General features: G+C 38.4%; 1 protein-coding gene across 2 annotated transcripts; it reads right to left on the bottom strand.

Moving 5' to 3' along the window:
- Nucleotides 1–27,358: 27,358 nt before the first annotated feature.
- Nucleotides 27,359–86,379, bottom strand: pla2g4a.L (phospholipase A2 group IVA L homeolog). Of its 2 annotated transcripts, none has more exons than XM_018256503.2 (18): nucleotides 86,075–86,379; nucleotides 72,318–72,402; nucleotides 66,947–67,028; nucleotides 65,368–65,516; nucleotides 63,984–64,097; nucleotides 62,515–62,552; nucleotides 57,595–57,739; nucleotides 55,232–55,368; nucleotides 54,116–54,338; nucleotides 52,838–52,952; nucleotides 51,621–51,758; nucleotides 49,272–49,361; nucleotides 43,751–43,822; nucleotides 41,897–42,139; nucleotides 41,075–41,259; nucleotides 38,538–38,733; nucleotides 33,060–33,217; nucleotides 27,359–29,556 (listed from the first exon to the last, which is right to left on the bottom strand). In XM_018256503.2, the coding sequence occupies exons 2-18, from the start codon at nucleotides 72,348–72,350 to the stop codon at nucleotides 29,425–29,427; spliced, it is 2,250 nt and encodes a 749-aa protein (XP_018111992.1). In that variant the 5' UTR covers nucleotides 72,351–72,402; nucleotides 86,075–86,379; the 3' UTR covers nucleotides 27,359–29,424.
- Between the last annotated feature and the right edge of the window lie 18,849 nt (nucleotides 86,380–105,228).

A 105,228-nucleotide genomic window follows, 5' to 3' on the forward strand; every position in this document is an offset into this window, starting at 1 on the left:
GCACTTTTTATGATCAAATAAAAATCATTTGATCGATCGCTTAAAATCGTTCGAATCGTTAGAACGATTTTTATTTGATCGAACATTTTGCGAATGCCACTGTACATTCTGTTCACACTTGGCTTGGGATAGTGCAAAGTAATGAGAGGTACATAGATGGAAACAATGTTTATGGGAGAAGTTCTGCCAAACCATGCACCTTTTCTGTTGCAACATTAAACGGGTTGTTCACCTTTAAGTTAACTTCTTGTATGATGTAGAGAGTGATATTCTGAGACAATTTGCAATTTGTTTTTTTTTTATTTGTGGGTTTTAAGTTATTTAGCTTTTTATTCAGCAGCTCTCCCGTTTGCAATTTCAGCAGTCTGGTTTACCTTAGTTATTTAAATTCCCCTAGCAACCATGCATTGATTTAAAGAAGAGACAGGAATATGAATAGGAGAGGCCTGAATAGAAAGAGGAGTAATAAAAAGTAGCAATAACAATAAATGCGTAGCTTAAGGGTAAGTCCACACTGGGCGTTTTGGGGAGATTTGCGGCGACCAATCGGCGCTGATCACACGCGGCGGTTCATTTTCCTAAGTTGCCTCACGAGGAAACTTCAGGTGACTTCAGAAAACGAATAGCCACATATGATTAGCGCCGGCGTTTTTTCATTTTAGCCGGCGCAGAGTCAGGGAAGGCGTTTTGGGGAGATTGGTCGCCGCAAAAACGAGGCGATTAGTCGCCAGGCGACCGAATCTCCCCAAAACGCCCAGTGTGGCCTGACCCTTACAGTGCATTGGTTTTTAGCTGTATAGATGACCCCCCATTTGAAAGCTGGAAACAGTTAGAAGAAGAATGCATTATAAATAATTATTAATCTATAAAAAAATAAGGCAGCTGTGGAAATGAAAACACTTTCCATATCTTTAAAGATGCAATGTTGTACACTTAATAAACTTTCACATGCTGAGAGTGTTTTGTTAGCTGCCTAAATGCAACCCACCATTGTTGCCCTTAGGGGGATACAAGGCATAGGCATTGGGATTCATTCCCTGGAATTCTACAAATATTGTAAAGTAGCCACTGCTCGTGCTAGCTCATGTCATACGGACTGATGTGTAAATAATACTCCTGCCATGTGGTGGTGGTTGTGTGGAAATAACATGGAGGTGAAAAACCTGCAGATTTACACTGGCTGCACAACTGCTACATGCCAGAACATTTGGCTTTGGGTTTTTAAAATCTGGAATAAAATATTGGTTCCTCTTTTACACGAAGATTTGTTAATGGTGGCACAGGTATGGGAACTATTATTCATTAACCTGTTATCCAGAAAGCTCCACGGAGCTTTATGGAGCATTATGGAATGGCTGTCTCCCATAGACTCCATTTTATCCAAATAATCCACATTTTTTAAAAATGATTTCCTTTTTCTCTGTAATAATAAAACAGTAGCTTGTAGTTGATCCCAACTAAGATATAATTAATCCTTATTGGAAGCAAAACCAACCTATTGGGTTTGTTTAATGTTTAAATTAATTTCTAGTGGAGTTAAAGGACCAGTAACATCAAAAAATTAAATTGTTTTAAAGTAATAAAAATATAGTGCAGTGTTGCCCTGCACTAGAAAAACTGCTGTTTGCTTCAGAAACACTACTATTGTTTATATAAATAAGCTGCTGTGTAGCCATGGGGGCAGCCATTCAAAGGAGAAAAGGCTCAGGTTACGCAGCAGATAAGCTCTGTACAACATAATGTTATCTGTTATCCACTATTTATCCTGTGCCATATAGCCTTGTTTTAATTTCCACCATTGCTACTCAGCAGCTTGTTTATATGAACTAAAGTAGTGTTTCCGAAGCAAACAGTGCAGGGCAACATTACATGATATTTTCATTACTTTAAAACACTTTCATCTTTGGTGTTACTGTTCCTTTAAGGTATGAAGATCCAAATTACAGAATAATATTTTATCCGGAAAACCAGAGGTCTGAAGCATTCTAGAAACAGGACCCATGCCTGTATAAGAGTATATGATGCTTATTTATCACTTAAACCCCTAATGCTGTAAATCCTGGAACAATTTCACTTTGCTGATCTTCATGCCTAAAAAGGGATATCATCATCATCATCATTTATTTATATAGCGCCGACAAGATACGCTGTGCTTTACCTTAGTTATAACAAAGAGTGAATAAATGGCATATATAAATGTCCCATTCTGTGCCCGTTTCACATCATTCTGCAACTAGCTTGGGTGATAAAAACTAAAACTGCTTCACAGCATGATATAAATCATTGACAATAAGGGTCTCTCTGCTTATGAAACTCCTTACACACTTTCCTGAGATTCCCATTCACCTGGTATCTATTTTCAGCCCATTACTTTTACATTTCCGATTGCCCAGGATACCATTATATTAACTCAATACATATGTCAGTGTGTGGCTTATGCCACTCACTAATGATAAGCAGCGTGGATTCCTGGAAGCAAACTAGTGGGACAAACAGAAGCACACTCATATCTTGCTTGCAACCACATAGACTAATAAAGGGTTTAGTAAATGTGACACAAGCGATATTCCTGCCAATAACAACAGCACAGATATTTTTTGTTATTGTTTTAACTGCAACAGATATCAGCCTAAAGGATAGGCCTCAAAATGTAAAAACACAAAATAGAAAAACCAAAGCAGCTACAATGACAACTGCCCTGAAAAAGCAGGAAAATGGCACAGTGATATTTGCCCTCCATGTACTTTTCAAAATTTAGAATCGGAATAAAATTGACTCCATAAACGGCAAACTTCCATTGAGGTCCGTGTGTCATAGGGTTACGTGTCACGGCGCAATCATGGACGTCATGGACACCTAGCTAAACAAAAGCCTGCTAAATGAGGCTTCCCATACCATCATTTCCTTCCCTCCCTGTCATGAGTGAAATCCGTGGGTTCCCAGAATCCCGGCACGAATATGGAAACATTTTTTATGACCTGGACGGACTGGTTATCATCAGAGACATTTGAGGCATAAGCCTGTGTCAGGAAGAAACCTGCCCTTCTTGCAAGTGACTCACAAAGTGGAACAATAATAGGATTCAGTTAAAATGTCAGAAAATTAGGGTATGTTTATATTGAAGGGTGAAAAGACAGTTTGCCACAGCTTTCTAGCATTCGCTCCTTAGAGAGAGAGTCTGTTGCTGTTTTATTAAAGGAAAGAGCTTGACATAACGGTATGAGCATGTTAAGTAAATACAACGTGTAAAGTCCGCTGCATTTTCAGAAACAGCACATTTCATTTAGTAGAAAGAAAAACATTTTCTGCATAGTTTTATAGTTCAAGAGTAAATTGCTCCCACTCTGCTGGCTTGACGTGAGTTGGGAATTAAAAGCTTTTCGTACAGAAGCATTTCAATAAAGAAAAAAAAAGAAATGTTGAATCGCATGTGGTTTGATCCCATCAGGATCAAAATGGTCTACACAGAGCCACCAGGAATGAACCTATTTCCTACCCAATGGTTCCAGACATCACAAAATGCTTCTGCGCCAGCATACGGGCTCAGCTTTGGTCTTATTATCAACTGATGCAAACATTGTGCTCATGTTCAGGGTTATACTGAATGTTCATGCAGCCAGCCTTAAAGGAGAAACAAGCCCTTAATAAAAAAAAACCCTACCCCCCCTACCCTACATAGACCTCCCTCCCTCCTCCCCCCAGCCTAGCTGCCCCCCTGGGCAAATGCCCCTAACTCTTTACTTACCCCTCCAGGCAGATTCTGTCCAGCAGAGTTCACGGGCGCCATCTTCTACTCTTCGGTAATCTTCGGAGTGAAACCGGCGAAGCAGTGCATGCGCAGTTGGAGCAATTTTTGTTGTGAGACAACTGCGCATGCACTGAAACTCAAAAAAATTGCTGAAGCGCCTGTCTTATTCCGTAAACTCCGCTGGACAGAATCTGCGGGTTAAGTAAAGAGTTAGGGGCATTGGCCGGGGGGGGGGCAGCTAGGCTGGGGGGGAGGGGTGTCTATGTAGGGTAGGGGGGTAGAGGTCTTTTTTTATTAAGGGTTTGTTTCTCTTTTAAAGGGGAACTATTGCGAAAATGAAAATTTAATATAAGCTTCATTATATTGAAGAAATAAACTTTCTAAATACAATCAATTAAAAATTCTGTATAGTTTCTGATATAATCAAGTTTATCTTCTCTCTCTCTCTCTCTCTCTCTCTCTCTCTCTCTCTCTCAACATCTGTTTCACTTCATTCTCTCTTCATGCAGCATTTGGGTGTCAGATGAATGATCCGATATTTATGGGGGGGGGGTCTCCCTTTCCTAGCAGATGAATAAGAGTTCACTCACTAATACATCTTCTAGGCAAAAGGAGCCCCCCTATAAGATATATTGGATCATTCATCTGACACCCAACTGCTGCATGAAGACAGAATGAGGAGAAACAGATGCTGAGAGAGGGATAGTGAAGATAAACTTGATTATTTCAGAAACGGTACAAAATATTTAATTGATTGTATTTAGAAAGTTGCGCATTTCAGTATGATTAAGCTTATATTAAATTTTAAATTTCGAGATAGTTCCCCTTTAAAGGGCATGTAAAGGCAAAACAATAAAATCCCATTTTTACTGTCTTTAATGAAAAAGAAACCTATCTCCAATATACTTTAATTAAAAAATGTGTACCGTTTTTATAAGAAACCTGACTGTATGCAATGAAATTCTCCCTTCATTTACTGCTGTGGATAGGAATTGTCAGATGGTCCCTAACTGCTGAGCAGGGAAACAATCATACTTATGAACAGCACGGGGAGCCCCCGCCTTACTTACCAGCTATGCAGAACTCAAGCAGCTTTGTTTATGACAATCCCTAAGCAGCCCAGACCACACTGAGCATGTGCACAGTCTTAGTCTTGCAAAGATGTTTAACAAAGTTACAAGATGGCGACCCCCTGTAGCAAATTTTGAAAGGATAAATTATTTGTTTGATTAGGCTTGTGGTGCAGTAAGTTCATGTTTATATTTAGTATACAAAATACAGCATTTCTAGCCTTATTCTATTTTAGACTTTACTTGCCCTTTAAAGGGGTTGTTCACCTTCCAAACTCTCGTTGGTTTCAGATTGTTCATCAAAAATAAAGACTTTTTTCAATCACTTATTTTTTATTATTTACCTTTTTTCCCCCCAGAATTGAAGTCTAAAGTTTAATGTTCCTGTCTCTGGTATTTCAGTCTGGCAGCTCAGTAATCCAGGTGCAAATTTTGAACTGTTACATTTAATTGATACATTTCTCTTTAATCTGAATAGAATCCGTATGAGTTTAAAGGGCTACAATAGTATTGTCACATGTGTATGAATGCATGAAACATCTAACACACATCAGTCATTAAAGTGATGTCATTCACAACAAGACCAGTCTATGGCTAACATGGGTTTCAGAATACAATTCCAATTTTAAACAAATGAATGAATGATATCACAGCCCACCGAAGCTGATTCACTAGTTTTATACGAGTGAGTCTGGAGTTAAAGCTCATTCATTCTTTCCTTCCCTTACTACTACTAAAAAATTTCCAAGACAGAGAAACTCCAAGTGAAAGTGTTGTCTGGGGAAAATGACTCACCATCGAGATATTACTGGACATCGGCTAGAAACATTTTTTCTGTCCTGGCAACTGAATTAATCATACAGATGCAGTTCAGATTACTCTGTGTATAACAATTCCTGGTTTTTGCTGCAGGAGCTACAGGATTAACACTTATTACTAAATAATCACCAGACTCAACCTTAGATTTCCACATAAACTACAATCAAGCTCTCCTGAAATTAAATTTATTTTTTCTCATAGACTTGAGTCTAAACACTAAAGGCAAACACAGTCCCAAAAATCAAAGGCATAGAGCTTGTACACCCCAAATGCCCATCTGCCACTGCTCGGTGTGAGGTGCGCTGGCACCGGAATCATTAAAAATATACAAAACTTCCAGAAATCCAAAAATCCCATCAGATAGATACGATACAGACGCTCATGTGAAAATATTCAGCTGCCACTTGGACATCATTTCCACCACTGTTGGCAGCGATTTCAGTGCAATAAGATATGTAACTTTTTTGAACCCTGGAGCAATACAAAGTTATTTACTATTAGCCCACTTATAAAAAAAAGTTGTTCTGAAACAGTTACAATCACTGGAAGCGACATAACTGTGGTGTTTATACAAATGGCCTGTAGATGTCACTTTGCTCAAGACTTATACTGTGCATACTTTCTATACAGCTTTCTATACAGCTTGCTTACTGTTGTGTAATGGCTGCATGAACCTGCTAATAAAGCACTGTTATACTCTACTCATCTTTGGCTACCAAAACATAGCAATAACTAATATAATCCTAATTTGATTACTGTCTCTTTAAATAGCAATTTAGCCATGGCAATCCAGGGGCCATGGGTCCCTTTTGAGTATGAAAAGTACCGGGAACTGGGAATTACAGCGCAGTGCCTCCACCTAGGGAACACTGAGGAACACACCTCAGAGGGATTCCACTAGGAATAATAAAACACACACAGTTTGCAAATGAAACAAATATAAACTGCAGTAAACTTGGGCAAACTAATACACCATGCACTCCTACACTGGGGACACGTGGGACACTACCTCAATCACTATTAGGTACTTAACTGTTGCTCCAACACAGTCCTTTTTAATATCAAAGTCCCAATCCTCCAGAAGGGGTTAATAACTACACAGTTTAAATTAAATGTCCCTTCCACAGAGCTCTTATTCCCCAGGTAGCGCTACCATTTCCCAAAAGTACCTCTCCCATTGGAATTTAGCAGCAGCTCCTACACAGCAGGTAAATACACAAGACTTGTCTTCACTTTGGGGCCCCACGCTTGTATCTGTGCCAGTATCCTCCCTTGGGGGGGCTCACTCACTGGGATGCTCTCAGAGGCAATCACATTGGAGATTATATGCAGCTCTGCAACAGGATCAATCTCCACAGTGGCACCTTTCTCCTTATGAGTTTCTAGCAGCTTGGCAGGGGACAGGCTTGGCTCAATTTGTACCTCCCCAGATTCCACAGATTTAACAGCTTCTCTGTACTTGACAGTGTTACAGCTACTCCTGCTGGCTCTGTTCAGCTCTCTGGGAGACCCCGTACATTTGGCTCCAAAGTCAGGCACACCCTCTCTCCCAAGGATTCACTTGGGTGCCCAGCCAATCTGATCGCCCTCCAGCCTGTAACTGAGCTGGATGATGTCACAGGCAGAAAAACAGGGGAAGGATTCCTCTTGTCCCCTACACTAATATACTGTAAATAAAGGTATAGGATCTCTTACTTGAAATCCCATATTCAGAAAGTGCCAATTCATGGGAGGCCATCAGAAAAGGAAAGCCTAATTCATTGGGGTTGGGGGTTCCAAAAGATTATGTGCTTTCCACTGAATTTAGATGCTAAACTATTTCCCTAGGAAATAAGAAATTCTATCTTTCTATCTTATCTGTTTCTTCCAGGCCTGAGGAAAAAACAGCAATCTACTTTACTGGGAGTGCTGAACATTTTGGCACCTTCAGTGGATAAGGCTTTCCTTCTTTAAGCAAATGAATCTAATTTTTAAGAATGATTTCCTTATTCTCTGTATAGGTATGGAATCTGTTATCCAGAAAACCATTATCCAGAAAGCTCTGAATTAAGGAAAGGCCCCCATAGACTTGTACTTTAACCAAACTAAGATATAATTAATTCTTATTGGAAGCAAAACCAGCCTATTTGCTTTATTTAATGTTTACATGATTTTGTAAACTAATGGTGGCCATACACGGGCAGATTAAAGCTGCCCACGTATGTGGCTTCCGACAGGTCTTCCTGATCAATATCTGGCCACGATATAGATCGGTAAGGTTTATTTTTTCAGGCGATTGACTCGTCAGAGCCCATTTCGCCTCGTTGTAATCCAATTATTCGGCCATAGGATGTAGCCCTTCCGTTGGTGGGCTTATAGCAAACAAGCAGATCTTATAATGTATGACCAGCTTTACGGTACGAAGATCCAAATTATGGAAAGATCCATTATTTGGAAAACCCCAGGTTCAGAGCATTTTGGATAACAGGTCCCATGCCTGTAATAATAAAACTACCTTGTTTCTTGATGGTTACTAAGCTGCTTGAATCCACATTGGAGGCAAAATTATCCTATTGGGTTTATTTCATGTTTAAATGTTTTAATTAGATATAAAAGTATAAAGATCCAAATTACAGAAAATATCTCTCCCCAATGCTCAAGCATTCTGAATAATAGAACCTATACCTGCAGTTGTATTAATTGTTATGTTAATGTAGCTGTACAGTATGTTTATTTCTTTTTTTACAGTAGGTAATTACTGGCACAGTTTATTACTTTTCTCATATGTATTTCAGTGCAGAAATGCAAAGCCAGATGGAGCCATTTAATTGAACTAACTAAATTGAAATGGCCGGTGAACTCAAATTTAAAGTCTAATTGTTTAGGTATTGAATGCACCATAAAAAAATGACAAGACTTGGCAACAAATCAGAGGTCTGATTTAATTTTCCCGGAGACTCCTGATTTCCTGGAGTCCTCCCAAATTTAAATACAAATATTATGTTAGTTTCCTGACTTCTGGTCAAAGTAAAAAAAGTGAGGAGTATCAATCCTTATGTCAAATAAACACTGAATAAATAAAACGTCCGCTGGATTCATTGGGCAGATAAACAGTCATATGACAAAGTTTGGGAACCCCTCTTAATTCTTTGGAGTTTTGTTTATCATTGGCTGAGCTTTTAAAGTAGCAAATTCTTTTTAATATATAACATTCCTTATGGAAACAGTAGTATTTCAGCAGTGACATAAAGTTTATTGGATTAATATGCAATATGCATCATAACAACATCAGACAGATGCATCAATTTGGGCACCCCAACAGAGATATTACATCAATATTTAGTTGAGCCTCCTTTTGCAAATGTAACAGCCTCTAGACGCCTCCTATAGCCTTTGATGAATGTCTGGATTCTGGATGGCGGTATTTTTGACCATTGATCCATACAAAATCTCTCCAGTTCAGTTAAATTTTGATGGCTGCCGAGCATGGACAGCCTGCTTCACACCATCCCATAGATTTTTGATGATATTGAAGTTTGGGGACTGTGACGGCCATTCCAGAATATTGTACTTCTCCCTCTGCATAAATACCGCTCCTGTATTTTTCTTGGCCTGCCAGACCTGGGTTTTACAGCAACTGTGCCTGTGGCCTTCCATTTCCTGATTACATTCCTTACAGTTGAAACTGACAGTTTAAACCTCTGAGATAGCTTTTTGTAGCCTTCCCCTAAACCATGAAGTATTCCCCTACCTACAGTATTACTGCTACTGTGTATCATGTGTGTGGACTCTATTTACTGCAGTGATTTGTGGCATGTCTGGCATTATTGCGGATTATCTAGTTTCTATGGTGATTATTGGCATTTCTGGTGTTAATTGCTTATCCATTTCTACAGTGACTACTAGCATTTGATTTCATTATTTTTAATTTGCTTTAAAGGGATACTGTCATGGGGAAATTTTTTTTCCAAAATGAATCAGTTAATAGTGCTGCTCCAGCAGAATTCTACACTGAAATCCATTTCTCAAAAGAGAAAACAGATTTTTTTATATTCAATTTTGAAATCTGACATAGGGCTAGACATTTTGTCAATTTCCCAGCTGTCCCTGTCATGTGACTTGTGCTCTGATAAACTTCAATCACTCTTTACTGCTGTACTGCAAGTTGGAGTGATATCACCCCTCCCTTTTTCCCCTCCAGCAGCCAAACAAAAGAACAATGGGAAGGTAACCAGATAGCAGCTCCCTAACACAAGATAACAGCTGCCTGGTAGATCTAAGAACAACACTCAATAGTAAAAACCCATGTCCCACTGAGACACATTCAATTACATTGAGAAGGAAAAACAGCAGCCTGCCAGAAAGCATTTCTCTCCTAAAGAGCAGACATAAGTCACATGACTGGGGGAAGCTGGGAAATTGACAAAATGTCTAGCCCCATGTCAGATTTCAAAATTGAATATAAAAAAATCTGTTTGCTCTTTTGAGAAATGGATTGCAGTGCAGAATTCTGCTGGAGTAGCACTATTAACTGATGTGTTTTGTAATAAAAAACATGTTTTCCGATGACAGGATCCCTTTAATTAGATTTGTTGCCCACATTATTGCCCATTCATTCCAAAAATCCTACTTTCCCAATCATCTGGTATTGGTGGGGGGGGGGGTGCAGGGTGACACTAGGTTTCCTGGTGGGCCCCAGCCACTCCAGTCCGACTCTACAAGCTTTGTTGTAAACTGCAGAGTTATCCAACTTTTTACATGTAGCGGGCTACTTATTCCACAACAAGCCCACATCATACCATAATGTTGTACAAATAAACCAATGAAATATTTCAGCTAATGAAATGAAGTACCCCATAGGCAAAAGGGTATTGACCTCAGACTTTACTTAGGAAATGTTTATCCGTTGCTATCATGATGTCACTGAGATATAATTTATAAGAACAGCAAAGCAGGAAATGAAATTTGATTTTATCATAGTAAAAGACTATACTTTATATTCATACTATAAAGTTGCAAGCAATAACAAAGCCAACATATTTCCTTGTTACGGTAAAACTATTCATCTTCAGGTTCATCTTCAAAGAGAAAATATGCAGTTTAATAAGAATTGTTTTTTTCCATTTATTTATCCTTAAAAGCTACTATTAATGGGAGTATAGTTCCTTCTCTCCAGTTTTACATTTTTAAATGGCTAAGGTTTCTTTAAATTATATTGCAATAGATTTAGCTCTAATGTCAAACAACAAAGATTAGAATTTAGAGTGAGCTTGTCTCATGGCAGGTATGGAACTGCATATCACCCCAGTTATCTGCAGTCAGTTGCTGCAACTATTGCACTGATGCTTCCATGCTCAGGACAGACTTTCCTGGGCCCAGTTATTTATACAAGGTAAGGTTCTCCAGCCTCTGGTCCTCCAGCTGTTATTATACAGCAACTAAGCTCCCACAAGGGGTGATTGCAGATTTATTTTACATTAATTTAAGGTCTATAAGTGGGGCAACATTATTATATATTACCGTCTTGCTCTCCCTTTGTGCAGCCCCCAAAAGATACCTGTTGAAAGACAATAATCTGCAGTAGACGACAGTTGTAGCATTATGGTGGCCTGGGCAGTGGCAGATTGAACCTAACATGGAGATGTTCCGTTATTGGGAAGATTTGTGTTTAATAATAGAAGAACAGCCACACAAATTCTTCAGTAACAATATAGTTGCTCATTTTGGTTACACCATGTGCCTACTGTATGCCTGTATAATACACAAAAGCTATGAATATCTTGTAAATTATATCCTTATAAACGGTGAGTAGTGATGTCATCAGTTATAAACGGTGAGTAGTGATGTCATTTCTGTCACATGACTCACTAAAATTTGTGTATTATAATTAATAAAGTACCCCCAGTTGTAAAATATGAGGATATTATAAGTTACCTCGGAGTTCCATGACCTGTATAAAAACACTAGGCCTTTCGGCCTCGTGTTTTTATATGGTCATGAAACGCCTCGGTAACTTATAATATCCTTATATTTTACAAGAGGGGGTACTTTATTCACTATATAATCTATACTGGGCTAAAGGCGTATGATACATAGACACATCTAGTAAAACATTGTCATGCCTGAAGTTTAGTTCATCGTTGTTGTTTAAGAAAAACACTTTAGTACAGGTTTCCATATTTAGAAATGATTATCCAGAAAGTTCGGAATAACAGTAACACCATCTCCCATTGACTCCACTTGAATTAATATTAAAACAGTAGATTGTACTGGACAGACACAATGCTCCCCTGCAACTGCAAAAAAAAAACAAAAAAAAAAACATGGCAATTGTGCTCCAACTGGATTTTTCTCACTAAACTTGTGGACATGAATGAGCCTTCAGGCTTGATAGTGTCATGCTATGAGGCTGCTTTCTCTTTCCAATTATATTTTATGGAGGCTGCTTTCTCACCAAGAGAGATCAGTCATCTTATTAAGATAGAAGGAAGAATGGATGGTGCCAAATACAGGAAAATTACTGCAAAAGAAAACTACTTTTAAAAAGTCTTCCATGAAAGTTGGCTTTTCGTCAATGATCCTAAAGACAAGGCAAGTGGCTTAAAGGGGATGTAAAGTCAAAAAAGTAAAATTACTTTAACAAGTCCACTGCCTAAATTTGTTTTAATTAAAAAATCTGTACAGTTTTCATAAAGACTGTGATCTTCTGTGCTCCAGCTCCCCTTCTCTTTATGCGCATAGACTTCAGCCTGCATGAATTCCTCAAATCCAGCCGGTGGCTGCTTTACTTCAGAATGGTAAACGATACTTTGGATTCATTTATCTGTTTGTTCCTGACTAAAGCTAACCTCTGTGACAACTCCACAAGCTGCTTCCCTGACACTTCAGAACTCAGAGGAGGAGAGATTGTTTTGAAATGAATTAACCGCTGGCTGGCCAGATCAAGAAATCATGCAGGCTGAAGTCTGTGTGCATATAGAGAAGGGGAGCTGGAGCGCAGAAAATTATTATTTTTATGAAAAGGGTACAGATTTTTTTAATGAAATTATATTGAAGATAGCTTTATTTTTAGGCAGTGGACCCATTAAAGGAATTTCACTTTTTTTTTTATTTTACATCCCCTTTAAAAGTAAAACAAGAATATGTCCTACAATGGAACAGTCAAAGTGCGGTTGTCAATACAATTATTAGCATTTTTAAAACTGAGGTGAACAGTGTTGGACTGGGGGGGGCCCTGGCCCTGCTGGGGCTGCCGTATTACTCCCACCCCCAACATCTGGGCCCCCCTTTGGCAGCTGCCCACAACCCGCCTCTACCCCGCCCAGCCAGTGAGTAACTGCAATTTCTTCTATCGTATGGGGCTGGGAGAAATCACCAGGTAGGTCAGGCAGGTGAGAGCACATATGGGCCGTCAGGGCCCACCAGGTTTTTTCCCGGTGTCCCACTGGCCCAGTCCAACCCTGGAGGTGAACAAAGTCACCCATCTAACTTGAACAACCAGGAGTAAATCTGCCAGTGAGATGATGACAAAATCACTCCAAAAGAATATGCGAAGCTGGCACATACTTACCCCAAATATTTAGTGCTGTTAATGCTGCCCTTTGATTATAGGCTTATGTACTACACCAATAGGGATCAGCAGTTTTAGTGATAGGATCCCTTTTTCTTCTGCAAGATTCAAAATCTTCACTTCAACTTCCATTTCACTGTTACAGGTATAAGGAGCGGCAAAATGATGGTCTAATTTGAGTTAGAGGGACAAATTAAGTCTTCCTTGTTAAGAGCTCCAACAAATGAGCAATGAACAAAATCCTCTTACCAATAGGTTAACCTGTAGGGTAACCATGAGAAGGAGAACACGATTCTGAAGATTCTGAAGGCATTTATCAACATTCTTGCACCTTTGCATCTGAGCATCTTTATTTTAATTATTAATTATCGCTTAGTTATAAGAAAAAAACAGAAAATGAAAACTAATACAGGTATGGGACTTGTTATCCATAATGCTCAGGACCTGGGGTTTGCAGATAACGGGTCTTTCCGTAATTTGGATCTTCATACCTTAAGTCTGGTTTTGCTTCCAATAAGGATTAGTTATATCTTAGTTGGGATCAAGAACAAGGTAAAAAGGAACAGAGAAAAAGGAAATCATTTTTAAACATTTGGATAAAATGGAGTCTATGGGAGATGGCCTTTCCATAATTAAGAGCTTTCTGGATAATGGGCTTCCGGATAACGGGTCCCATACTTGTAGTAGTTATTCCAGCTGCAGCATATTAGATGCCAGTTCTCAGTGGCCCTGGGAGCTATTGCAGCCCATTTTATATGTGAGTAGTTGCTCAAGTGCAATAACATAAAACACAAGCGTGTTTGAATTCTTACTGGATTTCCAAAACCTCATTCTGAGAAGGAATACCCCTCAATCCTGATCAACACAATATAATACAAAACACAGCACAGGTATGGGACCCATTATCTAGAATGTTTGGGACCTGGGGTTTTCTGGATAAGGGATCTTTCCATAATTTGGACCAGCATACCTTAAGTTTACTAAAAAAAAAATTGTAAGCATAAATTAACCCAATAGGCTGGACTATTGAATTCAGTGACGAAAAACATTTTGTGTTTATTATTAACTGGTCTGGTTTGATCAAAATGATCCTGGGTGAATCGTCTTGTATCTTTTCTGTCTTCACTGATTACAGAAAGGCACCCACTCTAGGCAGTATCTTGGCCCCAAGCCTGGTCTCATTGGTTCCATCGAGAACGGCAGATAACTGGCTGAAGGTGAAGGGTACGTATAAATGCGGGGCCAATGTCTGCAAAACATGCCAGGTGATCTCTACAGGCCCAGATTTTAAATCCAATGTATCAGGGCAATCCTTTAAAAATAGTGGGTTCTATAACTGTAACACAAAGAACGTGGTATACCTACTGGAGTGTGGTTATTGTAATAAGCAATATGTGGGTCGCACATCCCGCATGCTGAAGGACAGGGTAAGGGAACACATTAGAAGTATTACCAATAAGGAGGAGAATACTCCAGTTGGCCGGCACTTTAAAATGTGCTCACCCAACGGTCAAAAAGACCTAAAAGTAAAGGTGATTGAGAAAGTACGGGTGCCGATTAGAGGCGGTGATATTGTCCACAGACTAAACCTCAGGGAGGCATTTTGGATCCTCAAACTAGATACAAGGATCCCGAATGGTCTAAATTATAGACATGATATTAGTTATCTGTACTAGTGAGCGAAATAAGAGGGCCCCCATCGAATCAAGACAGCCTACCTGGCCATGTGGGCTTTAATTGGTCACACTTTAACAGAATTTTTCTCCAGCCCCCCCCATGTGACAGAAGTATAGAGTTGAGGTACAAGCGAATAATATTACTTTCGTTTCAATAACTGCATTGATAGTTTGTTTGGTTTTTAATTAACAAATAATGTTTTTAGTAAACAAAAAAGTGTTTTAAATGTCTTTATGTTTCATTTGCTCAAATTTTAAAATGATTTGAATAAAGATGTATTTTTTTATGTAAGCCCACTAGAGGGCACTAATATTCTGTGTATAAATAACCCAGCTGTAACAAATGTACTGCTTACCTATGATTAAGGGATAACTCCCGAAACGCGTTAGGTGTTACCAGCAGGTACTCCAATAAACCCCATCTTCAGAAGTGCCGTCTGCTTCCTTGTAATTTTGCTGTATCCACAGTGGGGACACTGTGAGACTGTGCACCTGAACGGAAGGGAAAAACGGAGAGCTTGTGCGGTCCCCACTCTGCTTTCTCATTCATTGATCTACAGTCCCTGGACCTGCACGCTCCCGCGAGACCCGGAAGGATGGGGTGGACCTGGTTTGGATAAGTGGCGTGGAGTGGAGCAAGACGACTACCCCCACCAAGAGCCTTAACCGACTGGTCCCCTGACGACCCGACCGCATACAAGGCAAGCCTATTGAGACGGGGCCAAGCGCACACTGAGGCGCAACCTAATTAACGCCGGCTGCCTTGCGGCATTAACCCTCTACCGCCGACCGCTGGAGAGGCTATAACGCACATTGATGAGCCCTAACCGACTGGCCCCCTGACGACCCGACCGCATACACGGCAAGTCTATCGAGACGGAGCCAAGCGCACACTGAGGCGCAACACTCCTAACGTCGGCTGTCTTGCGGCGTTAATCCCCTACTGCCGACCGCTGGAGAGCCTACAACGCGCATTGAAGCAGCGCGTGCCGATCGGCGCAGAGGGGAGTTTGCATGCCCTTACATTCGCGCAGCCATCAGACAGCGGAGGCAAGGTACTGTACTGTTTAATTTGCCTACGATATATTGTGGCAGGCTACACGCGAATAGATGAGCCTGTTTTGCACCGTTTCTTCACTGACTTGGGCAGTTTGTGTGATCTGTGATAAATGTCTGGAGTATATGGAAACGCTGCCCTATTGACAGGTGTAACGTGGGGATAGTGAGGGCTCCGCAGCTGTGTCTAATCACCTGGAGCCGTTGATATTTTCTACGTTTGGCAAAAAACCTCATACCCCATTGAAGTAGAACACGAGTAGATGTGAAGGGGATTGTATTTATTTTGCCCTCGGACACTGTCCCATATTGACTCTCACGTTTACTTTAACCATTTCTCGATAAAAGGACTGTCTATACATTATCTGTCCAACAAGCTCTTCTTTTCTATGGTTCCATATACTTATATGGTTGGAACTTTTGGTTTGCAAAACTGCCTAAGAGGGACACTATATTCGGCTCCTTTTTGTGTCTCCCCATTCTGAGTCACTCACTTTTATGTACCATTATATTGGAGATTAGCCTAAGAAAGTTTTTCATTGATTAAATGGCGAATAATCAACCTGCTGAACTTTTAGTACCAAACAAACTATATGCCTTGGAAAAACTAGAAGACAGGGTGTCACGATTTAATCAGCTTGAAACAGCTTTTAATAATGTTAACTTTGATGAAGATACCGATGACACCATCCTTGATATTTTTAAAAATTTGGAAAAACACATGTCACAGGAACTGCTATTATGTTGGGATATTGCAACACTGGAGAAATATGTGGCCCTGAATAGAATACCGAGGGGGCTAAGAATCAGAAAGTTTCCCACGTTCGCCAGAGATGATGAAAATTTTGTAAATAAATGGAATGACACGTTGTCGAGATGCTCCTTTGAATTGATAGCACTGATTATTAATCATAAGAAAAAAGCTCTAATCGACACGAGGGAGAATATAAATGAATCCCAACTTCTCCTGTCAAGTATGGAGAAACTGCCTGATTTAGGGGAGCTGGACAAGAACCTAAAGGAACATCTTTCATATTTGGAGCAAACCGTCAGCACACGCAAAAAGCGGAAACTGAACAGGGATCGAATCGACTATGAGAACAATATGGTATATATATGGAAAAGACCGAAATCCATCCTTAGATCAAAAAGCTACCAACGTGACCGTACTAAATCAGTCTCCTTTTCAAGTGACTCAGGGGAGGAGACCTCGTTTTGTACCGATGATTTGACATCCTTACGCCAAAATAGGCGCGTACCTACAGTGGCCGATCTGGATGAAAGGGAGCCAAAGGAGGACACTAGGAAGCCAAAAAACTACCATGGCCAAGATCAATACACCAACCGGAAGAAACAGGAAAGAACAGACTGGAACAGAAAGAACGACAAGCCAGGAAGAAGACAAGAAGAGGGGGGAAACGGTTCCAGAGAAAGACCTTACAAACTAAGAACCAACCCCAAGAAGAAGGATCGAACCTATTAAATGTAGTTAACTTATCCTCCATTTCCCTATCCTCGGCACAGATATCTGTACTTAGCAAAGGATTATCCTTCGCCCCAACACACCATTTCAGTCTGTTCAATACACTACTAGATGTGAATAGATTCGTTCGTAAACTTACACTTAGAAGACATTTCGGGCCTGGTGGTGAAGGAGTTGATCTAGTCCCCCCACATAGAGATTACAGCATTGATCTGAGGGTGAAGGGGACATCTAGGCAGGGAGTCCGCTTTGACACATTTAAGGAGCATTGTTGCCTTTCTGACATGAGTACGATAGAGAATGAGAGTACCAGGGAACATGCCCCAGATGAGCCCCTAATTGGCAAGACGTCCCTTACTAACAAAAAGAGTAATTCTAACTTTTACCCTCTACAGTCCAGGTGTCCCTCAATGGACATGTTCCAGGACTTGGTCGAACAGGACCTTAAAAAACTGAATACCAGTGTTTCATATAAGAACAAACAGAACATCTCCCTTGAGGAACAGAAAGCCCTTATGTCCCTCAAATCTGCCACCAATATCACTATAAGACAGGCGGACAAAGGAGGGAGCGTGGTAGTTATGAATACAGCTGATTACATAGCGGAGGCCAATCGACAACTGAATGATTCTGAAACCTACTCTACCCTCTCCTTCAATCCACAGGAAAAATTTATGAGGGCCATAGAAGAATTGGTGTCGTATGGCATATCTTTGGGAGTGGTGGACACACGAGACAAGGACTATTTGGTTAAAAGTTCCGCCATTGTTCCAATTTTCCACCATCTCCCAAAGATACATAAATCTATCCATGCACCAGAGGGCAGGCCAATAGTTGCGAGTATTGGATCAGCAAATGAAGGGCTCTCAGACTGGCTTGACTTCAACCTAAAACCCCTAGTTCCACTTTTGGGTTCGTATATAAGAGACACGGGTCATCTTATCGAAAAATTATCCACCCTTACTTGGTTGGATTCTTACCATTGGATTTCCATGGATGTGAAATCCTTATACTCCATAATCCTTCATGATAGGGGTTTACAAGCTATTTCAGACACATTGACGGAGTCACACACTTATACACCTGATTTTATTCATTTCAATTTACTGGTTCTTGAATTTCTATTAACACACAATTTTTTTCACTTCGACGGGGGTTACTATCTCCAGAGACGTGGCACTGCTATGGGGGCCTCTTTCGCCCCCTCTTATGCAAATTTGTATATGGGCCAGTGGGAGCAGCGCCACGTCTATGGATGTGCTAACCCCTTTCGCGAACACGTGGTGTGGTACGGCAGGTATATCGACGATCTGCTATTTATATGGGATGGTCCTTCACACCTTATTGAGGAATTTCATCAATATCTCAACAAGAATCAATATAATTTACACTTATCACTGGAACATCACAAGAACTCCATCACTTTTCTAGATTTAACCTTAACAGGGAACACGGTCACCAAACTTATAGACACTAATATTTTTAGGAAACCCACGGCGGGTAACACAATTTTAAAATATAATAGCTGTCATCCTAAACACACTTTGAACAGTATTCCTTACAGCCAGTTTGTGAGATACCGTAGAAATTGCAGCCAAGAAGCTACATTTGACCTTCAGTCGCAACATTTAGGCCAAAGATTGCAGGAAAGAGGATATCCCAGACACCTTATAAAAAACGCACATGAGAAAGCTAAAACAGCTTCTGTAATCAGTGAAGACAGAAAAGATACAAGACGATTCACCCAGGATCATTTTGATCAAACCAGACCAGATAATAATAAACACAAAATGTTTTTCGTCACTGAATTCAGTGAGGAATATGGCCATATTTGCAAGATCGTAAAAAAGTATTTACCTATACTTAATGGTGATGAAAAAATGTCGGGAATATTGGCCCAAACTGAGGTAAAGTATGTTCCAAGAAAGGCACCCACTCTAGGCAGTATCTTGGCCCCAAGCCTGGTCTCATCGGTTCCATTGAGAACGGCAGATAACTGGCTGAAGGTGAAGGGTACGTATAAATGCGGGGCCAATGTCTGCAAAACATGCCAGGTGATCTCTACAGGCCCAGATTTTAAATCCAATGTATCAGGGCAATCCTTTAAAAATAGTGGGTTCTATAACTGTAACACAAAGAACGTGGTATACCTACTGGAGTGTGGTTATTGTAATAAGCAATATGTGGGTCGCACATCCCGCATGCTGAAGGACAGGGTAAGGGAACACATTAGAAGTATTACCAATAAGGAGGAGAATACTCCAGTTGGCCGGCACTTTAAAATGTGCTCACCCACCGGTCAAAAAGACCTAAAAGTAAAGGTGATTGAGAAAGTACGGGTGCCGATTAGAGGCGGTGATATTGTCCACAGACTAAACCTCAGGGAGGCATTTTGGATCCTCAAACTAGATACAAGGATCCCGAATGGTCTAAATTATAGACATGATATTAGTTATCTGTACTAGTGAGCGAAATAAGAGGGCCCCCATCGAATCAAGACAGCCTACCTGGCCATGTGGGCTTTAATTAGTCACACTTTAACAGAATTTTTCTCCAGCCCCCCCATGTGACAGAAGTATAGAGTTGAGGTACAAGCGAATAATATTACTTTCGTTTCAATAACTGCATTGATAGTTTGTTTGGTTTTTAATTAACAAATAATGTTTTTAGTAAACAAAAAAGTGTTTTAAATGTCTTTATGTTTCATTTGCTCAAATTTTAAAATGATTTGAATAAAGATGTATTTTTTTATGTAAGCCCACTAGAGGGCACTAATATTCTGTGTATAAATAACCCAGCTGTAACAAATGTACTGCTTACCTATGATTAAGGGATAACTCCCGAAACGCGTTAGGTGTTACCAGCAGGTACTCCAATAAACCCCATCTTCAGAAGTGCCGTCTGCTTCCTTGTAATTTTGCTTTGAAGTAATGGGAGTTTTTTTGAACTTCCATAACTTCGAAATTCGAATTAAAAAAAAAAACACCAACCGAAATGTATTTAAAAAAAATCGAAGTTTTCTTTTGCGGGTGAATAGGCTGTATTCGATCATTCGAATCGAAGTAAGATCGTATTCGAATGAATTCGATTCAAAGTATTTTCCAAAAAAACCAATATTTTTAGAATAAAAAAAAACTTCGATATTCAAATAAAAAAAAAAGACCAACTGAAATTTATTGAAAAATCTAAGGTTTTTTTCAGGTGAATAGGCCATTTATGTTCGAATTCGAATCGTACGTATCAAAGTAACATCGTATTCAATCGAATTCGATTCAAAGTTTTTGCTAAAAAAAACTTTGATTTTTCAATGTCCACCAATTGACTACAAATAGGTTTCTAGGAGGTCCCCCCCATGGGCTAAAACAGCAATTCTGCAGGTTTTTAGATGCCGAATGGTCGAAGTCGAATTTTTAAAGAGACAGTACATGATAAATTTTGATATTCAATTTTTTTTTTAAATTTGAATCGAATTTGGACTATTCCCTAGTCGAAGTAATAAAAAAATAGCTTGAAATTCACATTTTTTTACTTTGAATTTTCAATTTGACTCTTGATAAATCTGCCCCTTAGCGTCTCCTGCATCCAAATGTTTCCTGCCTCCTTAATTCAGAAGAATGGGGATGACCATATGTTAAACACAATGGGGCAAATTCCCTAAGCAGCGCAAATTCGCTAGTGACCACTTCGCAACAATTCGCTAGGCGTAAATTCACTAGGACAACGCTAATTCCCCAAAAAGGCAAAGTTGCATCCAGGGCGTCTAACTCTGGCGCAGGAAACCGTAATAAAATAAAGTTGTTATATTGCCCTACACATGAGCCCAGTGTATTGTTTATGTGCCATATGTCAGGAAATGTAGGGGGGAAGCCGGTTACCCAAAAAAAAATTCACGGGGGGTCATTTATAAAGTTCGCACAGTGCATATTTTTCGCAAATGATTGTATTGCGCATGTTTTTTCCTGAGAGCAAATATATTGCACTGCTCTGCCTGTCTTTCCAGTTTTTGCGAATTCGCATTGTAAATAAATTTTCGCAAATGGCGCGCAAATCAGACGGGAGTTTGTGCGAGCACACCCAATATGCGAGGTTGTTGTGAGCGAAAATAGCATTGACAGCAACTTAAATTCGCAGTTTGCGAAACTGTTTTGCGAATATTTTATCCGCCACCAAAGTTGTGGCGTAATTGAGTCGCAGAGTGTGCGCATAAATATTCGCAATTTGCGAATTGTGACATATTTAAAAAGCTCCTATAGACATTCGCATTGTGAAAAAAAAATTTGCAATTCTGTTTGCACCGTCTTATTCAGCTTTATAAATATATCCATGCGCAGGGCAAATATATTCACTTTGCGAACCAATCTGCCCTGCACGAACTTTATAAATGACCCCCATGGCCTTTTGCAGGCTATCAATTTGAAAAAAGGAAAAAAGACGCCAGCGTTTTTAAGGACTTAAAAAACCTCCTATCCACTTGGAGTTACGTCCATTCACCAGAGCGAAAATTCATCTGGAGTTAGAGTGCGAAGCAACACTAGCGTCTATCTCCTTCGCTAATGAAGTGATGCCTGCGCCTGTTAGGGAATCGGCGAAGTTACGAAATGACGTCACACTGGCGAATTTTCGCTAGCATTAGTCACTTCGCCCTTTAGGGAATTTAAGGTATTTTCCCACGATGAATGTAATTCTTTTGAATTTAAAGGGTATTTTTCAATGTTTTCGATGTCCGTGTCACAAAAGCATTACATGTGACATCGCCCTACAATTTTTGCGTGAACTCATGTTCATGGTTTTTTAAATCCCATTTACTGTTCAAAATCACATTGTGGAGGTCAAGACAGTACAGTATACCTAAAAGGGAAGTAAATGTATTTCATGCAAAGTTATTGATACATTTTGCAGTATAATAGCGCTGAAATGTTGACAAATGTCTGCCACTGTTTCTGGAAGCTGCAGGTTCCTCTTTTCAGATTATTCATATGATTAGTGTGGGAACTGACACAGCATATGAGGTTAAGATAAACTTTATACAATATGATCCATAGTTACAGAAAGATTATTACTGATTTAGAAAGTGCCCATAGAAGAGCACAACATTAAACTGAATGCAGTGTTTGTATGTAGTGGCACATAGGGTGAGATTCTCTAATGGGCCCCATGTACTGTATACCAGTCCAACACTGTTATTAACTTACAAATACATACTGCTGGCAATTCCTCCAGATTCACCTATTTAATATATTCAATATATGCTTAGTCTGACTCATGTCTTCATATAGGGAGTAATACAATCCCTGTGCAAAATCAAAGGATGTAATTCAAAGGAAAAGTAATTTAGGAGGTTATATGGCCATATATCATGGCACACAGCTCCAGTTCTTGGAACCACGAGGCTACTTATCGTATTTTGAAGCAGGGGTTATTATTTACAAGCTTCATTAGGGATATTACTATGCACAAATTTTTACTGATGAGCAAGTTTAGGGAGCTAAATGCATGGCTATAATATTGTGTAGGAAGAAGGGTTAGGGCTTCTAGAATACTGGGATGGATTTTCCTTGGGATGCCATCTATATAGAGAAGATGGATTGTTCCTCATTGGAAGGGGTTTCACCGTGCTAGGGCTAAGAATGACTAAAAAGCCTATTGTGTGTTTACCTGTTAATATTAGAAATAAATATTACTATCTCTGGAGAATAATGTCTCTGTCAGACTGAAAAGTAGCAAACTCCAAAGTCTGCTTGCAAACATACAGAGCTTGTAAGGCAAAATGGGGGAACTGGAGTTGATTGCATGTTCAGAAAATGATGATATAATTGCTATTACTAAGGCATGGTGGGGTAAAAGATAAACTGGGCTGTGAATTTAGATGGTTATACTTTAGGAAGAACTGAAGAGGCAGAATGGCAGAAGAGTTTGTCTTTATTAAGGCAGAATTAAAGCCATGCATTAAATAAATTACAAAGCACTGGGGGGCATGTGAAGTAAAAAAATGGAGTAAAAAAATTAAACAAGAAAGGAGAGGGGTATTTATTATCAAAGTAAGGAAAATCAGTTGATGAGAGCAGGGAAAAAGCAGAGATCCTGAACTGCTGAATTAATTTTTTTAATAGACCCAATTCTAAAAATGTAACTATTGATGGCTGGTTGACTCAGAAGGACATGTGAAAGTAAACAAAAGGCCAGGAATGGATGGTACTAAAAAACTCTGTGATTACTTTACTTAATTTTCCAAGATTTTTTTTGATACCTTTATTAAAAAAGTGATCCAGTTCTCCAGACTGAAAACTAAAGGCCTTTTAGCTTGAGATGAGTTTTAGGAAAGCTTTTGGAAAGGGTAATAATGGATAAAGGATAAGATGCTTTAATGTGCCAGACAAGACATAGAAATTCCATCTATGAGGAGTTGTCTCTATGAGCAGAAGTCTAGCTATTGGGGTGGCAGTGAATAGGATCTACTATGGTGGACCCTTCAATCCTCATCTGAATGTAAAATATTTTTATTAAAAATGTATTATAAACTCAAATGCAAAATTGTCTTAATGTTAAATTTAAGGCAAGCAAAAGACTGCACCGTGCACCTAAACGACTGGGTATTTTGCATCAAATTTCATATTCTTGAATTTTAAAAATGTGTGGTCCATAAGGGTGGAGATTGGGTATGCAAGGGTCATGGCCTAGGTCAGTGCTGTCCAACTGGCAATCCCCCCCATGTGTGGGTCCCCCACATTAAAGTCTACCTGCTATATCTGCTTGCCTTGTGCAAACTTTAAAAGTTATCACTACTGAGAGTAACTGGCCCCTGCATTTTTTATCAACTCAAATGTACAGTAATATCCTACCTTGTTCACACCAATAAGACCCCCTGCATTGTTCAGATCTGTGACACCTCTAATGTTCACACCCCTAAAGTCATGTACTGTTCACACCTCAGACCCAGACTGAAGACCCACATTGTTCACATGTTCACACCAGCACTGTCATTGTATGTAGCACTCTCAGAGTGGTCCTAAAAGCTTGCCCTGTCTCCTGCTGTATTTTGCCTTCCACATGCTCCCTGCATGGCCAAACTAGGGGTAGCGGAAGAGGCAGCTGCCTAGGGCGCAACAATTGGGGGGCACTGGGCAGCTACCTCTTCTGCCTACTCCTAGACCAGATCTGGCACTAGACTTGTGCAGAGAATGTCATACTCTACATGCCCTATGCTCCCTGTGTGTCATACTCTGCCTGCCCTATACACCCTGTGTATGTCATACTCTGCCAGCCCTATGCTCCGTGTGTGTGTCATACTCTACCTGCCCACTGTATTATATATGTGTGGACCAAGTCACCAAACACTTTTAATAAAACAGAATAAAATTATGGTTTGGTTCTTCAGGTTAGTAACTGCTAATGTAACATGCCCCGATACTTAAACAGCATGTGCCAAAGGCATAATTAACGACAGGCCTGAGATCCGGTTTTATTACAGATGATCTCTGATTATTAGTGGTTAATGTAACCAAGTCAGCCTCAAACTGGCAACCTAGATCAGAGAGTGGACACTTCAGGGATATGAGAGGTAACAAATAGAACTGACTTTCACTGACTGTGTTTATCCAAACAACCTTGTTCCCATACACACAGGCCCGGATTTGTGGAAATGCCACCTAGGCCCGGGGCAAGGGTGGCAGGATTTTAGGGGTGGCATGCTGCCCAACCACACCCACATTGGTTCATGCGTGTCACGGTTGGCACCCTAAATCCAGAACCGATGCCAAGCACCCTGGTCTCGGCTCGTGCTTCTGCCTGTAGCAGCCGCCTTTGGCTTCGGGAGGAGCCCTCAGCTACTCAGATGCCGCCAGGTCTTATAACAAGAGGTGCAAGGCGAAGGGTTCTGGACAGGCAAAGGGGCACAACTGACTGCAAAGTCTTTGGGCAGAAGGTCGCGGTACAAGGCGTTAGACAGAATCGAAGTCAGGTCAGGCCGGGTCAGGCAAAGTATAAACAAAGTCAGGCAGACAAGGGTCAAACCAGGAAGTCAATCAGAGGGATTAGCAGAAGAGGTAGTTGGATTTCAGGCAGGGGTCAGGATCCAGAAGTCAGAATAGTCGAAAAGCCAGACAGGGGTCACAACAGGAATCAAGAATACTAAGTAGCTCAACGCTCAGAAGCACCAGGAACAAACTCCTATAACGGGCAATGTGAAGAAATGCTGTGTGGCTTTAAATACTTTTAAATTTCGCACCACTGCGCGCTGACGTCACACGCCAGAGCGCATGCGCAAATAAGCCAGGGAGCTGTTACACTTTTGCGGCCAAAAAGAGCGGCAGCGTGGCAGCCGTCCCCTCCACTGAGGGTGCAGGCGTCCCTGCAGACCTCCTCCCACTAGACCACCAGGGTGAGTTATCACAATGCGTGATTCATTGGGATGCGCTGGAGATACAATATTTTTTTTTTTAATTTCCGTGCGCCAATCCCCATTGCTCCTGTCCCTCTGGAGGGGCACCCACTATGTAAATCCGGCCCTGCATAAACACACACTGAAAACTTAGCTTCCTACATTTCATTTATCAACCTTTCATACGACTACACATATTAATTTAAAGGATAACATTCATAACAATAAACAAATGACAGAAAATCACTTTATATAGACCATTTAAACATATGTGCATAGAAGTAAAATACATCTTGTTACACAAATGAATATATTGCTCCATATGCAAAGAGGCAACTTGGAGACTGTGCAACACAAATGAAATTGGTTTAATTTACTTTATACATACAGTTTGCAAACTCTTGCTTATGGTACAATGCTTTGGTTCCTTCTTCTGTTCTCCTAGTTTTATGTTTAGTTTACTTATGCATATTGAAATGTCTGTAACACCCTCACCTGCCGAGCATTCAACACTTATCAAGCAACTTTGGTTGCCTTAAAGGGGTTGTTCACCTTCCAAACACTTTTTTCATTTAAAATTGTTTTCAGATTGTTCCCGGAAATAGACTTTTTTTTTCAATTACTTTCCATATTTTATTTTTTACAGTTTTTCCAAAATCTAAGTTAAAAGTTTAATGTTCCTGTCTCTGGTGTTTCAATCTGGCAGCTCAACATTTAGTTGATACATTTCTCAGCAGCATCTCTGGAGTATTAGCAATTTACGGAACGCATTTTAGGACATCCTGCAGCGAAATACCTGCCCTTCATGCGATGTCCTATGCCCTTGGAATGGCTTATCGGTTGCTTTTACCTTCACTCATTGTTCATTGGTCACACCTCCGTCCTCTACCCTCCCTTCTCAGCCGTCAGTCATACGAACTCCGCTGTCAGCCTTCTGCCCTCAGCCTTCCACACTCAGTCTTCCGCCCTCAGCCCTCCATTCTCCACCCTCAGTCCTTCATCCTCCTCCCTCAGTCCTCTACCTTCCGCCCTCAGTCCTCTGCCTTCAGTCCTCTTTCTTCTGCCCTCGCTCACCACTTTAGAAACTTAGGTACAAGACTGTCGGCTGAAAAGAGAGATCTGAGGGGGGAGTGCTGAGGAAAGAGGATGGAGGGCTGAGCAGGGAGGGCAGAAGGAAGAGGACTAAAAGGAAGAGGACTGAGGGCCGAAGGCAGAGGACTGAGGATGGAGGGCTGAGGGCAGAGTTGGTATGACTGACGGCTGAGAAGGGAGGGTAGAGGACAGAGGTGTGAGCAGATTAGAACAATGAGTGATTGTAAAAGCAACCGATGCGCCATTCCGAGGGCATAGGACATCGCATGAAGGAGATGTATTTTGCTGCAGGATGTCCTAAAATGTGTTCCGTAGCAACAATTGTATCTATTTTAACAGCTGCCTGTAATGAAACTCAGGGATTCTGCTCAGCAGGGACAAAGATAAGAAATGGGTCAACTAAATGTATCAATTTAGAACAGTTTACAGGGTCGGCGACCCCCTCTCCAGAGCTGCTTTAGATGGTGAAAAATGACACTTTACACTTCAATATTAGAAAAACTGCCACACATAGAAAATAGAAAGTAGTTGGAAAATGTCTTTAGTTCTGGTGATGTATCTGAAAACAACTAGGTGTTTGAAGGTGGACAACCCCTTTAATAACTGCTTCCTGGGTTTAGACACTTGTGAATATGCTGTTTTTCTTTCGAAAGCCTTTATCAGCAAATGCCACTTGTAACATTTCATTTTAATAAGATGCTTATGCAGTAGAAGCAATAACAAGCTCAGCCTGTATGGGTAAAGGTACATGACACTTGGCACAGTATAACACAATCATATCCAATGAGGAACACAAGTGGATCAATCCCTGCAAGTGTGATAATAGAACAAATTTTCTCATGGCGCTGGAGAAAAAGTGCAACTATGTCAGTGCAAATGACCTACTATCTCTTATTGTCCAATGCATTCTTTTCTAGCTTCACTGTAGTGGCATCCAATCATTGCTTTAGTGCAAGCATGGCTAGGCAATAGTGCTACATGTAATTCACTCTTTGGTATGATCTTTGGCAAAACGTTACAATGTATCTGCAAACATAACTTCACAGAATTAAGTGATCATTTTACAACTCTAATAATAAAAATGTTCAGTAGCAAAACCTACCTTCAAGGACTCTGTCTTCTTATATCACCTTAACTTAGTTGGACGTCTTTGGACTACCAGTAGTTCCATAACATCATTCTAAAGGCCACCACTGTACTGCACTTGGTCCCTAGCAAGGATCCAGTCTGGAGGCCCAGCCAGCAAGTATACTGAGCCTTGTGTACACTGTACAGCCCTGCAGAAGCTTTGCTTAATTGTTCTAGTGTTATCTCTGTGCATTACACACATGGAATAGATGTCCTATGTCACATGAATAGAACTGTGAATTTAAAAAAAAACCTGAAAAGGCTGAAAACAAACCCAAGGATTTAACCCATGACTCCAAAGGGTCTTCCAATAAAATTATGTGTTTTCATATTGTGAATGGAACGGTCAGCACTTTTGGTCTGGCTTTATAGGTGCCTGTGAAAATCCACTTATCCTGGAAGGGATTGGCAAAAAATCAATGGAGATGTACAGATGCTCTTCATAAAGAAACATAGGATAAAGGATAAAGAAACAAAGGATTTGAAATTTCTTTTAATTTTTTTAACTAAATTAAAAGGTTATTATTTTAAAAAAGAAAAGAAAAGCAGTAAACCCCACACTCTCCAAACTTTCCAAAATAGATTTTAGAATAATTAAAAAATTATCAGATTTTTCTTAAAGTGCAGAATGCCAATATCATCCAGTGTATAAATCAACTTTGTTGCCAGCACACCACATCAATTCATTAATAAACCATTTCTATTCATTAGTGTATAATAAATGAATTCAATAAAATCTTCAGGACAACTCCACCTCTATACTATTTTCTGTTTCCATTCTTTAACTCATGAATTGCTGGCGCCGTTTTTAATCTATATAACTATACACTAACTTTTTAATATTTATACTTAAGCACAGTCACTTTATTGAATTCATTTATTAAACACTAATGAACGGAAATTAATTGAAATAGTTTATTAATGAATTGAAGTTGATTTATACACTGGATGATAATGCCATTCAGCACTGTACGAAAAATCTGCTAATTTTTTAGTTATTCTAAAATCAATTTTGGAGAGTGTGGGGTTTACTGCTTTTCACTTTCTTTTTCTCTATTAATAATTATACCGGTGCGTAATCATACCCCCTACACAACTCCAAGTGATTGAGTAAAGCGAATGGATACTTAGCTTACAAGGAGATTCCATTTTTTTTTTTTAAATATACTCAATATATAAAAATACAGATCAAACAATCAGCATGTCTCGGAGGGAGAAGCATTTGTCTCTACAGCAATGGAGGTTTCATGCTATTTCATAATAAATCCTATTCAACAGCAATAGAAAAATAAATGATGTAACTGATGTAGCATTACTTAATGATAGCCTTCCTGCTGATATAGATTGATGTTTTAAGGTTAGTTGCCTAAACAGTTCCTGGTATGTACTCATATACAGCTATTCTCCATATCCGGGTATGTAGAGTTCACATTTGAAACTTGCTTTGGGAATCTTTGTGGTGTAACTTCCGTGATTCCACATCATTTAATGAGACGGAACAACGGGACGGGTGCTGCCTTCTGTATTCAATACTTTCGACCATGGCTTGCTTAATTACCTAGTTAAAAAAAAGAATGTATAGAACATTTAGTAATGGCTTGGAAAGTTCCCTCTATAATGCAAATCAACATTTCATAAATTATAAACTCAGAACACTATGCAATGAATTGACTATAAGTTGTAATTTACAAGCTGTACCGCTCTTTAAAGCCAAACACAAACACACACATATATATATATATATATATATATATATATATATATATATATATATATATATAGATATATATATAGATATATATATAAAAATATGATAAACCATTTTTTTCCTTATGGATCCAATAACATTTACACATGTAGGCCTTATGGGTTTCAGTGGTGAAAAACACTTGTTAAGGGTTAAGTATACAGAAGGATATAAATAACTGCTATGTGAATTCAAAGGACCAATACTCCAATCTTAGCTGTTCTGATAAACTAATCATATTGGGTCAATAACCACTACTGACTTGCACCAAGTGAATCAGTCACTAATGTTGTTATTAACAGGCTCAGACAGCCAATTTGTGGATGCTGGTAAATGCCAGAGGGATTGCTGTAATTTATTGGGCTGGCGGAGGGGCTGTTTGGGCCTCTGAATTCTTGAAATGCCATGCCTATAGTAACACTATTCGATCACAAATAGAGGGAAAATTAGATTAAGATCATCACAACTTGTGAAAAGCTTTGACAAATAGATGCTACTTAGATATTGGTGTATCATGCTTGAGATGTAATTGTTACAGCTTTGTGTGCACCTGCATTTACACTAGAATCAGGGCCACCATTAAAAATCACACCCCACCCCCCAAGCCCCACCCCAGATCCCCCTCACACCACAGTTAAAAAGGCCACACAGAGAGCACTAAAATGGTAACCCCCCCCCCACACATACACACAAGTTATAAAAAGCCATTGATGGTCAAGGCCCCCTTATAAGTTAAAAAAAATAAATTGGTGACCAGGGCAAACCTATCATTAAAAAAAAAAAACATTGGAGCAAGGGCCCCTATAAAAGTTTTTTTTAAAAACCATTGGTGCCCATGGCCCCCTTACAAGTTAAAAAGAAACATTGGGGACCAATATAATTTTTTTAAAAAAGAGCTTTGGCTCATTTCATGGCTTTGGGACTTCAACTTCGGCTCCTTTTGTGGCTTCAGGTCTTTTTGCTGTTTCAGGACTTCAACTTCGGCTCCTTTCGTGGCTTTGCGTCTCTTTGCGGCTTCAGGACTTCAACTTCAACTCCTTTCGTGGCTTTACGCCTCTTCGCGGCTACAGGATTTCAACTTTGGCTCCTTTCGTGGCTTTGCGTCTTTTCCCGGCTTGAGGACTTCAACTTTGGCTCCTTTCTTAACATCGGTTCTTTCAGCGGCTTTGGTTCTGTTCGCAGCTTCGGCTCCATTTTCAGCTTTGGGTCTTCAGCAATTCGGGTCTTTGGCGCTTCGGGTCTTGGGCACTTCAACGGTTCATCATGGCTTCGCTGCTGTCAGGGGGGGCCCGGGCCCAGTACAACTGTACCCCCTGTGCCCCCCTGATGGATGCCCTGACTAGAATTGTGTGTGGGGGGGAGAGAAATGCAATTCTCATGCTGGCTGATTCTCTAATTTTACTGTAAAAAGAAGCAACAACAGCTACAGTATATGACATCATTAAGAATGAAGAAAATGTGTAGATTTAACTGAAACAGTTGCAGCGTGCAACTTTGGCCCGATCTGACAAGGACCACAGAATAACTTCACTATTCAGGTATATAGGATTAGATGAGTATTGTATACAAATAATTTTACACTCAATCGATAGAATAAAGGGGTGTTCAATCTTGTTTTCATTTTAGTGCTTTACAAATAGCTCTTGTACCCTTGAGAGTGTATGCGCAGTTCAGTACTGCACTTCTCTGCGCCATGCACAAACAATGGCTTTGGTTGGACTTGAGCAAAAACAGTCAATCAACACTGAAGAAAAGAAAAAATGTCCAGGTTCAGGGGTTATATTTTTGTTAGTCAGACATGATGTCAGTAATTAAAACAAATTCTGGATGGAAATACTGCCCTATGCTATGGAAAGCTGATTTATTCTTTACCTTCTAACAGGAAAAGGAATAATATCTCAATTCATTCGTAACAGAAAGAAAGAGAACATTTCTATTGAATCATGCTATGTAAGAGAAGGGTCATATGGGAATTTCTGGCATATGCTAAGGCTGGAGATGATCTGTAACAGAACTATTGGTCAAATATAAATCATCATAAAATCATTTCTAAGACGCAAGAGCCTTTTACAGAGTACTGCCTGATCGGTCAGGAGGGCAGAAGAAGAGCCTTTGGCTTAATTTCAAATGTTTTATCTACTTAGAACAAACTTTCTGCACCAATGCATTATCTTCTCCTAATGCTGCCATATAATCCTCTGTATCTGGATAGCATCTACCTACCAAAGTTTAGGGGTTATTTATCAAAGGTCGAGTTTTAGAGTTTTTTCTACCTCGAATAAACTCACAACTGGAATGTTTTCTTATTTATGAAAAAACCTGAATGTAAAAAACTCCAAAGAATGCAATCAGGGAGAGAAAACTCGAATTGCAAACCGAAAAAAAAACTCCCAAAAATCATGAAGACAAAAAACATCTTCAAATGGTTTAAGGGAACTCTGCCATTGACGTCTAAATGACCTCGACAGGTTTTAGCTGGAGTATTTTCGGATTCGAGCTTCGGGGTATAATAAATCTTGAAAAATTTACTGAAACTACCCGGGAAAAACTTACATTTTTCGAGAGAGAGAGAGCTGTTGAGCAGAAAGCCAGGTATTAAAATGGGGGGTTGTAATTAATATTCTAAGAGGGATTGTAATATTGGTCGATAACGCAAAAATCGTTCACAATTCATTCGCAATGCTAATAAATGTTTGCAAAGTGAAAAAGCCTTTGCTAACACTTTGCCCCTCATGTGACACTAGGATAGTGATTGCCAATTTTATAGTTTGCAATAGTGGGCAGAGTATGCAATAAAAATTCACAATTGCAATTTTTTTGAAACAAAATATTTCACGAAACTCCAGGGCAAGTTTTAAAGGTTCGCAATGCACAATTAAGATTTGCAATGCAATAAAAGCCTAACGAATAATATTACATTGCGGCATGCAAATTTTCATTCGCAAAGTTTTTGCACTTTGTGAATTTTATTACATTTCCCCCTAAAACTGCTAGTATATCAGATATGCTAAAAACATTCATTTAAATTGCAAAGAAGAGAAGAAGAATTCTAGTACAGTATATCTTTATGTATTTTTACATGTTTTAACTGTGCCTTTCTCCTTTTTATTGGACACGTCTAGGAGTAACTGAATTTGTGAATGATAGAAGCTACACCAATTCTACATACAATTGATTATACAACTACCCAAGCAGATGTACCAAGCCTAGTCAACAAATAAACTACCGGAAGCAAAGTGTTGTGTTACCCTAGATATAATGTATTATTACTAGAATATTTTAAAAAGCAGATTTGTTAACAAGTTGTTACATACATTTATGTTGTTCAGAGTGTTGAACTCCATAAGGTCATGCAGCTGTTTAAAAGCCACATTTGGGTACTGGAAATTAAATGTGGAAAATGGTGTTTCTGGATCATCAAAAATGTCAAAGTCAGCAGATTCCTTCTCTTCAGTGGTTTCCCGTGGCACGCCTGGATAAAATAAAAATCAAGTTAATAAAATCGAATGTTCTGTATATTACCAGGATCTCATAAATTTAGGCTATGAACACATGCAGCAATACAGCAAATACCACAGTAAAGGGAAACATAAAATATTTTACTTCTTTAGGACAATGACACATGCAGCAATTCTGGGTGTTTTTATTTCACCCAGTTCACCAGGTTGTAGCTCTGCTGGGGGACAACAAAAACACACTGACCACTCCCATATGCAAAGTCAAAGTTTTATACAAGCACCTGGCCCACAAGTTCACTGTTGGAACCACAGTCATGTATACCACACACTCTCCACTAGGAGGTGACAACTTCTGATCTGCCAGCGGCTGGTGAACTTCAGCTCCCAGCATAAGCAATAATAGTAGGTGTAAACATATGGCGGGTATTGGCTCGTATGTTACATTAGGCAAGTGGAAAGAATGGTGTTATCTGTGGTTCACTGAACTCAGCAGTTGTTTATATACAGACTGACAGAATATTTATATCTGCTGATGATACAGGAAACAGACTTTCAGTGCATCTGAAGCCAACTCTGATAGCATATATGCTCTACAGTAGAGTCTACAGTAATGGACAGTTAGTTGGTCAGATACTTATTTTGTTTCTGTACATCCAGGATTGTGATGGAGACTGTCATGAAAGAAAAACTCCAGCACAGTGGCATGCTGAAGAAGGACACTCTATTGCCCCAGAAATCTGACTGGGAACCAATTAGTAATTATACAGTACCATGTTAATATCTTTATTTTGTACCAGCCATGTAAACGTTTAGGGGGTTAATTATCAATAGTTGGATTATAGAGTTTTTTTTTAGACTTCAACAGAACTTGAATGAACTCATAACTCAAATGTTTTCTAATTTAAAAATTGAATCAGCGAGTACGGGGTTACCAACCCTAAAACTCGGATTGATAAGAGTTTTTGCCAAAAAAAATCTTGAATCGCTCAAACTGATTGAGTTTTCAGGCAAAAAACCTCCGAAAAAAAATTGTACATCGTGAAGGCTATTAACATCTTCAGATGGTTCAAGGGACCTCTGTCTTTGACTTCTACGTGACTTCGACAGATTTTAGAAGGTGTATTTTCAGACTCAAGCTATTTCCAGGGTCAGAGGTATAATAAATCTCGAAACACCAAGGTTTTCTTTTTAAAAATGAATAATTCCAGGTTTTTTTAACCCAAAAAATAAATTTTACATTCAAAAATAACCTCGAAAACTCAAATTATTTGTGGAAAATACAACTCGAACCTTAATAAATCTTCCCCTAGAAGATTGCTCATTTGTGTACCATTCGTGAAAACTAGCACAATTGCACTCATTTACCAATACATTGAAAGTGATATGTGACAAAAGCAACACCGACAGGATGATAATAAATGAGAGAATAGGATTTATGTTATCAAATGGTATATGGAAGGGCTCATTTAAAAACCATCCTTGCGGTTTGTCTCAGCTGATGTGTTTTGACTCATAAGGGTCATTTACGACCTGCAAGTGCTGTTATGCAGCTGTTGCGCAAAATAATGGCAATCTTTAAAGGTGCTTTTGTCAAAAGCCGGTCAATTCACTTGCTCTGAGCATGGCTCATTCTGTCCCACCCACCCCAATATGTGCAGTGCGCCGACTGATGCACTATTGGCAACCTGCATCTTAAAATTCGGGTACTGCGGGAAACCAATTTTTAAAACCGGAACCTGACCCGCGACCCGCAACCCGCATACTTACCCGCTTGGACCTGACCCGCAAGTAACTTATCTGCAACCCGCTGACCATCAAGAAACAGGAAGTGCTGTCATTATAAACCGGAAGTGACATCATTCAAATTTGGTGTGGTCAGAAAAAAAAGGAGTAAAACAGGAAGTGCTGTCGTCGTAAATCGGAAGTGACATCAAGTAGGCATGATCAGAAAAAAGGGAGTAAAACTCGCTGTTGAGAAGACCCGCAAACCTGGAGAACCCCCGACCCGCATCTATACCTGCTCTCGAAAAATCTGCAACCTGCAGGGTTCCGCAGGTTTTTGGGGGTAACCCACGGTTACCCGACCCGCTGAAGGGTACAGGCCTGATTTTTAATCCGATCACTGAAGGTGTTGCCATTCACAAACTGAAGATTTTAAGTGCAATTGTGTCTGATTCATGTCGGAGCACACGTGCAACTGCATTGCCACCTCACGCTTGCAACTTGCACTTGTGAATGAGCCCTATGGTGAGTATGGGTAAACTTCTAGTCGCATATATTATTGAGAAATATTCTTAAAAGGGGTGGTTCACCTTTAAGTTAACTTTTAGTATTTTATAGAATGGCTAATTCTAAGCAACTTTTCAACTGACCTTCAGGTTTTATTTTTATAATTTTTAAATTACTTGCCTTCATCTTCTGAATCTTTCAAGTGGGGGGTCACTGACCTCATCTAAAAACAAATTCTCTGTAAGGCTACAAATTTATTGTTATTGCTATTTATTATCACTCATCTTTCAATTCAGGCCCTCTCCTTTTCATATTCCAGTCTTCCATTCAATTCATTCGAACCCTAGCAAACAGATTGCTGAAACTGCAAACCAGACAGAGAGCTGCTGATTAAAAAGCTATCACTCTCTACATCATACTAAAAGTTAATTTTAAGGTGAACAACCCCTTTAAAAAATCCTTATTTATGGAACCATGGTGCAAAAAAAAAATAAAACAAGAATTGAAAAGTTGAATTTCCCTCCTGGCTATTTGGAGAAGGGAGTTGAGAGACCCCACACAGACAACAGCTATAATTTTTCTCTCTATCAGCTACATCTTGTACTTGTGGAATGTTTTCTGCATCTGCTCTTCCTGGGATAAAAGGGAAAGTCTGAAGTCACTGACCTGATCTAATCAAACGCTCCCATTAGTTATGAAACAGAAGAAAATCATTTGCAGAAGTTTTAGGATGCTTTGCTTTATGGGTTAGCAAATGGTAGATACTGATAACATGGTCAGTGTCCTTAATAGAGTAAGTAATGAGGCATAAGGAAAAGCTGGAAAGTGATGAAAGAATGTACTTAATGTACTTGCATCCCACACAGGGAATAAATCACTGAGGGATACTGCCCATTATTTCTGACATTGCACAATTAGTCTGCACAAAAGAGAAACAAGTTTTATATATTTCTAATAATTGACTACAGTTCTTACAGCAATTGAGATATATCCATCATTAAAGTAGATTTCCTCCAGGTAAATAAAATATACTGTACCCCTACATCTATATTGGGATCTGCTAAACAGGGGCTTTGTACAATGTACAAACAAGTAGCGTGATATCTCACTTGCAGACACACTTGTTTTTAAATGTTCACAATTAGATGACTACTCGACTACTTAGGCAAACTATCATCTGTTTATAAGTGACAGTTATGGCAATATATGTGGGGTGCTGCTCTGGTAAAGTCCTATAGGTATGCATGTGAGGAGGTTAGTCTACCTATCTTCAACTAATCAGCAATAGCATCCGTAAATGGAAAACTGGGCCATCGAGTCAATATATTTATATATATATGGAAATTGGCCTGGAAATCTAAGGGTCTTCATTTCCAATTTCTGATCTGACTTACTAGCGATTTGGGATGGGTTAAGTAGCTTTTTCAGGATTTGAAACTGAAGAAATCATTGCATGCACCAAACCAATTTTTGAGACTGGGGCCCAACTTGCAACATGCATATTTACCCGCTTGGATCTGCTACTTCACCCACAATTGCCTTATCTGCAACCCGCCAACCCCCATTAAACAGGAAGTGCTGTTGCTGCAAACCGGAAGTGCCATCCTCAGAATTGGGCGGGGTCAGAAAAGTTTACACATTTTTTTTAAAGGGAGTCCCCAAATCGCTGCAGGACTCTAGTTCAGCACATTATCATTTTAGGAACAAATAGGTGGCAAATCATAGGTAAGAAAATGTTTCTAAAAGTTTTATCTAACTAGCAATCCAAATCAAGCACTAAGGGTTTGTTTATGAACACTACAAATGGCCATATGGATATACTTGTTTAGATTGTGACATACATAATTTCTTAGATTGAAAGGAAAATAGATAATATGCCTCTGACTCCAAGGACCATTCCCCCATCCTTTAAGGCGGGCAGAGTCATTTAATGTCCTCCTCACCTTGTTCACTTTAAAGTCCTTCTGTTTTCCATGGTGGGTGGTGCACAAATTTTTTATAAATGAGAGGGGCTTGCAGTTCAAAAATTCACAATATGAGTAAAATGTTTAGTTGCTTAAGCGAAATACATGTAATTCAGATAAAACTTCGATGATCAATGAGACCATGTTGTGTGTAGTAGCCGGTAGATGGGTTTTGACTAGTGATGGGCGAATTTCTCCCAAAAAATTTGTGAAACTCGAAAATTGACACCCGCAGACGCACTTGTTTTCAATTTTCGCTTGGAGGTTCACAAATTTATTCACCAGTGAAGAGATGCGGAAATCCACCGCAAATTCGCGCCAGCCGAATTTATTCGCCCATTACTAGTTTTAACCGGTAACACATAAAAAGTTGTGTTTCAGGTGACAGTCACATGCAAAGTGTATTTGACTCCCTGTAAATTGCAAATGAGCTTCCGCTATTATATTTTGTTAAAACACCTTGCATGCCAAATCCTTTAAAGTGAGATTATTAGAATGTATAGTTTACATTAGCGTATTCAGATGGCCTTTGGGCAGGTAACATGATTATGTACAAAATTAAAAAATGCTTTCAAGCTTTACATGCACACATCCTATATTTTGAATTCAGTGACCATTTATTAATATAGCCTGAAACAAATAGGTTTTCCTTCATATTCTTCACAGGGTATTATATACCAGTGCAATCATTTAATATGGGCATAAATCCTTTCAAATTCAGTATCAAGGGGTTTATAAAGAAACCAACAATGGAGTTTAATATAATATTCACAATAGTCCCCAATGCCTTACCAACCTTTGTGAAAAGGGCATTCCTGAGAAAATTTGTCGCCTACCCTGCCCTAAAGGGACAGCAGTGATATTCTGCAGTTAAAACAACACGCAAATCTAGAACTAGATACAATAGAATATTCTGGTATATAATTGCATATGATGTATCACTTCGTGAGAAATAGCTTTTCTGGCATGTACGGAGATATCATGTGTCATTGCTGTCAGGAAAGGTCACCTATTAAATAGGTTTATCTGATCCATCTTGTGTTCTTTACAGTTAATAACTATGGTTAAATGTTGACACCTACTAAAAAAATGGTAACTGGAAAAAAGGAAAATAGTTTACTTTTTTTTCCACCAATCTTACCTGGCGCCTTAAAGTTTCTAAACTGAAGATTAGCCAGCACGAAATGAATGACGGTAGGGCAATCTTTTTCTACTGATGTGTTTTTTGGTTTAAATATGTAGCATTCTTTCAGTCCTTCTCGGTCAAAGACGTGTGGGTCTATTTTTGGAAAGGGCAGCTTATTCATCCGTGCCCATTTCTCAGCAAGTAGGAGTTCCTTTGACGGAAGTAAATGTTGAGAATGGTTAAAATCCTCAATGGAAAGTAATATTTTTTTCTGCAGAGATAACTATCAGACACTCATGCATAGCTCAGCAAACATCTCCGTTTCTTAACATATTAAGGCTGCGTGTTTTCGAGAGGAAGTTTGCATTGCAGCAGACCACAATATTAACCTCCAGTGAGTCAGCAAGTAAAAGCAAAAAATACTACCATCATTAAAATAAAAAGGATATAATGTCTGAATTCCTTCGGGATCAAAATAACACAAAACAATTAAAAATAAAGATTACTATTTTATAGATTTAACGTCTATCATATCGACATAAAACACCCACTTGCTTGGGCACACAAACCAACTTCAAATTATTTTGGGCATTTTCTCCCATTAAAGCGTAATTAAAGGAGAACTAAACCCTAAAAATGAATATGGCTAAAAATGGCATTTTTTATATACTAAACTTATTGCACCAGACTAAAGTTTCAGCTTGTCAATAGCAGCAATGATCCAGGACTTCAAACATGTCACAGGGGGCCACCATCTTGGAAAGTGTCACATGCTCAGTGGGCTCTGAGCAGTTGTTGAGAAGCTAAGCTTAGAAGTCGTTGCAAGTTATCAAGCAGAAAATAAAGTTTGCCTGTAATATAAGACGATGCTACAAGGCTATATTAAGTACTAATCAGCATTATAGTGTAACATTTATATTCTATGTGTTGAGTGGGTCCCTAAGTTTCTTTAAATGACAGCAGCACAGAGCATGTGCAGTGAATCAGCAGAAAAGAAGATGGGGAGCTACTGGGGCATCTTTGGGGACACAAATCTTTACTGCTAAAGGGCTGTGGTTGCCTTGGGCTGGTACAGAAGCCCAAAACATAATGTACAACATTTCTAGCTATTTCTTAAGTTAAGCTTTAGTTCTCCTTTAAATCCTCATGTTGTACACAGTGATGTTTATTACACTGGAGTACCGCTGCTGGTATAGATTTATAGTATCTCCCTGTACAGGTTATGAGAAAACTTAGGTAGTTGTTGTTGACATGGATAGTGCTATATAAAGCTCTAAGTTGGCCATGCCCACAATGTTGTTATTCTAGTAACCAGGACTGATAGATCTTGCCCCTGCCCTGCTTTTTACCATGGAACTTTTTACCATAGACACTTATAGAATGTAATAAGAAAGATATAATAATAATAAATTGTTAGAGAAGGCTAATGGCACATGCAGCTCTCTTTAGCCACTGTATTTCAGTAATCATTTTTGGGCTGAAAAGCTCTGAAATCTGTACTTTCATATGTTTCTATTTCAAGTCAGTGGGAGTTTCAGGAAACAGCGGCATGAATTATCTTCATAAAAGCTTATATCTTAATAAAAGATATAAGCTTCGGGATGGGGAAGCAAAATATACTTAATAATTCCATGAGAAAGCCCACATTGAAAATAGAATATAGAGGTATAGTGTACCTTAAATAACTAACCACAAGGTGCATTTTATCTGGAAAGTGTGAAGAATTTATATTAAACAAAATGTTCTTCGTCCCCAAAACAGATCAAAAAGAGTGAAATTAGGATAAGACAGATTGGTTTCATTAGTTATAAAATAGATGGTCTGCCTGGGTCATATAAAACCAGACAAAATAACTAGTGACCATTGCTACCTTAATTTAAAAAAAAAATTTTTACAGCATGGACCACGGTTCTCTCACTGTCTCAAAACAAACTAAGCTATCTGAAAATATGGCACAAATTTTTACCTTTGCTTCACTCCCTTGCTTAATTGAGCCAAAATATTGTAAATTAACTAGTTTCATACAAAACTATGTATGGCATGTTTAGTAATGTATTGAAATATTCTTTTTTCCTACAGCTTATCCCAGCATTCTACAGAATTGTAAAAGATAGAAAAGAAATCTGCAGTAGCTGGCGCTAGAGTCCTGCACAGGTCAATTGTGCAAATTGGTGCCAAACCAGGACGACCCTTCCTCCACATTTAAACCAACCTGGGGATCCATGAAACCAGTAGTGATGTCATCATTGGCCAGAAGTGATGTCACTCTAGAGGCAGATCAACTGAGTAAGGGAGCTGGGGGGATCCCAAGCCTGCAATCTACCTGGGTACCCAGACAGAGTACCCAAGAACTGCCTGGTCAGGGAATAGGGGACATTACGCCTGTAACCTGAACGCATTGTGGGTATTCCGTTGGTACCCAACCCGATACAGTACTCTAGCTGGAGAATTGAAAATAGCACATGTCTGCTTGAGACTGCCTTTAATATCATCAAGTACTACAATTTAATTGATGCCAAGGCAGAAAAAAACAATATAAAACATGACATTACCTTGAAAGGTGGACTTGAATCACTGGGCCTTGCAGAAAAATCAAATGAAATTATTAAATCAACTCCTCTTTGAGGTCTTAAAATAAGAGGATATGGCAAATTAAACGTTAGCCCACTGTCCACTATGTGTATTTTTTTGCTCTTCACATCAAGTGGTTCATATATTTGCTCAAACTCATCTGGATCTGAAAAACATTTACCAACATAGATAATTACACAGACACAAATGCACAAAAATACAAAACCAACTTTTTAAATGAACCATATTGTATTTTCCAAAGGCCCATTTATAAGATAGGAATTTATGGATAAAAATAGTTCAAACGTACCCAAGCAAAATGCAGAAAGTGCATGTATCTCCGGAATTAGGTTTGCATGATGTGGAACAAAAGTTTTCCATATGCTAATATTTTTACAATTTATACTTTACAAAGTTGAGCAACATGGGAGTTTTGGTGACAGTAGGATACAGGAAATGTTAAAATGTTGAACTTGTATTTTGTTTATCTTTGTTCTGAACAGTTTAATTACTGTGTCATGAAGAAAATCCATCATTTGACTTCAAACTATAAATTAAAAGTAGGGCATGCATTTAGCTGTCCTTCATTTATCAAGAGAGTTAAAGAGTTTAGCTTTACTAAGTAGTTCGGATACACTTTATTACACACTCTCCAGTATCTCCAGTCTCTTTATAGATATGTGTCACTCCCTTCACTAAGGTCATTTAAAAATGTACTTCAGAAAGGTTTATGCTATTTTTACTATGAACTCAAAAGTCTGCTTCTGTGCACATGCTCTCTCCAAAATGCAATCATACATTACCGGCAACAGCAGCATCAAGCTCATCCTCCTCCATAGACTGCTGAGTGCATAAGCCTGAAAGAGGTGAATATGGGTATGATGTATTAAGGTTTAATCCAAGCATGAAGTTGTGCACTTTCCCAGCTCTTCCTTCACGGGTATTAAATATAGCAGAGTCACCCAGTATCGCCATCAGCATACGCTGCACCCAACTGGCTTGATTATTTCTCAGATATTCCTCCTCTGCTTTAGCATTTTCAGTACCTATTGCAAATAAGTAGACCATGACAATGAATAAGAACAAAGGGAACGTTAAAATAATTAGGAAGAATATCTGATTTTTTTGTTTATTGAATAGCAAGTCCTACAGTAAAATTGTATTTTTTTAATATCTTTATTTCAAAACAATGAACGTTAGCATAAGATTTTAAATGTGTTTTATTTTAAAATAAATCTTAAGAGGAAAGAATTCTGTTTGCTCATTAGTGACTTCCTGCATATTTTGTACAGCTACCTTTAAGAAAGTCTTTTGGAGGAAGAATGCACACGTATGGGATCTATTATCCAGAACCCCATTATACATAATGCTGGCCTGTATGGGAAGGTGAGACTAAATAAGAAAATATTTAAAGTATCGTGTGCATTGTGCACGTATGCTTGGAGTTTGCCAGAAAGAATGAAAGTAATTGAGCTGTCATGAGGAAAAATATTTTGTGATCAGACAAGACCAAGACAGAATTTTTTGGTCAAGGTTCACAACAATGCCTTTACTCACACCATTTTAGTACATGCCTTGTTATTTAGCAAACAAGAGAATTGGTTCACATTCTGAATATTTTTAGGTGGCACCTTATTTAAAGTTAAAAATGTGATTCTGGGACAGTGACCAGTATATTGGGCTTGCAGACCTATAGTATATGTGCATATGCGCCCCCACTTTATATATGAATTATGCTTAGTATCTTATGATTTGGTGATTTTAATCTCCAATTAACTATTTCTGGCTACTTGAGCGTCTTCCATACTGCGTACCTCTTATGATAATGATCCGCAAACTTTGAGTTTGCTAACCTGAAGGGGGTTCAAATCAATGGTTGATTACTTAATTACTGTCTTTGACATCCCTACAGTTATAGGATTGTGACTGTTCTACCAATTTTTCTTTTTATCTGTAACTCTGTCATGAACTATTGGGGACAAACTAAATCTTGGACCCCCAGAAATACAAAGGGGGGGGGGGGTTGTATTTAAGAAAATGATTAAAGCTTTAAGGTGGCATGGTAGTTCAGTTATTCAGGTTAAGCAGTGTTGCATTAAAAGGTATAGAGAATGGTAGCAATTTACTCCCAGGCACAACTGAGAAAGACAAATGCAGATGTTTACCTCCAATCAAAGATGTCCAGCACATAGGGCACCAGAAAAGCTGTGTATGCTCCAATAAAAAAGTTATGGAAAGCGTAGAATAATCTATACAATTAGTGTATCAGAGTGAAGTAGGAATAAAGAAAATAACAAACATCAATCTAAACTGAATGGTTAACAGCTGTTTGTTATAACTAGCAAAACGCTTTAAAAAGCTGACAGTACCCACTGGTAGAAAGGAAAAACGCCAAGAGGAAGAAGCCAAGAACTTGTGTCCTCCCTTCCACAGCAGAAGGAAAACACCCACCATCAGCAAGATAAAGAAAGTGAGCCTCATGCCAGCATTAGATCAGGAAAAGCACCAAACCAGCGAACATGATTAACTCTGGGAAGGGCAGGCCCTGGAGATAGTGAAGCTTCAGAAGGAGAAGAAAAATAAGAGGCATTAGAAAGACAGTACGGAAAAAAAAAGAATATGCGAGGAGGGAAAACCTTTATATTTAAATGATTTACCTTTTGGTTCCTGCATCTCATCATCACTGTCAGAACTGTCATTGCCGAGTATGTGCTTTGGCTTGAGATTTTCTGAAAATAAAAATAAAATACAAATCAGATGAATTTGTCTGACCAAGAAATAATTATATAATGCAAACACTCATATGAAAACCGACTGCGCTCATCAAAAGTATTGTATTTTGTTTTCATCATGCTTTCGTTCCAACCTCTAATTCTGTGTGCAAGTGCTGTAAGTATCATTGCTTGCCACAGGAAATCTTTATATAATAATAGGCATGAACCTAATCCATGACTTTTGGATTTTGGAAAAAAAAAAAATCAAACCAAATGTTCAAATTCAGATTTGAGCAAAATCAAAACACTAATTTCTAATGCTCTATATCTATAATATCATATGACATTAAAGAATCTTCAGAATGTGTCTAAATCTGATTCCTGCAGAAAAAAAGTGTTGTGAATTGGGCAAATTTATAGCAGAATCCTAGAGTCACTGTATTAAAACATAGATCTTCTCCAAATGGAGAATATATTCCTTTACATCACAGTCTACATTTTTAAGGTCAGCATCTAATTTGATTAAGTTTAAGCATTCCCTAATGGTTTAACCACGTGTATATAAAAAATACCTGTTCTAATATAGAGATTTTAAACCTTTAAAATGGTCTCTAAATACTGTATATGGCTCTGGTTAATATTAGGGATTCATTTAAGAACTTCCTACACTGTGCTGCTTTACAAAATAATCCATGAATAATTCCGCAGAATTATTGATGAGCAAATAAAAAAAGATATCTGTAATAAAATTTATTTTGATGAAAGAAAGGAAACTATGTTACTATAAAGAAAATAGGAGACAAAGGCAGATGAAGCCTCAAGATGGTATTTAGAAGCAGCCTGCCATTAAATGTTACCATGGGTCAATCAACACTTGAAGAAAAAAAATAACCAACACAGATTTCCATAATATCAGAACAAACAAATGAGGATGAAAAGTAATCTTGTTGCATGAGGCTCAGTATCTTTTCTAAAAATGTCTTAAAGTCAGAAAAGAACCAGGCTTTCTTTAAGGTGCAAAATGCTCTTCAACTGCACAAGGCATTTTAGGGATATTAATGCAATGACACTCAAAATATTTTAAATTTAAACAGCAGGATTTGGGGTGCATAAAAATGAAAATGAAATTGTATTTCCATCAGCATTGTGGATTACTAAGTACTCACAAGCAGGCACACCAAGTACGCTGCTTGTAGTATCTCTGCATGTATAATTACTAACACCTCGCTCTTGTGAAAAAAACGTCAAAGAAAGAAGACTGTTGATCCAAGGGATTAGGTTACCACAGAGTAAAGTCTGCGTGCTTTCTCAAGGGCTCATATTTTGCTATTTCAGGATGGAAAACTGATATCATGTATTTACTTTTAAAAAAAGAACCTACAGGTGAGGCACCCCCCCCCCAAAAAAAAGGTATTTATGTACTACAAATTATATTTACAGCTTACCTTACGTCAATGTGTATAACAAATACATTTGATAGAAAGATAATTTCCTTTTATATGGCGTAAATGTCACAGTACTATTAATAAAACATTTCTAACTACTGCATTCTTTTTGCCAGGACAAGCCTTATCCAGGTATTAAGCCAACTGGCCCTCTAAACAAAATACCATGCTATTATTTCAATTGGTTAATAATACACATTTAGTGCCAAGACTCTTGGCCACTGAATCTATTTTTAAAAAGGAAAGTTCAAACATGGAGAATTCCTATCAAATGCTTCAGTAATTTTCCATTATACTTTAAAACATGGTTATACACTGTATATGATTCCTTCTTAATCCTCAAGAAAGAAACAGTTTTGACTTGCTTAAGGCTAGGGCCACACGGCGCGATTTTGCCGCGATTCTGCGCTGGGCGAGTTGCGAGTTGCGAGTCGCTGCGGTTTTTAAGCCGAAATAGCTTTGTTAACTTTGGCGCTGGCGTCAATGCAAATCGCGGCGAAATCGCTGCGCTAATTCACACGCGGCGATTCGTTTTCTATTGTCGCCCGAAGTTGCCTCGCTGGGCGTTTCCGGGCAACAGTAGAAAAAGAATCGCCGCGTGTGAATTAGCGCAGCGATTTCGCCGCGATTTGCATTGACGCCAGCGCAAAAGTTAACAAAGCTATTTCGGCTTAAAAACCGCAGCGACTCGTAACTCGCAACTCGCCCAGCGCAGAATCGCGGCAAAATCGCGCCGTGTGGCCCTAGCCTTAGGAGGAAATGGAAACGTAATATAAGCTTCATCTCGTGGAAATAAATGTTCCAAATGTAAAATTCTGGAAACTGCAAAAAATTGGGGGAAACTTTTTGTTGCAAACTACATTAGAGTTTATGGGTGTTTTTTTCGTGGCATCTTGTTTCTGCTTAGGGGCTACCAATAAAAATTGGAAAGGAAAAATCACATGCATTTTACACTCAGTATACTGCTACATACATGCCCTACATTGATAGAGAATCTCCTATCCACTAGGCTACAACTTCTTTTTTAATAAGGCTCCTATGTTGGGAATTTCTTATAAACATGTCTTGCTTTGTGACATTACCTCTGCTAGACTGGTAATGGTATCTATTACTACACTTTGTATGTTGCTGTTTAAAAAAGTACCATCTATAGTTTATATATTATTACTTGATTACAAAAAATGAATAAACCATATTTATGTGTATGTCCTTATATGGACAGCGGGACGGCTCAGATCCCTTTGATTGATGTGGAAGGAGAGGGGAAGGATAAAATGATGTATGCGTTTATTGAACATCTTTTTATTTTGTTGTGCGTCTTTTTTATTATATTGCTCAAAGACAATTTTCTACACATTTTCGTGAAAATTTTGGCTGCCGGTGGAACGAGGAGCTTCACTGCGAATCTGCACATGGCGAAATTTTTGGTTCATTACTAATTATGATAGTTCCTATTAAAGATGATTATATAACTGCATTCTGTCTGTGTAGTCAGGGTTCATATTAGAAACCCATTGTACAAATCCCTGCAGGCAAATGATTTGTATTTTTGCTGGTGCTGCTGCTAGCCTCCCAGAAACGAGCCCCAACAAACTGCAAGGAATTGTCGGAGATCACTTCGAATTGTCGGAGATGCACTGAATCCACTATTTTAGGATTCAGCAGAACAACGAACCAAATCAGAACCCTAATTAGCATATGTACATTACGAAAACAAGGGGGAAATAGAACCGCTCACGTGAATTTTTTTTTTTTACTTTCTTGCTTATGTAGAAAATTTTCCAGCTGGCATATATTTCCTGTGTTATTTAAAGCAGTACAGGTGTGGGACCCTGTTATCCAGAATGCTCGGGATGTGAGGTTTTCCAAATAACGGATCTTTCCGTAATTTGGATCTATATACCTACAGTCTACTGGAAAATCATTTAAACATTATATAAACCCAATAGGCTGGTTTTGCTTCCAATAAGGATTAATTATATCTTAGTTTGGATGAAGTACAAGGTACTGTTTTATTTTGTCAGAGAAAAAGGTAATCATTGTTAAAATTATTGGATAAAATGGAGTCTATAGAGACAGGCTTCTCGTAATTTGGATCTTTCTGGATAACGGATCCCATACGTGTAGTATTTAATGCATGAAATGATCAGTTTAAAGCATATGTGAAGTACGACAACCTGAACACACAGGAATATATTCATTAGGCAGATGCAGATACATATAGTTCTTTCCAAAAGACATCCTATGTCATTTTTGGTTTACCTACCATGTCAAAATTAAATCAAAGTAAATCGAATATATATAACAAAATGTATAACTTATATCATATTTTACTCATTCAAATTTATTTTTAGAACTTTGTACCAATAACCATATTCAGAATGAAAACTTTACTTCTGATTAGGAAAAAAATCCTTAGTCATGGGAATTGAAGAGGTAAAGAAGTGCCAGTTTAGTGAGAAGGTCAGTGCATAATTTAAGTAGCACACACACACCTCTGACATAAATGCATTGTTTAATCATCTTTACATCACTTTATGTTTATGCTCATTATTTTTAGCGCCGCAGAAAAATGAGTCATTTCCACTCATTTTATGGATCAGGATAGACGCGATACTTTCCTTAATGAGACACCCAGGTTACCAAGCAATACAACAGTAAACAACAGTAAACAATACCAAAAAGATATTTTGGCGTTTGCTGCCTGAAAAGAATGTTCAATGTTCAATGAAAGCTCTAAGCTGTTGGGATATTGGAACAGAATAATAAACACTGGTTTTACACAGACCATATGATTGTCTCTCAGTCTGGAGGAACAACCAATTTCATAGGGGTTAGATCCATTGCTAAAACCTGATGTTCTGATCACTAGAAGGTTAGATCTGTGGTTTTAATGCAGGAACAAGGTGGTAAGGAAGTTACCGTTATAACCTATAATTCCGCCAAGTACATGAAATCTTGCATTACAATTAATTAGTTATTTTAAAGGACAAGGAAAGTTAAACTAAAGAAGTAGCTAGAAATGTTGTACGTTGTGTTTTAGGCTTCTTTACCAGCTAGAAGAAAACAAGGTGCTCCAGAATGAGATGAAAAAGTGGTCCGGGTGCACCAGTCCGGAGCCCCCAGCTTTAGGGAGCGGTACAGCAACGAATATGGAAGCAGAGCTGACCGGCACTCAAACGGATCCACAGGACCAAAGGAATTCAGTTAAAAAAATATTTTATTTGTAGAAAAGTTAAAAGTATATCAGCATCTCCATTGAGATGGAGATGCTGATATACTTTTAAGTTTTCTACAAATAGAATTATGGTCCTGTGGATCCTTTTGTGTGCCGGTCAGCTCTGCTTCCATATTTGCTTCTGTACCAGCCCAAGGCAACCACAGTCCTTTAGCAGTAAAGATCTGTGCCTCCAAAGATGCCCCAGCAGCTCCCCATCTTCTTTTCTGCTGATTCACTGCACATGCTCTGTGCTGCTGTCACTTACTGAGCTTAGGGACCGACTCAAAATATACAGTACACATAGAATAGAAATGTCATACTGTAAGTCTGATTAGTAATTAATACAGATAATTACTACATGGCAGCACAGAAACCAGTGCAACTAGCATCAGAATTTAAAATCAGCCCTGTAGCATCAGCTTGTATGACAGGCGAACCTCATTTTCTGCTTGATAATTTGTGACAACCCCTAAGCTTAGCTTCTCAAGCTGCTCAGAGCCCACTGAGCATGAGAGTGTAGCAGACACTTTCCAAGATGGTGACCCCCTGTGATAAGTTTGAAGTCTTTGATCATTGCTGCTATTGAGAAGCTAAAACTTTTGGCTTGTGCAATAAGTTCAGTATATAAAACATGGCATTTTTAGTCCTATTCATTCTTAGGGTTTCCTTCTCCTTTAAGTGTAACTTGCTCACATTCTTCATTATACTTGACGAGATACATAGCACATATGAATGTTTGCCATACCTATGCACAAATGTATTTAAGGACATCCTTTTGATCAACAATTTAAGCAGTTACCTATTTCCTCTTCCATTGTGGAACCTTTGCTGTTATTGGAAACACCAAGCACTCTGTTGATTAATATTGAAAAAGCACTGCCCCAGACACCTGAAGATAAAACAAACAAAAACCCACAACGATTAATCCTTTTTAACTAAAAGATTAATAGAATATAGGAAACATTCAGTTGCATTTATCATAGCCTTTTAAAGAAAAATAATGTGTATCCATTATCAAGTGGAGTACAAAAGTCATTGGATGTAATTTCTAGGATCTTAATAAGAGGCAGTATATACTCTTTACCAACATGTGCTGAATGAATGGTACTTGTGCTCAACATAGTGTTTGCCTATACTAACATTTTATGGTTTTTGTTATTTCTTGCATTAAACAAGAAAACTATAGTACAGGTTTTGGGACCTTTTATCGAGAACTGGGGTTTTCCGAATAATGGGTCTTTCTGTAGATTGGATCTTAATGCCTTTAAGGGGTTGTTCACCTTTTGATTAACTTTTAGTATTATTCTGATATCTGAGACAATTTACAATTGGTTTTCATTTTTTATTATTTGCGGTTTTTGAGTTATTTCGCTTTTTATTCAGCAGCTCTATAGTTCGCAATTTCAGCAATCTGGTTGCTTGGGTCCAAGTTACCCATGCAACCATGCATTGATTTGAATAAAAGACTGGAATATGAATAGGAGAGGGTATGAATAGAGAAATAAGTAATAAAAAGTAGCAATAACGATACATTTGTAGCCTTTCAGAGCATTTGTTTTTGATAGGGTCAGTGACTCCCATTTGGAAAACTGGAAAGGGTCAGAAGAAGAAGGCAAATAACCCCAAAACCATAAAAAATAAATAATGAAGACCAATTGAAAAGAACTGGCCATTCTATAACATACTAAAAATAACTAAAATGTGAACCACCCCTTTAAGTCAACTAAAAAATAAATAACCCCAATAGGCTGGTTTTGCTTTCAATAAGGATTAATTAATTACATCTTTGTTAGGATTAAGTACAAGGTGCTGTTTTATTAAGGGATGCACTGAATCCACTATTTTAGGATTCAGCAGAACAACTAACCAAATCGGAACCCTAATTAGCATATATAAATTACAGAAACAAGGGGGAAATAGAACCGCTCACATGAAAAAAAAATTTACTTTCTTGATTGTGTGATGAAAAGTCATGTGATTTGTTGGATTCGGTTCAGCCAGGCACTTGGATTTGACCGAATTCAAATACTGCTGAAAAAGGCCAAATCTTGGCCAAATTCCGAACCAAATCCTGGATTTGGTGCATCCACAGTTTAATTATTATAGTGAAAAAGGAAATTATTTTTAAAAATTTGGATTATTTGGATAAAATAGAGTCTATTGGAGACAGCCTTTTCATATTTCTGAGCTTTCTGGATAACAGGTTTGCAGATAATGGATCCCATACCTGTATTATATTAATTAAAAGAAAAAGCACAATATGTAATTCAACAAAAGTTTTTAGGAGTTTTAGGTGTATACTGTCCCTTTAGGTTAATTTTACACCACAAAGTGTTTTAAAATGAGTCACATATTTATAAGGATGTGCTGAGAGGTTCAAAATCCATATAAAAACCTATAGTGTGAAAATGGCAAAATGTTAAAATTCTAAATTAAATTGAATAGGAAAAACAGGCCAAATGTAGTAAGCTGGCAACTGGCTTTGGTAGCAAAATTGTATTTGCTAATCTAGAGAGAAAATTGAGGACTGGAGAAAAGTCTATTTATTGTTCTATGCGAATTATACACTGTATTTCACTTGGAATGCATACCACTAGGACACAATGATTAGGAAAGATAAAACAAGATTTATAGCAGGAGAAACAAAACCCTAATCTCCAACCTTAATAATAGCAGCTTGATTGCTAAAATGATAATACAAGTATTTGGAGAATCTCATGCTTAAAAACTCAACACTGTGGGGTTTAGCACATTGCTCCCTTGCAGATCTATAAGTCAATATACATATTGTACTTGGGTACCTAGGTAATGCAGGGAGTTTAATTAATTACTTTAGAAGTGATTGTAATTATTGTTTCCTGAAATACCTATTAAGACTTGACATTTATTGTAAAACTATATCTACGTCATTGTCCATTTGTAAAGGATTTATCCCTATAATGATGGATAAAAAAAAAGAGTACTAGAGAGTGCATCAAATTCCAATCACTGCCAAACACATTTCAGTGCAACGAGCACAGAGCAGGATTTGTCAGCAGTGATATAAAGTCATTCATTAGATTCCCATTTTACTATGTTTAACTCTACATTATTATCTAGATTTGAATGAGCATATTTTTCTTATTGTGTGCAATTTGGAATTACTTACCCATGAAAAAGTGCAAAGGATTTTCTTCATACTTTTTTATCACAGTTCCCATAAAAAACTTGCTTCCAAAAAGGCCAGGGGGCATGAAGGTGCCATATTTGGCCATTCCAATTTCATATGGGCTGAATTCCACCCAATCTGCAAAACAAATTTCAATTGATTTAACCAGTCATAGACTTCTGTTACCTCAAACGTATATTTCTGGTGTTATTAATCATATACTGTATGTATAAGTCATTTAAAGAAAGCATTACGATTGAGTATGAAGGCTATATGAACAGCAGGATACTTAAGTGGTTATTTATCAAAGGTTGGGTTTGTGAGATTTGTGAGGTTTTTCCTACCTCGAAATAAACTCACAACTCGAATGTATTCTTACTTATGAAAAAACCCGAATTGAAAAAAATCAATGAATGCAATCACGGGGAAAAACTGAAATACTGAAATTGATTGCGTTATCTCGATTATTTAGCTTGAGTATTTTCAGATTCTGACTTTTTGCAGCTTCGAGGCACAATAAATCTAGAAAAATTCAAGTTTTTTTAACCTGAAAAATTAGAATTTTTACTGAAAATACTCAAATTTGAAAAACTCCAATTTTATAAATAACTCCCTTACAGTTCAGATGAATTTAGTAGCTAAGCCAACTTATGGAGCTGTCCTAACTGAAGTACCATGAGATAGGAAACATATAAACCTAACCAAAGGGACTTTATCCTTGAAAAAATACCTTGTTTTAGACTGAATTTTAAAAAGTGAATATAAATTTTGAATGTTCATGTGCTACATGATCATGGACTTCTTTGCTCCTGTGTCCCAACACCTGGCAATTAGTGATTTGTGAAACTGTGTAGATGTGTTATTTATTGTGCTTGCACTATTCCCTTGCCTGTACTATTATAATATTCTAAGAAATAGGCAGTGCTGTGTCATCTTCTCCTAAAAGGGTTTTTAGGACGATCAGGGTTTGGACGATCAGGCAGAATATCAGTATTGCTTTGGGTGTCGGTACTATTTGGCCCACCTGTGATTTTATATATACAGTGCTATACATCTATACAATACATGTATAATGCATGTGTGTGTATTTATATAGATGGTGACATGAGGGGGCTGGGTATAGACACACTTGAGGTCTTGCAGCAGAGGTTTGCTGGATTTCAGAATTCAAGAAAATAGGTTTAGGTTTTAAAATTCAACATAAAATACATTTGTACCTGCAAACATCAGCTCCGACACATCCGGTTTAACATGAAGACAAGTAAATAATGGCAGGGGACACTGACCATCATTTATTTTTTCCTGCATGTGACTCAGTTTTCTGTTCATTCTCTGCAAAATATTTGTACAGAAATAAAAATGGTTGTTGGGTGTGAATAGCAAACTTGGTTGCTATAGCACAAAATAATTTCTTATCCAGCCTAAATATAAATGAAGTGTACATTGCATTTATATTTAATTAAATAAAAGAAAAGTAGTAATGTAGAAAGTGGTGGCAGATTTATTAATTTTCACATTTGAGTTTTTGAAACATAATAAAAAAAAATCATGAATAAATAAATGTTTTTTTCACAATCACATTTTTGTTTCTGTTTGCAAGCATATTACTAAAAAATCTTGAATCTGAAAAACTTATGGCATTCATTTAGAAAAAAACCTCAAACGCAATGAAAAATGCATTTTTCACTCATTTTGACAAATTCGACTGAAAAGCTCACAATGAAAACAGCTTGACTTCTATAGAAGCTCCCCAAGTTTAGCTGCCAATTTTTTTTTTTTTTTTTGTGTGATAAATCTTGAAAATTAAATTTTTGGAAGTTTCGATTTGAAAAAAATCCAGTGTTTTTTTACCCTGGAAATTAATCAAATTGCAGAGACTTTTTGTAGTCTGCATTACTTAGTCGGTTAAGCCATGAACTCATTCCCATGCAACCAACAAATTGTGATGTGCACATAGAATTGAAAACACATTATTTAAAACTTATTTGGGTCCCAACATGTATCCTTGCACACAACATTTAATATTTTTTTTTACACATGGCTGAAAGTAAATTAGAGACAAAATTGTCTGATAGGCCAATGGGACACAGCTTCCTCTCTTTGCATTGTTTGAATTAAGGCAGCAGTATTGACCATCTGTGTGTTGCATTAATTTGACAAATTTGACCGCAAAAAATTGGGCAGGTTTGAAAATCCCGTTGGACAAAAAGCACATTGGGAGGCTGATATGGTCTTCATCTAATGGGCCTCCATAGGCCCCAATGAATGGGTCAGTGATTGGATGAGTCCCATTTTACCCAGCCTTCGGTTGGATCTGTCCTTTTTCTTTTTTTTTAAACAAACAATGATGTAACAGAAACTTTACAGTCTAATTACTTTTTTTTTTCTTTACATTCAGGGTCCCTTTTGGATTTTTGTGGCCTTCTCCTGGCACCTAAGTTTAACTCATCTCCAGTTATAGATATAGTTCCTACATTATTTGAATAAATACTTACATCTTTAATGAGCGTCTCTCCGATAAGCATGGCAAAAATATCAGTGAATGTGACTGGCTGGCCAGAGCTTTTCTTTTTCCACAAGGCTTCGACGTAGCGTTTTACTTTCTGAGGAGTGAGCAGGAGTAGCGGGTTGTAACTAACATTATGCATTAATTCTTTGTTTATTTCCTTTGGCCCTTTAGTTGGAAAATCTGGATGTGAATAAAGTGTAGACATGTACCTGTGGATAGAGACGCATAAAATGAAGCAAAAATACAAATAAGTGGTTGCTTTACTAGGTGTGCTTGTGTGCTACTATGGGAGAGGGACAAATAAATGAAGCAGTGAGCAGTCTGGAGCATAGAGCAGAAATTCAAAAATGTTGTGCAGGTAGGCCAGAAAGTATCTGGAACAGAAGGAAGAGGCAAAACATACTGTTGCTGGTGGAGAGACAAAGAAATAGGTTCATATTTATATCTGTCCAGCGAAAAGCTCACCTGAATTAAGTACGGGGTATCTTTCGCCATTTATGCATACAATTTCACAGTTGAGTATGCTCATTATTTATTTTTCTGATGACAGTGAAATTAAGCCAAACTCTTTGCTTTCACAATTCACATTTTCCCCACAAATGGCCAAAAACATATTCAGTTGTCATTGTGCATAATTAGCATGATGGAAAATCTTTTTATGGCATTTGTCTCCAAGCTATCAAAAGTGAACATACCCAGATTTTCCAGCTCCTAGCAATTAGTACTTTTTTGTTTTGCAGTAGTAAAAATTATTTTAAGCTATTGAACATACCCAGTAATAACAGGAAGTCAATGAACATTTAAACAACTCTGCCATACAACATCTTGCCAAGATACCTATGGTCAGTCTACACGTAACACAGCCAGGCTTTATAAATCTCACATGAACACTGGTGAGCTAATTGCCATTATAGTTGATCAACCCATGCTAATGATAATCACTGTTCATTAAGTAAGTTTATAAGTACTGAACCATTTACTCGAGAGATTGTATTTTGAAGGTGTTATGGGTTAGAGAAGAATAAAGTATTGCATTGCATTAATACATATAAAATCACATTTTTGCACTGCATATAGAAAACTTTCATAAAGTGAAAATTACCATGTAGATCCAGACAAACCAGCAACATACGTGGCACAGTCTAGAACTCCTGATTCATATAACGCTTTCATGACACCTGAGAATCCAATCATTGCACGGAAGCCTCCTCCAGATCCAAGCACAGCAATTACTGGTACCTAAACATTGGTAAAACAGACCGTAAGCAAAGTAAACTTTATTCTCTCTTTGTTATTAGGAATGGAAGAAAACCACTGGGCAGAACTGTATAACAGGAAGGCTCTGGAAATGGGGGAGCATGTACATATGACACCATTAGTATTGGTTGGACAAAGATAAAGCAAACGCTGCTCTGTTAGTAGCTTCAGCAGGGCCCATTGTAATAGTTAACTACTGCAAGATACTTCTCTATGTGTTATATCCTTTTCCTCTAATAGAATGCCTGCTTAGAACTGCCAAAAATACAATTAATTTTAAGCTATTTAGCAGCATTATTGTCTTTCCTCTACTCCCTTAAAGGGAGAGCTCCACTTCTCCCTTTACCTATCAGGATATTGCTTGTGGCAATAGGTTGTGGCTAATCTAGTTCCTACCTCCTCCACAGAGTCACGTTTAAAATATAAATTGTGACTTCACTGGAATCCAGCGTTTCTTGAAAGTCCAAATCTATTATTTTGTATGTGTCTAGTAACATCATTGTGCTATTCCAGGTGTTTTCCCACTTAAAGATTCACCCTTGCCAGATATATCTATGTGCAGGGTGCTAATGAGGATATATATCTATATATGAGCACCACAATAGGGTCCTAGGACCAATTTCAACCAGGACATGATTTGCAAGGAGTATCTGAATGTTTTCCTTGTGCTTGCATGAGTTTTTCTCTGGGTGTGAGTTTTAAACCACACTCCAAAAACATACAGTCAGGCTGTTTGACTCCTAATTAGAACTAACCATAGTGTGTAATTGTATGTGTGAATCTGATACGGACCTTAGATTGTAAACACCACTGCGGCAAGGACTGGTATGAATTATGTATAATCTCTATAAAGTCCTGTGGAATATTTCAGTGCTAAACCAATAAAGAATCAAATTTCAGAACTCTCGTATCAGCAGTCACAATAGATACACTACAGCTATAGTTAAACATCCCTTACTTCCCTTAAAGTAGAACAAACCCCTCCCACAGTAATAAGTGCCCACTGGTCCCCCGTGCTGGCCCCCCTCCCTGCCTCCCCCCTGCTAAGTGTTACCCCAGAATTGTGTCCCCTGTAGGATTACTGACCACAAATGCAGCGGAGCTCATGGGCACTTTGTTTTTCCTTTACAAAACAATTATACACAACTAAAGAGATAAGTTAAGTTTCCATATTACTGAAAATTCTTTTAAAAAAAAAGGTAAATCATTCATACTAATTGCACACTCTGGTAAAGCGGTGCATATAATATAAAATCCTCCTTTTATCTTTCAATCCTTTGCATTCCTTGGCTTTTCTCTACATATCTGCTTTCCTCCCAGCACATTCCCTCTTGATTTTCATGTATTTTTCAGTTGAGTTATGCATAAAAACTCGCAAGCCGAGCATGCATATAAACGCAATAAAGCATTGCCTATAGTGTGCTCACGAAACAATCCACATCCATGGAGTACAATGGAGGCCACTTTGAGAGGAGAGCTTTATTTGCTTAAACTTTTCACAGGTTTTGCTCTATAAACCCCAAAGCTGGCTGAGAGTGAAGTTACCAGGGAAATGGTTAAATAGGAAGTCATAACTTTTTTTTTCTTTTGTTTTAGCTTCTTGTAAAAACACATTGCGAGTAACAGTTTTTGCCAAATAAAACATTGTTTTGCAAATGAATTCTTGAGGTATAAGTGGATTTATTCTCACTTGCTCTCTGCTATCTCTATTCATTACACATGCATTCTGTGCTGCACTAAACACATGCACAACATAAATGCAAGTACTTTAAAGGGATACTGTCATGGGAAAAAACATTTTTTTCAAAATGAATCAGTTAATAGTGCTACTGAAATCCATTTCTCAAAAGAGCAAACAGATTTTTTTATATTCAATTTTGAAATCTGACATGGGGCTAGACATATTGTCAATTTCCCAGCTGCCCCAAGTCATGTGACCCATCCCATCTACCCCATTGAGACTGCCCTACTTCTCCCTCTTTCTGCACGTTTATTATGTCAATAAAACAGGTATTCTATGTAAAGGGGAGACTTGCTGGTACATGTTACAAGAGAGGTTCCCTGTCTTTACTACCTCCAGATCTTTCTTATAGGAACCAATAAAAATCTTCCTTCTTATAATATATTACATGAATATAGTAGAGCAATGTGTGCTTCCTCTTTACTGTATGTACTACTGCTGTAATAATGTAACTAAACATAACTTACATCTCTTGAAGTTGAATTGAGATCTTGCGTTTTTTCTGGACCTAAAAGTTTCCTTAGTCCATTGATGACTTTGTTTTTGCGCTTTTGCCTGAAAAGCTTTTCCTGATCACAAAGGGCCATGCTGAATCTCAGGTCAGTGGATGAACTGTTAAGAACAGAAAGGGAAGTTAATATGCTTAAATAGCTGACACCATCACATTTGTTACACTTGCTACTAATCTTCATTACATGGAACTGTAAAATGCTATGAATATGAACAAGAAATACTTTTGGGTTCCATTGAAATATACTTTCTATGATCTGACGTCATTATTCAAATATCTGTGAACAGGTGGCAACATTTATGGCAATACGTGTAGATCAATCTAATGCAAATGAACAGGAAGAGTGTTGCAAATGCTTATATTGTTGTGATACAGACACATTTCCTAAATATTTTGACAGGGGTGTTGCTAGGTTCTGGGGAAGTGCTAGGTTCATGGTAGTTTATTAAAAGTATTATTTGTTTTTTATACCAGCATTTACAATTTAATTAGATTATTCATCATTCACATCAGTCCCTGCCTCAATGGAGCTTACAGTAACCTGCCTGTATTTTTTTGTGTGAAAAGAAACTGTAGAACCCAGAGAAAACCCACACAGACTCGGGGTGAACATGCAAACTCCTTTCAGATATTTAAAGCAGTGACATTATGGGGGTTATTATTAAAGTCTGAATGACAAAAACTTTTTGACTATAAAATCTAAATTTTTAGTGGAAAAAAACCGAATCCGAAAATCCAGCATCTCAGACCTGCCGAGGTTTTATATAAGTCAATCTGAGAAGTCCTAAAGATATCTTGATCTGCTCTCGGTTTCATGCTAAAATCCAAAGATTTAGATGTTTTTGGACAAAAATCTGAAAAAAAACAGATTTTTTTCAGGCGGAAAAGCTGAAAAATTCGTATGATACAAATTTTTGGACGATTTTTAAGATTTCTTTCAGGTTTTTTCCCCGAACTGGAATTTTTCTGGAAAATGTATTGATAGATGACCCAGGCGGATTTGGTTGGAGTATATTTCAGAAAATAATGAGATAAATTAGAATTTTGATAAATAACCCCCTAAAACTTACAAAACCTAGGATGCCTACCATTTCAAAACCTTCAGCTCCAGCATTCAAAATAATTTAGATTGCATCCTAGGTTATTGACACTTTTGGTATTTGGACCTCAGGTTTTCTCAGGAGAACTTTTCTATATACGAAGGCCTGCATATGTTAAAAAATAGGAAAAAAACCCCTAGCCCATCCTGGGTACTTGTGGCTTAATACAGTGGTGGGACTGAGGGGAATGAGATGACGTATCTAGGGCAGCACTTGACCTAAAGGTAACAAGCAGACATAGGTGTTTCCACCAGTCTGTGTACAGAAAGTTGTTCGCCATGCTTGTGAGGGACGAATGGGGGTATTCCCTCACTGTATTGTGGCAGTCAAAATGTCTTATAGAAAGTTTCATAACATAAAACATGCTTTGGCCTGCAAATTGCTGTGCTGTGATTTGTATGCATTCTACACAGCAAGGCAAGTTAATTACGTTATATCAATTGAGGTATAAGCATCCTCTTTATAATTCCAAGCGCACTGTACAAGATTGTCAAGTCTAATCAATATGGACTGAATTTAGTTACATAAATATTTGATTCATAATTAAAAAAAAAAGGAAAAGGAAACTTTAATACACTGATATCAGCAGAAAGAAACTGATTCATGTTGTTCAATGCAAATTTGAGCCTGCTTTTACCAGTTGTAGTGCCTGTGAGCAACGTGCATGACAACAGGAATGAATCTTATTTCAAAAACAAAGTCCAGCTGAGGCTAAATGGAATGCAAAAAAGAAATTAAACTTTAATATGTAGATATCAGCAGAGAAAAACTGATTCATATTTTTCAATGCAGATTTGAGCCTGTTTTTACCAGTTGTAGTGCCTGTGAGCAACGTGCATGACAACAGGAATTTCAAAAAAAAAAGTCCAGCTGGGACTAAATGGAATGAGCGAGCATCCGAGGTCAGATTTTCCATTGCTGTGTAAATGGGGAGGGATTATGATATTTAAATACTGGAAGGGAAGTGCTGCGTCACAATCTTTTCCCGAATAATACAGGAAAGAATTTTCTTATAACTCATAAGAAATATGGGCCAAAACATTATTTTTACTACACATATTTTACCAAAATAATTAGCAACCTGTTGAGACCAGTCGAAAGCAGCCAGAATTAAACCATTTTTTTCTCTTGAAAGTGAATGTAACGCTTAGCTTAAGAAGGACTGTAGTATTATAAACACAACAAACAAAAGCAGGAAAAAAGAATTGGTTCCACAAACAGGTTTTGCCATTTTTGTTTTGTCATTTTTTTAGGGTATAACTTGGGACTGCAAACCGAAAAGTGATATCATCATGTACTGGAAGTGCCGTGACTCTGAACCTTAGCCAGGTCCCCCCGGAGGGTTACTGGCTGTCCACACATTTTTATACAGTTTTTTAATAATATAGAGTCCCTGTGTGACTAGAGTGGCAACGACCACCTTTAATATTAATATATAAGCAATATACCCAGGCCAGTGCCACACAGATTTATGTGCAGTCATACACAAGACATATACTTAAGGCATTACCAGATTCCCTGTTACTTTGACTCTGATATCATCTAACACTTGCTGAAGAAGTTCCACTGGTACTCACAGGCTGCAAAAGTCTTCATATTCCATATAGGTATATAGGCTTACAGGCAGCATTATTGTGCTAGAAATATTATGAGGACACATGTTCTATCCATCCATGCACCAATAACTACATACATCCCAACATTTTGGAAATAGAAAGAGGGACAAAAAGAACATTTTGACTATGCCCATTTTTGTGGCCACACCCCCTAATTACATTTTACAAAATTTGGCAGGTTATGAAAGTCTGAACACTGTGTGTCTGTGGTTTTTATGTGTTATTACAGTTTTGCTAGTTAAGGTGAATTGCCCTTTAAGTTGTGAGTCTAAGTTCTCCCAAGAGACCTGCTTATCTTTAATTGTTACAAAAGTATTGATCTATCCTGGGTTCTCTTAAGTTAGAAACCTTGTATCTTTTTCTGGCTGTTCAGCACAGGAGATCAAAGATAAAGTCAAGACATTTCAGTAATAACCCCGTGAGTGCGGGTTGAGCTGTCAAAATTGGTACTGTCCCGTGAAAAACGTGACAGTTGGAAGGTATGTAACTGGTATTTATAGCTTAACCACTGATGAGTGATGAGTGAATCCGTCCTGTTTAGCTTTGCAGGAAAAGTTGTGAAACTGTGGGAAAATTTGCAAATACATTGAAGTCAATGGATTTTTTATTTACTACTTTTCTTTCTGCACAAATTGCTTAGATGAAAATGGGTGTTTGTTTTTGTTTGCAGCGACTTCATTTGCACAAATTCAATTACATTGAATTCAATTGACTATTTTTGCTCCAAATTTTTATGTGCAAAACACATTGGAGTCAATGGGTGCCGCATTTATTCATGGCAAAAACTCTAGCCGTGAAATTTTGCTCTGCAAAAAATATGCTGGAAAAAAATTGCAGGTGACAAAATTCTCAAAAAGTACTAAAAAATGTGAAGTTTGCCCAGGAATGGTAACTCAATCAGCTGTTTAGTCTCAAACGACCAGTACATTTTATTGTTGGTTGGTTGCTGTAGATAACTAAATGTACACTAGACAAAAACCTTGCACCTTTTATTAGATTTCCCCACATTTTTACAAGTACAGGGTGACAATACATAATATATAGTGAATAAAGTACCCCCTTTTGTAAAATATAAGGATATTATAAGTTACCGAGAAGTTTAATGACCATACAAAAACACGAGGCCGAAGGCTGAGTGTTTTTATACAGGTCATGGAACTCCGAGGTAACTTTTATATCCTCATATTTTGAAACTGGGGGTACTTTATTTATTATAATACACAAGTTTCAGCGAGTCATGTGACAGAAATTACATCAGAACTCATCGTTTATAACTGATGACATCAGAACTCACCGTTTATAAGGATATCATTTACAAGATATTCATGGCTTTTGTGTATTATGTATAAATATATACAAAGTGGCAAATTTAATAAAGGGCGAAGCACTTTTTTTTTTAGCAAAAAGTCACCAAAATTACAATTTGCAGGCGAAGAAGAAAATTTGCTACCGAAAAAGCTCAGCGCAAGAGAAGTGTTGGCCCATTTCGCCAGGCAAATTTTTCACCAAAGCCTATTTCACCAGGTTCTACCTGGTAAATTGATAAGATGAAGCTACATCCTCAACATTATTATGTCAGTGACATCATATCCTGTACTTCAGAAAAGTCATAAACAAAAGACAAAATGCTGGTGTTTTTTTAATATATAAATGTGGGATTATGTTTACAAATTGTAAATATGCCACATTTGTTTTGGGGTGGGCTCATGTCTTGGAAAATAGAGGATCTCTAAGTCTGTTAATGAAGTTTCACCAGAAAGTAACGCTAGAGAAAATACGCTAAGAATCTTTCACACTGACAAATTTTTGCTGATGAAAGTACGCCAGCGTTCATTTGCCAAGACGAAGTTTCACATTTTGATAAATACACGTATTCACTGTGAAATTATGGAATTGCACGAAGTATGGTGGAGCCTTCCGAAGCAAAAGTTCCCATGTAAGTAAATTTGCCTTTCAGTCTTTTCATTGCATTAGGGCAGCTCAATGGTTTTATGTAAAACATTCAGCACACAAATATCCCACCCATAACTGCATAATTATACAAGAAATTTCAAAACTGTGGCCCTTAAAAGCCTCAGAGCTCTGATGCAGAACAATATTGCACTTTTCAGTTTTAAATAAATAAAAATAAATGCAATAAAATATACAAAGAGTACTTACCAAACTTCAAGAGAGAATTCCAGTATCATCTCTGTGACCTAAACATTGTTGGAATAATTTTATTTTTAGTGTAAAATGTATTATCCAAAAATATGTATGAATATATATTTAGATGTGTAAAATAAGTCCAGTCATCATTGTTATTGATCATATTTTATTTTACAGCTATGGGCATGCACTAAAGGGAAAATATACCCTGCTTTTTGGCACAGGCTTATTCAGTTGGGCTTATGGAAAAAAAGGTGCATAAACACTATCTGAAGTTCTAAAGATAAAACGTAAACAAAAGAGTCTATCTCTGCTTTCAGAAACCATTTCTCCACTCACTGGGGCAAATTCACTAAGCACCGAAAATGCGCTAGCAACGGCTTTGCCGCACTTCGCCAGGCGTAGTTTCACCAGGACTGCTCATATTCACTAAAATCCGAAGTTGCGCCCAGGGAGGTGGAAGGTAGCGAAGTTGCGCTAGCGTTAATTCGTCAAGCAAAGTTACTCCAGCGATGCCTAATTTGCATACGGCACCAGGTTAAAATACAATGGACGTATATGCAGCATAAACAACATTACAGTACACAAGCCTGGGAAACATTCATTAAATAAAATAGAGGTCTTATATTGCCCTACACATCTGCCCACTGTATAATTTAGGCGTCATATGTTAGGAAATGTAGGGGAAAAAGAGAGTACCCCTAAAATATTGATCTTTTTCAGCCTATCACCCTGAAAAATGTAAAAGATGACCAGCGTTTTTTGGGACTTCGAAAAATTTTTAACTATTTTTTAAGATCCTCCTATCTACTCTATTGCACTTCGCCTGGTGTGAGCTGGCAAAGTCAATTCTGGCGCAAGAGGTAACGTTCAGTAAAATCCACAAGTTAGTGAATTAGCGTAGTTACGTCCCTTAGCGCAACTTCGTCTGGTGTTAGGGTGCGATGTAGCACTAGAGTATGTCTACTTCACTAGCAAATTTACGCCAGCACCCGTTAGTAAATCGGCGAAGTGCCAAAATGACGTTACAATAGCGAATTCACTAGCGTTAGCTACTTCGCCCTTTAGTAAATTTCCCCCACTGTGTCATGTAAGAGATGCAATCTGGGATAGTTCCTCTGCTTTCCATAGTTCTATGGAACTTCAAGTCCCAGAATCCTTTACTTTACAAAAGAACAAGGTGAGGGTGGGTTTGCATGACACAGTCAGCATAAGGTGAGTAAAAAGATGGTTTCTGTTACCATGTGACATAGTTACATGTAACATAGGAATCAGGCATCTCTGTATAAAAAAAAAAACATTGACGCAGGTATTTATTTTTGACAATTCAGGGTTTACATAGGGCTTGACATATGCCCAACTGAATGAGTTCATGTCCAGCTTAGTCTGTTTAGCCTGTAAGTGTTTTATCCGGTCTAGACAGTCTTTATTACAAAATAAGTTCAGTTAGGAGGTATGAATAATTTGCTTGAGATATATACCTTATTAAAAGTAAATGGGACTTGTTTCTTCTCTCCTGGTTTAACTGACAAGATTGGAAATGTTGTAGTGCCCAGAGATTCATCCATCACATAATTTGCATCCATTAGAGTTATCTAAATAATAAGAAACAGATACAAAGTTAAGCAGGGACCAAATTATACAGACTGTTTCCATTTCACTAAAGGACTTTGGTATTGTATATCAAAGGGTATTTAGAGGGTGTGAGTGGAAAATCAGCTTTTTCATGCCATTTTACTAAATGCATTTCACAAACCAACAACAAACTAATAAGGGACACGAGAACTGTGCACAGGAAGCTTCTGGTGTCGCTGGAAGATGCATAGCAAACATTTGAAGCAAGGCGTGTTTTACACGCACAGATTATCTAATAAGAGCCTCTTTATCAGGGCAGAGATTTCCATGTTGTCAAGTATCTAGCTATGAAGGTGTATTGTTGTCTTAGGTCATATTAAAATTCTTTCCAGACCACATGACATTTCAAAGTGAAAGACAAAAGGATTATGTTAAGCCAAACCACAAGCAATATTTTGCTGTAAGATTTGGAAGAGTAGTCCAGCCAATCTACAGTAGCAGCATTAATAGAACAAAAAATAATAATGGTGAACAGTCACTTGCTGTCGTGCAGCCAAAAAATAGCTGGAATACAGCAGTGATACTTTTGCAAAAAGGAAATACAGAGCTATGAAAAGAAAGAAAATCTACACCTGTCCTGCTTTCTTAAACAACTACTAACTCTTCAACCTGCTACTGTTTGCAGATGTGGGACAGTTTAAATGAAAGGGTCCTTAAAGATACTGACACCAGAAATGTACGTAACTCTTTTTTTACATCTATTATAATATTGTTTTTGAAAGCTACTTATAACTTTGCCATAAAGTATTTGCACAATGCTTTTACATTACCTGTCTGGTGCCCCATGTTCCTGTATGAGGGGGCTGCCATATTTGTGCAGCAGGAGTCCATTAGCATTAGAAATTTTAACTGACAGGCTGAGATGGGACAGTCAGGTTGGCAAAACAGTCACGTTTAGAAACTAACTTAGATAAACAAACCTCTCAGCAAAAATGATCAACATGACCTATAGGTAACTTTTAATGTACATATTTAAAAAAGTAGTTTTTTAGTGTCAGTATCACTTTAAGACAGGTTGTTTAGAACATGCCCCCAGACTCTTTAGAGTAGGGCTGGGCATTTCAGAGGCTTATGGTATGCACTTCAGATTCAAGGATACAACTTGGCATACACAGGTTTTGCATTGACCACTAATAACGAATATTAGTTATTAACATTATGGACGGTCAAATTTGTCCAGTAATAACCTTATGGATTGTCAATTCGGTCAGGTTTTATTTCACATATTACCTCCAAAACATTATCTTGGTTAGGATCCAGAATAAATTCAAATGTCTCATTCCAGACTGGGTTGATATTATTGTTAAAATGTTTGGTCCTTTTCCTGCTATCTGGTGCGGATGAAATATAAAGTTCCACATAGGGATCTGGGGTGTCAACTGCAATGGAAAAAAATAAAGAACCCAATCATTTAAAAATGATATAATGAGACTAAAGACAGAGACTTGATGCACTTTTATACAATTTACAACTCATTTGAAATAAAAACAGTTTCCATTATCATTTCAATGTCTGCTATACATATAAAAGGAAGTAAATATATAATTATAGTGGTTTTATTTTAGCCTCTCTAGTTTCTAGGCTGGTGTTAATACTTATAATGCAGTTTTTAGCCATGAATATGCAGTCATTGTTTTTTCATCAAGTTGAGCATTAGCTTCATTATCACCTCGCAGGTGCTACTCACACCCTAAATGATATCATGCTAGCCACAAGGGTCATGAACTAGCATTTAAACACATACATTGGATTGATTACAATGGATTTTGGATTACAGTAAACATTAGACTTTTTTTTATTGGATTGACCCACCAGTTTTTTCATAGTGTGTACAAATGATGCCCAAATAATCTTTAAAGATAATTTTTCATCAAGGCTTCAACAACTGAAGAATATTCTTATTCTTTAAGTCAAGTTTGTTTGAGGTATCACTACTAAATAGTGTATATAATGATCTGGATAAATGAAAAGTTTCTGAAATCTGAAATCCACCCCATGTGAGCAGTGATAAGGCCATTTCTGTCGATGCATGCACACACAGGGTGGTATGAGGACAGAACGTCTTTATCTCAACTCGCATTTCATATATGCATTAATACACTTTTACACACTGTACTGCACAGATAACAACTACCAAGGTAATCAAGGAAGTGATCTGTTCGCATGTTATTCAGGGACAGCACCTCCTTTATCATAATTGCACGGTTCAGACTGAAAAGAATGTTCTAAAAATGGTAGATGAAACGATTTACTGTTATACCTGTTGGTAAAATCAGCATTATTGTTGCAGTTTCCCTTCATTTGGTGCCTGAAAGAAGCAGTGATCTTGTGGGATACTCACGGCCATAGGAGAAATATGTTTTGGCAGACTCTAGTGCAGGGTTCCCCAAACTTTTTTTTACCCACGAGCCACATTCAAATGTAAAACGAGTTGGAGAGCAACACAATCATAAAAAGGTCCCTGTTGGTGCCAAATAAGAACTGTGATTGGCTTTGTTAACATATATTTGAACTGACACCCTATGCAACCAAAACTTGCCTCCAAGCCATGAATTGAAAATAAGTACCTGCTTTGAGGCCACTGTGATCAACATCCAAGGGGTTGGTGAACATTATGTTTACCAACGTTTCTCACGAGCCACTGGTTGGGGATCACTACTGTTAAAATGTTAATTACTTGTAATTACTAATTCATTTAAAGCACAATGTGGGTCACTGAAAACAGAACAAGAGCTGGTACTGTAGTAAATTCTAAATAGTGGTACTGGAAATCACTCCATTTTTTTCATGCATTTTGGACTTTACTTACGCATATCGCCGAATGTTCCCTTTGTGACATTGGTGGCCTTTATTACGGTTACTGTGAATCTATGAGAATACTGATGTTCAACCTGTACAAAAGTAAATAAAAATAAAGTAAAAGAAACTAAAAAAATCTAGAACAAACCCCAAAGCAATGAACAGATATTTTTTTTTTAAAACGATTGGCCCTGTCTGCTATACTATATGTGGATTTTGACACATCCCATTGTATTCTATTACATAAGTTATCTGTTATTTGCTACCCAGCAGCATAGAAGTCTTTCTAAAACAAACACATACATTTTACCAATGCAGGTAAACAGCACATTATATTTTGATTACTTTAAAATGCTTTTATTTTTTGGTGTTACTGTTCCTTTAAATAGAAGGTGATCCAGATCCCAAAATATAACACAGAGGATATCAAATGTTATAAAGCTGTGACATAATAATGTCCCTGGGGGTAGATGATCACCTAAAAATAGTTAATAGAACCATGCCCAATAAAAATTCTGGATGAATCACCATAATTAAAACCCCAAATACACCATTAACAGAAATAGAATAACCTACTGGTAGCTAGTGGCACATGGTATTGTTTGCACAAAAGGATTAATTTACTAAACATGAGTGATTCCAGGGCTGCAATCTATAAAATATCTGGTAGGGTAATTAAAGTCATATGTCTAATACACTCAAATAGAAGTAGAATAAAATAGCTGCATTACAAACAGTGGGAGTATTGAAGTTAGTTTAATCCTTGTTTTAAAAATCCAATTCCAGTTATATAAATATTTGTGTTGAAAACCGTCCAAAACAAGAATTGCTTCTGCATGAACAGAAAGTTCCTTATAACAAGAAACAAACAATGTAAGTTCAGGCAGCTGATTGTATTGGAACTAGGGAACAGAAGAAGCCTCTACTCATTTCAAATTAAATTATATCAGTAAGAGAGAATAAATGCCTCTCAGGTGACATTGCCAATTACCTTCAGTTTGCCTTTAAATGGGCGGTTCACCTTTAAGTTAATTTTTAGTATGTTATAGAATGGCCAATGTTAAGCAACTTATCTTAACTTAAAGGGATACTGTCAAGGGAAAACATGTTTTTTTCAAAACGCATCAGTTAATAGTGCTGCTCCAGCAGAATTCTGCACTGAAATCTATTTTTCAAAAGAGCAAACAGATTTTTTTATATTTAATTTTGAAATCTGACATGGGGCTAGACATATTGTCAGTTTCCCAACTGCCCCCAGTCATGTGACTTGTGTTCTGATAAAATTCAGTCACTCTTAACTGCTGCACTGCAAGATATCACCACCACCCCTTCCCCCCCCTGCAGCCTAACAAAAGAACAATGGGAAGGTAGCCAGATCACAGCTCCCTAATACAAGATAACAGCTGCCTGGTAGATATAATAACAACATTCAATAGTTAAAGCCAAGTCCCACTGAGACTGATTCAGTTACAATAAGTAGGAGAAATAATAGCCTACCAGAAAGTAGTTCCATCCTAACGTGCTTGCACAAGTCACATGACTTGGGGCAGCTGGGAAACTAACAATATGTCTAGCCCCATGTGAAATTTCAAAATTGAATATATTCAGTGCAGAAGTCTGCTGGAGAAGCACTATTAACTGATGCATTTGAAAAAACATGCTTTCCCATGACAGTATCCCTTTAACTTACTTAACTGAATTGGTCATCATTATTTATTCTTTTAGCTTTTAAATTATTTGCCCTCTTCTTCTGCCCCTTTCCACCTTTTAAATGAACCCATCTAAAAACAAATGCTCTGTAAGGCTACAAATGTATTGTTATTGCTACATTTTTTTTGTACTCATCTTTCTATTCATGACCTATCCTATTCATATTTTAGTCTATTATTCCAATCAATGCATGGTTGCTAGGGTCATTTGGACCAGATTGCTGAAATTGCAAACTGGAAAGATGCTGAATAAAAAGCTAAATAACCACAAATAATAAAATAATAATAATAATAAATATAGTAATAATAGTACCAGTTGCAAATCTCAGAATATCACTCTCTACATCATACTACAAGTAAAATGAGATGTAGTGGGTTATCATTACAGATACCTTCTGTTATACCTTCTATGTTTCATTTGGGCTTGTAGAGTTTTTAATACGGTATGGAATCTCATATCAGTGGCGTAACTAGACCCCTAAGGCCCCCGGTACTGAAATTTAAAACTGGGCCCCCCTAAAGGGGTTGTTCACATACAAGTTAACTTTTAATATGATGTAGAGAGTGGTATTCTGAGACAATTTGCAATTGGTTTCATTTTATTTTATTTGTGGCTTTTGAGTTATTTAGCTTTTTATTCAGCAGCTCTCCAGTTTGCAATTTCAGCAGTTTGGTTGCTAGGATCCAAATTCCCCTAGCAACCATGCACTGATTTGAATAAGAGACTGAAATATGAATAGAAGAGGGTCTAAATACACAATTGAGTCATTAAAAAGTAGCAACAATACATTTTTGAAATAAATACTTTTGCTGCCATAGTTTTATGGGATCTCTCTGTACAGGCTATGAGCAAACTTAGGTGCTATTCCTGCTGAATTGTGCTTAGTACAGGGTTATCCCTATGCTGCCATAGTTTTATGGTATATCTCGGTACAGGCTATGAGAAAACTTAGGGGCTGTTCCTACTGAATTGTGCTTAGTACAGGGGAATACCTTTGCTGCCATCGTTTTATGGGCTCTCTCTGTACAGGCTATGAGCAAACTTAGGGGGCTGTTCCTACTGAATTGTGCTTAGTATAGGGGGATACCTATGCTGCCATAGTTTTTGGTACATCTCTGATAGGCTATGAGCAAACTTAGGGTCTGTTCCTGCTGAATTGTGCTTAGTACAGGGAAATCCCTATTCTGCCATAGTGTTATGGGATCTATGTGTAAAGGCTATAGACAAACCTAGGGGGCTGTTCCTGCTGAATTGTGGTTAGTAAAGGGGAATACCTATGCTACCATAGTTTTATGGGATCTCTCTCCGTACAGGCTATGAGCAAATTTAGGGACTAATGTCACTATGGGAAGAACAAGCCAGATCCAGGGAAGTGCAAATATGTCAGGAAGAACAAGTAATAAAAATATAAGTCCTTACCAGTGTATGGACCTATAGGAGTTAATTCCATACCTTCTTATATCTTTTGTTATTGGGCATAAGCCCTTGTAACATTCCTTTTAGTACACCACTAGTTATTGGCCAAAGGTTTAATCACCACTTCCTGCCACACTTCCATATAGTGTTGGAAAGGAGTGGCCTCTTCCTCTTTGGCTCCTGGTGTCCTTCCAACTAGGTGTTTCCTATTGAGCCTGGGATCACCAAGGCCCCAGTAAAGCCATTTGCCCCAAAGGGACCTGTACCTTTGGTGATGAAGTCAGGGACCAGGAAACCCTGTGAACGAGGTTAGCTATAATAGAGAAGATCTTTAATAGACTCTCTAGGAGAGTGAGATAGTCAGCTTTATATAGCATGAGCAGCTGTGTGCTCCATCAAGGATAGTAGCAGGGAGTAGCTTCCCAAAGGCTTCTTTGTTTGCTTTTAGTGCAGGGACTCAGTGGATAGGATGTTAGGCTTTAGACTTCATCTCTCTAACAACTCCACTGGTGATCCTGATCCCCACAGAGGTATATCTGTCTTCTGGGAATTGATGTGCATTTGACTACTATGCCTTATGGGAGTGACAGTCTTCATTTTGCTGCATCATCTTCTGCTATCCTCCCTCCTCTGTGATATGCTACATCTGCCTCATCTCCTGCGTGAGTAAACCTGGGGTCACTTGCATTGTTGCTTTGTACAATAAACCATCCACTTTGATTGCATCAAGAACCTCCTAGCGTCCAATCAATGTATTTTTATATACAGTAGCCTGTGTGTTGTAGTTGTACTACACCTTAAAGCTTCCACTTAGTGAAGGTCCTGATCCTGATGTGTGAGTCCAATGTAACCCATGCTCAGTACCATTTAGCTGGACATAAACTCCTTGTGGTCTGGATAGCCCAGATAAGCGTTACACCAGTATTCTCCCTGCACTGAGACATTGGAGGGGGAGGAGGATTGGAAAGTAGCCAGCCAGTGAGCCATCAACCTGCCTTGCCTTCAGTTAAAATTCTTTCCTGTCCCTCATAAAAAGGAGAGGAGAGTGTGGGAGGGAAATTCAAAGTACTGTCAGGGCCAGAGAGCAGTGAGTCTCTGTAATCTGATCTCTGTTGCTGCTGGTTCTGTTCCTGCCCCCTACTTGTTCTCCCCAATGCAGCCTCGAGATGGGAGATCACAAGCAGGAGCTGAAGATGGGAGCCACTATCTCTCCTGATGTGCAGACATTGGTCATGGAGAAGGAACAAAAGAGCTTCCTGGTTCCTTCCATTGTGCGGGGCCCCATTTGACGCAGCAGCGTGTCACCAGTGATGTCACATGGAATGTGCGACCAATTTAGAAGTATTTTATTTCCATTTATTTCCCTGGGCGGCGGGCCTCATAAAGGCTGCAGGGGGCACGGGCCCTGTTATTCAGAAAGCTCTAAATTATTTCTAATTTTTAAAAACTATTTCCTTTTCCTCCTAAGATTCTGATATCTGAAGTAGCCAGTACTTGTACAAAATTGGGGGGTTGTTGAAGCACTCATAAGGCTAAATCAAAGTATATTTAAGTATAATGGAAGTGCTACTTACAATGCACTTCCCTGGGCCCCTGTCTCATAAGTAATTCAGTATAAATGCCAGTACTTGTAAGCAAACTATCATGTTAAATGCTACTCTGATTAAACACGGTTGCAAAAAAAAAATCATATTTAGTAGGGATGCACCAAATTTTTCAGCAGGATTAGGCAGATCCAACTGCCTGGCCAAACTGAATCTAAATGCAAAAAAAAAAAATCACAAGATTTTTCTTCACACAAACAAGGAAGTCAATTTTTTTAGCCATGCTCTGTGCACGCAGTTCTCTTTTCCCCTTCACTAATTTAGTTCGGATTCATATTGGGATTCGGCCAAATCAGAAAATAGTGGATTTGGTGCAACCCTAATATTTAGGCACATGCTACAGATCGTTTAGTGCGCAAGGTAAGTGCACCCAAAGGTAGAACATGGGAGAAGTAGGGAGAAGAGAGAACAAATAAAAGAAAGACTCCAAAACAGGCAGGAGAAAGGGACTGAAAAAGAATAAGCAGTTGAGTGTGAAGCTACTTGCCACGTGGCCTTCAGGGTTTCGTTTGTTTCCAACAAAACAAAACTGTTTATTCAATTCTACTCACAGTCATACATTTCAAGGCCTTTCTAAACTTCTTCTACAGCACTCACAGGCACTGGTAAGTCAATTATCTGTCCCCCACCCACACATACATTTGTACTTACGATTATATGTTGATAAGGATCAATTGAGGCCATTATGAAACTGGTTATCGCAGTTGAAGAACTTCCGACTTTGAGATTCTAAATCCTTAATTAAAAAAGAAACAATTATTTAGAACTTGGCAAATTAGTTTTTCCCTATATTATTTATAAATAAATCATTTGTATTCCACGTGCATCATTTTTGTCTACAGAACTTACTGGTATTAAATTAATTATTAAAGGAGAATGGTAAGAATAGTTTGGTGCTACATTATTTCTTGACCTGTGACATATGCTAAAAGATGCCTCATCCCTTTACTTGGTCCCAATTTCTGCTGGACAATCCCAAATTGCAGACCCCAAAATAGATGAGGCTTTCCAGAAAGTGGGTGGGGTGGATGAAGGGTGTCTGGGTGAAAGTGGCCCTGACTGGGGAAGATCAAGGCCATAGTCACTGATATATTAATTTAATAAAACCAATGACTTTCTCCTTTCCACTTTAAGGACAAAGGTACAAATATAAATGTCTAAAAAGAAATATTTGTGCAGAGTGAAACAAACTGAGACAATTATTATTTATTCTGTTTACAAAGCATCAGCATATTCTGCAGGTCTGTGCTTCTGCATAGTGACAAGGATTTCCACAGAAAAAAGAACGACATACGACGGTCATATTCTATATGCTACTGTCAACACATTCCACTTTGTTCTTAAACCATAACATTCGCTAAAGGAACATTTCACCCTTCATGAAACGTGACGCTGACTTTTCTAGTAAATCTGTCAAGCCTAAAACCAACCCAGAATGTATTTTATAACATAACTTGCATAGCAAATAAGCTATTCCTGTCTCAAAATGAAACCAGAACATGTATACGGTATTTAACTTTTTCTTGGCATTGCAAGCAGCCATGCAGCCTTCTCTTATTCACAATCAGGAACTGACTGCTACATGTACCCCAAGTATTACCAGGCACAGCTTGCACAGTTGCACTCTTTATGTTCTCCCTATATTAAACACAGTGTCAACGTCAGGAAAAGTGGTATAGCAGTGCTGTGATCTAGCAGGGAGAAACTAAAGCAGAAAAGAATTGAAATGATGTAGCCAATGTAAAAATATAAATTAAAGCGTGGAATAACATTCCAATATTTCAGCTTGGGAACCACATTTGGCAGACTATCCTGTAACATTGTTTGAATAGCTGTTGGGCACTAAAGGAGAGAAAAATATCACTGGTGATGTTTCTCATAGCAACCAACCAGCAATTAGATTTGAACAGGCACCAGCAGTTAGAGATAAAAGCAAAGATCTGATTGGTTGCTATAGCCAACATCACCAGTGATAATTATCATACCTTGGTCAATTAACCATAAAATCCTGGTGGCTTAATGCGAGGCAGGAGGTAAATAGATAATAAAGCTCCCAGATCTATCTATACCCCCCACTTTTTACCCTAGTGGTAAAGTAGTAGGAGCCCTAAACTCGTAAGAGAAATATGTTGCAGCCTTTGTTAAGGTTAAAGTCCAACATATCAAGTCACTGGGGAGATCCTCCCCACATTTGGCGAAATAATTACAGCCATTTTTGTGGGTTGGGGTAAAAGGGAATGAAGGAGCGAGAAGGACTAAGGGGAATAAGGGAATGGGATTTTTTCCCTTAACAGATCTGTGCTATGAACAATAAGTTCATGTTTTTTTTTTCTTTTTTAAAATACCCACCCCTTCCACCTCACAATAAAGGGGTAGGGTGACAAATTCAACAACAGTTGTAAGGGACTGGTTGCTCTGATGTAGGAACAGAGTCAAAAAGTCTGGTTGTGAAAACCCACCCTGGGGGTATAAACAGGCGACACAGGTATTTATTTACATGTTCAATAACGATAGAGGCTATGGGTTCAGAAGAAGTAAAGCCAGCATGTGGGGAGAAATAATATCATTTATATTTTGTATGAGTTGGTATGCCGGAGAACTATGTGTTATACTTTTATAAAGACAAAAGTAGATTTCTGGTGACAGCTCCTTTCAGGGAGGGAAATGCCTCCTGGCTATTGACTCCTAGTGACATTCTTTTAAACCATATTCTCTCAATCCAGCTTTAGCACTGACATGCAACACTAGACTTATACATATTATATCAGTAAATCTGAGAGATCTCACACATGGCAATCTGTGTACCAATATTATCTTTTATACCTTGTACCAATAAAAACTGTAAGTTGGTACTGAAGGTCATAATAACCTGGTCTTCCGTACCACCATCTGAAATTACGTTTTGTTTGTTCTCAGATTTCCTATAGAGCAGAAAAAGGCAAAAAAAAAAAAAAAGACAGAAAAGGCAAAATATATCTAAGGGGGTTATTTATCAAAGGTCAAGTTTGTGAGGTTTTTTTTATAGTCAAATAAACTCACAACTCGAATGTTTGCTTATTTATGAAAAGACTTGAATGTAAAAAAACTCAAATCAGTGCATTCAAGGGAAAATTTGAACACTTAAATTGATTGTATTATCGACGAAACCTCCCTCCCCCCCCCGAACTACTCAAATTTTTGAGTTTTTGAGTGAAAACCACCAAAAAAAACATCATGAAGGCTACAAACAAAAGGACCTCTGCCATTGACTTCGACATGACCTCGACAGGTTTTAGCTGGAGTATTTTTCAGATTCCTGCTTCGGGGCATAAATAAATAAATCTGGAAAAATTCTACTTTTTTTTAATCACAAAGTTTTTTTATTAAAACTTCCCCCGAAAAACTTCAAGATTCATAACTTAGAGAAAAGGCTAAGTGGGTCGAGACCCTTTATACAATTAAATCTGGGAGGGGCAAATGAAGCTTGGAGTTTAAAATGTTTCTTATAAAATTATTTTGAACTATATAATGTTTCTTTTACAGATGGATTTACTTATCCAAACTTATATGGACTTCTGACAGTATGGTAGGGCACAAGCCGTTTGTTTTCCAAATAATCATACCTACTGTAGAAATTTACTTCTATTTATTAATGTTGTATGGCCTTACTACGGAATTGTTCCATGGATAGACCTATGTTAATATCTTTTCGAATTTTACTAAGGTTCATATTGAACTTGGCCACCAGATGGGGATAGTACCTTGATCACATGGTTTGGTGGGTATGATGGGTAAATATGTTTATAAGATCACTCACTGAGTTGTTTTGTAAACTTAACCAGAAGGGGTAAATGTACAAAGCGGCGGAAATTCGGCTTTGCAGCCAGAGCAACACTTCGGCAGTCGTAAATTTGCCAAGACATAGCTAATTTACTAAAATGTGTAGTTGCGTCAAGGGCGCAGAACAATGGCGAATTTTTGCTAGCATTACGTCGGGAAACAAATCGGAAATTAGCTAGCGTTCAATAAAGCCTACAGCAACTTCGTTAGAGGTCTTCATTCAGTCTAATTTGCATACGGCAGGAAATTATAAAGTTGAATGGACGTATACGTTGCAGCAAATACATTACATTACACAAGTCCAGGGAACCTTAATAAAGAAAATAAAGTTGTTATAATGCCCTACACATGAGCCCAGTGTATAGTTTGTGTTCCATATGTTAGAAAATGTATGGGGGAACCCGGTTACCCAAAAAAAAAATTTTAAGGACTTTTGCAGGCTATCGCTCTGAAAAAAGTAAAAGACGCCAGCGTTTTTTGGGACTTTTTCCACTACAAGATTGAGGAAGATATATGCACTCCAATGCACTTTGCCTGGTCTGAGCTGGTCAAGGCAAGTCTGGCGAAAGAGTTAACTTTCAGTAAAAATCGCATCTTAGTGAATTTGCGGAGTAACGTCCATTTGCCAGAGCGAAAATTCGCCTGGCGATAGAGTGTGAATGACCTCTAGTGTCTGTCTCTTTCACAACAATAATGCTTTGCCCTTTAGTAAATCTGCCCCCACGGATCATTGTGGTCAGAAACATGTAGCGCTATGCATCTCTAAACAAATCTAAAACACTTTTTTTATTGACCAAGTTCTCGAGTGGACGTTTTTTAGCTTCCACATCTACTTTGTGGTATAGAAGCCAATGGGAAATGACATGGTGTCACTGCACTCACATTCTACAGACACATCTACTCATTTCTCATTGGCTGTTTCAACAGCAAATGTTACTGTTGCTTTGAAATAGAGAGGATAATCAAGATTTCGAAAGGATTGCTATGGGGGCGGGGAATAATTTTCAAGCAAAGAGTGGCAACGTGAATGAAATTCTTTTGTATCTAGCCAAAAGTTGTTCCTCTGAAATAGCAAAATAACTGTGGTATTGGTTACATTTGATTTTGGGATTTTCAGCCTATACAGAAAGTAAAGAAAGTTCCTATTTGACCTTACACGTCCTAGTCTAAATAAATTAAAAGATAAAACTGATATGAATAGGAATTATAAATATTATGACATATTGTTCAATGGGCCTTTTGTTCCATAGGGAAATTACTTAAGCAGGAACCGACTATGTAATGGTTGAGCCATAAGAAATATACAAAACATCATGTTATCAACTGCACATTTTCAGGGAAAATATGATGGAGGGTGAAAAAAGGAAATAGAGATGGGAGGTTAGACATGAGGTGAAAGAAGTATGCTGGGCTGTGCCCACCACTGACTCTTCCTGACAAGGGGGTAATACTTTTGTGTAAATTTTGCTGTATTGCCAAAAACAACAAGGTAATGCTAACTTTATTGCATCCAATTATATAATATGCAACTTTAAAGTGGACCCATCACCCAAACAAAATTATTCCAAATCCTATTTTATCATGTTAGTCAAGCAAAATGAACTTTAATTACACTGTGTAAATTATTTGAATATTGATTCCATCAGTCTGGGAATTCAAAATTATAGCAACCAGGAAGGAGCCATTTTGTGGACACTGTTATTAAGGCAATCCTTACATAATCTCAGAATCTTGTTTGTGCACCAGGGGACAGGGACCCAATGCCCATCCCCATGCACTGGTTACACAATTAAATCGTTAAGAGAGCTGGAGGAATGTGGGGAGAGCGGTGACATCTAGGAAGTGCTGAATGGAAAGTGAAAGTAATTGCTTGCCCCGCCTCTATGCCTAGGCATAGAGGTGGGGTAGGCAATATTTGATTGACAGCTGATATTTTTAAATGAGTTTACAACAGCTATGAATGCTTTATTGAAAAAAAGAAATTGGATTTCAGGTTTAATTTAAAAAGGACTTTTATTATACAGATTTTCATGTCTGGGTGACGGGTCCACTTTAATGGGAAAGGTAAAGTATCTGACATGAGCAAATTCATCGGGCTAACATCAAAAGGTGCATAAACACCAACTGACAGGAAACCTTAGGATATGGCTTAAATTAAAAAAAAGAACAATTTCCCAGCCCCCTTAGGCTCACAGTATAATGCAACCCCTCCCTCACATTGTTCAATTGTGAAGTGAATGGATTCTGGGACTTCAAGTTCCCTGTGCTTCCCATAGTGGGCAGGGCACAGAATCTTTAGAAAGCAGATCGACCTTAAGTCCAGGAAGCCATCACTTCAGGAAGGGGTTTGATCACTCTGTGAGCCTAAGGATGTTGGAGGGGAGAGTGTCCCACAAGCACAGAAAGACTATCATTCTCTCAATCTGTGGAATCAAGGATGTCTGTGTATAATACATTTATATTTTAATATATTTTTGGTAGGTTTGTGCAACTTTTCAACATAAGCCCAACTGAATGACATCATGTTAAAATGGGGAGGGGTATATTTTCCCTTTGAGAATGCCTTGTCATTTATTAAACAAACATTCACAAATGAAATGTTCAGATATATCAGAATCTGAGATACAACAATGTGACATCAGATTCATATATATCACACAAAGAACAATACCTGTACCAAGAAACAGCACTAAATTAAATCATTTAAGACCACAATTCAATTCTATGCAAATATGGCCGATTTCTATGGTGATGAACTGAACTGTACAGTAATACTAAAAAATAAAAATGTTTTAAAGTAGTTAAAATCTACTGTAAAATCTGGTAGAACTGGCGTGCTGCTTTAAAAAAGTACTATAGATTATATAAATTAAGTTGCTATGTAGCCATTGATAGTTATTCAGTCTGAAAAAGGCACAGGTTACATAGGGTTTGGATTCCTGTGTAACAACTGAACCCATTGTATTCTACAGAGAATATATATATATGCATAATCTGTGCCATTTAGCATATTACAATTTGTACAATAGAAGGAAGTATACATCAAACATGTGGATTACATCTGTAAATCTGAACAATAAAGCAAATACAGGTATGGGGCCTGTTATCCAGAATGCTCGGGACATGGAGGTTTCCAGATAACGGATTTTTCTGTAATTTGGATCTTCATACCTTAAGTCTTAGGGGGTTATTTATCAAAGTCCGATTTTATCTCAACATTTTCTGCTGCAAACTCCGATCAAATCCACTCTGGTGTTTTACAGATTTATTGTTACATTTTCACAGTCCCTACTTTTAAATCCGTGGTTTCCAAATTTGTTTACAGCCATCTGGAAAATATAGTTTAAAATTTTTTTGATAAGTAAACTGCAACAATATTAGGAAGTGTCTAAAAACTGGGAAGGATTCTGTTAAAGAAGATCTAAAGCTTAAATGGGTTGTTCACTTTCCAAACACTTTTTTAGTTGAGTTAGTTGACCCACTAATGGGACTGCACTAGGCAAATCCATTATGGAAAAGGACCTTGGAGTCCTTGTAGGTGATAAACTTGGCTGTAGCAAGCAATGCCAGTCAGCAGCATCAAGGGCAAATAAGGTCTTGAGCTGTATTAAAAGGGGCGTTGATTCGTGGGAGGAGGGAGTCATTCTTTCACTGTATAGAGCAATGCTAAGGCCCCATCTAGAATATGTCGTACAGTTTTGGTCTCCATCACTCAAACAGGACATTATTGTATTAGAGAGGGTACAGAGAAGGGCAACTAAGCTGGTAAAAGATATGGAAAATCTTAGTTATGAGGAAAGACTGGCCAAATTGGGGATGTTCACTCTGGAGAAGAGGCGCTTAAGTGGTGATATGATAACTATGTATAAATATATAAGGGGATCATATAATAATCTCTCTAATGCTTTATTTACCAGTATTTACCAATGGCTGACACAAGGTCACCCATTCCGAGAAAAACAGGTTCCACCTAAATATTCGGAAGGGGTTTTTTACAGTAACAGTTGTGAAGATGTGGAATCAGTTGTACAGGCTGATACATTAGATAGCTTTACAAAGGGGTTGGATTGCTTTTTAGCAAGTGAGGGAATACAGGTTTATGGAAGATAGCTCATAGTACAAGTTGATCCAGGGACTTTTTTTTGGAGTCAGGAAGGAATTTATTCCTCCTCTGAGGCAAATTGGAGAGGCTTCAGAAGGGGTTTTTTGCCTTCCTCTGGATCAACTGGCAGTTTGGCAGGTTAAAATAGTTGAAAGGTTGAACTTCATGGACATGGGTCTTTTTATCAACCCAACTTACTATGCTACTATGTTTTCAGATTGTTCTCCAGAAATATTTTTTTTTCAATAGCTTTTCATTTTTTATTTTATACTGTTTTTCCAAAATCTAAGTTTAAAGTTTAAGATTCTTGTCTCTCGGTGTTTCAGTCTGGGAGCTCAGTAATTCAGGTGCAGATTCTGCACTGTTACTTTTTAGCAACATTTAGCTGATACATTTCTCTGGAGTATTTGCAACTATTGTATCAGTTATAACAGCTGCCTTTAAAGGGGTTGTTCACCTTTCAAACACTTTTTCAGTTCTTTTGTTTTCAGATTGTTCACTAGAAATAAAGATTTTTTTCAATTGCCTTCCTTTTTTTTATTTTTTACAGTTTTTCTAAAATCTAAGCTTAAACTTTAATGTTCCTGTGTCTGTCAACTCAGTAATTCAGGCACAGATTCTAAACGGTTACAAATTTGCAACATTGAGTTAATACATTTCTCAGCAGAATCTCTGGAATATTAGCAACTATTGTATCAATTCTAACAGCTGCCTGTAATGAAACCCAGGGATTCTGCTCAGCAAGGACAAAGATAAGAAATGTATCAACTAAATGTATCCATTTAAAACAGTTTAGAGTGTCGACGACCCCCCTTCCCAGAGCAGCTTTAGAAGGTGAAAAATTAGACTTACACTTGAATATTAGAAAAACTTTCACACACAGAAAGTAATTGGAAATAGTCTATTTCTGGTAAACAAACTGAACAAAATTGGCTACAAATGTTGCACATTATGTTTTATGCTTCTGTACCAGCCCAAAGCAACCATAGCCCTATAGAAGTGAAGATCTGTACCTCCAAAGATGCCCCAGTAGCTCCCCGTCTTCTTTCTACTGTTACCAATACCACACAGAGCATGTGGGTGTCACTGACACACCCCTAACAAAATCCCAGATGGTGACTCCTGTGCACAACTTTGAAAGCCTGAATCATTACAGTTGAAGAGATTTTTGAAACTTTAGACAGACGCAGTAAGTTCAGGATATCAACTACATAATTTCTACCAATTTTTTGTTTTTAGGGTTTCGTTCTTGTTTAAGTGGATGATTTTATCAACAGAAACTTTTGTGTATCACACAGACGCATGTATGCGCCTAACGCAGGTAAAATGCAACATGCTGCATTATAACCTGCGTTTGGTGCTTACATGCGTCTGTGTGAGTACAGCCCCATTGACAATAATTCAGTGCGTCGACTCCTGCACTCCCCTGCTGCTGAATCGAGAAAAGCGCAATGCAGGGGAGCGCACAAACAAACGCCCGTGTGTAAGAGCCCTTATGCTCATACCTAACGCAGGTAAAATGCAACATGCTGCGTTACAACCTGCGTTTGGCAATTACATGCGTCTGTGTGAGTACAGCCCCATTGACAATAATTCAGTCCGTCGACTCCTGCGCACCCCTGCGGCACGATTTTAGCATATCTTTTTAGAGACCTAAAGATAACCAGGATTGGGACAAAGAATCATATTATATGCTAGTGACAAAACTAAACGTTTGTAAGTACCCATTACCTTACACGGGAGGTGGCCACGTATATCAATAAAAAGTCACGGGTAAAGGGCACTTGAATCCCTTGGTGGAAGATATCAAACCACACCATATAGCAGTTGCACAAAGAGGTGCAAATCTTATTCGAAAATACTACACTATATTTTATTTTTGTGTTTTCTTGGTGTCTATCCCTAAGCTTACAGCGCTGGTATATCTTTGTATGAAGGAAAGGTTTTTACATTGTGGTTGATCTGAGGGAGAACAGATCTTTTACCGGCAAAGGGAGTGAACTGCAGAACCTTTGGATTTTATTTATTTCTCACAGCACCCCTGCGGCTGAATGGAGGAAAGCGCAGCGCAGGGGAGCGCACAAACAAATGCCCGTGTGTAAGAGCCCTTATGCTCATGATCCAATTGCTAGGAAATACCCTCACTGATTGCATTATGACCCACACCTGAGCTAAGACTAATATTTTCCTTGTAACCTTACTCCATATGGAGAAGAATGCATAGTAGTACAGAGTTAAATACACTGAAATATGTAGACAATGCATTAGAGAGATACCTGACCTTGAGCAACAGAGCTTACAAAGAGCAAACATACTACTAAAAGGTGACCGTGTGCATTACTCATAAAGCAGACAATGGAAAGGCACTGTGGCTTCAAGGAGAACTAAAGCTTAACTAATGAAGTAGGTAGAAATGTTGTACATTATGATTTAGGCTTTTGTACCAGCCCAAGGCAACCACAGCCCATTAGCAGTAAAGATCTGTGTCTCCAAACATATCCCAGTAGCTCCCCATGTTCTTTTCTGCTGATTCACTGCACATGCTCTGTGCTGCTGTCACTTACTGAGCTTAGGGACCCACTCACAAATAAATGTCACAATGTAAGGCTGATTAGTAATTAATACAGATAATTATTACATGGCAGCACAGAAACCAGTACAATTAGCATCAGCATTTAATAATCAGCCCTGTAGCATCAACTTATTTTACAGATAAACCTCATTTTCTGCCTGATAAAAAAGCTGGCCATAAATGTAAAGATTTTTAAAAGATCTTTTCGTTATCTTGAGACCACGATTATCTTGAAACGATCGTTTACATATATAATTTGTCCCGCAAATAAAAAAACACCATTTCAGCCGATATTGCCAGGAAAACTGAGGGTAGCTGCCTGCTTGGCCCTGCAAACATAGATAGATTGCACTGGGACCGATAACATTTTTTTGACCTGGCTGATCAATTTTCTGACAGATGTTGGGCGAAAAATCGTAAGATGTACGATCGTTCGATTCCCACTAACTTCACGATAATTTGATAGATTGGTCGGATATCGCTAAAATCGGTTGTTCACCAACGAAAGATCTTTGTGTCTATGGGGACCTTTAGGGACGACCCCTAAGCTTAGCTTCTCAACAGCTGCCTAGAGCCCATGTGAGTGTCACAAGACTTTCCAAGATGGTGACCCCCTGTGACAATTTTGAAGTTCTGGATCATTGCTGCTTTTGAGAAGCTGAAACTTTAGGCTGGTGCAATAAGTTCACTGTGTAAAATAAGGCATTTTTAGCAATATTAATTTTTAGGGTTCAGTTCTCCTTTCAGAACACTTTTATAACAATGTGCTAAGGCTCACAGCACAACTTGCATGCCTAGGCAGTGGTTTATTACTCGGCAAGCTAGAAGAGCATGTTTTGCCTCTAATAACATAATTGCAAAACCTAAAGGGCATTGATATGGCCTTGTGTAAATATCTGATGTGTCAAATGGAATGCAATTATTAAAGGAGAAATAGAGCTCAACAAAGTTAGTCTAGACAAACTACACCTTATGTTTTGGGCTTTTGTACTTACTCATCACAGCCATATAGCAGTAAAGATATGTAGCCTCTGGGCCCATGGGCCTGATGCACAATATACAGAATATGTTCAACATAACATTCAAAATACAAGGTTGAATACAAATTCATTCAGATTTCCATTATATGGGGGCACATAAACCAGTAACTTCTACATTTAAATTAATTTAGTGCTGTCAAATCAGTACTATGACTGATATAACTCCCCTTTCCCATGAGCCCAAGCTTTTTTGGTCAACAGCAGCTAAGGCATGTGCAGTGCCACTGGCATGCAAAGGACAGCCTAACAAGATCTAAGATGGTGAGGTCCGGTAGAGAGATTTAAAGGCATGGATCATTACAATTATAGGGCTGGCAAATTTCTGGGCTAGTTTATTAATAAGTTTAGTATGTAAAATAAATTATTTCTAGCCAAATTATTTTTCAGGCTTCAGTTTTCCAGTAATGCAAGCATAGAATAACTTTTTGGAAGCTTGATTTAGAAGTAGATAAAGCACGTTCAGACTGGGGTTATAGGGGTCATTTACAATTGCAAGTGCAGTTGAGGGGAGGCTAAATTTGCCAAAGTCTGTTGCACAAAAAAATCCCATTCATTTAAAGTACAAGCGTCAACATGCAGTCCCTGCCATTCCATTTCCTGTTCTGAATTTGCACAGGTTATTTGTGGACCTGACCTAAAATGACAGCTCCATATAGAATTTAAGCTGGAGGATGAACAACTGTGGGGGAAGGTTGAACTGGTGAAAATCGTGAACATTAGCCACCAGAAGTGATGTCACTTTGCATGCGCATTTGTTTGCTGACACTGCTGATGTCACTGAATGCTTGCTGTGCATGTGCACACTGTAGTTCATGGAGGAACTATAAAATCCTGGAAAAATGCCTTATTGTGACAGGAGGCAGGAGAATGGTGGTCCAAATCATGTGACTTACAATAAAATCTAGGAAGTTGACAGCTATGAATTCATTTACAGTGTGTTTCCAATGTCTCAATGATAAAGCACTGCACAAAGGCATTATTTAGAAATACCCATAATACTCTCAGGATTTTATCAACAAAATATGGTACCTGAGACAAATGTGAAGCTTGGGGGAGAAATAAATTAGACACTCCCTTTACCCATCATGATCAAGATATGCCAGTAAGATCACTGAGAATTCCAACGTGGAGCACATAAGAGAGGTAATTTACAACCACAATTTTTCCGGCGCAGAAGCAACTGCACCGGAATGTTCTGGTTGTCATCATTTTTGCCAACTTGGCAGCAGAGGTGCAGCTCAAACAAGACGGGGGCCAGGGGAAGAGGACTGTTTGCTCCGGGCCCTCTCAGTACCTCGTTGCAGTGCTGGCACCTCCTGGGCCAGCACTGCAATGCTATTTTAAATGTAAAAGATGAGTGGCGGAGGGGGACTATGATGAAGCAGACCCCACAGGCCGGGCCCCCCCCTCGGGTCTGCTGTATAGGTAGTTACTCCAGTGTGTGTGCCGCACTCTTTTAGCACAACTGAGCTTGAGAGATTGACACAGGACATTGTGGGATCCCCGGAGTAACCACCTGGTTCAAAGTTGGCGTTAGCTTTTGGATTTACCAACATCAATAGGCACAACATCACTCTGTTCAGAATGGGAGGCAGAAAGGACTGAGCGGTACAGAGCACAACCATATGGAAGAGCAAAGAGTGCCCTTTGACGCAAGTACCGTTAATTAGCGGGATTATTTGCGCCACTGACTTTGGAGAAATTTGTGCAACCAAAATTGCTGATGTAAACGAACCCATAATGTTAGCCAGGGGTGCTGCTGCTATGAGCTGGTTTGAGAAACTAAGTAAGGGTGGCAAAAAGCTATTTTTTTAATTGGAATTTCAGTTCTAGTGCAGAAAGCGCAATTGTGCTCTATGTACTGCTAGTGCCCCGCTCCTCGACCAACTCTGGCGCCAAGAGGTAAGTGTGGGAGAGCAAGAGAGGCAGCACGAGGTGTAGGGTCGCCGCTGATGTTAGCTGTGCCAAGAATAGTAACCAGGTAGCTGAAAGATCATTTTGGGCAGGGGGCTCAGGCAGGTGGGGTCCTTTCAAATTTTAGTTACTTTGCCAGTTTTATACCCAACAAAAAACAGAAAATACAGGTCTAGATCCATTTTTTCTTCCATTTTTAATTTCCGTGGCTATATAGAACCAACAGGAAAAAAGAAACTACCGATTGATGCAGTTCTGCGGAGTAGAAAACAAAACGCCCATGGGTAATTGTGCATTTCAAAAGCTCCTATACCAATGTAGCTTACCATGCCTGGCAATAGCTCTCCCTGTAAAGCAGAAGTGCTACACATGACAAAGCAATGTGGTGACTTATACCCAATGCAAAGCAAGCTTGTATCAGCATGCTCAGTGGCATAACTAGAAGTTGCTGGGCCACACAGCTAAAGAATTTCTGGTGCCACCCCCCCCCCCCCCCAAACACTTTCATAAACGACCTGTATGTGATAGCGCTGCTGGTATACGTGCGCAACAGGACAGCTACATTTATTCTTACTTCCTAAGAAGCAGTGCAGATGATGTTAATATTACATTTCTTTAAAAGGCTGAAAGCTTGAACTTATTTTAGCCTATTTTCTGTGAACGAGATACATTTCGTCACACATTTGTGTTAAAACCAAAAATAAAATCCGAACGCATGGCATTTCAGTTCAGTTGCACAGTATATTATAAACAGTGAGTCCCAGGACAGTCTCACATGCTGGATATACAATAAGCAGACGTGGGTCTGTGCACTCACATATCAACACATTTCCCAGCCAACACATAACTGAAAGGATACTAATGAAAGACAATATCATTTTCGGCACCAGACCACATACCACAACAAGTTACACATTATACCAAAACAAATTCAAAGTGACATCAAACTTCAGCAGTTTACCTCAGTGATGTGAGCAGCCAAAGCGTCAGCCCTTACTCAGCAGCAGCCAATAGATATGTGGCAGACATACACAGGACTAACAGTGGAACTTTCTTCTGGCACTTTGTTTCCCAGGAAAATAATTAAAGGGCACATATTGTGTCATCCTCATCTCTTAGCATGATATGCCCCTTTCCTTTAAGTGTATCATTCTCCAGAAAAAAAGCTGTTGAAATAGTATTTTACCTCTTAAAACGGTAAATGTATCAGAGCTGCAGAGAGATCCTCTCAGCTCACTAGGCTGAACTGAAGGCTGGGCGTGTTCTTTCATTCTCCAGCAGGAAGTGGTCATATGTTTGAGTGACAATGAGAACTCTGCATTAGCAGCCCAAGCTAAAACTGTCTGTCTACTCTCAGCCTGACTGAATTGGGTTTTTTTTTGTTTTGTGGAGATGCAGTTTTTCTGTAAATTGTTCTATTGTGTCCCCAATACCATGTATTATATCTCACAGCACTTTTCATACCTCCCAATTGTACCGTTTTTCTGTCCCGATTTTGACAGCTCAGCCCACAGACACGGGTTTCTTAAGCTGGCCATAGACGCAAAGATACTATCGTACGAAACGAAGATTCGTAGGATTTTCGGACCATGGGGCAGAGTTACCAAAGGGCGAAGTGACTAACGCTAGCTAGCGTTACAGTCCGCAGGGACATTGCCGTTTTACGAACGGGCGCATGCACCATTTCGAAAAAGACAGGCGCTAGTGGTCATCACCAGGTGACAATTCGCTCTTGCAGATTTTACTGAACGTTACCTCTTTCGCCAAAGTTGCCTTCGCCACCTCAGAGCAGGCGAAGTGCATTAAAGTAGCTAGAGCTTCCTCAATCTTCTGTCACTTACGTTATATTGTGTGAGCCGAAAATGCATCAAAGTCCAAAAAACGCTGACGTCTTTTCCTTTTTTCAGCCTGATTGACTGCAAAAGACCTAATAAACTTTTTCGGGGGAACCGGTTTTCCCCCATACATTTGCAAACATATGGAACATTAATTTTACAGTGGGCACATGTGTAGGGTATTAGAATAACTCTATTGTCTTTATTAAGGTTCCCTGGACATGTGTTTTAAAAAGTGGAATTTGTAAGTTTATGCACAAACATATAACATAAAGACGTCGATACAACTTTAAATTTCCTACCCTATGCAAATTGACCTAGCGCAAGATCCCTAGCGAGGTTTCGATAGACAGAAATTAACACTAGCGCATCTTCACTATCAAATGCTCGCATTGCAGAAATAAAACTTTGCATTTTACTGAATTCGAGTAGTCTGAGCAAATTTTCGCCTGCCGAAGTGTTGTGCTGGGTGCGAAGTGGACGCTGGCGAATTTTTGATGGTTAGTAAATCTGCCCCCATGTGTGTATTGTCACCAGGGCCCCCATTAGAAATCAAGGGGCCCGTACAACAAAATTGTCAGGCCCCCTGGGCTCTGCCCACCCTGGCCTACAAGCCCCATCCCAGAACCCACCCACTCCACACCACAGTTAAAAGATCACACAAACCTCAGCGCTAAAAAAGGCAAACCCCCCCCACACACACACACAAGTTATAAAAAGCTATTGATGGTCAGGGCCCCCTAATAAGTTAGAAAAACTGTGGTCATATCTGTTGCTTTTGAATCGAAGCTGAATGCTGAGGATCAATTACAAACACACTGAACAGAAATGTACCATGTGCCCCCCCTTCAAGTCACTGACTAACTCAGAGTTATAGGGGCAAATTCACTAAGCGATGAAGCGCCGAAACGCTAGCGTCAATTAGCTAGCGAACGCTGGCGTAGATTCGCTAGTGTTACTTCGCACCCTTACGCGTGGTGAATTTTCGCTACGGACGTAACTACGCAAATTCACTAACGCGCGCAGTGTACTGAACGCTACCTTTTACGCTAGACTTCCTTCGCCACCTCAGACCAGGCGAAGCGCAATAGAGTAGATAGGGATTGCTTCCAAAAAAGTTCAAATTTTTTCTAAGTCCCAAAAAACGCTGGCGTGTTTTCTATATTATGGGTGATAGGCTGAAAAAGATCGAAAAATTTTTTGGGGCTCCCCTCCTTCCCCCCTACATTTCCTAACTCATGGCAACTTAACTATACAGTGGGCACATGTGTAGGGCAAAAAAAAAATTTTATTTGATGTTTTGAAGTTTTCCCAGGCATTTGTAGTGATTCTACGTATTCCTCCATTGAAATTTGGATTTGGCGCCGTATGCAAATTAACCTTCGCTAGCGTAACTTCGGTTCACTTAGCGAATCAACGCTAGCGCAACTTTGCAACCTTACGCTACCCCTGTGCGCAACTTCGGATTTTAGTGAATTTGCGGAGCGCTGGCGAAACTACGCCTGGCGAAATGTGGCGAAGTGCGGCGAAGTTGCGCCTGGCGCAACTACGAATCTTAGTGAATTTGCCCCATAGAGCTGAAAAGCAGGAAGTAGTATTCTGGCTATTATGTTAGAAATCCAGTCACTCCAGCCTTTATATACTGTATTACATTTTTGTCTAACAAACTATATTAGAAACATTTTTTATTTTGCACAGCCAATCTATTTACACAGTTTTTATTTTCACACTGAACTGTTCCTTTAAGATAAGGGTACATAAAGGTATTTTTGGGTGCTTTGACATGAGTAAGATGAATCCTTGGGTGGGAGGAGCTTTGTGTTCAGTGGGATCACTCAGTTACTTTGTCTCTGGGGACTTTACGTGCCAAGAGGTATGATTATTATGTGATGTAAAAAATTTGCGGGTAAGAGAGACGCTGGGGAGATTAGTCTATGGAATCCCTTATCTGGAACCCCGTTTTCCAGAAAGCTCTGAATTACAGAAAGCCTGTCTCCCATAGACTCCATTTTATCCAAATAATCCAAATTTTTAAAAATCATTTCCATTTTCACTGCAATAATAAAACAGTACCTCGTACTAGATCCAAACTAAGATATAATTAATCCTTATTGGAAGCATAACCAGCCTATTGGGTTTATTTAATGTTTACATGATTTTCTAGTACACTTAAACTGGCCATAGATGTGCAGATTCTAGCCTCATATTGTAGGAACGATTGTACGACGCAATCTTCCGACCTGCAACTAACCATTCAGATTCAATACAGTAGTAAAAGAACAAATCAGACAATGCTCTGGCCATGACAGCAAATGTACAAAAGTTATGACCAACAAGTCACCCATTGATATTGTCAGATAGGCAATACATGCAGAGATATTATCATTAGCCAACAGAAATCTTCTAACACGTCCGATCGACTAAGCGACTGATCGCCATGCTACGAAAAATGACGGGACACTCCACACACCGTCCACACCGATTTTCGTGTGGCTTTATCTTTGCGTCTATGGCTAGCTTTAAAGTATGAAGATCCAGATTACAGAAAGATCCTTTAGTCGGTAAACCCCAAGTCCACAGCATTCTGGATAACAGGTCCCATACCTGTACTGGCATCCTTTATACTTTGTAAGGCAGGGTTAGGGTTATGATCTTGCCCACCTAACTCTACGCTGCCCAAGAACAGAAATTTTGCTCATATGAACTATTCATTTCCATGTTGTCTTATAACTGAGAGACTAAACTGTGCCACACTTCTATTCCCATGGGATCCTCTTATGCCTTAAATGAAATTGTATTGATAATAGTGAATTTTTTAATGTAGTTAAATTTTAATTATTGTTTACTCTATAGAAATTGCACCGGAATAGTGCAATAATGGGTTTTTGTTTCTCTTGTATTGGTATTTGTTGATTGATTGATTTCAACTACCCTGCTCATTACTAATGTGGAACCATCTCTACATGTGTGGGTGGTGCTTTTTTTTAGATGTAAATCATCATGTTTTTATCAGATGCAGTGGGTCTGAAAATGGTTGGATTTTGCTTTTTTTAGGATATCAGCGTCAAAATCATGTGGTTGCCGAATTCTTTAGGCACAATTTTGTTGCACATTTTAACTCAAGCCGCAGCTGCAAATTTTTATTTTTTAATGCCTTTTCTAGCTATTGGTAATGTGGCCATGTTTTTTTTCCACAATGCAGTCTGTTTTCCTAGAATTCCAACAACCTTGCAGCTGCAAGGGGGCTATGCCCCTGATGCAATAGTGCTGCCCAGGAAGCAATTGTGTCCGATTTGCCAAAATGCACTGTGTGTGCATTTTGTCGCATATTGGATGCATTGTCATGGAAGTCCGTATGGCGTAATTTCCAATGTTCTATGTGCAAGTACCTTCTGTGCCTGATCCTTTAGGTGCAAGTGTGCTGCAGCTATTGACATTGCAAGCAAAGGGAACCCTGGAACTACTGCCTGGACTGGAGATGGTGGTAGCTCCAAGGTCCTTGATTAAGAACTGAAGGCTGGAAGGACTAAGTGGTGCCGAGTACAACTATATCGAAATGCAAAGAGCACAGGTTCCTTTAATGAATAAGTGCAACTAAGTGCAGCAACTGCTTTTAAGGTTGTTAATGACCCCTCTAGTTCTGGTACTGATTCTCTGCCTGGTCATATCATCATAATACTGGGTTGTGGAGTGGTCAGTGACCACCGGCTCAAGCCTGATGTTAGCCTTCCCCATACTTTTCCAGATTGGTGAATACCAGTACAATGGGGGTTCATTACCAACCTGGTTTGGTGTGCTAAACTCTACACCTACAGAAGCATGGACGTATTTGTACTGTAAAGGCATATCAATCAATGTCTCACCAGCTTTTAGTAGACATAACACCAGCAGTAAAATCAAGCAAACACCTTGAATTTGCATACAGCGCTGTGAAATATGCTGGCACTATATAAATAAATGTTAATAATGTTAATGTTAATAATACAACGTTGTACATACTAGTGTGCTGTAGGACACAACCAGCTGAACATGCATTCTTTAAAACCATAGAGCTAACTTTACTGAATAGAATCCATCCATGCTTGTAGGTCTGTGCACGTACCTATGCTGAATTATTAACGTATAGCAAGAATTTTTAGGATGGTAGTGGACATATTCTGACACAATCTCATATTTGCTGAAGGAAACACAGTAAGCCCTCTTAGAGAGAACAATTGCAAGCATATACCTGAAACAAACCAGCAACACCACTACAACAATACATTACAAAGGACAAAAATAAAGGTAGACTAACATGACTACTCAAAGAGTGGGTGGATCAATCAAGTAGACATTGAGCTCTGACTCAGAGAGGTCTTAGCGTGATTTCTGTGCTGACTCATGTGTTAATAGGTATAGAGAATTCCCAGCAATCACTTGACAAAGGGGCATACCCCTTAAACATTGTGCTTTCACTTGACATATTAAAGCATGTCCCTGTTTGGAAGAACCTTGTGTGCCGGGAGCTCTCTACCTATTGAGTGCTTGGGAGTGTCGTCACCCTTTATACCAAGCACAGCAACAGAGGCCGGTGTGTGCACATGGAAACTTTGTTACCAAACTCCCGTATTAAGTCACTTAAAGGGGTCCCATCACCAAAAAAAATTATTCAAAACCCTATTTTATCACATTAGTCAAGCAAAAAGAACTTTGATAACACTATATAAATTATTTGAATCTTGTTTCCTTCGGTCTGGGAATTCATATAGCAAGCAGGCAGGAGTCACTTTGTGGACACTGTTATTAAGGCAAGCCATCATCTCAGAATCTTGTTTGTGCACCAGAATGGGGGACCTGATTCCATCCCCATGCCCTGGCTACACAATTAAACTTTGAAAAGAACGGGGGAATGTGTGGAGAGCAGTGACATCTAGGAAGTGCTGAATGGAAAGTGAAAGTAATTGTCTGCTCCGCCTCTATGCCTAAGGCATAGAGGAGGGACAGACAATATTTGATTGACAGCTGAAATTTTTAAATGCGCTTACAACGGCTATAAATGCTTAAATAAAGATAGAAATTGGATTTCATGTTTAATTTGAAGAGGACTTTTATTATACAGGTTTTTGTGTCTGGGTGACAGGTCCACTTTAAATCTCCTTGAGGCCATAAATTAGGGGTGTATATAAATTGGGTACTTAGAAAACTCTAATGAATGTGAACCAAGGAATTGGCTTCATAAGGTTCTCTGCACAGACCTGCTTATCAGCCATCTAACTGAGGTACAGTATCTAGTAGTAGTAGTAGTCCTGAGTTTTTCAACAAGTCCAGTCCAGTTAAATTTTCAAGAAAACTCAGAAAGTCTACTTGATACTGTATATCACGAGTCAAAACCTGGATGAATGAGAATCTCCATAGACATCTAACTGAGAGGTATGAAATAGATACCTATAATAGTGTTCTGTCCCATGGTGCTATTTAATGCAACCAAGACATTACGTTAGAGGGCTTATTTACAAACTAATTTGCGTTCGTTTAGGCTAGTGTCCTGCACTGCAATGAATTTGAAGTGTAACATGCAGTGAGTTTGTTGGTACTTTTGGTCTAATGACCGGGCAGTGCTTATAATTAGTTTTATATTCTGAATTAAAGGTTACATTTTAATAGTCAATGCTTAAATTGCCACATGGTATTTACCATCTGAACTGGTTTGCTGGAGAGGAAGAGATTGCATCTTGAAGGTAGAGGGCCATATTCCTTTGTACCTCATTTATTGTAATTTATTTGACCATGCTTATATTGCAAGCCCTATAGGCAGTAAATAGATTTGCCTGGCCCTGGATAACTATGTTTTTGTTGCTATGTATGATTAGTATATTAGCAGTGAAGAACGCTGAAAACAACCACATGGCAAAATCCCATGCAAACTGTTTTTTTCAGTACAGATTCCAAGTGTTCAACTGCATTTGCTGGTACCAAACAGAAGTGAGTGCATCAACACTGCCTGTACTTGTTATCACCATTGCCCACAAGGGTAGATGAAGATACTGTGGAACTTAGAGGAATTTAGGATGAATAAAAATTCCAGGACTGCATCATCATCTGTATGATATGGGGTTGGTTGACATCTCTGAACAGATAGACTCTTGAGTACTTTGAATGAACAACAATTTGGCACCCAGTTTGCTTTTTCGCAAATATAGCATGTTTCTCTAGCGTGTTAATATATAAACTTCAAACGTCAGTACTAATTGTGTAGCCAGCAGCAACTATATGTAAATCACAGTGTAACTGAGCTGTTGTGATGTAATAATTCATTAATCAAGTTAAAGATGTATGTACTTTAGTTGGTGCTAGTTTAGTCATGATTAGATCAGCATGCTGAGTTATTATTATTAGCATGGATTTATAAAACCCCAATATATTTAAGGGCTCTCTACATTAGAAGGTTGCACACATCAGCCGATTACATACAAAACGATCGAAACTGTAGGAAAAGTTGGCCCTGCTCAGTAGAGTGAGTCAAGTTGTAAGTGGTAAAGCTTCCCATTATACAGAGTCAAGCATATGGACAAATATTAAGTTTATTAAGTTGACCATTGATGATAATGTTGGTCATTATCTCTAAAAAATTAAAGCAAGTATACATAAATGACACTTCTGAGATCTTTTGCAAAATATTTGTATGATTTTCTCTGGCAGCTCTCTGCAGAAATTAAATATCAATAAAGGGAAAGTCGCCAAACACTTTTCCAGTTAGAAGCCCACACACCTGCCCTCTGATTCTCTGTTCTTCTGTCACTATACTTGGCTCTGAAAGGAACAGCCCTAATGCTGTTTCAGATAGTAGTCCCTTAATGCTACTTGTATGTATCTCTTTTAAAAATAAAACAGGAAAAACAGAAGCTTAAAGATAAGTGGTGTGAAGGCTCTGCCTGTTTAACAGGAAACACCACTAAGAGTAAATACAGTAATATTCATTATTAGTGGCAAGCTACAGTTATGTTTTAAAAGAATTTTGTCTAGGCGGAGTCTTAAAACAACATTACCACATTCAGGGTAAAATGCTAAACTCACTGACAATGAAATAGAAATGTCCACTTAGATACGGTATTTGTTTACAGAGCTAGACTGTTATCAAAAATAAACTTTGTATTTGTGCCAGAAAACAACAGTAAATTGGAGGCTTATATTTGTTTCTTGAAAAAGTAATATTTGCTAGTATGTTTGTGTTGGGGTCTGGTAAATTAGCCACCCTTATTAATATTGGCAGGTAATCACATAGTGTTATAGACCCCATGAATGGGTCCTAATATAGTTAGCAGGGGACCTGTTTCCTTATCCTGCTTTAAGCTATGCTCCTGCAGTTCTCAAGTGTCCAGTAGATGGCACTATGCTATAGTATATATGCCTAAGCAGCCATGTGCTCAGAGTCCATTGCTTTAGCCCTTACCTGAGCAGGCAGGAAGGGAATGGGTAGATCTGGCCTAGTTAAGGATAAGCTATACTCTGTAATAGACAGGTTATTTGGTTGAGCAGCCTGAGGCTCCGACAAGGAGTGTGAGTGGAATTAAGATCCCGGGTACTAATTGCCCAAAAAGTAGGGACTAAGGGGCCGATTCATCAAGGGTCGAATATCGAGGGTTAATTAACCCTCGATATTCGACTAGGAACTAAAATCCTTTGACTTTGAATATCGAAGTCGAAGGATTTAGCGCAGATAGTTCGATCGGACGATCGAAGGATAATTCCTTCGATCGAACGATTAAATCATTTGAATCGAACGATTCGAAGGATTTAAATCCAACGATCGAAGGAATATCCTTCGATCAAAAAAACTTAGGCAAGCCTATGGGGACCTTCCCCATAGGCTAACATTGACTTCGGTAGCTTTTAGCTGCCGAAGTAGGGGGTCGAAGTTTTTTTTAAAGAGGCAGTACTTCGAGTATCGAATGGTCGAATAGTCGAACGATTTTTAGTTCGAATCCTTCGATTCGAAGTCATAGTCGTAGTCGAAGGTCGAAGTAGCCCATTCGATGGTCGAAGTAGCCCAAAAAACACTTCGAAATTCGAAGTTTTTTTACTTCGAATCCTTCACTCGAGCTTGATGAATCGGCCCCTAAGTGTACAGACTTAGGGATGTAGAGATTTTCCTGCGTTACACTTATGGTAAAGGCTGAAAACTGGGTGTACCTTCATTTGCTGCTGTGTATGCTCCCTTGCCTGCAAGGACTGAGATGATCATTGGTGCTTGTGAGTATATGCTATCCTCTGTTGCTCTATGTACCTATTAAGTTCTATGTACTCCTATGTGGATCAATCTGTTGACTAAACTATGTTCTCTGATTAAGCATAAAGAACCACTGACACCCAATCATTGTGCATAGCACTTTATTACAGTTGCACTACACCCTGCTTTCACGCAGTTGCAAGGGCTTAAACCGTGAGAGAAAGGTGCCACTCAATTTACTATAGCTACTTTTGTATACATGCAACCAGTTAAGGCTCCACTCTGTCTTTATGGCTGATATACTTGTCCAGGACTCAGATTATAGCCAATAGCAAAGCAGTAAACTGTGTGTGTTTTTCCCCCTCTCCCTTTTTGTATGTGCTGTCACTTTATCAACTGGGCCATGTTGTCAAATGGTGACGTGGTGTCCCATGCCCTCTCAGGTTATTTGGCCGAAAAAGCCAAGGGAACTTACAATAGTCACTTATGACTATGAATAAACTGGAGGTTCACCTGCTTACTGCCTACTTCCCTGCTCCTTCCGTCCTGTACATTCTTACAGACTTTCAGCAGAGGGGTCAGCCTTGCATTTGAGGCACACTAATCACTGGTTAACCTAGTCCCTCTTCCACTGGCTCCTTAACTGGGCGACGTGCCGCCAAGACACTGGTCAAATTTATCCTGCTGCTATCTCACCTAACTAACCCTATCAATTACTCCTTCAAGGTGGTCTACCTCTGACTCCCTGGCATCATGCACTATCCCCTCCTCATCAACCACAGAGGAAGTGGTACCTTGACTTACCTTTATATAGCTTCTCCTGCTTAACAATGCCACCTGGTGGTCACACAAACAAGAGTATCTACACAAAGAATGATCTATCTTACTCTTAACAAACTACCACCATTGTCCATGCTGCAATCATGGATTTTGTTTATTTATTTTAGTTTAAACATATAAATAAATATCCTATGTACATTCATGATTGCTCAACAGGGCCAATCTTTGCTAGTAGCTCAGTCACTACCAGCATGCACTTCATACACCTGTATGGGAAAAGCCCAGATAATGTCACTAATTTCACATGTGCACAACAGTCCATACACTCCCAAAATAAATGCCATACACCCAAAAAACCTATGCAATGCCATTCTCACACACTGATACCCTCAACATGCATTTCACACACTACAGACACTCCAAGCATTCCCTTCACATTTGCGCAGCAGCAACACAAATTCTTCCAGCACTCTCCTATAAATACTCAAAGTATGTCATTCACCCATCTGCATAACAATCCAGATGTTCTCCACATACACACATGTGCTCTCACAGCATGCACTACTCTACTGCAAAGAACATACATTTTCACAGTCCCACTGAGCAGCTGAGGACACTATCAATATGTAGTTTACCCATAAACCCAATGATTTGTGCTCTCCCAGCATATACTTCTCCTTAATGTACAACAGTTCAGGTACTTTTCAGTTTACATTGCACAGCTGTTTATAAGCCCAGGTATTAATTATATACTTCCACCATTCTTTTAACACTTCACCTCTACCCAGTATAGATCAATCTAAAAACAACTGGACTTGCTGAGTAATCAATGAAGACGTTTCACTACTCATCCGAGCAGCTTCTTCAGTTCAACTGACTGGTGTGGGAAGTTCTCGGCATTTAAACTCTTCCACTAATCCATTTACAATGGCACATTGTAACTCTTCAAAGAGGTGACATCTGAAGAAATTCACAGAGGTGTTGATTCTGTGCAGTTGTGACAGGATTATCCAAAGTGTCATGCAACTACTAGATACAGGTGTTACTTGTGAGAGTTGCATGAATGGATGTGGGAAGTGTTTTGAATCCGCCGGGGTACAGATGTTAGAACAGCATTGTATGAAGCAGCTGCTCGGATGAGTAGTGAAACGTCTTTATTGATTACTCAGCAAGTCCAGTTGTTTTTAGATTGACCTATACTAGATATACTATGACCTGGATGAATGAAAATCTTCATTGTCATAGTTGTTTGAAGGTGAACCACCCCTTTAATCATAAACTGGATGTTTATTCAACATAAATAAGGTACTCGCATAGTGCAGTGGGTCCACATTATTTAGTTTGACCATATAGTGACTTCAGATAAAATGTAGATAAAATATAGGGTTAGTAATGGTATAAGGTCACCAATACCAAAATACCTGCTAGTGGTAGCCTCTCAAGCCTTTCAATCCTTGTTTGAGTGAAGTGCTGCTCTTACTAAGTTGTCCTGACCATCTTACTCCCCTGGAATGTACAATGACAGAAGTAATAACTGTTGCTAACTAAACCCACATCCATGTGGTCCCTACTCTCAACTTCAGTAAGGGGTGAGTTCCTTTAGGGCACAATCTTCTTTACACATGAGTGTTCACTCATGCATTCCCCTGTGGTGAGGTTTTTATATATTCCACCATAAGGGGACACTCGTACTTTCCTATAGTGTCTGTAATCAGTGCTCCCCCCATAGAGAATGCCAACAAGGTAGTTGGGGGTCCCATGCGAGGGTGCTAAGAGGCAAAATCATAGAGTGGGGGGGGGGGTCCTATGCGGAAGGTGCTAAGAGGCAAAATCTTAGGGTGGGGGGGTTCAGAAACCCTCCACCATACAGAAACATAACACAAGCAATACTTGTGTTCACTATAGCATTCTTTTAAAGGCAATTTACACATTTCTGAGGAAGTTTGCCTATAAAATAACTTTACAAAGTGACCTGTACTAAGCAACCTTTCATTTGATATTCATTATTTATTTTGCATACTTTTTAATTATTATTATTCTTCCTAATCAGTCTTCAGCTGAAAAAAAGAGTGCTATATAAATAAAAATATTCATACATACAAAAAGGTATCCTGTAAGGTTCACTGACCCTAGCAACCAAAAAAGAAACAGACAGTGAGGATTTTGTTTTAATTGACATTGCTAATTTAAAAAAAATATATATTTTTTGAGAATTTCTCCTATTTACTTTTTTATTCTTTCGAACTACTGTTTTATTGCTAGGGTAATTAACCTCTAGAAACCCGACAGCAATTGAACTTCCATGACTAGAAGCTGCAGAATAAAAAAAAAGACATGCATTCAAAACCAATAAAACCATTAAAAAATGATTAAAATATAAAATTAAAATTCCCTTACTCCTTTAATCTTCCTTATCTAATTATACTATTGTACACGGCATAAAATCTGTCATTTTATAGTTTCCTTTCTTTCATAATTCTACTACTGTTTACAGACTCTGATACAATGGCTCATTACCCCATAAATAACTCTGCAAAAGCATGTTTGGTGGTTAATCGGTAACTCTTATGACCGGAATTAAATGTGTTTGGTGCCTAAGCATATTTCCTGCAATAATAATTTATAGAAATTCTGGGACAAACTCCCACCTCATCCATTTATAAACTTCTATGAACTTTGTTAATGTGCACAAAACTTTTAGAAAGAAACATTAATAAACAAAGTATAATTACCCTATATAAGATGTTTCTAAATACATAACACATATTTTTCCAAATTTGTAATTAGTGTACAGTTGTAAAAATAAAAGACCTACACACTAATAACAATATAGAAGGCGTCTGACTATAAAATAATTAAAAGTCCTTTAAAGGGCAAGTCAATCCCAAAATAAAAATATGCCTATTAAAAGAAAACATAATTCTAAGCAACTTTCCAATATTAATTTATTAAAAATGTTCAGTGCTTTTAAAGTTATTTGTAAAAACAATTCCTATTGCAAGCAGCATTTGCTTAACTCCTTGTTGTTAATTTTTAAAGAATGTTGCAAAAGTCTTAGTTCCCCAGCATAAACAAATCTGCCTTGTTTTACATTGTCTTACATTGTAGAAATAGTCTGAGCCATCAGTGCAGAGAATAGAAAGGGACACACAAACACTACTTTCAATAGCAATACATATACAAATAACTTAAAAACATAAAAACATAAAAAACATAAAAAATTTAATGAATGTATATTGCAAAGTTACTTAGAATTATGTTTTCTTTTATAACACAAAAATATTTTTTGAGTTGACATTCCCTTGAAAGTCCTATCATGGCTGTTACCATTTCTATCATTCTCAGTACATAGTCATCAGTGGTTTAAAATGGAAATGAAACCCTGTAATCATAATGCTCTGAATTATGGGAAGCCCATCTCAATTTTTAGCATATAATTCCATGTAACATAACTTTCCAGTGCCTGACTTGAGTTGGTCATGATTAAGAGCAAACTAACGGAAGTTACGTCCAATATGGCTCCCTTCAAGTAGCTGACTAACATTTTCATCTCTGGGGCCGATTTACCAAACCATTTGAGGGGCATGCCACATTTGTTTTAGGGTAGGCTCATGTCTAGGGCATTAGAGGATCTTTATTGTCTTTATTTTGCTTCCTTGGACATTTGTAATAAAAAGTGGCCACTTCAAGCATTTGTACCAACATCTCTAATAAAGACATCTATACGACAATATATACCCGCCATATTCAAATTGAACTAAGCATAAGTGCACTACAGAACAACGTTTTGCTAGGCAGAAATGAACGCTAGTGAATGTTCGCTATGAAATGTTCGCGCTGACGAATTAACGCTAGCGAAACTTTGCCAGCTTTCAGCTGCCCAGACGCAACTGCCCTTTAGTGAATTTGCCCCTATTTGTTCTTTTTAAAATTAACTACAATTGCTATGCAGGTATGGGATCTGTTATCCCAAAACCCATTATCCAGAAAACTCCAAATTACGGAAAGGCTGTCTCCCATAGACTCCATTTTAAGTAATACAATTTTTTTTTAATTATTTCCTTTTTCTCTGTCATAGTAAAACAGTACCTTGCACTTGATCCCATCGAAGATATAATCGATGCAATCCTATTGGTTTTATGTAGGGGCACATTTACTATGGGTCGAATATTGAGGGTTAATTAACCCTCGATATTCGGCCATCAAAGTAAAACGATCGAAGGAAAAATCGTTTGATAGTTCGATTAAATCCTTTGAATCGAACAATTCAAAGGATTTTAATCCATCGATCGAACGATTTTCCTTCAATCAAAAAAAGCTTAGAAAGCTTATGGGGAAGGCCTCCATAGGCTAACATTGATGCTCGGTAGGTTTTAGGTGGCGAAGTAGGTAGTCTAAGTTTTTTTTAAAGAGACAGTACTTTGACTATCGAATGGTCGAATAGTCGAACGATTTTTAGTTCGAATCATTCGATTCGAAGTCGTAGTCGAAGGTCGAAGTAGCCAATTTGATGGTCAAAACTGCCAAAAAAACCTTCGAAATTCGAAGTTTTTTTCATTCTAATCCTTCACTCGAGCTTAGTAAATGTGCCCCTTAATGTTGGAATGTATGCTTTACAAAGGGGTACTTCCCCAAAATGTTGCAAATAAATACGCAAGGGTCCTCCCCTGCTTGAAACAGCCTTGTGTGCCAGTGATCTTCTTGGAATCTTTATTTAATGTTTACATGATTTTTCTAGTAGACTTAAGGTATGAAATTACATAAAGATCCATTATCTGGAAAACCCCAGGTCCCGAGCATTCTGGATAACAGGTACCATACCTAAATTATTTTTACCACTGGCAATTATGACTGCAGGAGATATTTAAAATTGCTGTAAAATAAGGTATTCCAAACCCAGAACAAACCTCAAGGTCCTGGCCTTGGCTCAGGCTTCTTCCTATAACAGCCCTCCTCTACTCGGATGCTGCCAGGTCTTATAGTGAGAGAGCCAAGGGTTCTGGGCAGGCAAAGGAACCAAACGTGTACAGAAAGAATGGAGATCAAAGAGCATGGTCAAGGGACAGACAGGGTCAATACCAATCAGGCAGGGCAGTACAAAATCAGGAGTTGGGAATGTAGTTGAGGTCACAGGCCGGCATCAAAACCAACAGTAGCGCAGTACAGAAACGGGATCCAGTCAATAAACGGGCAGAGGTCAGGACAGGCAGCAAACTAGGGAAGGTCAGGAACAGGCTATTTAAAAAAAAAGACAAAAGAGACTAGAAAACATTTGGTCAAGGCCCCCTTAAACATTTTAATTTCACACCAAGAATGATGACATCAGACACAGCTGGCCAAATAAAACAACACACACGCATAGACACGTGCGTCAACCCAGAGGAGCACTCGTGCGAGCATGAGCCTATTAAGGGGACTGTGGGCGTCCCTGCCCCATGCTAATGTATTACACTTCCCTGTCCTAAATCTTTCCTATGCTGTCATGATAAATGTTAACACCACATTAGTACTGATTCCACATTGACCATCAGGAACACTTACACTTGCCCTAATGCTGCACTAAGCAAGACAGCTATTGTTGTTATAAAAATAACAACTCTTGGCTTAAGGTTTTGCAATATTCTGTAAGTGGTCTCCTTAAATATTGGCATAAACATATGTGGCCTAACAAATGCCATATTGCTACCCAGACTACAAGAGTCTAAACACTTTAGCATTAATCAGATAATCCAACACAACACTATGAAATCTATTTAAACAAAAGTGAAAAGGATGATTCATCTGTAATCATTTCTTCAGCTTAGTATCTGCGACACTGTATATTTATCATTTTTTTACACAATCTTTTCAATGTCATAGGGTCTGATTCATTGAGCATTTTTTATACATCAGTTCATTTTAGCAGATTTTCCACATCTTTCAAAGTATTTTTCCATAAAGCTTTGGGTTTTGGATGACGTTAAATTGCAACATCATACACATATAACAAGTATGTTTTCCTTGGACTACATGAATGAGACATATGCATTGATGGTGTAAAGTCCAGTATGCACATAATAAACTATGTTTACTACAGGTATGGGATCCGTTATCTGAAAACCCGTTGTCCAGAAAGATCTGAATTATGGAATGGCCATCTCCCATAGACTCCATTTTATCCAAATAATCCAAACTTTTAAAAATCATTTCTGTTTTCTCTGTAATAATAAAACAGTACCTTGTACTTGATCCAAACAATGATATAATTAATCCTTATTAAAAGCTAAACCAGCCTATTGAGGTTATTTAATGTTTACATGATTTTCTAGTAGAGTAGACAATAGGTCTACTAAGATCCTAATTATGGAAAGATCCATTATTCGGAAAACCCCAGGTCCTGCGCATTCTGGACAAAAGGTCACATACCTGTATATATATATATACGGTTATACTTATGTTATCTTGATTGTAGATCCTGTTATATTTCTTATCAACGGCCTTTTATAGCCCTGTGCAAAATTCTTCTCACTGCTTTACACTAAAGGGCATATTTATCAAGGGTCGAATTTCGAATTGAAAAAACTTCGAAATTCAAATTCAAAAAGACCAACCCAAGTTAAGTCGAAGTTATTTTGGGTCGAATTGGGTTTTCATCAAATAGGTCCATATTCGCCCGAATTCTAATTGTATGAATCGAAAGGAATAGCGCATTTGATTGAATTCAATTCGAAGTTTTTCCCAAAAAAACCTTTGATTTTTCAAAGTCCACCAATTGACTCCAAATAGATTCTAGGAGGTCCCCCATAGGCTAAAACAGCAATTCGGCAGGTTTTAGATGGCGAATGGTTGAAGTCAAATTTTTAAAGAGACATTACATGATAAATTTTGATATTAAGGGTTTGTGACCCAAAGGACAAAATTGAAGGGGTGGTTCACCTTTCAATTAACTTTTAGTATGGTATAGCAGCTTTTGAATTGGCCTTTATTTTTTTACAGTTTTTGAATTATTAGCCTTCTTCTTCTGACTCTTTACAGCTTTCACATAAGGGTCACTGACCCCTTCTGAAAAAACTAATGCTCTGCAAGGCTACAAAGTTATTGATATTGCTATTTCTCATTATTCCTCTTTCTATCCAGGGCCTCTTCTAGTCATATACAAATCAATGCATGGTTGCTAGTGTAATTTGGAGCCTAGCGAACATATTGCTGAAATTGCAAACTGGAGAGCTGCTGAATAAAAAGCTAAATAACTCAAAAACCACAAATAATAAAAAATGAAAACTAATTGCAAATTAACTCAAATTGAAACCTTAATATGTTGGGAGTGCCAAGCAAACCGGAGATGAATATTATCAAAGAGTCAGCAAATCAATATACAAAACATTTCTGCTGTTTTTCCAATGTTTTACCAATGTCTTGCAGATTATGTCTGAGATCTAATTGACAGCACCACCTACGCCATGATACTTTCATATTTTGTAATCATTTCTTCAGCGTAGTATCTGCAACACTGTATAGTTATCAGTAACTTTTTCATTCCTGCTACCGATCAGGTGTTAAAAGCAAGAGTCAAGGAAGTTGATGGCTACAGTCCTTATAACAGCGCGCAGTAATTCCTATTTTTTGGGTCAAAAAGTATAATAGCACTAAAGTGAGATAGCGAAATCAAATAAAACAGTACTATTAAGGCTTTCACCAGGTTATAAAAAAAGGAAGTAATTATGTGCCAGCATTCCTTTTCCAACAAGTTCGAAAACGTGTACTGATTGACCTTGAATGTCCTCTAACACTGTGGAGAAATAGCTGTACCAGTCTTGTAATACCGGCAACCTATTTTTTCCATGACATTAATAATAAGCCTCCAGGGTATCTTTATGTGTTGGGCAAGCATGCCAAAGCAATTTCTGTAGGGCAAGCATTCAGAAAATCACTAAATTATGCAGAACAAAGGTTTTACGTAGAACACAACAGGTACTGTAGTGACGTATTCTCATTTATAATGAGGCATATGTTATCACAGGACTATTACAAGAAAACCATCATGTACTATAGTTTACACATGAGTCTTGTGTATTGCTCATAGAAGATCAAGTCCTGATCAACATAATAACTTTTAATTTTTTGGATTGGCCATGCATTTCCATGCACACACATAACTAAAATGCTACTAATCTGATCTACCACAAAGCTGACTTTTGTGTGTGTGGGAAAAGTCCTCTTGGAGGAGGTAAATGTGTATAACAGATTAGGACATATTACATACATAGGGGCAAATTCACTAACCGATGAAAATTCGCCAGTGATGGCTTCGCTCACATCACAGGAACTTGGATGAAGCAGCGCACACTCTCCTCACAGTTTGGTAGTTTGAGCCCGGTGCACAGTGTAGAGGGCACGGCAACCCCCAAGAATATGTACTAGACAAACGAAATCACTGGCACACGTGGCAATTCAGGTGCCGGGTTACCCCGTGCTCTTTATTGTGCGGACGTGCAACGTTTCCGGGTGGCAACCCCTTTATCAAGCATACTAAAAAAGACCAAAATGCAAGTATATAACATGTGATCAATTAACATGTTTAGCATAATTAATAAAGTGACCAGCCCCTATAAGGGTTCATACAAAATAGTAAAACATTCTTAAAATTCTTGTGAAAGTGTCCAAGCAGATGACATTGTAGTGAAGAATAAAAGGTTTCGTATATGCAACAAATGTATCAAAGTGTCCATATTGTGAAAAAAATGTGTCGCTTGTTCCACAGTTACAACATTGTTGCATCTATAAAAAATAAAAGATGTACAAGCTTCTTGTGCTAAAATTTCCTATGACAATGTGTTACAAAACAATACAAATTACAGAATATACATGATTAAAAAGCGTTAAAAAACATTAAGCTACACTCTAACCCTGCTAATAAGGGAAATTTAATTACCTGTCCCTGGGGAGCAGGGCCATCAGATAGCGCAGTTGAGATGGCCAATTCTAGAGAAGGTCACCGTTCGGCAAGGGCAAGAAAAGAAATGTAGACTGCTCCAAAGAGAATGCTTTTGGATATGGCTGCTCCAGTCCAGAAGCCCTAAGGGTCTTAACGAAGAGTATAATTTATCCTGTTATTTATAACCCATCATGGTATTCCTTTCAGCTGTCCTATGAGAAGTTAACTCGTGTTGAGAATTGGATCAGAATGATTAATGCTCCTTTAAAAATTTTTTCAGATAAGAACAATCTTGTATACCCCAGGGACAGGTAATTAAATTTCCCTTATTAGCAGGGTTAGAGTGTAGCTTAATGTTTTTTAACGCTTTTTAATCATGT

This window comes from Xenopus laevis, chromosome 4L (assembly GCF_017654675.1).
Source record: "Xenopus laevis strain J_2021 chromosome 4L, Xenopus_laevis_v10.1, whole genome shotgun sequence".
In the NCBI taxonomy this organism is placed as follows: domain Eukaryota; kingdom Metazoa; phylum Chordata; class Amphibia; order Anura; family Pipidae; genus Xenopus; species Xenopus laevis.

Coding starts and splice junctions, on each gene's coding strand:
- pla2g4a.L (XM_018256503.2), bottom strand. CDS start 72,350: ATGGCCTCAATTGATCCTTATCAACATATAATC. Junction 67,029..72,317: donor ATCCTTATCAACATATAATC/GTAAGTACAAAT, acceptor ACTTTTGTACAG/GTTGAACATCAGTATTCTCA. Junction 55,369..57,594: donor TCAATTCAACTTCAAGAGAT/GTAAGTTATGTT, acceptor ACCAATGTTTAG/GTACCAGTAATTGCTGTGCT.